We start from the raw sequence: 108,552 nt of genomic DNA on the forward strand, positions 1-108,552 counted from the left end.
TTAAAAACTTTCTAATTTCAGGTATAAGAACGTTTGTATGAAATCAAAAACACTAAGAAATCAAAATAAGCCTTACTTCATTGTCCCTTTAAAACAAATGATGGATATTCAAGTGATGTAATCTTATTCCTTTCTGATCCTATTGGACGGACAGCTATATCATTGGTCAGTTGTGAATAAGTCAAATGACCCTCTGTTGGATGTAGTATTCAAAACATCAAAGGATGACGTCACAGCGTTGTTATAATAATTTTAAATTCTCGTAATTTATAAGAGGAGGAAAAGAGCAGCAAAGTTTGGAAATGGTATTCTCCTCTGCACTGGTGGGGAATTGGTTGTCAGCTAGAGTTATGGTCTGTGATCAAAAGAACTCTCATTCATTCTTTCAATTTTTGGTTGGGATTTTTCTCCAAGTACTTTGGCGTCTTGTTTCTATTACGTCTTTAACTGTTGAAAAGACGATACAAGCCAATCATTCCGTTCATGAGTTTATTCGTTATTGTTATTTGTGTTAAAGTTGGTCTAATTCATTGTACTTGAAATCGGTGCTTCCTGCAAACATTACTGACCTACCATGCATTTCTTAAACATGGAACATGTATCTATCCAAACAACTCGACCAACGCTTACTCACCTGATCAATCTAGTTAGGCATTAGACAGGTACATATGGATTAGTGTCTTACAGAGCTTTAACGTATCTGTGTGGTTCTATCATATAGACAAACGACAGCTACATGAAAAGGTAAAGTGATTCACCATGGCCTCTTTATTCAAACGTAATACCGTAATGAAACGTAGTACAAAGCATGACTAAGATAAGGAACACAATAACTCGAAGATGGAATGTGCATGTTCACACGAGTTTGATATAGATGATAGAGAAAATCCATACTGGTCTGAATTAAAACTTCACGTTAAGATAGGTCAATTGAGTTCGTTTGATTTTTTATACCTGATGAAACAAGACGACTTTCTGCCACATTAAACTGTACATTTAACAGTTATAAGCCTGATTCCGAGATTATTCCAATCCGATTACCTCTAATTCTGTCCCCACGGAAATTGCCATTTCTCAGAACGCACTGATTAGGTGTAATTTCCTGTATTCTAATTAGAACATTTTATGTTTTGTTTGACGCAACGATTGCTAGAGATACTTCAAAGTGCTAAAATAATGATTTATCGATGGGAGGAAAAATACCCTAGGGAACCGCAATGTATGCGCACTTTTATGTTGTTTTGGCTTAATGATGAATTACTTACCACAGGAAGAACTTGTCTGTGAAAACGAAACCTTATACAGACCTGAATGATTATTTCTATATCACAAAACAAGTGTCTCCGGGGCAGACGGATGGCTCATCTCTCACACTTTTCTCCTCTGTGGCCTCTACCTGTTCGGATACAAAAGGAGCATTAAAAAGAATAAATTGGTCAGCTGCACGAGTTTTCTTTTGATTCTGTTGTACTGCTTACGTGTTCATACCCCTGGAGAGTTCTGACAGCTTTTTCTGTTTAGGGATATTTGAAGAAGATTGCAACAAAATGCTAAGGCCAGTCGACATTCTGAGAAATAGGAATTAGAAGCGGCGTAGACATTTTCGCATATATCTCGTAATATCGGAAATACATCTATGCCCGAATAGGCTAACAAGTGCAATTTTGACATGTGAGTTATTAAATTATAAATGCTTTGCATGACAATCATTGCATCACAGGTAGTCGCTGGGTAATTTTATGAACATATCAACTTTTACAGTTACCTTAGTACGTAGATTTCGTCCTTAAATTGAAATGCGAAATTCAATAAGGCGAGCGCGATCACTCCAACGATAGCATGCAGTATTGGATCTTTCAATGGAGCAAATCATCTCGAAACGGAACAAGAGGTTTGAAGTCCAGACTAAAAAAAAAATATCATTACATCGATGTTAAATTGTTTAAAGGTTACTTGTTTTAATTGATCTTGAGAGATATCTTCAGCGAAATGACATTTCAGACAACATCTTCAATTTCAAATTACAGACATTGTTATGTCAGATCGCATATCTCCTATTGTTTACTAAACGAATAAGAATCACCTTGTAAACAATTTAACAAATCTGAAAATTGTAAGATTGTTTGATTAATCTTAATAACCATAACGGTTAATTATTCATTCAAATGGACTGTATTCCCATTCCATCCCATACTCCATCTAAGAAAGTAAACGACGTTTCAAATATATTGTTCTAGACAGTATATGAACATAACAACACAACTTGTAACTATGCGTCAAAGAAAATACACAATGGAATTGTTTTATATTGTTGAATCAAAACCTTGTATAGAAATAGAATCTACCAGCAGCCCATTAGATGAACAAGAATTCAACTTCCCAAAGCATCTTTCGCATGCCATAATTTAAATGTCTTTTCATCGGTATTTATCCAAATCTATGATTAAAATCTTTCTTTGTCGTAATAAATATAGTTTTGAACGTCATATGTATTTTAATCATCTTTAATAACTTAATCATCCTTAATAGAAACAGTTTCTCGTTCCTGAAATTGTCATCTTATCCTTTCAAGAAACAGTGCATTTTTTCAAACGTTTGTTTTCTTATATCAAACTTCGACATTATTCTTCAAGCGTTATTTAATATTCGTTTGTCAACCGACAACCACAGAAAATATATTCCAAAATAAAATGGAGAAAGAAAATTAAAAAGAGAGACAAGAATCAATGGACAGAAATTTTTTTTCAAATGCTACCACAACATGACAAAATTAATAAAAAGAATAATTCCGAAGGTTTCCCGAAGGATTCCATGCTTTGAATACTAGCTTATTTTAGAGAAGATACAATAAAGGATTGCAGCAAATTAGAAATGGAAAGCAATTAAGTATATAACCTATTGAACAGACAGCATTTTTTCACATAAGAGAAGAAATTGAAAGAAAAATGTTGAGGACATGATTATGTTTGATCTTGCATTTTCCATCCTGAAATATTTCTTTACAAAATAAATCTATATGCAATGGGAATGCATCTGTTAACTACTCCCTTCACTATGATATCAGTCCCGCTACCTCACTGGCATCTCTGTTGTGGTTAAAGTGGTCTGGAAAATCAAATATGAAGGAAGACATTTCAATAACGACCAAAAAGCGTGACGTTTTAGGAATTTCAGGTTCAAATGTACTTAGTCATTTATCATAATAATACAGTCTGTACTACAGTGGTCAATTGATGGACATCTGCGACCAAATGACCGCACGTGATTTCTGCATTACCAGGCCTTCCTCTCATCACTTACTATTAGTGTCGAATCGCATGTCAATTCACGAACATGATACGGGACAAAGCATGTTCAGTTCATGTTATTTCTACTGATACCTTAGAAAACAAAGATATATTCTTGATAACTCTATAGTGCATGTCGAGGTCAAGGACGGTATACTGTGTACAAGTACATTGCATTTTTTATTTTTGGTTTTCCATATACAAAATTATATAGGATTATTGTTATATTTCATTGGTTGTCCTTGACTTCATTCCACGTTTCCATGCTTAAAGACTTTCATGGCGATTTAATTTCGTGACGTAGACATTTACGGTGCCTATATTTAAAACATTTTTCGTGTCTATTTACACGTGTTGTGTAATCGAGCACGAAAAAAAATATATGGTTTATGATAATTGTCAGTGACACTAGAAATAACACTTTGACAGGATTCTGGTATACCAAGGTCTTAAGTGAGGTTAAGGTGTCGGGACGTGTATAGTGCTGATCATTCTACACTTCTACCTATGATATGCCTTGAACCTATGGACCACAGAAAACCAAAATGATTCACGTCAATCATACTATGAAAATCTGGACCATAAATAATCTTCAGTGTTTTGATCACTAGAACCCTTCATATAGTCATTATAGACTGATTCATAATTCTTTGGGACCAGCCAATCCTAATGTCAAAGGTAGATATATGGGGAATTTGAACTACAAAGTACATGTATGTATGCAATGACATCCGAAACATGGGGTCTTGGACAATATTCTAAATGAAAATGATGACAAAACAAAATGCTAGCATCGCAAAGTTTTCGAAATTAAATAGTAAAACTTCCTTTAGCAAGAAAGAAAATAATTTGCCGAACAAACTAATAGTTGGGAGACTAATATTGTAAAGACTAAAAGATCATTGTAAACATATATTACCATGTCTCTGTTTATAAAATGGGGAAGAACACACCAGCCTACAGCTACACTTTACTATATTATGACGCGAGTGTACTTTATTTGTCAATTATATACGAATTTTCTATTGTTATTCTGTCTGCGAGTGTTGGACATTTCTCCAGACTAGATAAAACAAATTTAACACATATTTATGAGTTTTCCTGAGAATAAGCCTTTTTCAAATTGCCTAGTAAATAATCCAGACATGTGTAAAGGAATATGAAAATAGCAATCATTATGGTTGACTATTGATTTTGTTTCTTTGAAGATCATTGATACTTGTCTTGCGTGTGTTAAATGAGTGGACAATGGAGTTTATTGACTGACGCGACGTATTATTTTTCTAAATGTTGTAGTTCTGTGAGGAAACTGATCATATACATCCGTTCAAATTATATACATTTTTGTATATCTACCATGTGGAAAAATGTATTGTTATACAATGTAACAGCTATGATGGATGGACATAGACACTGGAAAGGTTATTCCTGTTGGTTGGTTATGCTTAGACAAAACGCACACTGTTCGGTCATTTTTACGTCACGCCGGCATTTCATTGGAAAAAGCGTTGAACAGTAAAATAATATAAGCGCAATACTATTTTTTTTATTAAAAAACAGAAAGGATATATTTATTCATTTACGCGAGGATCTTTATCAAAATATTTGCAATATTTTTCTTCTATTGATGCGTTTTTGGTGAGAAAATGACTTTTTTCCGCGCGGCAGATGTAAAACGCATCTCTATGCGGTTTCAGTCAAAGTGTCACTGTGGTCCAACTGAACACCACTTGGCGGTAAAATTTGACACAGAAATTCCCTGAAAACGCATTATTATGACGGAATTTCGTAATAATGAATTGTGACGTCATACTTCAAAATGATGGATTTTGTTTGCAGACTTGCCGATCGACAGATCCGAAATGAATTATAAAAAAAAGTGAAAAACCGCAAATACACACAGTACAAAACGGTGCAAATTCATGACATAGGGACATGAATTGTTAATTTAAAAATACGTTTTTCTTCTATTTTATTAATATGTGAGAAAAAAAAGTGTGCGACGTCTTTTTACTTTTGTATCGAACGAAACCTTTGCCTTGTAGAAATGATACAAAATGCAATTTTTCGATTGACTGCTCTGTCACGCAAGTTCACGACGTTGAAAAATGACTTGATATTAGGAATTATGTTTTCTATTCAGAATACAAAAATACGTTTATGCAATCTATTTGTAGTAAACTAGAACTGTCACCAGAGTGGACGACTTATACCCCCGCTGCACAAATTTAGTATAATAAACTCCATTAGTAGGGGACATTGCAGACCCCTATATAGTTTACTTAACTTATCTTTATGCTAGGATTCTGTGTACCAAATTTTATCAAAATCTGTCAAGTAGTTTTGGAGGAGTTCCGCGGACAAAGTTGTGTCTACAGACAGACGGACAAATGGATAATCCGATTCCAGTATATCCCTCTTAACTTCGTTGCGCGGGTATACCTACTAAAGACAAAGAACAACACGTCCCATCTACTCCCATAATATTATACTGAAAACAAACAGACGAGGACTCCGTGTGGCGTTCATTATGTATCAAATGACATCCTACAGAAATAAATATGACAAACGAATGTAGCATCTTGTTTAACGTGATCTGTCAAACTTAGACACGATTGATTGGCACTAAATTAGTTCTACACCAAATGCGGAGGCGACAGTGGACTAGGCATTAAAATAAAAGATGGCTTTCGAGCGTGTGCGATTCGTTTATCTACCTGACATATGAATACAATATAAGTACCCCTAATTAATCACTGAACTAGTAATTTATCTTTTAGTCGTAAAATATTTAAATGAGAATTGAAGTAACAGGAAATAATCTAATATTTAAACAGCTCAATTAATATGCAGTAGTGTCACAACAAAACATACAATTAAACAACGACAATTTTGCACAAGAAATCAATGAAATCCCGAATTCCATGCATGATTTAATTACAAAAAAATATAATAGGATTTTCCTTTTCTTTGATTCATCAACATTGGGTATTTTCCAGTAAACGCTATAATGGTCATTTGCATTTGCATAATCAAGTGTTTGCAGTTCAAAGTTTTTAAGTTGACATTGTAAATTACAATTAATTTCCATACAATGCCCACTAGCTGTCTCGATACATTAACTAAGCAAACAACGTTAAACATTTGTTCCCTGATAAGATTGTTTTAATAAATAAAACACGGAACTGTTAATGGCGAATGAACCGTTAGATTTTTTTTTCAGTTTTCGAATGTTTTTATTTTATTTTTATTGACTTTTTTATTCATTTATTTTTTATTTATTCGTGTTTATTTACATTTTACTTCTCCCTGAATAGACATGATATCTTTAAATATAAACCAAATGGTTATTCTAAGTCTTATACGGCCCTCACTCCTGACTACACGCGCGCTAGTTCTAGATTTCACCTCTGCGTCATGGCCTCAGCTACGTCATAATTCACCGGAATAAAAACGTAACGTACGCCGCTCGAACGTTGATAGTCTAAACACACACTTTAAGAGCTTTCATATAGGCCAGGATACGTTAAATCTATAATGTGATACGTTTTTGAAGAAGGTGAGCAAGACATCGAGCTGTTCCTACTATAATTGGCCAAATTTTCGTTCACGTGTATGCCAATCAACCATGGCGGTGGCGGTGGTTTCTGTTGTGACGGTGGTGTTTTCAATGTTCTCAGAGTTTTCGCTGGGTAACTAAAGTTTCCCGATGCCATTCATGATACATAACCTTCATGCAGATTTCCTTCCCAAGCCCTTGGTTTGGATTGTGTCTCATGCCCGAACGCCGGCACGATGCCATTGTTGCACACGCCATACAAAGACTGTTTGACTCCTTTGGGAACAATAAAAATCTTTTTGTTTTATTTGCTAGTCTCAAATCCTCTCATGAACCTGCTGCACGGGTGGTATGGTCAAAGATAAAGGTCACTATAAACGAATAATCTTTTATGATTTGATAACTCCAGTTATGAACACAGCAAGCTTAAATGTCCTTATTTACCGAAATACTCTGTTTTGTATTGTGAAATGCCAAACATACTGTGATTGGAAGTACAAGAATCACATTCACTTTCATGGAATCTTATTTACCGAATTTGATACGTTATAGAAAAATACTAATAAACGTTGACAACTCAGTCAGTCGCCACAGTTATGAGGCAACGGCAATATTATACCTCGTTTCACACAGATAAAATGACCACAATACAAATTAATGATCATCAACATGACAAACGCTCGTAAAGAGAAAAGACTTCCAAAAAATAATCAATTTCTGAATCTGACTGAAAGGTGGTTACATATATATGTATTAGAGAGAGCAGAATCGATGGTTTCTGCTGGCCAGACTACGTGATCATCACGCGCTCTCGCGCTCTCACACGGGCCGTATCGATCTACCCCTACCTTGTGTGTATCTAGACATCATTATACAGCAAGGTGTTGCTATCCTGTCGGAATGTCGCGGAATGTGGATGTTCGTTACTGAAATATATCGACCTTACTGCTAGTGTCGTGACCTAGTATAACTCGGCTGACCTTGTAGACGCGATTTATGGACGGTTAATCTAGGGAATGACCTGTAAACACAAAGAATAACCTTGTCATGGCAGTTCATTATTCCACAAAATACAAACAAGAAAAAGTATGTGCCGTGCTAATTATACGTTGCTGGTTGCTATGGTTTGTTTTGTCTTATTGAATCTGAAAGTTTTGTTGAGTTGTTAAATCTGTTTTGTTGGTTTGTTGAGTTTGTTTTGTTGATTTGTTGAATCTGTTTTGTTGGTTTGATAAATCTGTTTTGTATTGTTTTGTAGAGTTTGTTTGTTGAGTTTGTTTTGTTAGTTTGTTAAATCTGTTTTGTTGGTTTGTTAAATCTGTTTTGTTGGTTTGTTAAATCTGTTTTGTTGGTTTGTTGAGTTTGTTTTGTTGGTTTGTTGAATCTGTTTTGTTATTTTGTTAAATATGTTTTGTTTTGTTTTGTAGAGTCTGTTTTGTTGGTTTGTTGAGTTTGTTTTGTTGGTTTGTTGAATCTGTTTTGATGGTTTGTTAAATCTGTTTTGTTTGTTTGTTGAATCTGTTTTGTTGTTTTGTTGAATATAATTTGTTTGCTTCTTGAATCTGTTTTGTTGGTTTGTTAAATCTGTTTTGATGGTTTGTTGAATGTGTTTTGTTGGTTTGTTGAATCTGTTTTGTTGGTTTGTTAAATCTGTTTTCTTGGTTTTTAAAATCTGTTTTCTTGGTTTTTAAAATCAGTTTTGTTGGTTTGTTGAATCTGTTTTGTTGAATATAATTTGTTTGCTTATTAAATATGTTTTGTTGGTTTGTTTAATCTGTTTTGTTGGTTTGTTAAATCTGTTTTGTTGGTTTGTTGAATCTGTTTTGTTGTTTTGTTGAATATAATTTGTTTGCTTATTAAATCTGTTTTGATGGTTTGTTAAATCTGTTTTGTTGGTTTGTTGAATCTGTTTTGTTGTTATGTTGAACATAATTTAATTTCTTGTTGAATCTGTTTTGTTGTGTTGTTAAATCTGTTTTGTTTTGTTTTGTAGAGTCTGTTTTGTTGGTTTGTTGAGTCTGTTTTGTTGGTTTGTTGAATCTGTTTTGTTTTGTTTTGTAGAGTCTGTTTTATTGGTTTGTTGAGTCTGTTTTGTTAGTTTGTTGAATCTGTTTTGTTTTGTTTTGTAGAGTCTGTTTTGTTGATTTGTAGAGTCTGTTTTGTTGGTTTGTTGAATCTGTTTTGTTGGTTTGTTGAATCTGTTTTGCTGATTTGTAGAGTATGTTTTGTTGGTTTGTTGAATCTATTTTGTTGGTTTGTTGAGTCTGTGTTTGGGCTGTAGAACTGAGTTTTGGTTCTAAGAAGCTGGTTCAATTTGTCTGTGCCTTCAACATTAGCTAGTTGGTTGGTTGATGTTCGGTTATTTGTTTGGTATATGTATATAAATTAATTTATTACATTAGTTGGTAGATTGGTTGTTTGTTTGATATATGTATGTAAATTAAATTATTACATTAGTCTGTCGGTCGGTTGTTTGTTTGGTATTTGTATGTTAATTAATTTATTACATTAGTCGGTCGGTCGGTTGTTTGTTTGATATATGTTTGTAAATTAATTTATTACATTAGTCGGTAGATTGGTTGTTTGTTTGATATACGTATGTAAATTAATTTATTACATTAGTCGGTAGATTGGTTGTTTGTTTGGTATATGTATGTAAATTAATTTATTACATTAGTCGGTAGATTGGTTGTTTGTTTGATATATGTATGTAAATTAATTTATTACATTAGTCGGTAGATTGGTTGTTTGTTTGATATATGTATGTAAATCAATTTATTACATTAGTCGGTAGATTGGTTGTTTGTTTGATATATATATGTAAATTAATTTATTACATTAGTCGGTCGGTCGGTTGTTTGTTTGATATATGTATGTAAATTAATTTATTACATTAGTCGGTAGATTGGTTGTTTGTTTGATATATGTATGTAAATTAATTTATTACATTAGTCGGTAGATTGGTTGTTTGTTTGGTATATGTTTGTAAATTAATTTATTACATTAGTCGATCGGTCGGTCGGTTGTTTGATATATGTATGTAAATTAATTTATTACATTAGTCGGTAGTCGGTAGATTGGTTGTTTGTTTGGTATATGTATGTAAATTAATTTATTACATTAGTCGGTCGGTCGGTTGTTGATTTGATATATGTATGTAAATTAATTTATTACATTAGTCGGTGGATTGGTTGTTTGTTTGATAAATGTATGTAAATTAATTTATTACATTAGTCGGTCGGTCGGTCGGTTGTTTGTTTGGTATTTGTATGTTAATTAATTTATTACATTAGTCGGTCGGTCGGTTGTTTGTTTGATATATGTATGTAAATTAATTTATTACATTAGTCGGTAGATTGGTTGTTTGTTTGATATACGTATGTAAATTAATTTATTACATTAGTCGGTAGATTGGTTGTTTGTTTGGTATATGTATGTACATTAATTTATTACATTAGTCGGTAGATTGGTTGTTTGTTTGGTATTTGTATGTCAATTAATTTATTGCATTAGTCGGTGGTCGGTTGTTCGTTTGTTTGGTATGTTTATATATCAAATTAATTTATTACATTAGTCGGTAGATTGGTTGTTTGTTTGGTATATGTATGTAAATTAATTTATTACATTAGTCATTCGGTCGGTCGGTCGGTTGTTTGTTTGGTATTTGTATGTCAATTAATTTATTTACTAGTCGTTAGGTCGGTTGTTTGTTTGTTTGGTATGTTTATATATCAAATTAATTTATTACATTAGTCGGTCGGTCGGTTGTTTGTTTGGTATATGTATGTAAATTAATTTATTACATTAGTCGGTCGGTCGGTCGGTTGTTTGTTTGGTAGGTGTATGTCAATTAATTTATTTACTAGTCGTTAGGTCGGTTGTTTGTTTGTTTGGTATGTTTATATATCAAATTAATTTATTACATTAGTCGGTCGGTCGGTTGTTCGTTTGTTTGGTATGTTTATATATCAAATTAATTTATTACATTAGTCGGTCGGTCGGTTGTTCGTTTGTTTTATAAATTACTTTAAAAAAACCTGTTGTGATCGATTTTAGTGTTCTGGCTGGTGAAAGATCTACGGGACTATCAAATGACCCAGTCCAGCGGAAAGAAAGAATGGCACCTCATTGTATACGTATGTAGAGAACTCTTTTTACTCTCGCCCGTTGTGCATTTTACCGTATAATCAATTCACCGTATACCATTAACTTCCGTTTGAATCAACTACTGATAATCAGATTCAGCACTTATATATATATATATATATGTTTTAATCATATAAATGGGAGACTTGAATCAGTTCTATATCCAATGACCTTGGCATTGACCCACTGGGCCTGGTCAGACATTTACAGATAGATGGCAGATTGAAATGGATGGGAATGTCGATAGGAGTTTTTTCTCGTTAGCAGATCAATCTTACGGGATACAAAGCAGTTTTCAGTGTCAATCAAAACAGGGCATATATAAACCTTTGTTACGTAATGGATTGAGGCTAACTGGTCCTAGCCTTAACGACCATCGTCATTTCCTGTCTGCAAGCGTGTTGTTCCGGTACTGTAACGGGACGAATTGTATAAAGATTCACAAATGTTATGCTATACTTCTCAGTACCATATAATTTTTACTCCATGTCCATAGAAAGTCATGTCAGCTCTTGTTGTATGGTTTGTTTGAGGATTTTATGTGTGTGGATGCAGAAAGAACAAATTTACATTCTGTTCGTGTTGCAGTTTACGAGTTTTGGATCAAAATCGCTAATTTTTGCTCGGAATGTTTACAAAATATAATCAACAGAGATCCTAATTAGTACAGCAAATAGATATAGTCAATAGAAAGAGACTCATCTGAAAAACATCATTAAAAGGTCACCAGAGAGATGTTTTCCATAACTCTGAGTACACCCTCCAGTATACACGGAGTCATCCATGCAAGATTGGGTTTGGCTTTTTCCTGCACATCTTGCTCAGTTAGTAATTATCTTGAAACAATTTTAAACTAACAGTTCCTTAAACGTTGGAAACTCCATTTAGACACGGTTGGCTAATGCTGACATGGAAGTTATGTGATCACATGGAGCAAAACCTGAAAATATTGATCCAATTTCTACCCAAATTATATGTCTAATATTTCACATATTTTTTCTTTTTAAAAAAAAAAAATAGAAAATCGGATATTCGCCTGACTGTATAAAATTTGTTACTAGTCGTCGTTTATTAAAGTTGAACCTTTAAATCAAACATAAAAACGATCTATGAGAAACCAATATGAACTTCCCGAGTGAAAAATGTATTTTGTTCATAGTAAAAATCTTTCCCGAAAAGCATTTAAAATGATGGAGGTCCACTGCAATTCTAAAGTGCCTTTTGCCGGAATCGGTATTTACTGTCAATAAACGAGAATAAATCGTATTTAATGGCACTCGTTGTCTGCGTTACGGCAAATCAGTTGAATTTTCCCAATTCAATTAATAAGAGAAATGGCCATATCGTGCCTGTACGTCGAGACGTCTAGCCTCCACGCATGCGCATTCCTCGTCAAATATGACGAATGAGTTAACTGCGATGACGGTGACATCTATGGTGGACGCTGTACGCACTTTATACAAAAATAATGTTTTGTGTTTAGACAGCGGAAGAGAAAACAATATATAAGTGTTCGCCCAGATGTACATTATCAACAGTATTAAAAATAATTAAAAAAAAATGTAAGTCATTTGTACATGTATTTTGATGATCACTGAAATATCCATCAAAACTCATCAAAATCTTGAAAGTAAGTACTTTTTATATGCACTGTATATTATGGGTATATGTAAAGGATATCCATTGGGTGTACGATATGGTGGATCAGTGACCTGCTCAGAAGGTAGAGGGCGTTAGAATACATTGGTTTCGAGAAAAAAACCGACTTTGATCAAGTACGATTTAACGTCGACTAGTTCCATTTACCGGTGATGGTGACGTCATATTTTAATGTGTATTTTTTGACGTCACCATCACCGGAAGGTCGACTAATTGACGTTTTGGTATCTCCCAACCCCCGTATTGGACCTGCTGTTCTTATTATGTGATCCTAAATACGACGTAATTTCAGGTTTATTTTCTCTTCTTAAAAAAATCACCAGTTTAAACAGTATCTTAAGTTATGGAGATAAGCCGAAAAGTGTACAATATGTGGGGGAGGGAACTGTATCGAGGCCTGTCAGACCGAGATCTGTTCTCTCTCCCACATATTATACAGGTTGAGGCTTATCTCTAACTTAAAACATAGCAAGTCTTTGTGTTAATAAAGAACACTTTTATTTCTAATGTAAGCCAGTTTATTCCGTTGTCTATGAGCTCATGTAACTCTACCAATGTGCATCCAACCATGAAAAATCCAATATAGACAATGGCAACATAGAATTACCTTTTCATGTGTTCTATGTGATGAATAGTATTCATGAACGGAACGCATGATACATGCTTTTAGGTAGAACAACTATCTGTAAATTCATTTTCACCATGTCTACCGACAGTGATGGAGGGATATTACTTTCTTAATTTAAGCGATATAATAAGGTGGCTTTAGTGACTTTTATTACTTAAAGGACATTTCTTTCCAGTGTCTGATGTGGTAAAAAAATGACATATGGAACTAGACTGCAATTTAGGTGTTTGTTTGAAAGCGTCTTGCTAAAATGATCGCATATACACTGTTCAAAACAGTCGGTGCCCCCAGAACTTTCATTGAATTCAGAGGATTTAAAATTTATACCTCTCTAGGGACAATCTTGGATTTATTTATACCATGTGCAATTTCATTCAACAAGCCAATGGGATTTAGGTGAAATTCTGAAGTATTGTTGAAACAATATCAAAATAAGTGTAAAACTACAGTGAAAATGATTTGGAAATTTAAAATCAAAAGTGGTGTACAAAAACAACAAGGTTTCAGAAAGCGGAAAATGGAGTTAATGTTGTAGATAAGTGTTAAATGTGAATTCATTACCAGTAGGAAAACTCGATCTGGGATATATACAGAAATTCTGTGGATGTGTTTAATTCTGCATCAAAAGAGGATTCGATTCTCTTCATATTCATTGTGTGGAATTTCTTTCGTAATTTGGATTAAAAAATAATAGAATATACTCACCCGTATTTTGTAACTCTCCCATAAGTTACCTTTTACTGTCTTTTATTAGAGTCATATATAAGACAGTAAAAGGTAACATATATGACAGTTAGAGGTAATGGTTCCATAATCCAGGATTTAAAGTACAGAAACAACAATAGATGACATCACAAAATTGCAACTATGTTTTAACCTTATAGTTAACTGACTGTTTTATGGAGGCATATTCGGGACATCGTAATATCGCGCCATCTAACAAACCTCGACATTACGAGATCACGACGCGATATTACGACATCTTAACTGCGTTTCTCTTGTTATCTACTCGCTCTTGCGAGGACGACTCTAGATCTGTGTTCTGTTCCCAGGTCGAGATACACTTAAGGCTATAAACTTGGTAGTGTAAACAAGTGTTTGACACCCAGGATTTCCGTATTATCAGTATAATGAGATCGGATGGGTCGTGCTTTTTGTAAAGTACACCAAAGATAAGCAAAAATCAACGAACAAACTGATATTACGACACAAATGTAGATTATTGTTTTCCTTCCTCCCTCACCCCTTCTACCGCCTATGTAGACAACAAACTTGTGTGGTGAAGCTTTGTTTCGGTTATTTTTTTCACAGAAAAATGCAAATTATATAAGAATATATAATTATATAGAAGATCTGGTAAAAGATGATGTCCTGTATCCTAAACACTCTGTGTCCCTAAAGTATAGAACGACTGTAAAGAGGGTGTCTGAAATATAATATCGCAATTGCAAGAAATACAAAAAAATATGTCCTTGGAAGGTGTTAATTTTTGAAATGTATAGTATTTTGAAAGACATTACTTTTCTTCATTTACTTAATCAAACCCATTGGACATTTGTTCGTATTTAGCGATGTTAGTTTACGTTATTTTAAATGTTTTGCCATTTATTTATATACTTTATTTTTCTCTCAGGAGAGGGTTTTGACTGCTGATCAAGGTAAATCAGTGCTTTTTATCATTTATTTCTACATAATGTATGTCGATGTGACGTCATTTATAGTACAGAATACTAACATGTGTTGTGTATGATGTTTTATACGCGAGAAGTGCATTGTTCTGTCATTGTATAATTGCAGCCTTAAGATTGTTTTAATCACCGACGTTCAACACACCAATCAGAAAATAACGGTACTATACTTATGTAGCTTAGACCAAATCGCACACAGTCCAATGTTATATTACCTTAATCTCAAGTTTTTTATCTTCATAGATAACTATATATTTATCCAATAATTCGTGATGGCGAATATAAATTGATTGTGTTACTGTAAACAAACGCAAATTTAAAATATGGACAGCATGGTATAACGTGAACGGTTTGAAACTGTCTGAACATTATAAATCAACGTTTACAGTGATTCTAGCCATGTTTCCATACATGTCATACTATCTTTAGAATAAAGGTGCCCAAACGGGTTTCAATTTTTTTAAAATGTAAAATAAGCTTAGTTTGTAAAATTGCAAAAGGTGTTGGCTTGTCGTAATTACAACACGAATCGTTACTTCAAGATCCATTCAAATATATACGTTAATTTCCATAACGTAGGTCATATTGTTTCCCGGTGTAGTCCTGATTACCGCACAGTAGCTGACCATCATTTCGTCACACGGCAAACCAATGAAATTAATCTTCATTGTTAACAGATTTATTCAGGAAGTCTTTAATTGTTTAGTGTTGTATTATCATGTTTAGATACAGATCTTCGGAAGTTTTTCAGTAACTTTTAATTCATATTCTTTTAATTAGATGGACAATCAAGTTGAAATATGTTCTCACACTTTCACCACCAATTTCTTAACTTTATTTTAATAAATCTACAAAGAACATTCGATATGTACCATGTATGCAGGTCGTAAATCAATGATTTCAATCATATTGTGATATTCTACTTGTTGTGTGGTAAATAGGAACCCATTTCTGCGAAGAAATAAATAACACAATACATACCTATAAATGGTTTATTCTATATATTAGTACATCTAATTTGGTCAAGAAAACAAGGCACAAATATAGCATACCGGTATGAGACAGGCAACGCATGACGAGCAAACGAAGGGACTTAAGATTGTAAAGAGGACCAAAGCATTGCAATGTATAGACAACAGAGAAACAAAGTATCAGACTACAGATAACACGTTTCAAATTCAATTTCCACTTCCAGAGTAAAGATAGAAAAACAGCAAAATAGAACGAGTTTAAGATATTAGTCTAGATAATAAAACTTTTATTACTTTTTCTTAAAAAGTCTTTTCTCTAATAAATCCTGCATCCACTGTTTTTTGCTTACCTAATCAGAATGATTTACACGATCGATTTTTTGTAGTTATTTGGTACATTAATATAGAAACATTTTACAAACTTCAACAAAACTCAAGTATTTGTATTCCGCGAATTAACAAGCTTAGAAATCTTGTAATTATTATGCTTTGACAAACATCCCTGATTTGATGGGCGATATTCTCCTGTGAATCTTATGGTACAGTAGATTTTATCAATTAATGAAAAGAAAAAGTAATAAAAGGAGCAAGCATGAGGTATCATGTCACAGCCAAGCGGAAAGGAGCATCTATTTTATTGTACCATAAAACATCTGACTTTCACAATCCGCTAATAGCAATTATACAACACAGAGACATAGTCAGATGTATTCCCCAAATTATATAGAATCAAAATCGGTAAGCAAACGGCACGGACGAGTATGAAATCTATAAAACAATGTTCCAGTATGACTGATATATTAGAATAGCTCTCAGTTGTAGATTCACAAGTAATCCTGATTTATGAAATTTTCCTATAGTTGAACACCGACAATAGGACCAGACTTTGACATGTGGAGGGATGGTGGGTATATATAAGGATAATACACAGTGTTAAGGTGACTGTGTTTTATTTTGTGACAAGTCAGCAATGTAGTAATGTGGATTTATTATAGTCATAAGTAATAGAGTTTCATCAGGTAGATTCTTTATACCTAAATTCATTTTCCATTATTTATCTTCCAAATATTCTCATTGTTCGATATTGTTCAAATTTCGAAAATTTATTATACATTCAAGTGACAGTAATTACGAATCGCAGTAAAAGAAACCAATAAATCTCTTGTCAATAGGAATTTCTTAAAAGCTGTAGCGCAATGATGATAGCAAAACTCGATATATCGAAAACAAATACGATTGTATATAGGTATAGTTAATTTCTTAAATGTATCATTTATATTTGGTATAAACTAGAAAAAAAATCACCATATAAATATCACAACATATATTTCTGTACATTTAACAGGAATAAATAGACGCAAAGGTATGTATAAAGCATCGCCATACTGTAAAAAAAACGTGTAATGTAGCTGTACAACATTATATTTAGTGTCATCCATTATATTATTCCTCCATTGCAGGTAGGTATCCATTGTGACGTCAATATTTTATGAGCAAAAGTCACGTCGTTTTATCTGAAAGGTATGATGCTGTGCACACACACACGACGTCATAATTAATGCATACTTACAAAGGGCAGACAACTCTGTGCTATGCATATACAGAATATAGCTCTATCTGTAAAGTGAAATCTGAGTTTAGTATAGCCAGTCTTGGTGATGTCATCCTGTAATTTCAAACCAAATAAATCGGAAAAAAGTCTGTCTCAAATAATTTTTAAACAATCTTCAACTTTGCTATCTGTCTCTATTATTTTAAAACAATCATCAACTTTGCCAAGTATTTAATACAAATTACGTACTTTTATAATAACATTAATATTAAGAAAATTCAAAACTTAAATAGATAAAATTTGTCAGTTTCATGGTATTGGAACCTGATCCATGATACTTTTTAGAGAGGCTTTTTTATAAAAGAATTATTTTGGGCAGGCTTAGTCGGTATTTGTTTTTATTTCTTCAACGATTGTTTCAAGACAGTGTCAATAAATTCAGATTTCACTATGTTAAACCTTAAGTAAACACATCCATCACATGTATGTCAAATATTACATATTTTATAATAAGCACAACACTGCAGCAAAAACAAATATTTCATGTTTATAAAATGACATAAAAATAATTATTTAACCAATCGCGATTCTAAAAGTTCCCTTTAAGCTTATATAAGTCACATTGCCTTTCATTGATGAAGTTTGCACGACTAATCAAACATTATATATTGACGCACTGCAGCTATTGTTCCAAACACCTGAGCCTTGAAGCTGAACAAATACATAAAATTAGCACCACTATATAAAGTCTCTATTCTACATACCTCAGGTAAAAAATCATAGACCTTTCAATTTTACTTCAATAAAAAAATAATAAAAAAACCTTCAATATGTTTGACTCATCTATTCTACCATCTGAAAGCGTGTATTCGTCTCAGACGATCTGATTGGTATATTTTTATCAACAGTCTATTTGAAGCACATGCGAGCACTGACTGCTACCATCATCCATTGAATTATGGTTTTACAGTTAAAGCCTTAAGACATATCATGGATTGTGATATTTAAAATGAAGGATGATTGGATGCAGGATCTAAAAAATTTCTTTTTAAAGCATATAAATACGTAATAATCGAAAAACAGCACTGAACCATTACAGAATTCGATAAGTTGTAATCCCAATCAGGTGTCAAAAGATACAGCTTAAAAGTTGATATTTTTTCAAATGTTAGAATGTAGTAACAATGACCTTTTATTAGTAAATAGCCATTGTTCACCAAGGTCAATAATGCCACAACTGTATAGTTCATATGAGAGAGTTATATAGAACGGACAACTATTTCAAAGGTTAAGGTCAATATGTAGGTCACTGTGACTAACCTTTGGCACACTGCTATAAACCAAAGGAAATTAATAATCTAAATCTACCTTTCTAGTGACAAGACATCATCAAGCCCAAAATAAAACCTGCAAATAGTCCGATATATACTTAACTCAAACCTAACAACAATAATCCACTATTACCACAAAGTTCATGTAATATTTGGGCTAACATTAATCTATAAATGTTTGGGTTAAAAATATTCAAAAATGAATTGTTCACCTTAATATCTCAGTTGAATTAATGGTATGTTCATTTACAATGAAGAATGTTAACATCAATGTATATTTACATATGAAAATTAATATCTCCGTCAATATGTCTGATAAATCTCTAGTCAGGTAAACACATACACGATACATCACACTCCAGAATATAATTAACATTTGAAAAAGATATTGATGAGGCAACATCTCAAGTGATATTGAATTTTCAAATCATGCCGAATTGTCTTCTCGCATATCTAAGTACTAACAATAAACTGTCCTAACAAAATGTACTTGCTACTTTCAATATATTTCCCTATTCAACATATTCCAAAATAATGCAAACCAAATCTTGTATCAAATAACAGTTAACATTTTACAAAAATCACACACTTCTCTCTAAATTACAACTAAATCTAAAAGTTACGTTCAAACTTGTAAAGATTGTACTGACAGTGTTACTTCGATATGCTTATCATGTTCAACATATTTTATCTGAGCAGCAGCATCATTATAAATTGGTATAAAAATTTCATACAAATACGTAGAATACATATAGAACCCACATTGAATGTTTATATAAACTGTCATGGAATTGAGACAAAAACCAGAATACATATCTATATGAGAATCATAGCAAAACAGTATTGGTCTCTAAACTACCAAAAAATAGCACTATAACTTGAATGTGCGTTCACCTTGAAAATTTTGTGGTTTAAGTACATTTTTACTCCGAGCGGGAGAAGTTGATTGCAGAAAGCAAATGAAATATTCCCTACTTTCCTTAGTATCTTTTTTGTACATAATATCGTTTAACAACAGCCATGTTAAGTTCAGCAAACTGGTTTGTTTTAGGTGATGACTAGCTCATTCATGTAACAAGGTCTCGTGGTGGAGTGAAGATTTTCTTCATGAAAACACCAGTCTTTGCTTGTTACAAACTCTCCGGAGAGGCAGACAGCACGGGATAACCACTTAACCATCAACAAAACAAAGGTATTCATTTGTGTTACATTTTTTTCTTAGTACTATTACAAAGATTTGAAAATCCTTCAAATATATACTATCAACACGGAAAAAATAAAGTTGCATCTGTTCAGAAGCATATTTTTTATCTAACATTTTCTAAAGTCTGATGGAGAATTTGAGACATTTGATGGAGATGGGGTTAGGATTAGCTATGGAAAGTAAATACATCGATATAAACCCTAGATATATTACACATCGAGTCTGATCCTGGATCAGACGTACAAATATCACATTTATTAAATATCACCCATGTTCCTTGAAAAATATTTATGAGTTGTCGTGAAGCATCAGACATCACATTCATCTAGTAGTCATTTGGGCATAAAACATGAAATCTCAGTCAAGGAAAGGAATGTAGAACTATCTTACCGTGAGCTTAGCCAGCAGATTCTTCATGTATATAAAAAAATCATATACATTGCATATAGTGTCAAGTTAGTATAATATTTACGTCATATATACCAAATAAGTACTGGATCCGTAAAAAAAATATCTGTTTGATGATTTTGTTCTTACTCGTGACATTATTGATAAAACATGGAGAAACCTTCTTTTCAATTGGTGTCAACATATTTTGGCAATCTCAAAATGCATAGTTTTAACTTTTAACAAGTTCATATATATTAATGAAGTAGTGTACCGATTAAGTGGTGCAGAAAGTGTAATATATTGAGCAGTCTTTATTACTGCAAAAGAGTAGAACCACATTCATAAGAGTGCCGTCACAAAAAAGACTATCAAAGGAAGATTCTTGTTCAAAGTTCTAAATGATAAAATATGATGTTTTCTTTATGTGACCCTAAATTTAATTCATCAAAAATATGTATACATTTGTGAAAAAACACTGAATTCCAATTTTTTAAAGCTATCTTAATTAATCGATTTAATTTTATGATTTCTATGTTGTAATTGCGAATGACAGAGTTATCTGCCCTAGCGGGAAGGTGTTGATTGTAACGTCATACGTTTGCGAGCGTAACGTCAAACTTTAACTAGAAATCGAAGTGAATTTCGCTCACAAAATGATGACGTAACAATGTATACCTAACTTAAGGGATGTAACTCTGCAATATGCAAAAAGACAGACTTTTAATGCAATGAACTGAGAATTATTTACACATAATTATTGTATCTAAATTGAGTAGTAAGAAGATTTGGTCCCTCTACATGAAAACAGTCAGAAAAAAATATATCAAAAACATCTTCAAAAGATTGAAAACAGCCTCTAAAATCAAACTGAATAGTGCCAGCATAAAAACCAAAGCTGGCCGAAGTAAAACAAATCAACAAAAAGAACATCTAATTGGAATGTAGAATAACACAATTGAGCTCTCTTTTTACAGTAAATTAACAACAAAGTACTTAAACAAGAAATAACGTTACCGACAACAATGAAAAAGTTTAAATTAATAATAAAGTTAAAGATGCTCCACCGCCGACAGAGCATAAATGATATTCATCATTTGAACAATAATCGGTGTTTAATCGTGTATATATATGTCTAATTAACAGAGAAAATAATATTAAATAATTTATTTTGCCTTTGGTGCATGTGCAATCAGTACTTCATTCCATATAGGATATAGTGCCACGGATTTTTTTTGGGATGCAATTAATTATTTTCATATTTTTAACTTTAAGTAAAATTAGAAGCACAAACTGTTCAATGGTGGTAATGGTGTAAAGTAAGTAACTTTTGAAACTTTTTTTTTAGAAAAATATCAAATCGTCTGCTTCTGTATTTGATAGTGAAAAAATACCAATTGTCAGCAGTGGAGCATCTTTAAGGATAACGTTTTGTTTAGGCCGTTACCAAATGTATGACAGAATGATTCAATATAACTCACGAGGTTACTATAATAGTTAAGTAAAAAGAAACAGGTTTTTGTAGCGTGTGTATCGATCACTTGTATAAAACCACTCATTTCATAGTGTCAATGAAATTCTTGTATACTTTCATTTTCTGTAATACATTACTTTATTTCATTTGATTTCGCATTTTATTTGGTGTCCAATTAACAAGCATGTCCTCCACGTAAGAATAGTTTCTTTAAAACTGAGATATGAGTGTGTGTGTCTCTCACACAGCCTGACGAACAACAACTGCTATCTCCGATAATGTAAACGATTCAATTTTTGAAGAGTGAAATGTGTTACAACGACAGGTGTCAGTACTGTGTCCTGGAAATGTCTGTAATTACAGATGCGACATTATAAATTTCTTTTGTTCCTTGTACAAATCTGGACGCAACAAGTCACATCCTATTTTGTCTTATAGGAAAACTTACGCATGCGGAAAATGCTTTATGGCACTGAAAGCTTTGGAATCAGTACAGTTAAGTTACTCATCAGACTCAATAATTCATAATAATGTCTTGTAAACTGATCGCTAAAATTCATAACAATTATCAAAGATTTCAAATCTTCTATCGGCCAGCATCAGGTGTGCACAGGAACAAAACAGTAAACATAACTGTATAATGAACACTAACAACATTCATTGATCACAGGTTATCGATTGAACTTTGAACTATGACCCTGTAAGATTATCGATAGCTGAAAAATTAAAACCCGATACACATAACGTCAAATGATCGTCATATATTTATGATATTACCCTAATTATTAGAACTGTTGACGTCATAAATCAATGAAGTAATTATTAGAATTTCTACATTATGCCGTGATAAAACTATAACAATTAAGAACTAACATTTACTATAAATTGATATGAACCTGTTGTGTCCGTAAATGTAGCCTTCACTCAAACTGAGGAATAATTCTGCTTTTCACATATATTGATGTTCCAATGCAATGCTGCAATGTTACAGCTTCAATATTAATGCTCTAGCTACTTTTATTCCCCCAAAATGTCAGACTTTTCATGTCTTTTCATTCTCGGCTCATCAATAACACTCGGAACACGGACACAAAGTGTATTCTTCAACAAATCATTAAATGTTTGAATCACATTATAATATCTCCCCAAAGGCCTATAAAAATGAACTCCTATTTGCGACAACACCTTCGAGGAGCTGATTAAATTAATGTCTGATTCGATTGATATATCACCAATCACTGTACGGCATGAAGCACTTCACACTTTTCTGTTGCAACAAAAAAAAAAAAAATCAAACAATACTAATAAACCTGCTGTAAGTATTTCTAATTACTGTCTTATTTAAATGCTTGCTCACATGGACACCTGCTCCCGAATATTTTTTGTCTTGTTCCCATCATTAAAAGTTATTATTATTGAGGAAGTAAGTTCTTAAATAGTATCTACAGTAAAAATTATTGATATGTTCATTAACACCAAAAATATATTAATCTTGCGGTGCCACAACTTTTTCCACTACGTCTTTTGTTCACAAAAGTGACCACATTTGTACTAAACCAATGTCAGTGTGGTCTTTGGAGAGCGAAAAACGTCATCTAAGGGAGGTAACTCTCTGTTGAGGCGGTCATATGAGTACAGACTCATAGATTTTTCTCTGAACGAAGCATCTGTGTTATGACGGATCTGGCTTCTTTACTTTATCCAATAACCCAGAATCTGAAACAAAACATCAAAGATTTTATTTCGAAATGAAATTTACTTCCTTGAAGTTCTAAAATATATTCATTTAAAATTCTTACCAAAAATTTAAAAGAAAACATCAGAGATATTATTTACATATGAAATTTACCTCTTAAAAGTTCTACAACATATTCATATAAAATTTCAACCCATAATCTGAAACAAAACAGCCAAGAAATTTCATTTCCATGTAATTTACTTCTTAGAAAATCTACAACATATTCATATAACATTTTATCTCGAAATCTGAAACAAAACAAACAAATTATTTCCATAAGATATAACATTTAGTCCATTTATAAACAAACATGTCCTAGTATTTTAATGCACACGCATTATGCAAAATATACACAACTACGTTATCTCTTTTTTCATGTTTCTTTGAAGCCAGAACACAATTATCAGGTATCAACAAACAGTATCAATAATCTTCCGTATTACGAAGCCTTTTCTATCAACAACTGATGCAATTTTGGTATAACTACTTATATGAAGAATTACATACAGGTATGTTCATGTGATACAAACTTAATTAACACGACTAGCAAATTAATTGTAGAATCATGCTATTATGGTATATTTATTGTATCGGAGAATACAACACGTATCAGATATTACAATCATCATACATTGTTGTATAGACACATACGGCAGTCCTTTATTTAAATATGTCCCATATTGTTATTGGTGTTTATAACATAAATGTATACGAGGTTACCTCAAGAAATAAAAAGTATAGCAAGAACACAAACACGAAGAACAGACTAGAAATCAAGTCTCTGCCAAAAAAATACTGATTTCTACAGCAGGAAAAGCTTTAAATCAAATTAATCTACCCTTTTCATCAGAGTGTTGGGAAAGGACACATAAACAACCATATAAAACAGCTGGGCGTTTAACTTCGAAATTAATGCATTTAGCATTTTAGATAAAGCTATCAGTTGCTTCTGAACTGCAAATCATGTACAAACTGCAATGTTGCATGATACATAGCATTTAAGAACAGCAAATTAAACATCACAGAACGAGACACCCAAGACGCAAATTTAATTTATATAAAGTGGGTCAAAATATTTTTGTGGAATCTGATTGAGGGGGCATTTAACCTCGATTAGTTTTACCCAAGTTGTGACTTTTTGATGTAAGCCTAATTTGATATATAAATCACATTCTGAACACCCAGGATGACACTCAAATGGTTGCCATTAATCTTTTTATAGTTGAAATGTGTTGTGAAAATTGCGAGCTTAACATTAATCAATCCCAAAACTGTTGAAGCCTCTTTGCTAGGTTAAAGCATGCACTTTCAGTTGACATAGAGTCTGATTAATACCTTGATTATCGCCAATAAATTTCCAACAAACAACTTAATTTGAAAGCTCTGTTCCCATCCTTTAGAACTAAGATCAAGAATTTTAATACCACAAAAAACAAAGACGAAATTGAGACGAAGTTCATACAAAATGCTATGTTTAGAATGAAAATAAAATTATCTGAAGATGAAATCAAGCTATTTGCATTTTTATCTATCAGAATACAGTAATATATAACATTTTTTCTTAATATTTCAATAACGATGAATAAAATTAATGTACAAAATGTTTAGAATAAAACACTTCCGACGTCGTCTTTACTTAACGAACACATCATATGTCTGCTGAGAGACTGGCCTCGGACCTTCAGTGATATCGATCATGCCAACAGCATGTACTTTTACAGATATATGTGTACTGTTGTCTCAATAATAGCTACACCATCCATCACCAGCATTGTTTAATAGTCCACGTATTGATTACGGCCTACATGTGTCCACCCAACATCACGTCACACAAGAAGGCCCCCCATACATTGCTCCACAAACATATTGCACAGCTCTTTTAGGCCAGCATCACTTACATTGTATCAGATAAAGCTCCCCCTACACTGCCCCCTTCCTAAGACCAATTCCCACCCCTGCAAGCACCATACCAGCCTACATTGTAATACCATCATAACCTGTCATCTATAAGACAGATTATGATTACATCTTCTTACATTGCCACCTCCCCCAGCCTCTATTCTGATTAACATACTCTATAGCGGGTAGATTTTGTTTGCGGGAAGTTTATTTACGCTATATCAGCGTTTTCACTAAAAACTTCGAATTCTAGACACGGGCAAACTATTAATAAATTCATTGACGTACCGAAGAACAACAGTTCAAAGAATTCTAGGAACATGTCATTCGCGAAATTTAATTTCTGCGAATATGCTCTTTATAGAAAACCACGAGATATTGATCCCACGAATTTAAAATGGGATACAGTAGCTAACACCATCATTTACATCTTCCCTTATCCTAAACCAACAGCACATCAGACAAAGTTCCCATCCACACAATATCTGTATCATCTCCCAGGCTGACTGTAATACCCTGGTCACAGCCCGCCTCTAAAGGGATGGGGCAGACACGGACATCACGATTTGGTCCCCATTTATTTGCTGAGGCAGAAGAAAGAGCCATAATTAAATGACAGGTTTATTAATTCTTCCAATCTATGCTGTAACATTGTTTCAACTAAAGGTAGCAGTTGTATACTGTACTTATTTTAAGCAAACTGGACTCGTTTGGTATATGAATAAGATTTTAGCTTCTTATAGTTTAGGGAAATACTATCAAAAGTACAACTATCCTCACTGTGTTTCCTTTTTAATCTGTGATTCAGACTGATTTCTAAAAATTGATTTTACAAGTTTGTTTTCTAGGCATTAAACAAATTGTTCTTTTTAACATTGATTCAGATTGAATTCCAAAAATTCATTTTACAAGTTTGTTTTCTAGGCATCAAAAATCAAATAAATAGTTCTTTTCAACATTTGATTTCTCTAGCAGTTTAGATCTGGCAATAGGTCTATGAAAATGATTAAAAAATGACGAAGGACTCTTAACTAAAGTCTTGTAGGAAATTACTCTTAATGTTTGCTGTAATTTAATACAAGTGGTTGCGAAAAATCAGTAATGAATATCTATAAGTGAACAAAAAAATGTATGGAAAGGGAAAATGTTATTGATTTGTCAGTTCTGAAATGTTGATTTTTTTTTTAAATTTTCTACTGCTTTTAATCAGAGGAATATTTTTTGCAACAGCAGCAAACCTCATTATCCCCCTTCACTGTTAACATGTTTATAAACGCAATAACGATTCCACATCGGTTTGCCAAATGCTATTTACTGATGACAATTACAATACCATTCAGGAGCATGGAAAAGTGCATGGTTGCTAAATTTTGCTGCCGTTTGCGAATTTCTTCATTCCAATCCCTCTGTCGAATATAAAGTTAGATGCTTCATGTCCAATTTTAATTTGAGAACATTCTAGGGTCGGTATTGTCAAAGAAAGCCAAAGTATTTTAAAAACAACAGAAACAATTTCCTATAGCAAAGGACAAAACACTTGAGTGCTTAGAAAAGGTCTGTGTAAAACCATAGACAGAAGATATGCCAGTAAAGAGTAATTGTATTAGATAGCAACGAAATCAGAGTGGCACATAATTGTGCAGCAAATGACAGGACAGCGAAATCCCTTACAAATCTTGAAAATTATAACAACATAAATGCAGTTTGAATACAGCTTTTAATTGCTGCACGAACAAAGCATAACCTGCAGTACGACTGATGCCAGTAAGTTCAGTACCACATTTCAACATCCATTGTCTTGCAACGCATATTGTAGCAAATTAGCAATAGCTTTCATAATTCATATATCATTTTATCTCTACATCCCTATAGATTGACGAGGAGGTTACAGACATTCCCAGTCTGTTACATGTGACCTATACTATGATCTGCGTCTTGGTTTTCTGGTACATCGTTCATCAGTGTCAGCCTGACATACCCTCCAACACCATGCAACAACAAAAAAACAATATGGCACTGACGTATCCATCGTCAATTATTTTATATGACAATGAGTCCTAAAGCCAATAAAGTGAAATAATACATTAAACAATACGTTTTGTGATTTATCTATAATTTAAAAGTAATCATATGATTTTTTTTTCGTACAATGAGTTAAATGCAATGTATCACCCATATGTCAAATCGTATCTACCTTCCAATAATTATATATTTATAACGCGGTAATCACAATTGTCTCCTTTATGGCAATTTTACAGCCAGAAAAGGCAAGTATATGCATCAATTTTAACACAATAATCTCTAATTTTATTATATTAAATAAAACTACATTTTTCGACAGCACATCCATGAGCATTTGCAAAGTGTTTTGAAAGGTGTAGATGGACGGTTTATTAGAGATGCAAACACAATGCTAGTTATCATAGCTCAGTCATAATTGTGTTTGTATATGAAGTATTAAAAGGAACAGATAATTTGTATTTCTTTGATTAAAGCGAAATTTGAACATTTTAACACTGAAAATCGAATAAAAGCTGTGACATATGCGGATTAACTTATTTTGAAAACAAGTTTATTTAAACATTAACGTTATTCATGATAATTCAATAAAAATGACATTTAGTTTGATTACCATATTAGGAAATGCAAAGTGTATAATTGTAATCCAGATAAGACATGTTTACTCTATATAATAATAAATACACTTTAAGTGACTTGTAGTGATGTGATATAGATCTAACAGCACAGCTGTTCCATCACGTAACTTTAAAGCAAACATTTAATATATTTGGATGGGATTTAATAAACTCAACACAACATCTGATACTGGATTTAATAGATTATTGGCAAAAACCATTGCTATCTCTTTTGTTCAACACAATCTTGCAACTGTACGGTGTTTGAAACAAACGGTTATACAGCTAAGGGGTATCATTTCATTTTTTTAATGTGAATGTTTTTGTATTAAATTGTCCATTATGTTGCTTGCATTGGCTAATGAAGAAAGTTAATCTCGTTTAAATGAAGTGAACTGCGAAGTGTGATAGGAGCTTACTAGTTTCATTGAGGCGACGCGAAGTGAAAATGCAAATAATTGTTTTTAAGGCAACTGAAATGGCAGTTGAGAGTATCAACAGTTCATGATGTTAGGTGGATATATAGTTAATGGATCACACTTTTCTACTTTTTTCATTGCAGCATGTTTTACTTGATATAAGTAAACAGAGGTTCCTACTGAAATGGTGAATGCGAGTTTAATCAAATCTGCACCGAGCTAAAGAAATTTTACTTCCGAGTTTCTACTTGTTTTATAGAAACGACTACATGATCGTAACTTTTGCATTACCAAATTAAGCTTGCATGTCAAGACAGCATAGACAACAAAGTTGATTAACTATTATAGTCACTGTGTTATATTTGGTTTGGATTAAGACTTGAGTCTACAGATGTGGATTATATTTATTAACTACGTCATTATTGATAAAATATCATAACTCTATCGCAAAAGTACATTTTAGTAATGAAGTAATCATATCTGACATAATTTTGATAAGAAAAGGTTTAATTTCATTGGGCAGCAAAAGGGCAGATAACCCCTATTGACAGTGTTTTTCCTCTTAGCACAGCACATATTCAACAAACTGGTTAGGGAGCAAATCCTGAAATGTTTCCATTCCAACCCATGAAATTTACTTGCCTATCACACTGTTGCCAGTATTTACCAAGGTTACATAGAGACTGCACTTTTGTGGACAGACACATACATTCTATATCATCTCCAATTCCCAATGATGACAGACAGATAGATGGGAAAACACTGGGAATTGTTTTTCAAAAATACAATGATAGAATAAAAGGATCAGAAAGATGTATGTCCAACAAAAGGCGAACATCAAATCTCCGGCACAAAGATAATACCACGGCTTACACTAACTGAAGGGTACTCACAAATAGTTGATATACAAGAGGGCCAGGGACAGACATCTTCCATACCATCTTCAATTTCCACTGATGACGGACTGATAGATGGAAAATACAGGGGATTGTTTTACAAATATCCAGTGATAACGTATGAGGAACGGTCAGGGAGGCATATCTCCGTACAAACCCATGAGCCTATAACCAACACAAGGGTGCTGACGAATGGTTAATAGAAAGGGTAATACATGGTTAAGTCGGTGTCTTAACACTAAAATAACCTCTATTGCTCTCCTGGTGGAGCAGGGCAGGGGAGAATGTATGTCAGAAAACCATTGATTTATATATGTATATACAAGTATATAAGGAAATTATCCTTTATATCATCCTGGCTTAACCCCGAAAAAACCAATGACAAGATATATACAGAACAAGATTACTCGTCTTATTATGTTGTTGGAGACCTAGTAATTCTGTCAAGGAAACAATGAGCACAGATCAGAGATTTTTACTAGGTAAATAGGTTTATGGAATGGAAAGTTCCGTCTGACTTATCCAATCAATTTGTGTTGATGGAAACCGGTAGTAGTGACTGCTGGGGGTTATAAATACGACAATCATCTGTAACAATATTTAGAGAGCTGGTTCTCTTAAGGCAAGACTTAGTTATCCCAATGTCCAGTTTGATGATTCCAATAACAACACTGGATATAAATATAAAAACAAAACTATTAATGAAAGTTAATTGCAATGACCTCTGACTCCGATTTCTCGAAACAAACTTAAGTACAAAACTGGCTAAAGTCACAATTGTTTATATAAGTTATATGAGAAGAAAAACTCAAGTTTAAGTCTTCTCATTTGTTTCGAGAAATCGGAGCCTGTTCTTATCTGATATGTTACACCCACCCTTTGATATTTGTTGGCATAATATTTTCAAAATAATATTTTCTTCTTTCAAGACTTCATGAAGTGCATTGAATAAATATTCAACTATAAAAACAATACGTTCATGAAGTGCATTGAATAAATATTCAACTATAAAAACAATACGTTTATACATCATTTATTTTTTTATTTTAGCTATCTCCTGCTATTGTTATTTACCATGAACATCTAACTATCCCTGTTGATCTTTATTTTGCAGAATAACAATGCACCTGGCATACATGTGAATGGTGAATGATCAGGCGCAACAAACACAACGTAAAGTAAAGAGAAGTCCACAGTAACGGACTACATCAGCACTACATAAATATATCAAAGGAAAGGGGAGATAATATATAACAGAATAGTAAGATGATGAACCATGGATCAATACCAGGACAGGTTATTTCAGGCAGTTTTAAGGATGGTTTGCCTATAAAGAACTATAACCATTTCTTCCTCATTGTATGGTAATCTGTTTGTTACTCAATCGCAACTTATATCCTCAGAACAAACTACACGACAGTGCCATTGTTTGGCTTACTCTCGTAGAGCAGCTGTCACACATGTATGCTAGAGTTTATTTTTATCAATCCAGTGAAACTAATTTCAACTTTGAAAATGTCACATTTGTACAATGAAGTTTATTTTTATCAATTATGTAAAACTAATTTCAACTGTGAACATATTACACAATGAAGTACAATGAAGTATATTTTTTATCAATTGAAGTTATTTTTTTTTCATCAATGAAGTGAAAGCAATTTTAAACAAAGTTTTACAAAGGAAATATATTTTCCAAATATATCTGGTAATAAATTTGATTTGTACTAAAGTTAGAGCAGAGCTCCACTAGCTTTGCATACCTGGTATGATGTTCTTTCTCAATCGTTTAATATACGGCAATACATTCATATCTACTCTAAATAATTCCTCTTTAAATCTTGCTAGATTTTTGTAGAATTAGAATTATATTTGCAATATCCTCAGAAAACTAGATATATTTGAAAATTCTGAAGATGTCATGTTAAAAGGCATATGAAAACAAGAAACACTAAATTGCTTTTTGCATAAAATGCCCCTTCAAGTAAATAACTTCTCAAGCCCACACACATGGCGAGATTCAAATCCGGACTTCTAGACAACAATAAATAAATCAGTATTTGTGTGAACGCCTTCTACCAATGAAATATGCCTGCCAATACATCACCATTATTTCACAATTCAAATGCTTCTGTTAGCCATGGGGATATATAAAGTTGTAGAAACAGGAGTTTATTGTTGTTGAAATGACAACGATTACACAAGAAAACCATCTGGGACTCGGGTAGCAATAATTGACCGAATTGTTCAACGTTTGATCAAGTAACAACAATTAAGTGTGTCTTTGGAGACTTGTGATGGACGTCATGAACAACTCCTACTGCTATAGACTCATACTTTTATTCTAATGGCACATCCACACGCAGTATTGTTGTAGTAATAGACCTGGTGTTCTCCTAAGGTCCTGTTCTGCTGTATGTTGTCAGGACGTGTATGGATGAATCTTAAAGTGAGGACAGACTAAGGTTATCGGACTCACAAATATCTCGGTTAATAGGCAGTATCTCTTCTTCTGTCAGCAACGTGCTGGGACATTCAAGAGAATAGGAGAAAGTTCTGCGATAGTTTCCAAGCTGACAACCATTTGATGATCATATCGACCATGACATGACTTTGATCTCTAGATGGAATATAGCTATAATACAAAAATGCAAAACCTGGGCAAACTAATTATATACATAATGATATGGAGAAAATGATGCAAAATGCAAAACATTTTCATACAAGTGTCAGCATCGATCATTGAACAGCTACATATACTGTACAACAAAGATATTGCAATACCCAGAAAACATTTGTAAACTTCTACTTCCATCAATACCGATTCCATGGCATGCTAATTACTTGCTTCAATTTCCATGAAAAATCATTAGCAATACTTTCCCTATTGCAGCCTAAACATCGTAATTTAAGCACACCATTGGTTTTACATTTAACCAATTAATTACTGTTCACGCAGTATCAGATACAAGTGATTAAAATTAATCAGAATTGATTCATAATCAGGATTTTCCCAAACGTGATTGCTCTAATGGAAATCCTTAAATGAGCCGTGGCAACGCCAGGGAAAAGATCAAACTCAATGATTGGGATATACATGTACATGCATATCAAAGAAAGATCAATGCAGTTCTGGGTCAAGCTTATATCCTAACTTGGCCGTGAGAGTCAATCATCCATGACGATACAAGAGGAAATATCAGAACTTAGAAGGGGCAGAAGATTGTTAGCATTGATTTATGAATGATATTGGAAGCATGACATCACTCTCAGGCTGATATCGATTAATGTGACACAGCTAACATTTTAGTACATAAACAAATAAATCCATCATCTGTCAGATATATATAAAGCTTGCTTTTTAGAATTCATTATCAGATACCTAATGTTTATATCTATGAGGTTGAACTTATCAAATGTATTGATTTTGTTTAAGATTTTTGACATTTTCTAAAATTTGAAGATATTTCAGGCAACTTTAGGGAAATGTTTGAGCTGTTCACCAGTGAATTCGGGCAAAGCTATCAGGTACATGCTATAGCAATATTTTGTGGCTTTTTCTTGTCAGTACTCATTAACTTGCTGTATATAGGATATATAAATGTGTGTCTGGTTTAAAGGTGTAGAAAAGCCGAAATACCCGGAAAAAAACCAACGACCAGAAGACAGTCTGACAAATGTCGCATATGGGATTAAACCCTCGACCCAGAGGTTTGTGGCAAGATGTCGAAACATCTTAATCACCTGACCACCATGGGACCATCTGCAATAGATACTTGAAGAATTTAACAAGTGCACATAATGTACTATAAAAGTGTATCCACGATTTTTAACATGCTGTAACAAAAGATTGAACTTAGTTTCTTTTTTAATTAACAAAAGTTTCCAAATTACTTCTGTTTCAGTGCTTAATTGTTTCCAAGCTATATATATACATTGATTAAGGATGATTAAATTTCCACTTGCAGTAATCTACACCTACAGCTTTTGTAATCGTGTATAACTCCTAATTTAATTTAATTTGTTCAATGGCTGTTTAATTAGATAAAGTCTTGGCTGAAGTTACCGCCAGCACCAGAAGAACTATAAATAAATCATTTATCACAGCGGTGCCTGTCACCCAATTCATTAGCCTTGTTTCTCAACAAGATTAAAATCCTCCAAATTCATAATGACTTTCTGTAGATCAAAATAAAACAAATAAAAGTAAAGAATGGTACATTTGGAAGAGTAACAAGGACACAGTCATTCAGATCCCCCGCCAATGGAGATATCGAAGCTGAAGTAAGTTTGATGGTGGAGACTTAAGTGTTCAAGTAGAGCGGGGCTGCAATTGTTGAATCAGGTATACAGCCTTGACATTTATATTAGACTATATATACAAAGATGGGTGGAGTTTTGCAAAGTAACATTTACCATGGTTACAGAAAAAAGCACAAAAAGTGAAAACCTAAAAATAGCAAAAGGCACTACTAGACCATAAGAACAATGTGTCTATGAAGTTTCATGGAAATATCTCTGCTGGTTTTAGAGTTGTGCTCCGGAAACGATTCTTACACAAAAATCTGCCATTTCAGCAATGTTTCCATGGTTACAGAAAAAAGTACAAAAAGTGAAAACCTTAAAATAGCAAAAGGCACTACTAGACCATAAGACTAATGTGCCTATGGAGTTCCGTGCATATATCTCAACCGGTTTTCCAGTTATGCTGCGGAAACGAACCTGGTACAAAAATATGATATTTTCAGCAATGTTTCCATGGTTACGGAAAAAGTGCAAAAAATGAAAACCTAAAAATAGCAAAAGGCACTACTAGACCATAAGAACAATGTGTCTATGAAGTTTCATGGAAATATCTCTGCTGGTTTTAGAGTTGTGCTCCGGAAACGATTCTTACACAAAAATCTGCCATTTTCAGCAATGTTTCCATGGTTACAGAAAAAAGTACAAAAAGTGAAAACCTTAAAATAGCAAAAGGCACTACTAGACCATAAGACCAATGTGTCTATGAAGTTTCGTGGAAATATCTCTTCTGGTTTTAGAGTTATGCTCCGGAAACGAACCTAGTACAAAAATATGATATTTTCAGCAATGTTTCCATGGTTACGGAAAAAATGCAAAAAATGAAAACCTAAAAATAGCAAAAGGCACTACTAGACCATAAGACCAATGTGTGTATGAAGTTTCGTGGAAATATCTCTACTGGTTTTAGAGTTATGCTCCGGAAACCATTCGTACGGACGGACGGAACCCATTTGTATATCCCCCGCCAACTTCGTTGGGCGGGGGATAATTACCATGGTGATTTTACTGAACACAGCTTTATAAAACCTAGTCAAACTTACTAAAAGATAAGAGCGATATTGTAAACATGATATCTATATGATAAAGTCCTTGATATAAATGTCAAACACGGTGGTTGTGTGGTTAAGATGGCCAACATTACCACAAGCTCTCCTTACCTCTGGAATGTAAGTTTTATTCTTTGTGGGGCAGTTGCCAGATAATGACTGCTGGTAGGTGGTTTTTCTCCGGGTACTCCACCTTTCCTCCACCTTCAACCCTGCCATGACACTGACTGTCTAAATATGATCTTAAATTACTAAACCACTAATTATCAGCCAGGATATGATATTTATAGTCATGAACACCTTGACCCGGCCCTCACCTACTGTGGGTACTCTATTGTGATCTGCTGCTTTGTTAAAATGACATTGCAAACAGATAATATTGACTCTAAAGCTTGAAGTTTTGTTATCATCAGAAACAACAACAAAAAATGTATTTTATTTATATTTTCTAGGCAGATAAGAATTTCAACAACTACAAAAACTGTTCTTGAAGACATCGAATATTTACGAAGACAACTTATAGAGTCTGTTAACAGAATGTTCCCTCTGACAAGCTGTCAAATTCTATAACACCAACTAATCCTTATATATTTGCTAGCATGTCTACACAGAAATATGGAATATAACATAGAGATGAAAAATCAATACACAGAAATATGGACCATACCCACAGATAACAAATAAACTGTGTGCCGAGTCAGACGACAATTACATCAGCCAACAGGGTAATGTCGACTTCAATACTTCGGAGACAGACACAGACAATCACATCTCACAACTAATGTATTCTCTACAGTTAGTATCATATACAGAAATTGCTATTACATAATTTCACTGTGTATCTTCCAGATTACCTGCCAGAGGACAGAGTGTGGCAAGTACGTATAAATGTCAAACGCTGGCTGTTATTGGAAAAGGGAGCTTGCTTATATGGCTTCTGGATAAAGGAAATATTTAGTTTTCTTCGTAAATAACTTTCTTAAAATGTCAATATGGAAATATGTCTGAAAAGATTAAGAACATAATTAACAAATTGAAGGATTTAGACTTCAAAAAAGCTACAGGGTATATGGGAATACGGACAACAAAAATAAGAAAATAAAACACCTTTTCTCTATAGGAATAATCTAAAGTTGAACAAAATAAATAAAATCATTAGAAGGAACAGCTGCAAAAAAATCAATTTAAAACTATTTCAAATGTACTTTAAAGTATAAGACTACTTGTAATAAATACTAAATTTACCTTATTGACAATTATCCTAACTCTGACAATAAAATATAAATGCAAATATGTTTTAAGATTATTCATCTTTTGCTTCACAGCCAAACTATGGAGGAATATTTTGCCAGGTTTTATATTACTATGAAAGTATGTTACTACAGTCAAGTTTTTAGAAATGTAACTTGAAGTGCTATCTAATCAGAAAACCGTTATCACATTGATAGACATTTAGATTCATTGAAAACCATTAATTAATTTCTTCTTTTGGTAATTGTTAACCTTAGATTATTTAGATAGATCTTTGTTACCTATTTGACGTTAGAAAAATATTTTAGAAGTACATAATAATAAAACATTTCTATTAATTCAAAAGGTTTGCCTATGTTCATAATGCATTTAGTGTCCATCATAAACCAAGGCCTTATAAAGGGAAAAAGGGAAAATAAATTCATAATTGAGCTTTCTATTACCACCTTCTGACAAAAAAAATGAAAAATATCACAAAACTTCATATGTCTGGAGAAACTAAATGATCTTTAACGTTTTGAAAGAGATTTTTTTCTAAATGGCAAACACACATGATTAAGATATGATCGAGATTCACATTTAGAAAAATCAAACAAAAATTCAATCTAAGCGTTCTAACTGACACGACTTATGTTTCAAGTTTAAGTGGCAGCCTGGTAGAGAAACGTAAATTTTCTAAATTCCATTGCCCTAGAACACGGATTTAATCTTGGAGATCAAAACTTTTAAAAGTCTCGTTTTATATCCATCAAACTAAGATTCAAAAGATCAGCTCAAACTACATTTTATCACAATCTACTGCATTTGAGCTTGTCTAAGCGTGCAATGGAGTGGATTTATTACAAATACCCATGGAAGCCGTGGTTCTTACTTGAAGATGAAGTTTACAGCATGCAGATTATAATTTAATTGAGTAAAGCATGTATAAAGAGTTAACTTGTTAAAAAGATTACATGTTGTGAGTCAAATTTAAAGAAATCATTTCGTAGCTAGTTTCACGTGAAAAATAAAAACTAGAAATGTTAAATGGAAAAAAAACCAAAATACTCCTATACCTTAATGAATCTTGGAGGCAACAAGCTAGGATAGCTCTGAGGGTTCCATGTGATAGGATAGGATGGTCACAACAGTACTCATCACCATCCTTACATTTTTTGTATGGCTGACAATTTCATGTTTGGGGCGAAAAAACGTTTATCTAGATCTAGTTTAAATTCTAAAATGTTGAGTCAAATGTTAGCCATAATGTAAACTGTATACTCAGCCCCGATCTAAAAATGATTGAGAGCGCATGTTGAGGGCAGATATAAAAAGGTAAGCACTCAGTCAATATCCTTTCCGCCGATGTCCCTGGGTACTAAAACCTACAATAAAGCACCGGATCCTTACTTTATAAAATACTGATTATGAGCTAGATATAGCATTTAGACACAACAATATCACTGTCGATGTAATAAAAATCTGCTGCGAAGGCCATAAATTACGTAATATTGCAGTATTCTTGCATTATTGGGACAGGATTATTAATAAAATCTTTGTCCTGAAAACAAACAGAACATATCTTTCCCCAAAATCTATTTATTTGATAAGGGCTGTCTCCGGAACAGGATGATGTCAAACTAATCATGATTGTTTGATGACTATTTGATGGTAAAATATGGGCGTTTTTTAGTGTTTTATCAATAGCTTCGACGCACTTACAGGAATCTATATTGGGTCACTGGAGCAATACTATTACCATAGCAAGATCCCAGTTTATATTAGAGTAAAAGTGTAGAGCAGCGGTAACTTTCCCTGTGATGAGTTTTTTTATGATCTGGAAAAAACCCCAATAAATAAGGTGCAAATGAAATTTATTGTAACCAATTTGAAGAAGATAAATCCTTTCAAATATAATTTTCTTGGTTTTAGTAAAATTCACGAATTTTTTGACTTGTGAAATATAACAGCTTTATGATACTACTCAGTGAATTAAGCTTTAGATAATGATAATTCTACGTAATGGCGGTTCACTCAATGACGGGTTCCATAAACTTTGGTCTCCTGCTAGCCTCGGCAGCTCATCAGCCATTATCATGATATTTACATTGATTCTTCGAACTGTGTCTTCACACCATTAAACCACATTATGTTATGACAATGTTTTTGCCTTACTGTTGTCTACTAGATTATTTTGTGTCCAACTCCTGCTAATCTTAGGACATTGTCTGGCTTTGCCTAACTGCGTTTATAATATTATTTTGTGCCTCTACCTCCTGCCAATTTGAATATTATTTTGTCTTTGCCTAACTGTTGTACACTCGATCGTTTTTTCCCTAACTCCTGACAATAGGACTTAATTACAAACCACGTGATACCCGATAACGTTTATGCGGGACTTGTATCTCAAGTGGTGATGTAACGTAACTATTTGTAATCTTCTCGCTGAAATGACGTTAGCGTGGGATGTCGTTTTATGACGTCATTCCATCACCAATAGAAACAATTGCCCCACACGAACGTTGTAAAGTATCACGTGGTACGTGAATGAGTCCCATTGTAGCATTTTTGTCTTTGCAAAACTGTTGTCTACTCGATTAGTTCGTGCCTAACTCCTGACAATTTCAGCATTTTGTTTCCTTTGCCTAACTTGTCTGCGAACTCCTAACAATTTATAGTATTTTGTTTTCCTAACTCTGAAGCAATTGAAATTGTTGGCATCAAAAGAATTCTGATTGTTGAATGCACAGGCCAATCTATTTCTGAATAAACATAAAATAATATCAAAATGTTCAAAACTACATTATTTTTGCCAAAATTTTGGATACTTTGCATGCCTCCTGCCAGCTTCAGAAGTCACAATTTTTTTAGTACAATAACTGATTCTTTTTTAGTTGAAACTAATGCCAATTTTATAAAAAGTTCATAAAGTGATGCCAAATTTAACTTCTATTTATGCATACAATAGAATGCCTTTCAAAATGGACAGATCACTAATACGACACTTTACATTTGACCGAAAGGACAGTTTACTGTTGAATTGATTTATTGCATTTACTTAGTTTTTGACTGCCATCGGCCAAGCAAATGAGACTATTGAATTTTAACTCATTCACCTCTGACACTTTATTCTTTTAATTCAATGACTGGAACAATTCATAATGAATTTTCAGGAGTGAATGAGTTAAACCTGAACTCTATAACATAAAACACTGCATATTTCTGATGAGTTAAACCTGAACTCTATAACATAAAACACTGCATATTTCTGATGAGTTAAACCTGAACTCTATAACATATAACACTGCATATTTCTGATGAGTTAAACCTGAACTCTATAACATAAAACACTGCATATTTCTGATGAGTTAAACCTGAACTCTATAACATAAAACACTGCATATTTCTGATGAGTTAAACCTGAACTCTATAACATAAAACACTGCATATTTCTGATGAGTTAAACCTGAACTCTATAACATAAAACGCTGCATATTTCTGATGAGTTAAACCTGAACTCTATAACATAAAACACTGCATATTTCTGATGAGTTAAACCTGAACTCTATAACATAAAACACTGCATATTTCTGATGAGTTAAACCTGAACTCTATAACATAAAACACTGCATATTTCTGATGAGTTAAACCTGAACTCTATAACATAAAACACTGCACATTTCTGATGAGTTAAACCTGAACTCTATAACATAAAACACTGCACATTTCTGATGAGTTAAACCTGAACTCTATAACATAAAACACTGAACTCTATAACATAAAACAATGCATATTTCTGATGAGTTAAACCTGAACTCTATAAATAAAACACTGCATATTTCTGATGAGTTAAACCTGAACTCTATAACATAAAACACTGCACATTTCTGATGAGTTAAACTGAACTCTATAACATAAACACTGCATATTTCTGATGAGTTAAACTGAACTCTATAACATAAAACACTGCATATTTCTGATGAGTTAAACCTGAACTCTATAACATAAAACACTGCATATTTCTGATGAGTTAAACCTGAACTCTATAACATAAAACACTGCATATTTCTGATGAGTTAAACCTGAACTCTATAACATAAAACACTGCATATTTCTGATGAGTTAAACCTGAACTCTATAACATAAAACACTGCATATTTCTGATGAGTTAAACCTGAACTCTATAACATAAAACACTGCATATTTCTGATGAGTTAAACCTGAACTCTATAACATAAAACACTGCATATTTCTGATGAGTTAAACCTGAACTCTATAACATAAAACACTGCATATTTCTGATGAGTTAAACCTGAACTCTATAACATAAAACACTGCATATTTCTCAAAGAACCACTTGTCCTTTTTCCCTTGATATTAAATACAATATATTATTTATACAACAAGTAAAAATAATTTTTTTTTACCCTTGCATGATAAAGAGATACATTGATACGAAAGGAATTTTTCAAGCTGCTGATCATTTCAATAACTCGGGTAAATATTTGCTCAATATAAATGTCAAAATATAATTAATGTAATAAACAGTTTAAACTGATACATCTCATACAGTTGGTATACTTCATATAACACTTAGCAGACTCATTCATACATATACATTGACAATTACAATGATTAATTAGGATATGTTTTCGTAGTTAAGAATTGCAAGCCAATATAGAATAGATGATAAAGTTTACAGCTGTCTACTCTACCCTTGGTAACTTGTTCCTATATCTAATGACGACACATCTGAAATCAACAATATCTTCAGTAATTTTCATTTCAATTGTGTATATATATGTCTATTAACATACAGATAGATATAAAATAATTTGTTTTAATTTTGTTGTCTGTACAATCATTACCTAATAAAGAGCATCCTGGATTTCACAGAATGTGATTAATTATTGTACATACTTTTATTATGGAGGAAAATTATAAAGCTCAAAATTTTCAATGATGATATTGGTGTAAAGTAAGTAACTTTTGTTACTGAAAAAAATACTGATTTTATCTTCTCCTGTTTTTGATTGATAAAAAATTGTCATTCATAAGCAGTATAGCACCTAGCTTTAATAACTTTGCATCAAAGGCTCTATCTATTATATAATGCTCAATATACCTTCAAGTTAAATTTAAGAAAATAAAAATGCATTTGGTAATGAATATCATATTATATTGAAATCCTTCATTCCATTTTCAGACAAAATAATTCAGATGATGTAATAATTCCTCTGAAAGTGAAAACTGGCTAACACCACTCACAGAATTAAGTGCACCCCTTGCCCTTGTTATTGAAGAAAGACAAGGTCACCTTCCTACTTCTGTATTAAAACCCCGTCCAATAAAAGAAGGTGTAATAAAATTCACACAAAAATCCAAGGCCATTCCAAAATAATTGATAAAATGGTGTGTTGAGGACTCTCTGACGGCATATTATAGAAACTAAATGTTAACACTTTCTGGGGAAATTATTAAAGGCTGTAACCAAGTGAAACAATGTCAATGTCATTGTCTAACATTATTAAGAGTTCTCAAACATTATTTAGTTCAAATGAAATTGAATCAATTTAATAATTCGAAGTATGACTCAATCAAAATAAATAAGATTAATCTAACATTGACCTCTTGAGAATTACCATTTCATTAGCACTGGTCTTGATAACAAGAGACCCAAGAACATGAACAGTCATCTGACTATACCTTGGCATCATTTAAATAGGAAAAGAAGTAAAAGCAGTTTTTCAAGATGGTGATTTTGGTGCCCAATCACCCTGGGGAAACTTGTAAAGAAGTTAAACACTTGTTTTCAAGATTGCAGTCGTGATGACCATCTTAGATATTGGAGCAACTAAAAAAATAACAGCACTTAGTCAGGACAGTGTCAGGATCATTTCAGGCAAGTTTCAGCTAAATTGCACAGGAACAACTTGTCATAAGAAGAAGTTCAAAATGTGTTTTCAAGACGACAGCTGTGGCAGCCATCTTGGATTTCAGATTGACATTGAGGCTAATACTAACAATATCCATGACTTTGGTACATTAATGGATATTTTCCCCTTCTAGTATGTTGCTCTTTAAGAACAGGTCTGAATCTTTTTTATACACAGGTTTCTAAAACCATGTGGGCAAAGTATGATTATAGTGTTTGTAACTTCTAGCAATAGTGATGTCACAAAATCACATAAAAATATGATGTCGCCTTTGCTGGAAGGTAGAACTAATGAATCACAAAATAAATAGTACTTTACTAAGGTTGTTAACGTATCTAGAAATAGCGTATTAGAGATAATTGGACGCGGTTAGGACGACTAATACATCAGCATGCTATGTCAGTACAATTAACTACTGTTTCGATGTGACATGTCAAGCTCATTACTGATCCAGAGTAATTTTCATGCTTATTATGAGCTGTCAATGTAGCGGAAATACACCAGGTTTCTAGAATTCAATTACAAACAAGTGTTTATTAACACCTAGAATGTTATATTCATTATCGAGGACTGCAGAATGTGCCAAGATACATGTTGTGGAAATATTACATTACATAGGCTGAAACTGCTCATCTAACTGTGAGGAAGACTTCATTAAAACTGTCTTTAAAACGTCGATATATTTCAAGATCTTGTTAATGTGCTGTCAAACCTTTTCAAAAATTTGAAAGCATGTCATTATTATACACTTATTGGATTTAGAAATGATTATCTTTCTGTAGCAAATCTGAGATATTACATAACCTACATTTCAAATTCCAAATCAATTATATGGTCTGAAATCCTGCAGATATTTCAAATCCAGTGTGACCAGAAAGTGCATAATGCAATTTACTTGATTCACTCTGATTTTTCATTATTATTTTTTTTTTCTATTGAACATTATAGTGAACGTCATTGAAATCAATGCAACCTACCGTACCTTTAAAGCATAGTGATTCTAATTGAAATGCAAACTATCATGATGCCTTTAAAACAAATGGACAAAATTCAAATTTAGTCATTTAAATCATATTTTCATAAAAATCAAATAAAATTCAGCAGTCACATTGGTCAGATTTTTATATTGTCTCTTGCAAATGTCAGGGTCATATATTCATAGTTTTTAAAGAATATTAGGCCATCAACAATTTATTAAATGCTTTTCCTGTAGTTATAACCACAAATGCAATTGACTTCACTGCAACATACTGCCAAATACTTAAAGCAGAACATCAGAAAGTTTAAATATCAACAAGAAAACAAAACTTAACAAACTCTGGAATTGTTTTCAGGTTGGAAAGTAAGGTGTTTGTATGAATATTTGTTACACTGCCAGTGAATGTTACATATAAACGATGTTTATATGACTATTGTGTACATTGTCACTTTCATCAGAAATAATTAGCTCATTCAGACCTAGTCTGAAGACATGTTTGAATTAACTCGTATTCAAAGGTCAGAAGGTTCATTATAAATTTTCAGGAGTCAATGAGTTTAAACATTCCCATGTGTAACAAATATTCTTAACAATAAATTAAAGTGTCAAGAGTATTTAATTCTGTTATTGGTCGGTTCAACGTCTTTATAATATCTTAATCTATCATCACATATACTTAATTACCAGGAAAGAATATTTGATTTTCCATAAAATTCTAGAATAACAAAGTCACACATGCATACAGGTTAAACAAGTTTAAACATTTGTGACACTTCCTGTCTCTATATTTCCATTCTCTGTTATGAACTGCTTATGTTTTTATAAAACCTTGTTTAATACATCCAATAAAATATAAACGGGGATCAGGCACATGCCACAATGAAGTTGACATAATGCATTCTTAGCAAAATTTTTGGGTGATAAAGAAATAAGGTGAGTTAATAATAATAAAAGTATAAAGTGAAACAGTTGTGAATAAAACATCCTGTCTCTTTGTTGAGTTTTCTCCTCTCTAGGCATTTGTCATGGAGAGAAATATCAATATTGGGCTCTTAGAAATCAAAAGTATTGTCTTTAAGACATGAATGTCCCACCTTTATCAATATGGTCTTTGCATATTATGGAGTTAACTGCCCTTGCTGGTAGGTATCGGTTGTGACATCCTTATTTCATGAATGAAAATTGTGGGTTTTTGTTTTGTTTTTTGTTTTCTTCTAAAAATATGTTTTGCTCAAAAGATATTGATTTCACAGTCAATACCTACCTGCAAGGGCAAATAACTCTGTAATATGCAAATACAGAATATTTTAAAAAGCCAAGAAGATGGGACACACCCAGGCAAACTAATCATGTTACAATGCCCAAAGAGAAGACAACTCTGTTATATAGACAATAGCTTAAACTAAATAAACGCAAATTCAGGGGAAACAACCAATGCTTGAAAAGGGTGAATATGGTACATAACGTATATAATTTGAATCTTGAATGAAAATGATAAATGTTTGAATATATCACACCGAATAAAACATCACTATATACATACCCTGGCAATTAGCTGTTAAATCTGTCAAAGTACTTATATTTGTTACTTAACTGCCGATTAATTATAATTCTCAATAACAAACAAGATTGTACCTTTCCTTTTTTTATTCACCAATTAATATTTCAAAAAAAGTGTCATCCTATCGTATTTTGTTTTCTAATTCTACATCAGACACACTTAATCTAATCCTGTTTAGAGCAAAATCATATCATCTAAAATACAACTCTCACCCCCGACTCCTGCCCTTTGTTCATACATTACACCACAGTTAAGTGATAAGTTGCTGGAAATTTATAAACCGTGCCACACATGAACACAACCTCCAAGTCCATGTGCATGGTGACTAAGGGGAGGTAACTCAAATAATTTACTAACATCAGGCCTTCTTTTTCTTAACAAAAACAAATTCTGAAGACAAATTCAAATTCACACTGTAAGCCATAATATCATTTGTGAAAATCATTTGTAAGTTTAACTGGCAATAATGTGTTCACTCTAGCTTTTCAAATTCTGTCCCTAAGATTTTTGCTGAAGAGAAATTCCTTTTGCCAAATATCTGTTTCTATATCAATGAATTTTATGTAAAATTATCCCTTTTTTGCTCTGAACCAGAATCAAGGTAGAACAATATGATGTAGACTTTACATAAAGATACTCCAGGACATTTTTAAACCTATGTCCACATCTCTGAAAGGTATTAAGCTGTACATCTACTAGGTAATGGGGGTAACAATTACTCACTTATTAATCGCTGCCTTTTCTCATCGGCACGTTTCTTCCATTCTGGTTCGGAAGAACCAGTTCTAATTTCAGCAGTGGCTGTGGAAATAAAGGAATCTAACATAAAATCTCTTCAAAACAATATCTTATTCCGAAGTTTTTATCGATTTTCGTAAATAGATTTACAATTATTCAAAAGTTTTCAAACACACATTATCAGGATCCAAAGATTATATCATAAAACTTGAAGTAATATATAAGTGTATAATGTATATTTGTAGTTTTAAAATATATAATACCAAACTTGGCTATATGAAATACTGAAAAGCCAGTTATTCTTGCAGCTAGTTTAAAGAATTCACAACTTTTACTTCTAAACAGAAAAAAAATCTACAAGTTAAAATTTGTGATCTGGCTAAATGAGTACATATGATTTATGATAGATCGTAATAAAATAAAATATCCCTGTTGATTCCTGCAGAATCTCATCTGGAATCCCATCCCATCGGGATTCCCGATCATCTTTTCTCTTGGAATAAAACTTTTTTGTAACCAAAATAATGTCCTGTGAAATTTTGAAAATAAAACAAAATATCATCTAGCAAAAAAAAATGAGAATTTGTTTGGAATCTTAACTATAAATGATAGGATTTAATGCTAACTTTTTGGTACAGGGGTGTTCCTCTTCTTTAAAGCAAATTCAGTTTTCCATGAAGCAGCTCCAGCATCTGAAGATTCAGTTTTGGCTTTCACCTGAAAAAGAAAACAAAAAATTATTTTCCTGAGACGAATAATAAATAATACTTTAGATAATATGTTGAAAATATGTGTAAATCATAAATAGTCCCACCACACGTATCATGGAGACACAAATAGCTAGGGTTGTATGAAGAAATTATTTTCATTTCATTTCAGAATATTTTATTGACTGATGTTATAGACGATCAGAATTAGGCAACATGCCTATAAACGCCCTCTCCTTATGAAGAAAGATGACAAGAATACACTAACTGCCTGGGCAATATGAAGTTAGGACAGGTGTTATGAAGACATATGAAGACAAGTGTGGAAGAGACACAAACCACCAGGGTCACATCAAGCCAATGTCAAGGTTACCATCATAAGACAAATCAAAATAACTAAGAGTAAACACGGTTATAATGAACCTCCGGGGACCATTTGAAATCACTTCATTATAAACATAGTTCGTTACACACACTTTATGGACAATTTAAAGGAACCTTGATGAGGAAAGAACATTACTACATTATAACCATGAATTTGTTGTTAGCATGTTCATTATAAACATGTTTAACTGAGAATCTAGAACATTTTGATTTGATACCAAAGTATTTCATACCGGCGTTTCTCTGCTGCCTTCCTTCCGTAACTTCCTCCTTTCAGCTAGGTCTTTCTTCCATTGTGGGACCGATGTTGTGTCCCCAGATGGTGGTGTGATAACATTGAGGTTTGGTGTTGATTGATGTCGGCTGTCTTTGGTCTTCAGCCAGCTGGGCACATACTGGTCCCTAGCACCACCTAAACATGTACACATTCATCCTGGTTACCAGAGGGTATATCAAGTTAACGCTAACATCCCTAAACAGGTACTCATTTATCCTGGTTACCAGGGGGTGGTATATCAAATTAAAGCTAACATCCCTAAACAGGTACACATTCATCCTGGTTATAATTACCAGGGGGGGGGGGGGGGGGGGGGGGGTTATATCAAATAAATGCTAACATCTCTAAACAGGTACTCAATAATCCTTCTTATTTCAAATTACATGTAATTCTAACATACCTAACAAGGTACACATCCATCTTCATTATATAAAGTTGAACAGGTAGAAATTCATCCTTGTTATATCAAATTAATTAATTCTAACAATTATTTTGGTTATCATTGCTAAATCACTTATGCTATTTTATCTACGAACGTTCCTGCAGCTTTCAAATTTTTAATATTCCTTGACAAAATTTTAACCAAAAAGTGTTACATAATGTAGCTCACATGTATACTTTTAAAACATCTTTCTCATTGACAAGACGACCATTGGTAACACAAAATTCTCCTTTATCCAATTACAGTCAAACCTCGATGTATCGAAGTTCAAGGGACCGTCAGAAAAACTTCGAAACATCGAGACTTCGAATTATTCGTGGTTGAAATTAGACCGATGTTTTTTAACCATGACCAACTGTGGTAGTTGTGTACATATCGTCTCCATTCCGTAAACTTTATAATCATTGTACCACAAGCAAAACAAAATAAAAAACGAAGTATGCAATTAATCACAAGGGGCCCAGAGGGCCTGTATCGCTCACCTGGTTTTTTGTTAGTAATTATCACAAGACTCAGACAATTAGAAAAATAAGCAAAAATTGACTCCAAAAGTTTAATTTTGAATCACAACCATACAATGATGCTATTGATACCATACTCAAATATGCTATCCAATACATAGGTTCAGAGACAAAGTAATTTTTTATGAAAATAGTAGCCTAATTGACCTTTTGACCTCGCATCTATTGCCGTCTAAGGCCCCGGGGGTCAGCCCTATCATTTGTACAATTTCAGAATCCCAACCCTATAAGGATGCTACCATTGCATTATAAGTGACTCATTCTTAGTTTGCAGAGAAGAAAGTCGTTTATTGAGAAATACAGCTAAATTGACCCCTTTTGACCCCACCCTTCATGGCCCCGGGGGTTCAGCCCCATCATTTGCAAAATTTTGAATCCAAACCCTATAAGGATGTTACCATTGCATTATGAGCGTAATGCATGTTTAGTTGCAGACAAAAAGTCATTTTATATGGAAATTGACCACTTTTGACCCCGCCCCTCAGGCCCCGGGGGGTCAGCCCTATCATGTGCACAATTTTGAATTCCCACACTATAAGGATACTACCATTGTATTATGGGTAGCTATACCGTGCATAGTTTCAGAGAAGAAGTCGTTTATACATGGAAATAGCCAAATTGGCCACTTTCGACCCCGCCCCTCAGGCCCCCTTGGGGTCAGCCCCATCATTTGCACAATTTTGAATCCCCCACCCTATAAATATGCTACCATTGCATTATGGGTGCTATACCATGCTTAGTTTCAGAGAAGAAGTCGTTATATGGAAATAGCCAAATTGGCCCCTTTTGACCCCGCCCCTCAGCCCCCTGGGGGTCAGCCCCATCATTTGTACAATTTTGAATCTCCATCCTATAAGGATGCTACCATTGCATTATGGGTGCTATCCCATGCTTGGTTTCAGAGAAGAAGTCGTTTATATGGAAATAGCCAAATTGAACCCTTTTGACCCCGCCCCTCAGGCCCCCCCGGCGGTCAGCTACATCATTTGTACAATTTTGAATCCCCAACCTATAAAGATCTACCATTGCATTATGAGTGCTATCTCATGCTTAGTTTTCAGAGAAGAAGTTTGTTTACATGGAAATAGCCAAATTGACCCCATTTGACCCCGCCCCTCAGGCCCCCTGGGGGTCAGCCCCATCATTTGTACAAATTTTGAATCCCCACCCTATAAGGATGCTACTATTGCATTATGGGTGCTATCCCATGCTTGGTTTCAGAGAAGAAGTCGTTTATATGGAAATAGCCAAATTGACCCCTTTTGACCCCACCCCTTAGGCCCCTGGGGGGTCAGCCACATCATTTGTACAATTTTTAATCCCTACCCTATAACGATACTATACCATTGCATTATGAGTGCTATTTCATGCTTAGCTTTTCAGAGAAGAAGTCGTTTTATATGGAAATAGCCAAATTGACCCCATTTGACCCCGCCCCTCAGGCCCCCGGGGGGTCAGCCCCATCATTTGTACAATTTTGAATCCCCACCCTATAAGGATGCTACCATTGCATTATGGGTGCTATCCCATGCTTGGTTTCAGAGAAGAAGTCGTTTATATGGAAATAGCCAAATGGACCCCATTTGACCCCGCCCCTCAGGCCCCCGGGGGTCAGCCCCATCATTTGTACAATTTTGAATCCCCACCCTATAAGGATGCTACCATTGCATTATGGGTGCTATCCCATGCTTGGTTTCAGAGAAGAAGTCGTTTATATGGAAATAGCCAAATTGACCCCTTTTGGCCCTGCCCCTCAGGCCCCTGGGGGGTCAGACCCATCATTTGTACAATTTTCAGTTAGTAGCCCATAAGGATGCTACCAGCCAAATTTTGTTGAAATCCGACCAGCGTGTTATGGAGAAGAAGTCGATTGTTTGACGGACGGACGGACGGACGGACGACGGACGACGGACGACGGACGACGGACGACGGACGACGGACGCCGACGCCACGGTATGCATAAGCTCACCTTGGTCCTTCGGACCAGGTGAGCTAAAAACGAAGTATGCAATTAATCACATGTATTGCTATCGTTAGCAATACATACGTATATTATAAACAAGACTTACGTGTACTAGGCCTAACCCATGTACAAGTGTTCGTTTGGTGACTATTTAAGCGATGGTTAATATTACGGAATGAATATAAAAACGAAAACACGTTGTAAAAACGAAACTAAAAAGGAGGAACCGAAAGCGCTACAACACCTACAAAATACTTCGATTTAGAATGATCGATTTGCTCCAGTATTTATGCCAAAGTTGTGCAATGTAACAGTTTTGAGTATGAGTTACTAATAATGTGGCTCGCTATTTACCGTTCCGTAAATTCTACAAACCGCTACCAATGGTACTAACTGTATCTTTGCCGTACTAATAATTTAATAACGCAGCTTGTAAAAAGAAAGCACCGGGTATCGGCCTGATTAGTGATATTAATTATCTTGATGATATCAAGCTAGCAACACAAGCTGTCATAATCCCTATTGTCCGGCGAAGGGCCGTCGCGAGACAGCTAGGTGTGACAGCATGCCGCGGGGTATCGGCGAACACCTGATCTGTACAGGTAAATTTTTATTCGAATCATCGAGTGTCAGTTACCTATGATTCTATAACAAATGGTCCATGAAGAAAGTTCGATACATCGAGAACTTTGATTCATAAAACTTCGATTCATACATGGGTTAATTAGTAATGTTATATAGTGAAGAAATTCGGGTCCAGACAAAAAGTTCGATACAGCGAGAAATTTGATTCATCAAAGTTCGAATCATCGAGGTTTGACTGTATATAGCAGGGGCAAAATGCCCCCACCTCATTACATCAAAAAGAGAATGAATGAGGTGAAATAAAACAGATATTGATAAAACTACATTAAACATACAAAATTCAGCCCTTTTCAGACAAGAAATTTAAATGCTGGCCTAAAATATGATTGAGCTAATTTGATTTTCTGTTTTTCTGTATATTATATGTATAAAGCCATAACATGAGGACTACATGAATTCATCATTACACTAACCTTAAGCTTTTCCACTGAAATTTTATTGTGCAAAATAATACCCTTACAGTATATTATCCCCTCTTTACCAATCCCTGGCCCCCAATTTCAAAGTAGTTTGAGCATTAGCAACTTTTCTTTCCTTCACTGTTTTGTGAACCACTCACCTGATACAGGTGTGCGCTCTCTACTGGAACTTGAACTAGAACTGTCGCCATCCCTGGACCCTGTAGATGCCAGCCGGACACGTTCCTGGCTAGGCTTTCCATTCAGTGTGTTTTCACTGCTCTCAGTCGACTCCTGAAGGGGGAGACCATTAGGCGTCTTACGGAGGCGTGGCATGTCTGTCCACTGTGGTTTAACATCTCCGGGTGTCTTGTTTTGGTTTTCTGTAAATAGACTTTCTAATCAGTAATTTGTTTATTTTCAATATTATAGTAATTGTTGTAAAGCTCATCCTTATTCTATCCAGTGTAAAGTCCAAACTGTCTATACAGCGTCAAGGAAAAGTGATCTTTATATACAATGGTAGTCGCTGAAGCAGCTTAAACTGTATCTATAAATGTATAACAGTTTATCACAGGTTTCTCAAACATTATCAATGGATATAATTACAGTACACATTATTTCTTTTTATTCAAGAAATTAAGTGATACGTCTCAAAATTTATAGATATGACTAACTGTTCTCTACTTTGTATCGGGGATTTACAAAATGACTCTTTAATGCAGTTCTCACCTTTGGTGTTAAGAATCTCTGCCGCTTTTTCTCGTTTCTCAGCTGCTGTTTTCATCCATGCAGGGGTTTCCGTCTCCTTCATCAGATCCAAGCTTTCTTCTGACTTGGCAGACGGCTTTCTTAACTTCATGTCCTTAAGCCATGACGGTTCCTCCTCCTTTGTGGCAGTACTTCCCTCTGTCTCAGACTTTGGTGATTTTGGAGTATTCTTAAGTTGAGGAACGTCAAATGTGTGTTTGTTTTCCACCTGTCCTTTGGTAACATCATCAAATTCTAGCTGTGTCTTAACAGGTCTGTTCCGTAGGTTAGGCATATCGAATGCTGCTCCGCTGTTTAACTCCGAACTGTCGCTCCGTGAAACTTTTGGTGTTCTCTTTAGTGATGGTAAGTCAAATTTACCCTTGGCTTCTGGACTAGTTGGAGGCTCAGCTTTCACTTTTGGAGTATTTCGCAGTGCAGGTTTATTAAAAGTTTTTTCTGATTCCATTTCCTGACTTTCTGATCGCTTTAAATCACTAGAAACAGTTTTTAGAGCGGGTACTTCAAACTTTCCTTCGTTTTCCGGGGAAATCTTCAACCTACCACTATCCTGATCTCTTTGTACTCTCTTCAATGAAGGCGTATCAAAAACATTATCATTTTCCTTCACTGTTTTTACAGGCGACTTTTCGCGATTAGATTCCACACGCTTCAGTGGAATGTTATATGGTGTTTCCTTGGTTTGTGGAGCTGGTGTTGTATCCACTTCCATTTTTGGAACACTTTTAAGAGGAGGTTTGGAAAAAACTTTCTCAGTTTCCTCTGCTTTCTCAGATTTTCTTGCAGTCTTTTCTGGTGCAACAGCTTTCAATGCTGGGACCTCAAATGTATCATTTTTTTCTATCACTTTTTCTGTTTCTTGTGGTGTAGCTACTTTACGAAGAGCTGGTTTTTCAAATTCAGGAGAGACATCATTTTCCTTATCTTGGTTGTCAGATTTCTTTGTTGGTTTAAGCTGTGGCATTGGTAATTTGATCCCCATAGCTTTGGGGTCCCTCTTTGGCTCTGCAGGGGCCATTTCTTCATCTGGAGATGGTCTAGGTTGTGGAGTTTTCCTTGGTAGCATTGGCTGTTGACAAAGTAAATGAAAACAACAATCTTAACAATATCTTTATATTTTTATCAGGAAGTCTATTTATCAATAAAGCATGTCTTAATGTGAAATATAAACTAGCAAATTAGGACTTATCCATGTACTATGTGATACCTGGTATTGCTTGAATGGGGCTATCATTTCTATTGGAGATGGAATGATGCTGATAGATGATATCCGGTACAAACGTCATTTCAGTGGGAAAATTACAAAGAAATATGTCCCATCATCACCGGAGATACTAGTCCCGCACAAATGTTATTGGGTATCACATATATCAAATATCAAGTATGATGAAGCGTTTAATATAATGATAAAACTTTGTCATTATTAATTAGAAAGAAGACTTTTCCAACCAAACAGCGTAAGAAAGACTGACTGCATCATTTTGTCATCTGTATTTTTCGCTCATCTATCATCAAGTGACCTGTACCCACCTGTCCCAAGCCCGGTAAAGGCATCATGATATTACTGGATTTTTTAGCTGGAGGTGAAGTAGGGTCAGGTGAGTCGGATTTGTCTCCCCTAAAAACGTCCTCTTCGTCAGCAAAACCGTTCACTTCCTTTGTTGGAGAATCTTTTGTCTCTGAGGAAAGAGTGAGCAGTATTTTGAGTAAAAACTTTTTTCATTTGATATATTAACCTAATTATGAATACCCTCAAATTTAATAATTTATTTAAATATCGATTACATGTCATTAATGCTTTTTGACATTGCTACTAATTTGAAACAGGTTAGCTTGAAGCGATAGGAATCATGCCCTTAACCTTAACCAACTTAATGTTTGATAAAATCTTCAGTTAAGTGTACAGACATAAAGATCATATTGGGCTTTTCTAAAATCTGAAATCATCTCGTTTGAAATTTAATGGAAAGTTTTAACATCAATAAAGTGCACAAATAATAAACACAATTGTTTAAATATTGACAATCTGATTAAAATACAGATCCTTATTATCACTACGTTTTATAAGAGGATCTGACAACATCCTAATAGGGGTCACGTCCAGACAACCTTTGGAAATGGCCAATCAAATTGGCACCATCAAAATCTTGACTTGGGATGAAATAGTTTGAAAGAGCTGTCTGAATCATTTTCGTGTACATAGTCATCTCACCCAAAGAGCACAACAAAGCTAAATGTATGTATACTGGGACGAAATGGCCATATCAGTTGACGTAGCAATGTGTAGAAAAAATGAATTTGATCTGAAGTATGCATGGTAAAAAGGTCATCCGAACATGACCCCTTATGGAATGTTGTCAGATCCTCTATTTAAAGGAGTGGTTATAAGGATGTGTATCTTAATCAGATCGAAATATTGATTAAAAGGTAGTACTAAAAATTATTGAGAAAAGTAGAAATGTTCAACTAGAAATGTCTGTTTTCTAAATGTAATATTAATGGCCAAAATCCATACAAAATCGACTAAACAGGATGGCATAGGCTAAACATAATAATAATTTCTCTGTTAATTCTGAGACAAATACAGAGAAAATTCGGACCACTTACCTGATGTGTTCTAAAAGTGAGGAAAATTGGACCACTTACCCATTGAGTCCTGGAAGTGAGGAAATTAGTACCACTTACCTGTTGTGTCCTGGAAGTGACTATCTTCAGAGGAACTCAGGATGTTTCTCACATTAGTTCGTGTTGGCTTGCGTCGTCGCGCCAGTGAACCCTTCTTTCGTAGTGAAGTCTTCTGCTTTCCAATGTTCACATCCAAATGTGAAGTATCCTACAGGAAATGATTCACAGAGGTCAAACAATGTCACACAAATACCAAATAGAGGTTAATTAAGGTCATTTCGACATCACTTTGTCACTCAGTCATAAAAAGATGCAGAAGTGTTGGAAATGCAAGTTATCATCCAAAAACATTTTCTCAGTGACAATGAAGTAAGAAATAAGGAATGTAGATATCCTCAAGCTTACAATTGATAACAATTTGTCATGTATAAATGCAAACAAACAATAAATGGAAAAGGCAGAAAGGGCCTGCTTTGTTAATTCAACACAGAAGCTATTAATTATATCATGTATATAATTCTTCGAAAATCATCACTTATTACTTTGAAATTCTGACCTATAGAAAATGGCAGGTCAATAATCCATCAAAATTTGTTATGAATTCCTTAGGGATATCTAGATTACAAAACCATGTACTTAAAGATCTTAAAGTTTAGACTTCAAATTACAAATGACCTGATGAAAAATAATGACATTTTTTATTGGTTAAGCAAAAACTTGGATAGAGAATTGTTTTATTATTGTGGTACCAGGCCCTGATTTCTCGAAACAAAAGGCACTGACTTTCATCAAAAATTTTCATCAAAACTTATGTCTTTCCCATCATATAATTCCTATGTAAAATCATTTGACTTTTAATAACTTTGTTTCTGACTAGAATAGTTTATTTAAGCATTGATGTCATTCTTTTTTAACTTCATCGGGGTATGAAAGAAATTTTGTTTGCAAACTGTGTGAATCCTCGTAAAAGTTTGCTCACAAAATTTATTTCATAACCTGATGGATTGAAGTTAAAACATATTTACATAAATTCTTATGATTAATTATTCAGACTACTTGATAACATAAAACACGTTTCAATGTACGATTCCATTGACTTTCGAATGGATAATTTTTCTAAATCAATATACAACATCTATGTCTCTATTGTGATGTCATGATAACGTCGGGTTTTCGTGCCATTCACAGATTTTTTTCTTCAAAGTGTATGAAGAAAAAGTATCTGCCAATCAGAAAGTCTGATTTACAATGAAAACAAACAACAATTAATTAGTTATTTGTGACTTATTCAAAAGTTTGTTTCGAGACATTGGGGCCTGGACTGAATCTAGCAAAAGCTTTAGCGGTCAATATTTACCCCGACATCATTGAAGTCCAGACTAGCCTCTCTCTTTAGCTGGCCGTTCTACAACACACACATATAGCAGCAAATAACAACAAAGCAAAGTACACTAGCCCACACTTCATAGAATAGCATACTGTAAAACCAACTTTCTTTCATTTAAAGATGCTCCACCGCTGACAAATGGTATTTTTTCACTATCAAAAACAGGAGCAGACGATTTAGTATATTTCTTCAGTTACAAAAGTAACCTACTTTACACCATTACCACCATTAAAAGATTGAGCTTCTAATTTTACTTAAGGTTAGAAATATAAAAAATAATCAATTGCATTCCGAAAAAATTCTGTGACACTTATACTCTATATAGAAAGAAGTACTGATTACGTATGCACCATAGACGAAACAAATTATTTAATAATATTTTTTTGTGTTAATTATAGGCATATATATACACAATTAAACACCAATTATTGTTCAAATGATGAATATCATTTACACTCTGTCGGCGGTGGAGCATCTTTAAGATTTACTTCCAAATAAATTTGCGAAAGTTTATCTCCATAGACTCACATCTACATACTGATAGAAATGTCTGTCCATTTTTTAAAGTCTGTGAATGATAATCTTCGTGAACTTCTTTTGAAATTTTTCGCGAAATTAAGTATCTACAAAAGGAAGTTGGTTTACAGTTCAAAGTTTCATTTTGAGGGTTACTTTTGATAGCATCGGCAAATAGTGGACAAATGTTGTCACTTAACATTTAGGGTGTTTAATAGATAAAGCGTTGGTAGACTGTATAAACAAGCAAAACAATCCAGCCTTCTGAAAAAAATGAAGTGATTATCATAGAAAGAATACCCATATGACAAGCGATGGAAAGAGTCAAACCTAACTTTTTTCTTTTACTGTTTTGGTAATTGTAGTATGATTTAAGGTTTTACAAGTGAGAGACAGAGATCTGTATATGTTCATTGTTTTAATTCTCTAGGACTTGTCAGATGGCTCTTCTGTATTGGTCATCTCCTGTTTTTGTCTCTTAAAAGAGTTATTTAATTTCCCTTGAAGATAGGTATACAACTTTATGTCATGGATTTGTGAGCACGTCATATTTTTACGAGAAAATATCAAAATTTAACCCGCAACCTTTCCACAAGGGAGATAACTCGACGAACTTTACCATACAAAGACAAAAATATGCAGCATTATTTCCTAGACATCTTTATATTAAACTATGACTATGATAAAGAATGTATTCAAGAATCTCTTTACACCAATCCATTGTAATCAGCTGATTTTGACATTTTTAAAGGCCTTGGTGGCCATCTTGGTTTTAATTTTTTCTTTCTCCAGGCATTGGTTAAAGGGACAATTCATTCTACGAGAACATTAAAATACGTATATATATCGGAAAACCCCCAGTTCTAATGGGAATTAGATCAGTCGGTTTTACTGTGATATGTCAGAAAATCCCATGGTGGTGAAATGCGTGTGAAATGTTCAAACTCACTCGCTGTCTGCCATTACAAATTGTGGTCGAATATCTTGTATGCCGAACCCAGTTCCTTGCTCGTGGAGTAATGCTACTTTTGTCTAGAACAGCTCAAATCGCTCTGACAGAAATGTTTTTACCTTAATAGGTGAATTGTCTTGCCTAAAAAATCATTATATCACCTCCACAGTGGTTATGTAGTTCATTTGTTTAACGTGCGTGACTTTGGCTCGGATATTGGTACAGCGTACATATTGTACCTGCTCAATCGTATTGATCAACGATTTGTAATTACAACAGTATCAATTAAAATACTAAACAATGACGTGGAATTTGTCAATATCTTATATTATATGTTTCATAAGAAATGTAGAACAATACTTTTATGCCATATTTTGCTTCTTGGTTATGTAAAAGAATTAGCGTGAGTGAATTGTCCCTTTAAAATGAGGAATATTCAGATGTGCAAAAAGTAACTTTTTATTAAGTATATATTTTTTGCCCATCTTTTACCAAGGTAGAGGAAAGACAGATAACATGTGCTAAATAATGACACGACATCATCAATACATGACGCATTGTGGCAATGGCACCATGACAATTTTTGAAGCAAATGAATTCGCCTTTTATATCATTAATGTATGTATGAGAGAAAATTTAAATTAACATGTGTGAAAGTTAACATATGTCTCTCAGCTGGTGGATAAGGGTATCTCAACCCAATTGTGGCTTCCCACTTTTCAGCTTATGTAAAATTCTATTTAATCTCCAACATCGTTCCTCCAAAAGACTTAGAAGACTAAAATCTGTCTATACTGGCTGAAAAATACAAACTTACACTTACCCTAAAGGACAAGTGTTGATAGGTACATTACTAGCAGGCATGGTATAACACATGAATTACTAAATCTATACAATGAAAGGGAAAAATATGATGACCTCTGACCTCTGTTGTGCTATCCTCCATGTCAGACAGGGCAGCCTCTTTCTCGTCTGGGTCATGAACTTTTGCATCCTGTTCATCATAGTCAGTCACCATCACCTCAACATTTGATTCAGTTTCGTCGCCTAATACCTCCTCAACATTCTCATCAGAGGTCAAAAGGTCACCGACACTGGCTCTTGTTTCCTCTACCTCCCCGAAAATCTCATCTATTGTTTTTTGGTCCTCTAATTTCTGAGAAGGCTCCGTGGAGTCCTTCGGATGATCATCTTTGTCTTTTAATTGGGTTTTATTTTCCTCAGCCTGGTTGTAGGTTTTCTTACTCTGGGCTGCCATGGCATTAAAAGATGCATCTGTGATCTGTTGAAAGTCAAAAGGAAAATGTTGATGATTTTATTTATATATTAAAAAATGTTTTGATTTAATAATATCAAATTCAAAAGTATATTATTTTCTTTATTTTTCACTTATTAAAGACTCTGATCAAATTTATTTAAAATCAAAACTGTCTTTCATTTTAATCATTCGATGATATTCAATTAATAAATAATAGACGAAATTAATTTTTTGCTGGTCTTTATATTGAATGTAATTTGAATTCAGAATAGCTGACATGCATTTTCGTAATGTATTCATCTGAATAAAATTTGTAATTTATTTATTTTGTTGAATAGGAAAACACTATTTCTCCTTTAAAATTGATTACATTAATTTCCAAAAGTAACATGACTGACTATTTATAACATAATGTCAATTATCAATCACATATTTTTTTTTATTTCAGATCTTTTAAAAAAAAACCCGCCCAACTGGTATTCTCTATAAATTAGATCTTGCTTGATTTTAATCAAAAAACATTTTCTGTATTTATTGAAACTTTGGTTTTGCTTTCGTCTACAATATTTCAGAATTGTTCTCATAATTGGCTAGAGTTACCAGCTCTAAGATAATTATATTGTTAATGAGTAAATCAGAGCTGAATGTACAGAAATTAGGGTCAGCTAGACTTTGGACATCCTCATAAACCTGATAATTCCCCCTTTCTGATCTTGCATGCAAAGATCTCTGAGTAATGGACTAAAAGTGCCAGATCAAACGAGAAATAAGTTGAGAAGTCAGCTTTTGTGAATAGTCATCTTGTGTTCACATCATGCAGTGACCAGGCATTAGGATCTGACAATCCATATATTGTAACTGTTTAACAAACATCCATCGGGTGATATAGTGCAAACTGCCCTACCACCATGCACAACCATCACAGATATATTTCGTTTGTTCTCTGACAAACAAGCTTAAAGCCCATGCATCATTCAGCCCTCCAAATGAAAGTTTGCGAAATCTTTCCCCCAAACATGCTATTAGATTGGTTCTCTTCCCTTAGTTCTCTACTCTCCGACTGCTGGCTGCATAAATTAGGTTTTGATTTTTGAAATTATTTCATGCTAACAGAGCTTAGTATGCTTATAGGAATGACGTTAAAGACGTTATTTTCTCTTACGGAAGTAGCCGTCTCTATGATGACATATGCACAGAAACGAAGCACAGGAATTCCTACTTGTCCTCAGTAAAGCCTATGCAAGGGAGATAACTGAGGTAGGAACCAGTCTAACATGCTATTCAAGTTAAATTTCATAAAAGTTGACAACCTGGACTTAATCAAAAGCAGAAAACAAGCATCAAGCACATTTTAGTAGTGAGCAAACGAACCATCTATATTGCACGAACAGAGATATCGGCTTTTAATTGTTAGTGACATTTTGTTAGGTAAAATTCCAAGCAATTAATTAGTGTTAAATTACAAGCATGCGTCGTTAGTAAATTAATATAAACGTATAAAACAAGTGTCATTAATGTGCATATAATGTGTGTAACTAATTAATTATGCTGTATTAATTTCAATTTCTTGATCAATACGATTGTCATTGGATCTTAGATACCCTTTCCTAAACCCAGCACCTCAATGTTAAAAGAATTCCTCTTCCATTTCAATGATAATCAATTGTTTTAAAGTATCATAATAGCATTCTGATTTCTTCGCATTTTTCTTAATTTACCCCTAATTAAAACCAGCTTGCTGCTATATACAGTTAAAAATGATATTTGTGTCACTTTGATAAAAGTTATCTCAAAAGAAAGTGGTTGAAATTTCAAACTTCAAAAATCAATTGTAAAAAAGAAAATATTTGATTTCAAATGCAGAAGAAAGCTATAAAAGATCTGAGAAAAAACTGATTTCTCTGACAGTTAACAAACCTGTGGACTAAGTGACCCCGTGGTCAATATATCATCAAGGTCAAGGTCATCATCTTCTAAACCCGCCAGCAAGTCTTCGAAACTTCTTTCCATTGTCTGATAGTAAGCAAATCATTCATAAGCACGAAGGTATTGTATTCCTACAGCGACGAATCCCTCTCAAAAACACAAGTCATGTTATGATATACACTGATAGGTGAAGTGATTCAAGTTAAAAAAAATGAAATTGATAAAGATTGGTTCCTGTATATCTTCTGATTTTGTATGTCTTAACAAGACCTATTCCGTCTTTGCATATTACAGAGTTAGCTCCCTTGCGTATAGGTATTGATTGTTACGTCATTATTTCATTAGCGCAATTCACGTCGTTTTCTCCGAAAACATATGACGTTACCCTACCAAACACACGATGTCACAATCAATACCTACCCGCAAGTGCAGATAACTCTGTAATATGCAAATTCAGAATATCTTAAGGAATATTTTTTTGATCATGAGGAATAAAATTTCTCATTCATAATTGTTTCTTGATTCTCTAATTACATGTATTTTATAAATAAAGTATTTTCGACTGGTTGCTGTAAAAATGTTTTGACTGTTGACTGATCATGATATAGCATGAAACAACTGTATATCTATGAAAAGATTTGAAATCTTCACACTATGAAAGAAATAACTATGAGTATTTCATGTTATGCAGTTAATTATGGCATTACAAAGTGTGAGACATTATTTTTACATTATCATACATATAAGATTATTATACCTCACTTTTATTTAGAATGTTCTGATTGGATTAAACTTGATCACATGACATTGAATAAGTTAGATGTTTCCCCGGAATTGGAAGGCGAGGGAAATAACCCCAGGGAAATAACCCCCGAGGGAAATAACCCCAGGGAAATAACCCCTTGGAAGCTCCGCACGTGACCGGAAGTTGACGTCATCTGCAACGTCAACCAACAATGGCAACGCTGTTGTTTATTTTTTTGTAGCCCAACGAATTTAACAACGTTGTTGTTGGGAAATATCTTCATGGATTCTTTTAACAGAGATTTTTTTTCTTTTGATTTTGTTCAGTATAATAAAATAATTATGTCCCTATGTGTCAGGATACATCTAGAATTGTCTCCCTGGAAAGAGTTATTTTCTCTCGGGCTTCGCCCTCGAGAAAATAACTCTTTCCAGGGAGACAATTCTAGATGTATCCCTCCACAGAGGGCCATAATTGTATAATGCCACATGATCAATATGGGTCAATTAGAATTTTAAAAGGATGTTGGGACACAAATTAAAACTGAGTGAATATATAAAGGAACCTTTCTTTAATCATGCACTGATAAATGAAATGAATTAACAATGAGTGCAAATGACATTAAAACAACAATTATATGATACTCCTGTCAGTATATTACTGTGTTTGCCATAATTAGCATCCATGATATTCAAAAGAAAATATTTTAAAAGAGACCTAACAGAAGTGTAAAAAAATTAATAAGTTGCAAACCAACCTTTTTTTTCGCAGAAACTACCAGGTAAATTTTGTGATTTCTGCATTAAAACAACTTTGTGAAGATTAACTTTCCTTGATTTGAAAGTTGAATTAAATTACGTATACCTATCACTATAAGTATAAACATTTACCAAGAATAATTTTAGTGATTTCACTTTAAATTGCACAAGAAAGAAAGTTGGTTTATATATGAAAAGTATAGCAGTATATTCACAACAGCCAAAATATTTAATCTAATGTCTTTTTGAGATACTAAAACGACATGGATAAATTACAATTTACCATTGATTTGATCGCAAAGTAGTCGAAGGATGGGACTAATCGATGGTAAAAAGTGCTCTACCTATGTTGTTGTAGAAACTCGAAACCCCGTACTATCACATAAATTTACCTCCGTGATCAAGGAATGGATGCAAATTAAAGCATTACAGTAATTAACTAATGAAACACAGTGAACATAATATGTGTATCTTTAGATAGTACTAATTGATGTGTTAAGGATTTTTCTGTGAGTTTATATGAATTTGTATAGTGACTATATGTCTTAGTATGTAATTCGGAAGAGTCAATACGGCAGTTTTGAGATACTGAAATGATGTGGAAAAGTACAATTTATTGTTGATTAGTCCCACCTTTGTTTAATTGTCATGTCATCTTTTAACATCATTTTTCTGACATCATAACCACCAGAAGGTGGAACTAATCGATGGTAAATAGTTCTTTATCTACATCATTTTTGGATCACAAAGTCCCCGTATTATAAATCTCTAAGTAGGCTTATAGGGTATGTTTGCTATCAAATAAAACAATATATACATGATATGAATGCACATGCTATAGTTTACTAGAAGGTGCAGATAAATTTGTAATAAATTCATAGAAATATATCAGCTAAATAACAAATATAATGTATGATGCGACAGTATGGGATGAAATATGAACATGACGGGATCGTTGTATGCCCCCCCTCTCCATACATTCCTATGATGAGGGCATACAAATCATAACATAGACCTGAAGTTAAGTAATAGGCTTGGGAGCATGTAAAGGTTTGTTTATAGAGCAAATCAATATTAGTATCAATTCACTGTACACAAACAACACTGCATTAAAAATTATCAATCATCAATTAAATGTATTTTATAAGAATCCTAGATTTTCTGGTAAAATTTTTGGCTATTCTCAATATTTTGATCAAGAATTTTCAACTTGAGTCATATTACTTATAAACAATATAGGTTCAACAGAAAATTACCCATTATATAATTATACAGTGGACCTGCGATAATACAGACATCAATAGGACAGAAAAATATTCTTACATAAATATCAGTGAACAATTTGATTATATATATCATACTTAATAAATTGAATTCAAAAATGTTGAAAATTTGCAATCTGGACAGAAAAGGCTGAGGACACATTAGTACTCTGATTATTGAGGGTTCACTGTATATTAAACAAAAAAGGTTTTCTAAAATTGTTTTCGAAAACTTTAGCAATTTCAATCAAATGTACAGCCAAGATGCATGAACTACTCAAGTTAGTACCACTTTTAGCTTTATGGTTGTCATTATAATACACAACACTGAACTTTTTTTATCTCCAAATTCCTGCTAAAACATAAAATATTTTTACACATGCAGCGTGCTAAATTCTGATATATATTTCTTACAACACTGACGAACCAAATGGCAGTCAAAGTGGACTATAAAATATTTTGCATATCTAAATATAATGTTATAAATTGTACAAACTAAACTAACACTTGTTTGAAAAATAAAAACCACGGTTATTGTATGTAGCCATGCTATTTTTGCCAAATGGATAAAAAATCTCACCCTATTCAGTTTTCCTCTTTTTGGATCTGCCATGTCATCTTCTTCGTCTTCTGTTTTCTTTTTAAGATCAAACAGGTCAGGTCGTCCAGCTGACTGGACGGTATCCAAATCTTCTCCAGATGTTAATGTCCACTTCTTTAGTGTTGGTTCACTATCTGATGTCTCCTGTAATGAAATTTCAAGGTATTAAATGAAAGAAATCAAGGTGAAATGAATTAAGATTTCAACTGTCAATATATAGTCTAGGTAAAATGAAAGTAAAAATTTCAAATGTCAATACAAAATCTAGGTAAAATGAAAGTAAACATTTCAAACTTAAAATGAAAGTGAAAATTTCACCTGCTTGATATAAAACTGAAGTAAGGATTATCATACATCATGGTAAAATGAAAGATGATTTTATTTTAATTGTTTATGTGGTATTCAGTGAAAGTAAAACTGAAACTTTCAAGCCCACATATATATAAAGCTGTAGAATTACTGTAAGAACAATTTTCAATAGCAGTTCACATAAGGCATGAAAAAAAATAATTACAAGTGGAAAACACAAGACAGCGTAACTACTTCACTTGTAAATTTTAAAAACACATTTTACAGTAAATATAATTATAAATACTTATTAAATAAAATTTTATGTCACCAGAACCATGACTTCTTTAAAAGCAGCACTAAAAGCTTTTCACATTTCAACTGTCCATGAAACGTATAAAATGATTTAAAGTAATAAATATAAATTCTATATACATATACATTCACTTCAACAGTTAGGAGTTTTTGAGAAGTTGTATACAAGATCTTATAACACTCTTATTACAAATCTATAATTGTAATTTTCAAATTCATTTTATCGGTATTCAATTTTGGTTATAATATTTGTTTTCATATTTACATGTATAACTGCAGCTTTATATGGTATGTGACTATTATTTACAAGTTAATTTTCACATCTGCAATATTTCATCCTCTGGTTAAGTAATTGCAATTAGACTTTTTATAATTAGATCCACATTCTTTTTACTTTTGGGTATTTTGAAAACAGATATTAACATTTATCAGCTTTGAAAAAGATTAGTAATCTTGGTAAACCAAGTTTAAATCATCAGGGTTCTCGTTAAAAGCCAGTTGCCAGCAAAAACAGCCATGTATTTCCTTGTTAACAACCAGCTATTTTTGTCAGAAATAAGTATTGGCCACCACGGGGGCATTTAATCATTAATTTTCAATCATCTTTTAAAAAACTAAGTGAGAACCCTGAATTCATCATTTAGGTATGTCTTGTACCTCAGGGTAGTATATCTAATTCTCACAACAGAACATGTATGCTGCTACATTTCCAGCATCTTTTCTCCTTAGATCCTAAGAAGCACTAAGCAATTATGCATTTTCCCAACACACACTAAGCTTTTCCAGCATTGTCTAAACCCATGTAATTTCAATCATTTTTATAGCATGGAACCCAATATCAATCCATTAATCATTCCTATACAATATATATGTTTAAGTGATTGACGAGAAAATCATGTAATTACAATAATTCCATTAGACATGTCATTTTAGAGATTTTCATTCTTTACTACTGGTGCAGAAATTAAACCTGGGTTATTTGATGACTGGACAGGTCAATCGGTAATGTACTCTAAATGTAGCAAGTTGAGATACAAACCCAGAAAATAGGGAGAGTTGGCAATACTGTCTTATGCACTTTAATTTGAGTAAAAGAATCAAAGTTACCCTGTAGTTGTTTATGGATGTTTAAGTATGCTGTAGGCCAGAAATTGATTTGCTAGATGATATATCCAGCCTTACACCAGCCTCTATACATAACAAGCTCACAGCTGTTGATAGGCATACATCATAAGAGTAATAAAACGACAAAGATACAAATGTGGACCATACGAAGGAAATGTATCATACATTGTTATATGCAATATATTATTCAAACTTTGATATTTTGAAAATACATAATAATGAAACAAAAACCTATAACTGTAACTTTTTAAAAAAAATTATCAGCTAGCTGTCTACTAAAACATAATGGTCATTAAGAGTATTAATTATCTTTTGTTTAATTGTATACTGACCTATCACCTATACCAAACTTTCACCTATACTGACCTCTTCACCTATATTGACCTATTCCCTATACCCACCATTGACCTATACCAACCTGTCACCTATACCGATCTTTCGCCTATATAAACCGACCTATCACCTATACCAACCTTTCACCTTTTCATTTTCTCTAGAAACTGATGAGAAATGGGCTAGTCTGTGATGATGATTTTAAGAAACATATCTATAAATTAATAGAACCTGCCATTAAAAAGAGATCTCCAAATAGACTTGACTGAGCATTAAATGGGCATTCAAACATTTAAATATCAGAACAATTCAAGTTGACAGAGTGGTTTAATGTTCCGACGCAATATTATCACAGGATTAAGTCCTCAACCTCTGGGTTGTGAGTTTGAATCTAATGCGGGGCTGTTTGTAAGTCAGTGGTTTTTCTCCTAATATTCCAGCTTTCCTGAACCTTTTATACCTGGTACATACTTAAATGACTGTTAAATGGAAGTTAAACAAAACAAACAATAGATCCATGATGCACATGCATTGTATATCTAACAGTCAGATATATGACTGATTGGGAACTGTATTATTTTAATCATTGTTGTATAAGGAAACAGTTATGAAATGTAGGCCTGATATTAAAATGGCAGAAAACTTGTAAGTATTTTATCTATAAATATATACATTTTCTGACAGCCAATTTCACACACCAATGGCCAAACATGTCCACCATCTAATCATTCATAAATGAGTGAGCTATGTAAGAAACACATTATTTAGATTGATCACTCAATGTATTAACTGGGCTATATTTAGTATCATAACAATAATCAGTTAAAATATCCCAATAGTGACAGATATACCAGCAAATTATGTTTCCAGGTGGGATATTTCGTATCTAACCCAATATGGTACCCAAATATAGTAGCAGAGGATTTAACAATTAGATAAGAATCTTAATTAATTGATCTTCTGTCTAACATATTACAGTTATATAATAATATATATAGGATATTAAATGAGAGTTCATTTCATATAAGATTTTATGAAACAAGAAGTTTTTATTTTTGAGAGCCTTGGCAAGCAAAAATTAAAACTTCTAAGGCAAGTTTAATAAAAATCCCATATAAAATGAACTCAAAATTAAGACACTTTTTATCACATAAATACAAATACCTATTTTTTCAATGATGTCAAAATGTATTTGAAAATTTGAAAATCCAGCGGAGGCTGCCATTTTGGCTCGCCATCCTCGAAAACATCACATCATTTTTCCTGATGTCATTTATTGTTCCACCTAATGAAATTCGCTCAAGGTCATATTACACTAGAGACATGGACGAAATTACTGGATATCAGGGCGATTATGAATATATATAAACTATATTTCAATTTTTGTAAAAAAAAAATTCCCCTTGAACTTCAAAATGAAAGGCTCTTGACGAATTCTGGATCTTTAACACAGAATCACATCATCGGCACATCTACAGCATATAAAACATAATACAAAAAAGTTATCACATATTCTGTCATATTTACCACAACCAAACAACATGTGCCATAATGACATGATACGTATTCATGAAATGGGAAACTCTACATATTCTTAATATCAAAATTAGGATTTAGACACACCTCCCAGTCAATTTCTATATATCCACATCTGTTTTTGTATGTAATTTATATAAGCAGCACAGATCCGAGATACTACTCTGAAAGGTCAGCACATGCATCTACAAAAACACCTCAATGAAGTCACCATGGACTCTCTCCAAGACAAGGTATCCATACCAGAAGTAATTTAAGGACACTAATTAAGGTACACATCGACTAATTAGCCTCCAGACATTTTTTTTTTTTTTTAAATCTGCCTTCTCATCAGTCATTTTAAGAGAAAGCTTCTGAAGAAACAGCTGAAACAGCTAGGCTTGTAGTCACAAGAAAAAAATATTTTAGTCAGAAGTGAGCCCTGAATATTTTATATCTTATAAAAATTCAGATCACAAGGATCAAGAAAATTGAGTTAGGCAACCATTTTTGCTAATGTCAAATAAATACCTTTCAAATGCATTGGATATAAATTGGGACATCTACAGGCTCAGGAAGTACATTGACGAGTTGATGCACTATTGATCCTTGCCCTACCCCCAACAGCAGCATATTAGCATCATGAAGTTTCTCACATTATACAATCCAATCCAGATCTTCTTTCTATGCAAACATGGAAAATCATCAACAATCTTACCAAGATCACAGAGGCCATGTGTAAAGGATGAGTCATGCTTGACAACCTGTCTATCACCACGGTAACACACTCCATCACTCAGAACGGTAACAGACAATTAGACCTGTGACCATACCTGTGATTATAGGTCGTTAACAATTTAACAATACACACACAGGTGTACACTTCACTGCTAGGAACAGTGATCAGACAACAGTACTATATGTTACAACATTGTAGCTCTTATATTGGATGTTCTAAGTTGTTTTACCACTCGTATTAGCCACTGATCAACAGTATTAGTTGCCAAGAACTGAATGTAGGTTGATGGTTTTTTTTCCCCACTCCACTTTTCCTTCTCTATCAAAAGTAGACATTGAAAAAAATATCCTTAATTGCAGTAGGAAGTACAAGAAATAAGAGACAAAACAACCAAACCTTAATATTTACACGACCCATTCATTAAATATTACTCGATCTTCAACTTCATTAAATTACGGTATTCAGAAAAAAGGAGATAATTAACACTTCTATTCCGATCAACATTGAACTTCAGAGTTAATCTGAAAAGATAATATGAGGAGCCGTAGAACAGACAACAAACTTATTCTAAATAACACTTCAGACTTATTCTGAACAGAAATTAGGAGACAAAAGATTATATCACGTGTGAATTACTATGTGTGTTGATCTGCCTTACACATTTATTATTACATTTCATTACTATGTACAGTGACCTTGATAGTACCTGTTTCTATTCATTTTTTTTTTATTCTATAAATTTAAAATGCCTAATCTGTAGGACACAATTGGCCCAGACTCAATATGTATAGAAAATTCATCTGAGATGTGACAGGGTGACGTGACAGGATAAAACAAGCAAATTCGTGGAATTTCCGTCCCCCACTTTCAGGACATATTGTAGGTAAACATTATTGAGGTTAGGTTTAACCTTGGTTGAAACATGAAAAAATAAACTGAAGTCTTATTCGGAAGTAAGACATTTAACTTTGTTACCAAGTTTGAAGAAAATCGGTTAACATTTATTATAGTTATTGTACGGAAGTGGCAGAAAAGATCTGCCAAAAGTGGTGATCGAACTTGGCTAAGCCCTTAAGGCATTTAACTTGTTATCAAGTTTTAACAATATTAATTTTAACATTTGTTAGTCATTAGGTACACAGAAACTGCAGAAAAATGACAGTTGTAGTAAATTAAAGGGCCATAACTCTGATAAATAACACCCGCTGAAAGAGTTAATCGAACCTGGCCAGGCACTTAAGGCATTCAACCTTGTTACCAAGTTTGAAGAAAATTGGTTAATATTTATTACAGTTATTGTACGGAGGTGGCAGAAACTGACTTTTTTATTTAAGCAAAGGGCCATAACTCCACTAAATACTGTCCGTTGAAAGTGGCAATCGAACTTGGCCAAGTCCTTAAGGCATTTAAACTTGTTACTAAGTTTGAAGAAAATCAGTTTACATTTGTTTCAGTTATTGCACGGAAATGGCAGAAAATGACGTTTTTAGTAATTCAAAGGGCCATGACTCCGCTAAATAAGGTCCATCGACTGTCGCGATCGAACTTCGCTGAGCCCTTAAGGCATTTAAACTTGTCACCAAGTTTGAAGAAAATCAGTTTACATTTGCTACAGTTATTGTACGGAAATGAAGTGTTACAGACAGATGGACAAACCCAAATTAATATCCCCCGTTTCGGAAAAAGCGGGGGATAACAACACAATTATGCATAGTCTCAGAAACAAAGTTTAACCTTGACATTTGAACAACCAATGTGTTATTACTAATAAACCTACAGGTGTTGACATAGACCATCCACCCAAATCCCTGTAAAACTCAAAATTATCGAAGAATTCAAAATCAGTGGGAACAAATTACTTTTAGATTATCAACGTATTGATCTATAGTTTTAAAAGAAAGGGGAGACAATCTTAGAAATACATATGTATATTTCAACAGAGAAATTCACATAAGAATTTTACAGGCCAGTTCAGTGTTAAAGTTTTTCATGAGAAACATAGATTTACTCCACCACAGCCTAGCTATCTGAAATGGCAGCAATTGGAAGAGTTACAGAAACCTAACACACAGGGTTATCTTGATGTTGATATAGGGAAATGGAAACATTTCAAAAAGTCGGAGCCAAAGCCTGTGATAAGATTTCACCATTTCCTGTAGTATACTACTGCTCATTAGACACGTAACAAAACCCTCAGAAAACCATGCAAGGAATGATAATATTAAATTGTCTACTTTAGTATCTATAACCCATTATTTCAAATTGTAATATAGTAGTTGTTTTTACATTTTGAGTTTCTCTCTGATTATGTTGGGTATACCTTCAGCTGATCATCCTATAAAACATCATATTGCATTGTGTGACTGTAGAGACAAAACATCATATTGCACTGCGTGTCTGTTGTGACAAAACATCATATCACACTGTGTGACTGTAGTGACAAAACATCATATTGCACACTCCAGAATTTTGCTATCTGTAATCTGTCACATACAGTCATCACTGATGCACTCAAACACTGAAATTTGTCAATACATTTTTTGTCTCGCTATGACATGTGTGATTCTAAGTTTCAAACTATGGGGAAATTATCTAATATTAGAATTCTCCTGAGAAAATCTGTCAACACTTTACAGAACTAGGTGGCCCTAGCTAACAAAACTTTTCTATGTTAACTATCAGTTATCAATATCTCTGTCTGTTTTCACTGTGAAGCTACATTTAATTATGATCAATAGGCAACCTACCTGTAATAGTGACAAAATACTGATCAAATCCATCCTTATCTGTAATGGTGTCATAATACTGATATATATCCGTCCTTACCTGTAATGGTGACATAATACTGATATATATCCATCCTTACCTGTAATGGTGACATAATACAAGATATATATCCATCCTTACCTGTAATGATGACATAATACTGATATATATCCATCCTTACCTGTAATGGTGACATAATACTGATATATATCCATCCTTACCTGTAATGGTGACATAATACTGATATATATATCCATCCTTACCTGTAATGATGACATAATACTGATATATATCCATCCTTACCTGTAATGGTGACATAATATATATACTGATATATATCCATCCTTACCTGTAATGATGACATAATATATATACTGATATATATCCATCCTTACCTGTAATGGTGACATAATACTGATATATATCCATCCTTACCTGTAATGGTGAATAATACAGATATATATATCCATCCTTACCTTAATGTATAAATATATATGATATATCCATCCTTACCTGTAATGTGACTAATACAGTTATATATATCCATCCTTACCTGTAATGGTGACATAATACATATATATCCATCCTTACCTGTAATGGTGACATAATACAGTTATATATCCATCCTTACCTGTAATGGTGACATAATGACATAATACAGATATATATCCATCCTTACCTGTAATGGTGACATAATACAGATATATATATCCATCCTTACCTGTAATGATGACATAATACTGATATATATATCCATCCTTACCTGTAATGATGACATAATATATATATACTGATATATATCCATCCTTACCTGTAATGATGACTTATAAACTGTAATTATAATCCCTTACCGTGTGACTAATAATATATCCATCCTTACCTGTAATGGTGACATAATACAGATATATATCCATCCTTACCTGTAATGGTGACATAATACTGATATATATCCATCCTTACCTGTAATGGTGACATAATACTAATATATATCCATCCTTACCTGTAATGATGACATATATAATACTGTTATATATCCATCCTTACCTGTAATGGTGACATAATACTGATATATATCCATCCTTACCTGTAATGGTGACATAATACCGATATATATCCATCCTTACCTGTAATGAAGACATAATAACAGATATATATCCATCCTTACCTGTAATGGTGACACGATTCTGATATATATCCAACCTTACCTGTAATGGTGACATAATACAGTTATATATCCATCCTTACCTGTAATGGTGACATAATACAGATCTTTATCCATTCTTACCTGTAATGGTGACATAATACAGATCTATATCCATCCTTACCTGTAATGGTGACATAATACAGATCTTTATCCATTCTTACCTGTAATGGTGACATAATACAGATCTTTATCCATTCTTACCTGTAATGGTGACATAATACAGATTATATATCCATCCTTATCTGTAATGGTGACATAATACTGATATATATCCATCCTTACCTGTAATGGTGACATAATACTGATATATATCCATCCTTACCTGTAATGGTGACATAATACTGATATATATCCATCCTTACCTGTAATGGTGACATAATACTGATATATATCCATCCTTACCTGTAATGGTGACATAATACTGATATATATCCATCCTTACCTGTAATGGTGACATAATACTGATATATATCCATCCTTACCTGTAATGGTGACATAATACTGATATATATCCATCCTTACCTGTAATGGTGACATAATACTGATATATATCCATCCTTACCTGTAATGGTGACATAATACAGATATATATCCATCCTTACCTGCCTGTATCTGTATTTACCACAGCAGGAGGAACATTTCTTTGAAAACTTGTTACCCATAGTTTCGTGAGAAAAGTTTGAAGGTCGACACTAACAGTTTCGTGAGAAAAGTTTGAAGGTCGACACTAACATATACCAGTCAACAAACTTCCCAAACCTCCCCACCAATGAAGGGGGCCAACTTTCTAGTTTGCCAAATTTTGGATGTGTGTAGGGGGTATATGTGTAACTTGCTATGGAATGCAGTAATCCAGTAAAAATCTGCCAAACACTCTGTTTAGAGGGATAATGTTTCATTCTGAGGCTGAGTCAAATTTCAGCTGCCTTGGATCCAAAGTCTTGCTTCACTCCCTCTGTAAAAGGCCCCAGAGTGTCTTTGATGCATGCATCATAGCACCACATATCACAAAGGCTATACTTCAACACTTGAAGCATCTACAGCTTTCCCTTAAATGCTCAAAATAATCATGAAAAAAAAAGGAAAAAAACCCAACAAATTTCTGAAAATTTCCACAAAAAATAAATTGCAAATATCATAAGAGGATTTTTTTTAAGTAGGACTTAATTTCAATACATATCTAATACATTGTTTTTATCGGATTGATTATGAAACTTTTCACAACTACTTTGGGTGGTTTCTAAAGCTTTAAAAGTGTTTAGATTATCAAGGGAGCAGGACGGGAGCAGGACTCTGATAATGATGTACACATGTTGGGCCAGCCAATACATCACTAGCTAATTGACATAGCCAGACATTATCATCATAACATAGATTTATCATAGCTCTGCAGACCTGTGTTGGTGACCAGTAGAAACACCAACATCTGATATTTCATTTAGCTGCCTTATACATTATCATGTTCTCATTAGAGCTGAGAGGGAGCAAAGAAAACCAAAACTTTATTACTCTTATGAATATTAACATCAACTTCATTTGGGAAAATAAATAAATTTCTCTGGTGCAGTAAGGATATTAAACTTCATCTTCATTTGGGGAAAAGAAATAAGTAAATTAGACCTTAATGCAATTAAATTTTTTTAAAAGAGTATCAACGAGTTCATTTTGAGAAATCAGTCATTAAGTTTTTTTGTTTTTTTTTTAATTGGTTGAAATTAGAAATCATATAAATGGAACATGTGCTTAAAAGCAATGAGTCACAAATTATCTTTTAATTTCTCTTACAGATCATTATTAGTATCGCCTGCCTCAAGTAAACAAAATCTTCAAAGGAATACCAAGTTATTACATTAATTGAAAGGATAAGCAAATTTTAAGTCAAACGGTTCGAGGGCAAAATTTATCCCCCCCCCCCAAAAAAAAAACAACAACCATTTTTTATCAAATGAAGAAAATTTAGGAATGTTTCTATCCTTTGCCTATGATTATAGAAGAGATTTTATTTCTGAGGCTTTACTAATGCTCAAAGCTTTGGTTTGTGAACAAGCTATGTCCCTCAGACAGTGATTTTTAGATTGCATCACAAAAACTAAATTTTCTCCATGGAAATTAAAGTGCTTATTAAAAATGTTTTCTGTTAGATCTGACCCATGATAATTAAAACACTGCTGAGTTTATTGTCTTTAAGGAATAGACTGCCCAGTTTGTGCTGAAGTGTAGGTTAGAGGACGAAATGAGAGATATAGTCAACGACATTTACAGAGACAAGCCATATAAAATCACTATTCACTTAAGAGCAAAGATCAGCAATGCAGTCAAACCTGCCTGAACCAACCACCTCTGTACTATGATAATCACCACCTACTCAATAAGATCACTATTCTAGGGTCCCAAATGACCAATTTGAACACAATTCAACCTGTGCATAAAGACCATCTGCTCAATAAGACCACTTTTCTAGGATCCCAAATGACCAATTTGAACACAATTCAACCTGTGCATAAAGACCATCTGCTCAATAAGACCACTTTTCTAGGATCCCAAATGACCAATTTGAACACAATTCAACCTGTGCATAAAGACCATCTGCTCAATAAGACCACTTTTCTAGGATCCCAAATGACCAATTTGAACACAATTCAACCTGTGCATAAAGACCATCTGCTCAATAAGACCACTTTTCTAGGATCCCAAATGACCAATTTGAACACAATTCAACCTGTGCATAAAGACCATCTGCTCAATAAGACCACTTTTCTAGGATCCCAAATGACCAATTTGAACACAATTCAACCTGTGCATAAAGACCATCTGCTCAATAAGACCACTTTTCTAGGATCCCAAATGACCAATTTGAACACAATTCAACCTGTGCATAAAGACCATCTGCTCAATAAGACCACTTTTCTAGGGTCCCCAAATGACCGATTTCAACACCATTTAACCTATAAAGACCATTTGGCTATAAAGACTATTTTTCTTTGTCTCATGGGTGGTCTTTATTAGACAGGTTTGACATTATATGACTATTTCCAATAAACATATAAGTACTGTACAACAAATTTAACCTAAAATGTAAAGCTATGCTCTGACTTTCTACAATTAAATTTCTTATTGACATGCTCAAATGAAACAAAATTACAAGGAAAATTTACTGCAAAATGCAATAAATTTGATTTTCAAAAGAAAAAAATGAACAAACATTTTCTGCATAAGTTTTAAGATCAAGGTAGCAAACAATTTAAACCTCATCCTGTGGTTTATTCCCAGAAGGGCTAAACCTGACATTTCAAATTAGGGTGTTTTATGATGCAAGCTGGCAGGTTCATCGATCCACATGTACACTCTACCCCCAGACAGGAGTGATGATCAGGAGGACTAACATAATACATATTGTACCACTAAATATTGAAGGCAGCTGTCTGTCCGCTGGTTCCTAAATTGATCTCTATACATATCCTAGTAACATGTTTCCTGGCATGATCCACATTTCTTGGAGACAGACAGCAGTAGTAAATAGTCAAGCTTGTCTATAACGACCAACCAATAGATAAAGGAAAAGGTGTCTAATTATACACAGGTCAAATTGTGTGGATATTAAGCCATTTGGAATCTCAATAAAGTGATATTACTAAGGTCTTTATACACAGGTAAATTATGTGGAAAAAAGTCTTCTGAATCCCTAGGTGGTCTATATGTGTGGAAAATAATCATTTGATACCCTAGGTGGTCTTTATATGTGGAAAATAATTATTTGATATCCTAGGTGGTCTTTATGTCTGGAAAAATAGTCATATAAGACTGTAGCGGGATTGGACTGGGTCGATCATCGGTGACCAGGTAGCTCAGTCGGTAGAGCACTCGGCTAGTGTTCGGAGGGTCCCGGGGTTCGAATCCCTGTCTGGCCGCTACATTTTCTCCTCTCCTGTTACAAAATTGGCGCCCAACTAAATAACCCACGGTGGCTGTGTTTGGAAGGGTCTCGTATGTCTTCGAGGGCAAAGACTTCGAGAAAGGAGGGAGGAGTGTAGCGTGATTGGACTGGGTCGATCATCTGTGACCAGGTAGCTCAGTCGGTAGAGCACTCGGCTAGTGTTCGGAGGGTCCCGGGTTCGAATCCCGGTCTCGCCGCTAAAATTTCATCACTCCTGAATGGGATCTGTCCGGACCCTAGGAGGTCTTTATCCAGACTAATACTTAACTGTCCATGATCAACATTTTAATATCATGGATTCCCTTTCATTAAGATTTTAGACACTTTTTGACCCCTGTGATTGAATGGATCGATAAGCATTACCGTACTTCATTAGAGATTCATTTGTATACACAATGGTTACGTGGATGCCCATGGTCCCAACATGCTACAGTGCAAATCTCATTACCCTGGGCCTGTGACTTATGAGAAGAAGTGTAGAATGAAAACTGAAAAAAATCGAATGAAAAAAGGCCTTTACACAGGTGCGACTTATTGTCCGAAAATACGGTACCACCGTACCTCTAATACAATGTATAGCTATAGGAGGCTAGCTATTTGTCTTCCACAAGATTATATTACACCTAAAACAGATTCCCAGATATTATAATTAACAGTGACTTTAAATTCTGAATAAGTTCCATAAATACAGTCACACTATATCATCCTTCCTACTCCATCCCTCCTTCATTTCGGGCCGCAGTGGCCGAGTGGAATGTCCCTTCAACATAATATCACAAGTTCTCCACCTCTGGGTCATGTGTTCAAATCCCACATGGGGCAGTTGCGAGGTACGTACTGACCTTCAGTCAGATTTCCTCCACCAACAAACATGGCACATCCTTAAATGACCCTGGCTATTTTTTTTACATGACCTTAAACTTATAAAACCAAGCCTTCATTTATTTAGTACCAAACTTATATGAATCTCCCCTGCCTGCATCTTGTATGTACTTATAACTACCGGTAGGTCAATCAGTTGATCACACATACATCATCACAAATTACCTGACATCATCATTACCTTTACCCCTGATCATTTAATGTCTATAATCCCACCAATGATAACAGGCCATAGTTATCAATATCTATAAGTCTACACACTGATATACCATGATAACAGACACACTTATCATAACTGTTTGTGTACATAGGACTATCACATGAACAAGAAAGTGGTAAAAAAATCCCCTTACTTTTTATACAATCGAGGTCAAATTCAACATACACTCAAGATCTATCAAGATAGAAGTCTCTTATTACTGAATCCTGCATACACATAACCTTTACATGTATTGTATGTCAATGCGTATGTGTATATGACTTTTTTTAACGGTTTCGAGCTTCAATTTCACTTTCTTGATAAAATTGATGAGTATTACATAATATTACCATACTATACTGACAACAGAAATGGATGTTACCTGCAATTACCCATTGCATTACTGTGTTAATTAATTTGAAGAACTTTCGAAATAATTTTACTTTTTTGTTCTTCTGGGTATAAGGAGCTATTGTTTGGAAACATTATCCATTCAAAGTACATAACCTTGACCTTTGACCTTTTGGATATGAAAATTATGTATGAGAGATCTACAAATATGTATGATTAAAACACATTTAGCGTAAATCCTTCTGTTCCTATGACCAATCAAGTTCATAGATATATTATAATAACCTGGTGCAGTATTGAGGCTGCTACCTAACTGCTAAAACAACAAAGATTCATCACAAAGAATGCTGCATACTGAAATGTGAGATGACCCTTCATCAAAAGAGTAAAGTAATAATAGCATGAAGATATATGTCAGCATTGTGTCTTGAGCTCCAAGTCAATTTATAATATACAACCAATTTATAGACTTAAAATCAGTTGTTTGCACATATAGAATGAGGATAAAAAAACCATTGACCTTGTCCCACAACACCTACTTACTTAACAATGGAGTGGAAATATAATGATTCCTATAAGATAAATTTTGCACAAAACTGATAAACAAACATACCTGTTTTTAACAAGACCTTGATAAAAATGTTCTTCCAACTGACTGACGATTGATATCAGGATACTGACTATAGCTTTCTTTCCTTAAAGCACTTCCTATCATTGCTATAAATGTCACAGACCCGTGATGTATACATACTATGGAGGTTTATAGCGCGATGACAGTGACATCCAACAATTACTATACGGTCTTTATTCCTACAGCATATGCAGCAAAGACAGGAAAAACACAGTCATCCAACTCACTGACTTTGTGTAAAGTTATAAAACACCGGAATCAGAGTAATGAATACTTAGATCATGTTTAAAACACTTTATATTATACAGGAAATGCTATTTTTTTTCAAGATATAGGTAGGATGCTTGGAATTGTATCAACATTTTGAAAATATAGTACATGTATATTAAATTCGATTTCTCATGATCATGATATTACAGATAGATACTTGAAATCGTATAAACATTAAGCAAACATAATATTATAGTACATTAATGCTATTTCTCATGACATTAAAGATGGGATGCTTGAAATTGTATGAGCTATTTCATTATCTTAACAAAATTGTAATAACTGCTTTGAAAACCTGTTCCATATCAAACAATGATTCCTGGTACAATTAGCAATATGCTATCATAGCTACCTTATAAAGGTATATCCAACATATTTTGTTGCAGAAAGCAGAAATGAGAAACAGATTATCAAACTTCATCCAGGTTGCCATACAACAACTAATTCCTCCAAGGAAACAGATGAAATCATGTTATCTTTATAATTAACCAACATATTCATAAGAACAGGTTCTTAAACTCACTTATGATTTTTTTGAAGTCGCATGACATCAGGTATATTCCAAAGACATGTACACATCAGATATCCAGTAGTAGCCTAAATCCCGACCAGCATTCTGTGATTTTTCGTGTTATTTTCCCTAAGTGGCCCAGTGATAGCCTAGCTACCAGCCATACACCAGGGCAGTGGACACATAATACAGGTACGTTATTAACAAGATAACACTACTATCTCTCCTACACACAAATCAATGTGATAAACTACATTGTACCCCTCCTTCCTCTGCTTAACAACATTTCAAATTAATTTATCTAAATTTCTTTTAAGTCTAGTCAACCACATATACCAGGTATATATTGAAGAACAGATTCACTACATTATATAAATTGTTCAAGAAATTATCCTTGATTATTTTTACTTGTTTTATTAACATATTTCTCAATCTACATACATAGATATTAGTTATGTGTATCAAACCTGTAGATCAGGGTTTGACATACTAACAAGACTGAGAGATTGGCCAGGAGTAAGAGAGGGGGGCTCAATTGAATTGGAATCTCCCCACGAGTACTGGTTACTTTATCAACACTTCCTCAATAATCCCTGTCACCCCTGTGGACAATAATGTTGAACCCTCTCGACATAGGTATAGTGAACAAATCAATACCAAGGAGATTCCACTTACAGATTTTGAGGGGATTTCAAGGCATGAGGTAACTCTTTCACATTGATCTCTGAAAGTTTTCTCAAGATCTGATTTTTTTTTATTTATAGAAACATGAAATTCACAAACTTAAATTTTCACAAAAAAATTTCTGGAAAAAAGAAACATATACATCAGTCATTTAATGTTTTTTTCTTTACTTCTAGCATCAGTAATTACTAATAAGTCCTCTGGTATATTGAGAAGAATTCACAAATGGATTTCTAGGTTATTTTCAGTTTAAAAGTCTTGAAAAAAAAAAAAAAAAAAACAAAAAACAAAATGTCAACCATTCTTAGTTAATGATGCAAAGAAATGTATTACTGGGTTTTAAATGTTCCATCATGTATGACAAACTGATGTATACAACAAACGAGTCATGTTAATTCTCCACTTTTGTCCTTTATTTCTTCTCTGCGTGAGGGGTCTTATTTTGAGTCAAACACGGTATAACAACATTGCACGAGTACAAATGTTTCGTACTGTTTAAATAAACGTTTTTCAGAACAGAAAAGTTGATACAATCAATAAATCTATAGTATGCGAGCCTTTAAAGCCTATGTGTCTGCATAAATTACATATATTTTTTGTGTTTAAAAGAATTCCTAAGATCTATTGTAACATTTATTTACTGTTTAAGAATATTTTACAGAGTAATTTCTATACAACACGAAAATCTATCCTCTACAGAAAATGGCCAATTTCAGAAAACCATCAATAGTTATCATAATGTTTAATACACCTACACGCAAAATAAACATCTGTTCTAGAAAAGTAGTTAGAGGATTGTTTATGCAGATTTATTACCAATAAAGGCTTACCTTTTAGTGAAATGCTATGTAACAATTCATTCCAAGTTTTCCCACATTTCAGATCAATTTGGTTGACATACTAAATCATATCTAGAGATTTGTGTACCAGCTATATTTAGAGTTATGGTTCATTTTACAGGTGAGATCGTTTATAAATATACAGACTTTACAAACTAAAATCAAAATGCTATTAAGCATGTCCTTTATCAGGTGGAATCAGCACAAACGACACTATATAATGTACTGAACACATTGGTAAATACCTCAAGTATATTACACATGTACCAGTATATATGTGTGTAACAGTATGTGTGTACCAGTATGTGTGTACCAGTATGTGTGTACATGTATATGTGTACCACTATATCACATTTCAGTACACCTATCACATGGTTCTAATCAATTTTATGGGAAAAGGGCTTTGTAACACATTGTCACTTACAGGAAACAATCAAGATAAAGTGAAAAATCACTTGTAAAGAAGCAGAGGTATCATTAAGTTTGGTGCCAATGTCATATCTCAATAAAAAAATTCACCTCGCAGAATCAGATTTGGAGACTGGGCAAAAGGACGTGTCCATTGCTTTGATTAGGGTATAAATATTGCATGATGGCTAGACAATTAAAATGTGTTGTTTTCCCCAAAATGAAAAGAGGTTAATTAAAGGAAGTACTGCATTCCCCATATGGGAAATAAAGAAAAAAATATACCTCAATGTATGTTCAATAGAATAATGGAATGCACTGCATGGGTAAATTACATAACAGCTAATAACAGATGTGTATATATTGTAAACAGGTTTGAACAGTACACCACAATCTACAGCAGTATAAAGAATATGTGTACTACATGTCTATTATGTGATGATTCCTATTAAGTTAGAGACATTGAAAGTTAATATTAAAAGTCAACAGGATTACAAAGTGTATTACATATAGTAGACATGTATGTATACCTGTGTATATAAACCTATACCGACCTACCTTAATACATTTCACACCTATATACAGCTGTCTGTACTGTATATACACAACACCTACATCTGATTCTGTCTGGTGTTAATGGTTATGTGACCACCAAAGTGTTAGATCTATTTGATCCAAATGTTTATGAATGAGTTGTCGGATGACTAATATCAAATAACTAATCCAGACAGGTGTGTGAATATTGATAGCTATATTTATCCAAAAATATTATCCTTCTGTTACAGAATAGGAGAAAATGTAGCGGTCAGACCAGGACTCGAACCCCGGACCTTCGACAACTAGTTGTGTGATCTAAAGATTGAGCTACCTGGTCACCGATGATCAACCAAGTCTAAACCTTCTACAGTATGAATAAGTATCAATAAAGTGTGCATGTATTATCATGATGATATGTACTATCATTAAGAATAGAACAATAGAAATTTACAATAAATGTCATATTGCCAGTAAGTTATTTTGAAAGGTTTGGTTTATCATGTAACTATATATATATAAGTAAGTCACAGGAATGTGATTGATATTACCACCAAAGGGAGGTAATCATTAGACTTTAAATGAGAGGAATCCCTCCCCCTCCCCTACACTTAGTAAGCAAATGGAGGAAATCTCTTGACTAATACGATGAAACCCTCCCCCTAATGTTTAATATTGTTCAATCAGGGGAAATCCTCTGAAAAGAGAAAGAATCATGTCCCTGTAGTCATCTCTCACTTTCTACTTCAAAATATATTAACAAAATTATTTTGATACGTCTCAGTAATGAGAAGAAAAGGCTTATTTTATTCTAAACAGAATTCTACATACTGAAAATCAGTTAGGCTTTAATCCTTCCACGGTTTGATAACACCAGACAATATAAGATAAGGTCGATGCATTGCTAGTGCAGGCAGGTAAAATAGAAATTTTGTTTTCTGTTTCAGACTTCAGACTAAGTATGACAAATTATTTGTGTAGAAAACATTGATCATAACATAGACTTGCGGTTTGCCTTACATTCCTCAAGCGGCTAAAATCCTGTTTGCACATATATTTTGTTATATTACAGTGTATACGGTTGGCATCTGTAGGTGCATAGCAGATATCTCCACCTGTCTGCAGGATTAGGGCAAAACAACACATAAAAAGCTTTTACCTGTAGTCACATGGGCCTAGTATATTGTGTATTCCTGGTTACTTTCCCCGTTACATGGTGCAATATTCAATGTTAGCCGTATGATACCTGATCAGCAGGTTACCAGTACAATGTACAATTTATAGCTTTTCGGCAACAAGTCCGATATAATTAATTTGTTTAGAAAAGAAATAATAATAGAAAGTTAGAAATAATTCTACAATCACAGAAGAAGCACAATAAGCTTTCTAAAACATGGGTGAAAATATACCCGAAAATAGACCCTTATGGTAGACATATAACATGTACAGTAAAACCTGTCTTAGTGACTACCTCTGTATAAAGACCACCTCTGTATAAAGACCACATGCTTAAATCTAAATATAAAAGACTACTTTGGTAGGGTCTCAACTGGACATTTATAACACAATTTGACCTTTGTATTTAAGATGACTTGGCTGTAAAAAAAACACTTTTCTCTTGTCACTTGGGTGGTCTTAATACACAGGTTTGACTGTACATGTATAGAAATTACATTTGTTTCAGATGGATTTTTCATCTCTATAAAAAGAACAACTAAAATACATCCCAATTACTACAGAAGATGTGAAACCTGCCACCAAAAAATAAAGAGAATAAAAAACATTAAACATTTTACATATGTACAATATCCACATCCAGAAACATAAAGGATAGCCCAAGCCACATTGATCACCAAAGGACCAGAAATGCACATGCATTGTGTAGGAATACCTGTGGAGGAACGAAAGGTGACGAGGGAGCGAGGGGATCAAACAGCAGCGTATCCTCGTCATTCAGGGAACCAACACTGCATTTACTCTGTCGTGACGACCGTGTCGGGTCAACCAGACCAGGCACAACGTCCAGTGGTTCCCAGGGAGATGTTGGTGTTATAGCCGACTTGTTGGTGGTCAGTGTGTTAGATCCTTGACCAGCGACATCATCCATCGCAAACAGACAGAAATCATCATTCTTTGTGATTGTCTGGTGATCGTCAGTGCTTGACTCTGTAGTAGGGGCACCAAAATCCAATAGCAGTGTAGCAGAGGTAGGTTGTGGGTCTGACCTAGCCACCACTTCTATTGTACCTGCAGACCTCTGACTGTTATCGGCAGCCACAGGTGTACCAAAGTCTAAATCCAAAAGGTCATCGATGGAGGATGTAGATGAAGTCATATTGTCTTTACAGTACTGCTTCTCAATCAGTAAAGGATATACAGACTATTGTCAACACAAATGTCATATCACCTTACCTATAGCATTTACAGGGATATAATTGTACTTTTGTAGAAAATACAACCAATGACGTTTACAGAGGTATAATTGTCCTTTTGTAGAAATTTCAGCCTGTGTTTATTCTGTAAATTCTGTTACAACATCAACAATAGTAAAAGAATTCTCCTTTAAAATGTATCACATCCACACATATCCAACAGAATAGATAGAGCTTAATCCAATATCATTCAGGCGTACCTACATCCGAGAATTCCTTCGTTTCATCACACACAAGTATACTGTGCTACAATTACACGGTAGGGTTAATCCACAAATAAAATGCACTTTATCTATTCTTTAGGCAGACAGAAATTTTCTACTGAATCCTGATGTCGTGTTCACTTGTATTTAAATCCCAAATTCCTTCATAACCATATAACAATCACTCCTTTTCAATGCGAACAATCTGTAATAGTTAGTTTTTATGATATGACATGTCACAAAATTCCTGGGTAGTAAAAAAAAAATTGTACAATTAATAGCTGCAATTACGAATCTGCACTGCAATCACAGGTACATGCAGCAGCTATATGGTTTGGTGTGTATCGTCTTCTCCTCGGAAAATAGACGGTGCACAAACCTTAAATGATTGTATGATTACATACACCCAGATATATATATATAGTGTCACCAGCTTAAATCAAATATTCAGAAAAGACGCATAAATATATACACAATAAAATAGGAAATTGAACAATTCAATAAATAAATACATTTGGGAAACATTAATTATCACAATATCTTTGTAGGTAGTGAAATGGGTTTTATGCTGTGCAAATAATTTGTCTGCAAAAGGAATACAGATTATATCGGCAGCCATATGTAAATTAGGTTGTAAATTAAATAATGTTTCAGTAGCATGCGTAATAAATACTGGGGAACATGCTATTCGAGTTTGGTGTTTATATATACCGGTAAGGTATAAACTATAAATGTCACTGAAATAGTCGTTAAACAGAAACACTTAACACAAGCTATTTAGGTTTATATATAAGCAAAACATGTACATCACTCCGACTTTGTGTAATTACAATGGGAAAAATATAAGAAAAAAAAATTCAAAATACTCATACATGTTTATTTTTGTTTATAGATCTACGTAGATTAAAGCTCTTTTGAGTTATATCTTAGATGTGTTCATGCTATTTCAGCTTACCTGACAAATCCTCAATTAGGAAAACACAACAGTCATTCTTGTCTTGTTTAATTATCCAATCGAGTCATCTGTGGATTAAAAAATAAAAAAGAAAACTATGATATCGTCATTGATTTTTTTTTTTTTTTTCTTTCATGAATAAGGCCAAAAACATATGTATATGTTTCAGGTTACATGACTGAAAAAGTAGGAAAGGTGGAAGGGATTCATTTTTTTTTTTTTAATACTTAATTACTACTACATAATATATTCCAGTCTATAGGCAAGCTAGAAGTCTTTTACACCTCATTATTGTGGTTTAACTTATCTTGATACTTAAGCAAGTGTAAAATAAAAGTTGTAAACACTATAAATAACATATTCCCCTTTTTATTTTGCAGAGAGTAAAAACTAAGCTTAGGTGTGTAGGCGTACCTGAAACATACATTTTTTTTTGCCTTACCTATTATGCTTGAAGTAAGATAAAAAGCAAGTGATAATACACATGTGCCAATAGTGAAAGGTTTCTTCAAAGAAAATATGTTGAACAATATAATACCAGGGGATAGAGAAATGAGAGAAATCCTTTCCTGTTGGATTAAAACCAAAATCCACAGAAAATTGCAATTTTAATTGCTGTATTTTCTTGTTATTTAATCAAAGGGTAATTAGCATTTTTAAAGCGTAATAAGAATTATGGGACATGCTGTAGTAATTGCTTATCAAGTTTTATATTATTTCACAGTTACAGATTTCATTTTACTTCTTTTTTCATTGTGTTTATGATGATTGAACAAATGAAGAAAATGTGGATAACCAGAAAATATTTGCCGATATTCTTCAAGAAAACTGATACTTTAACAAAATCTATTAACTTCATTAAAAATCAATGGGATGGCGGGAGTTATCATAATGGGTCTAGTTAGTTTAACGTCCGATTAACAGCCAGGGTCATGTAAGGACATGCCTGGTTTGTTGTTGGAGGAAAGCCAGAGAGCCTGGAGAACAACCACTGACCAATGGTCATTACCTAGCAACTGCCCCACTTGGGATTCGAACCCGCGTCCCAGAGGTGGACTAGGGCTTGTGGTCATATGCCATGACATCTAAACCATTTGGCCACCGCGGCCCCCAAATATCATAATGGAATAGATGTAAAAACAATATTATTTTTGTTTAACTATGAGTAATAACTATGCCAAATAAACTCATCAAATAAAGAGATGCAACTCCTGAGTTAGGTACTGAATGGTATATTCGAGGTTTATCTTGTGCTGCTGGCTTTTTTGTTGTTTCCACACCCCCCCCCATGATTCTACTACGTTTTTAAGAGGGTTTTGTATTCATTAGGATCCTCCTGTCGACCAAGAAAATGAACCACAACACACATGAACTGATAACAGGACGTTAGTTCTAAAGAATTCATCTTTCTGGAGTTTTCTTTTTGTTTACCTATGCCAAATAAAGTAATAAAAGAAAGATATAATCATTTCAAAATGTCCATAGGTTTCAACTTACCAATTTCAAGAACAATTAGATAATAAAAAGTAGATGCAAAAATATACAGAAATCAGTGTAACAAACCAACAAATCCAAAATAGTAATTGACAGTCGAGTGAAAAGGTGTACCAGGTATATATACTTCTGATAATGTGTAAGAGTAAATAAGTGGTATCGTAGTTCCAACCTCTGGTCAGTGTTGTACTTAGCGGTCTTAAGGAGGTAAACAGTGATTATGAACATGAATAAAACGTTACCTGTAAAATATTACCTGTTACATTTCAACACTAACTACAGAAGTATGTTAGGGTTATCTAAAAGCTTCCAAATAACCAACCTCATAACATCAAAATCTAAAGTTGTTCTGATCGGATGTAAAAACCATAGGGTAAACTTTATCAATTACTTTTACACTTTGGCAAATGTTTTAAGAAAGCTGATACGAGTGCCTATTGGATATTGTGTACATTTATAATTGTTAAAACATTCACTTGAAATCTCCCTAAAAACTTAATCCTATGCTATATATATTTGAAAATGATCAGTTACAAATTATAACTCTATGAAGATTTTTTTAAAATCAGCAACACTCTTGATGGCTACCTAGCTAGTTGACTGGTACTGATCAGTCATTAGGATTAATTTAACTAAACGTTACCACAAGATTATCTCCCCCTACTTTGAAACTCAGAATAGAGGATCATAAAATTCCAGTTATAGTGAACTCTTTTATGACCTCAGGTGGAACGTTCAACACATTACATACAGTAGCTTTAAATTGGTATTGAATCATATACATCCTTGTACACTTTTTTAAAACATCAAACTAATCTGTCATTGATTTCAATTAAAGAAAAAATCTTTCATTTTTTCTAAGTAATGAATGATTATCTGGTATATGATCTTACTGTGAGACAACTATATCAACACTCTACAGATACCTGTTATACATAGAGCTTGTTTATATGTATTTATAGATAGAATTAATAGGCCATGTGACAGATGTCTACAGTATACAATCAGATCAAAATATCTTTATATACGTAGGAAAATCAAGAAAATCCAGGATACAACACCTTCACTCTGCCTACCAGTAGATATAAGGAGATACAACACCTTCACTCAGCCTAAGCCTTAACTCAGCCTATCAGTAGATATAAAGAAAAGTATATCATGCGGGCCTATATTGATAATAGCATGGTAGGGTATTGAATTATTAAAAAGATGTGCCTAGTTCTTTTACAAACCTAAAGAACTACTCTAGATTTATAAGCCACAGCAATTCACCCAGAACAAGTAGGTCATCTCAGTCATTCTAATGTATATATATAGTAACTAGACTCATCAAAATTCAGTCTTTAAAATTTCAGAATCATTTAACTAAAATTTGGCTTAAGTTAAAAAGATATGTTTGTCTAAATGCTTGATTCTATTTTTAAACAGGGGGAGGGGGATAATCTAGTAATGGAATTTAACTGAGAAACTGTGGTGGCCAGCTGTCAGTATAGTATCTTAAAATGCACAGTAAAAATAGTTTTATGTTGCTCTTGTCAGCGCAAATAATTCAGATGTGCTAATCAAATTTATATCAAAAATTTCAAGTTACATATTACATATGTAGTATAAAAACAGCATTAAACATTTATGCCTTTCCCTAAGAATAAAAAAAAATATCTAAGTATGGTTTATAACATTTCATGATGTGTTGCCAACAATTTTTCTTAAATTAAAAAAACAATTCAATCAAAATCAAGAAGTGTGGTTTATAAAGCCATGTGAAACTCTTATTAATCTAAAATACATACATATATATACAGATTGAGCAAATTCAATTAAGGTACCTCAGGCTCTTAATCCTACTGTAAAGTAATATACAAAGTTCAAGACTATGCTTAATAAATTTAATTGCTAAAATGTTGTTTTATTTAAAAAGAGAAAAACCTTTACAGCTGTAATGTTAACTGTCTTTTTATGAGTGTGTAAAAAGAAAGAATTACAAACGCTTTCTGGTACGTTCATTAAAATTGCATGTTAGCATCCGAATAAACAACACCCATCACATGCAGACAGGTGATTCAGGATCTCTAAAGCATTAGACTTCAGATCAATAAAACAAATACCTTGGCAGTATAGCATCAAACAGAAACCTAGAACTTACATCTAAGACTATCAAAGGACTAACAATAAACACCCAGACCTATAAAAGGACATATTGTAACATACACCAAGACCTATAACAGGACTTACGACATACACCCAGGTCTATAACAGGACTTACAACATACACCCAGGTCTATAACAGGGTGTACAACATACACCCAGGTCTATAACGGGATTTACAATATACACCCAGGTCTATAACAGATTCAACATACACCCAGGTCTATAACAGGACTTACAACATACACCCAGGTCTATAACAGGTGACTTACAGAACATATACACCCAGGTCTATAACAGGGTAATTACAACATACACCCAGGTCTATAACAGGACTTACAACATATACCCAGACCTATAGCAGGACTTACAACATACACCCAGGTCTATAACATGACTTACAACATACATACAAGTCTATAACAGGACTTACAACTTACACCCAGGTCTATAACAGGACTTACAACATACACCCAGGTCTATAACAGGACACCCAGGTCTATAACATGACTTACAACATACATACAAGTCTATAACAGGACTTACAACTTACACCCAGGTCTATAACAGGACTTACAACATACACCCAGGTCTATAACAGGACTTACAACACACACCCAGGTCTATAGCAGGACTTACAACTTACACCCAGACCTATAACAGGACTTACAATATGCACCCAGACCTTATAGCAGGGCTTACAACTTACACCCAGACCTATAACAGGACTTACAATATGCACCCAGACCTTATAGCAGGGCTTACAACATACACCCAGACCTATAAAATACAGGACTTAAAACATACACCCGGGCATACAGTTATGTTTCACAAGACTTACAACATACATCATTTTATGAAAATATTATGAATTATAAAATTGCCTTAGAACTAGAAGTTAGAATGCCATTTATTTTTCTGCATGCAGGTCACTAACGTTATACAAATATTGCATTAGAAATTATAGAACACCAAGCACATATTATTTATTTTTATTTTAAACATTAAAATTAATTATTCCCACGTTAACACATTGGGAATTTTAAAATCGCGTTGATCTGTTGGGCAAAAACACAGTTTTTGTCAAGAGAGTAAGAGGCCGGGTCGGATCAAGTGGGCTCGTGTTGACTAACACCCGATTATCCCCCCATGTCTCCAGTCAAAGCTTTTTAACGGGAGTGTTTATATTTTGTGTGCGGTATATAAACAGATTTTCTATTATTCTGCTTATTTATTACACTGTATTAAAAACTTCCGCATTCTCGGGACTTACCTGGATAACAATAGACACGAGATCATCTAGGTTGTCTCGCTTGCAGGTGACAGAACTGCGACAGGAAGTGACAAGGAAAGGTAACCGTGACGTAATGCGAATACACAATCGTCCACTTCCGTTTCGGACACCGAGAATATAGTATAAGCATACTCGATAATGACAGTCGCTATAATTCAAACAATTATATTTGACAAACTCTGATGAAACATACATGCCGTTCATTTTGTAGCCAAGACGATTAAAAGCATGTAAGAATTAATTTCATTCACAATACAATTTCCCGCCATATTTCTTGTCTACGTGAACCGTACGGGAGTCTGTATCATTTCCTAAAAACAGGTGCGTGTAAATAGGAACACAATAAAGCTAAGTTCCAAGATAATATTGTATTAATTTACTATTTCGTAATAAGAAAATAGCTGTGTTGTTTGCTAATTTTATTCTCAGTCTTATGTACGACATATTTAATAAGTTTTCTTGTAGGATTATATTTTCGAATTTGAAACCGGAAGTTTTCGTTCGTGCCGCGCGGAAGACAACACGAGAAAATGATCTGCTAACATCAGCCACATGTGTAGATATGTAGACTCGTGAAACGTTGTTTCTGGTTTGTTTTTATGTGATATATTGACAATATTTAAGATGAGTGACATCCAAGAATATTCCGACGTCGTACAAGAAGTCAGAGGAGCTCTGGTAATGTTATTTTTCTTGATCTTTACTGTTGATAAATCCGGCTGTGTATACATCAATACTGAAATAATGATGAACTCCGCAGTTTAATTCAAGCATTTGAATGATCAATCTCGACATTATGAACACTGAAAGGTAATACCAACACATTGGAAAGGTTAGACTTCATAAGCTGGATAAAAAACTCTCCTTACACCCCATGATTTTATGTCAATTCATTGTCGCTATGCAAAGGTAAGAATGAAGTAAATTGTTGAATATGTATGTTGGCCGATTAATATAACTTCTTGAATGAAAAATAACACAATTTTCACTTGAAAGAGCATGCTTCTTTGAATCAGTCAGCAGAGCTGTCTTTTTTTCACATTGGAGACCCGGGTTCGATTCCTGGTTGAGGCACTCGACCGGAATCGTGTATTTTCCCTGTTCTCCTACAAAGCAAGGATTTATAAGTGAGAAGGATTCGTGTCTGTCTCTTTACATTACTAAACACCACGCGAGACGCCTATGAACTGGGAATAAAAACAGTTTTTCTCAACAAATACTTGTCTTATCGAGTCAAACAAAACACCATTGTAAAGTTTATTAAATTTCACAACGTTTATTACTTGCTTTAAAGACGGAATATTTAGAGGATATGTCTTAAATTTTCGTTAAAAAAATCGACAGCTCATGAAATGACGACACCGCTTCAGAAAGTAAGACGGTAACTCTTGCACCCGCAAGCTACATCAAAGGCTGCGCCGGCGGATATCAAAGGAAAATCAGTCGTCGCCCAACGTCACGGTCAGTGCACAAACACAAAAGCGCCTGCCTTGGACTTCCCCAAAACCCAGTGTGACTTATCCTTCTCATATACGTCCTTGTACAAAGAAAAAAAGCTATTAAATATTTTTCTTAATTTTGTCATTTAATCCATATTCAATTTGCAAATATATATTTTCAGAATGCGGGCAAGCTGAAGTTACAGAGCACTAGTGTTAGTTTTAAAAACATTAAAACTGGAAAAGTTGATCAGTATCAGAGCACAGATGTAGACAAAGTCTATTGGTTAAAACGAGCGAGAGGATATTGTTTAAAGTTTATGCTAGATACTGGGATCATCCACAGATATGATGGATTCAAAGAAACAGTAAGTATGGAGGTCGATCTAATTCCTATTGCTGTTAGATATTACATTCTGAATTCAGTGTTTTTTCATGGTATTTTGGGAAAACAGTTTTTTAACAAATTGGGAATTTTTAATCGCAAAAGGAGCAGATTTTTGTTTTTCAGCAATTTGATTTGGTAATTTTTCATTGTAATCGGGAAAAAAATAGGGGTGTTTGGCATTGGGAATGGGGTCGTTTACCGACCCCATTTATATAAGGAGAAAAATCACTGGAATTCTATATGATTAAACTTAAGGTTTGGTTATGAATAATTGTTATTAAAAATTATTTCTCAGTTTTGTAATCAGCAAGATAGCATCTTGGTATTTACAGCCACCTGTTTTAACAAAGTAATTAAAAGACTTAAGTAATTTTGAGGGATTTAAGGAATATATTGAATGGTCTTCATTTCTTGAAATTTTATTTTTGTACAGGATTTTGACAAACTGTCTAATTTTGTATCAAAATATTATCAAACAACTTTGGAAAAACAAGATTTGTCAGTGAAAGGATGGAATTGGGGACTTGCAAATTTCACAGGTAAATTACTTTACAGGAGCCTTTATTGTGTGAAGAAGGTAATGCTTAAAGTTTAAACAATATTTTTATTCAAGTAAACTCTCATAAACATTGACATTTGAAGCTAGGATTAAAAAAAAAAACAATAATATTTCTTCAATTAATTCTTCTCCTAAGGTAACTTCATATAATTAGCTGTAGAAAAATTTAATAAGTCAGCAGTCAATGTTTTAAAAAAATCTGAAGACTTTCCTATGAAAGTTTTGTAAATCATGACATTCAATTGTTCCAGGAAACTCCATGAATTTCGAAGTTGACAACAAGCTTGCATTTGAAGTCCCACTGAACAATGTATCACATTCAACAACATCTAAGAGTGAAGTAACATTAGAATTCCACCAGAACGATGATGCTGCTGTGTCACTTATGGAGCTGAGATTCCATATTCCTGGGCAACCAACCGCGACAAATGCTGAAAAAGGCGAGAACACAGAAAACAAAGACCCCGTACAGGTAAACAATACATTCTCTTACTGATAGACAGACCAATAGACTGTCAACCAACTATTTTCTGTGAGATATTAATTTTAACGTAATTTTGCAAAAGAGTCCCAACATTTATTTATTGTATCGCGAATAATTTAATAAATGTATAAATGAATACACTGTTGCCAGTTATAGTCCTTGATCACAAATTATTGTAATGGCAAATTGTATTGAAAATAACACAGATACAGAAAATTGTATAGACATCGCGAAAGTTAAAAAAAAATGGCTTGACATTCGGACCGGCAAGGACTGTGAGTAAGCTGGACTGAACAAGATTTTGCCAGAACGAATGTTAATATGAATTTTTGAAGTAAACATAACTTCCTGCTATAATTGTCCTGGCTGCTGTTTTTGCCAGGTTCGCTACCTGCATAATACTTCAGAGATGATGTAATTATCCCCCGCCCAACGAAGTTGGCGAGGGATATACAAATGGGTTCCGTCCGTCCGTCCGTACGAATGGTTTCCGGAGCATAACTCTAAAACCAGCAGAGATATTTCCATGAAACTTCATAGACACATTGTTCTTATGGTCTAGTAGTGCCTTTTGCTATTTTTAGGTTTTCATTTTTTGCACTTTTTCTGTAACCATGGAAACATTGCTGAAAATATCATATTTTTGTACCAGGTTCGTTTCTGCAGCATAACTGGAAAACCGGTTGAGGTATATGCACGGAACTCCATAGGCACATTAGTCTTATGGTCTAGTAGTGCCTTTTTCTATTTTAAGGTTTTCACTTTTTGTACTTTTTTCTGTAACCATGGAAACATTGCTGAAAATGGCAGATTTTTGTGTAAGAATCGTTTCCGGAGTACAACTCTAAAACCAGCAGAGATATTTCCATGAAACTTCATAGACACATTGTTCTTATGGTCTAGTAGTGCCTTTTGCTATTTTTAGGTTTTCAATTTTTGTGCTTTTTTCTGTAACCATAGAAACATTGCTGAAAATATCATATTTTTGTAGCAGGTTCATTTCTGGAGCATAACTCTAAAACCAGCAGAGATATTTCCACAAAACTTCATAGACACATTCTTTTTATGGTCTAGTTGTACCTTTTGCTATTTTTAGGTTTTCATTTTTTGCACTTTTTCCGTTACCATGGAAACATTGCTCAAAATATCATGGTAAATGGTAAATGTTACTTTGCAAAACTCCACCCATCTTTGTGTATATAGTCTAATATAAATGTCAAGGCTGTATACCTGATTCAACAATTGCAGCCCTGCTCTACTTGAATTATACTCCATCTTTCTTTAGCTCAACTTCCTTTTTCCTGGGTTTTTTTCATGCACATAAGTCTCCACTATCAAATTTACTTCAGCTTTGATATCTCCATTGGCGGGGGATCTGAATGACTATGTCCTTGTTTCTACTGACTTCCGTACTCTATAATTACCGGACGGTGGGTCTGGACTAGATTTTAAAATAGGCGGTCCAAGTCAAATTTTGTCAGATATGTCCCTCGGACCAGCAAATTTCGTGATGTCTGTTGTATAACTAGTGAATCAACAATTTATGATACCTTGTTGAAAGTTCTGAAAATTTACAGGCTTAGTTTAAACAAATCATTTATGTCTATGACATATATACAATAGATACTGTCAATAGCATTACCCTTCTAAGCTAAATTCTTCATGATATAAACACCTGAGATTTAGATGAATGATATATTTAGAAAATTATAGGGCTGAAACGATTAGTAATTTTTGTATTCGATTATTCGGTCACATGTAATCGATTACTAATCGATTAATCGTTTGAATTGAAGGCAACTATATTTTTTCACTACTGACTACTGAAAACGTCCGCCATGTTTTGTTATCAACTAATAATAACACCTACCGTATAATATGACAGAGGACATGCCTTATATAATATAAGCTTACCAACAAATAAGAATAGATTTATTGACAAAACAAACGTATTATTTTATCCCAAATAAGCTCTGAATTCCGTTCCTGTATCGTCTTCCGTAACAATAACATCGTTTAAATCAAGTCTGCTAACCCGCTCTTTTGACGTGACCTTCACACGTACGACTAATCAACCAAATTTGGATCACCACGAAGCGACATGACCAAATTTTCGTCAATGAACTTTTTTATTTCCGTGATCAAAAAAAAAAAAAAAAAAATCAACAACTCTTATATTCAATTAGAATATGAACAAAAACAATCTTTTTATATGATAAACACATGCAATAGTAAAATTTAAATGTTCAAGATTACTGCTCCTTCCGCTCCCGAGCGTTCCGGCGGCGATTAGGCCTCCGTGACATAACAACATGGAGTCGATCGCTAGTGAAAATTGGCGAACAGCGTGTTGCAAGCTTTCTCATGACATCCACTTTTTCATTGATTAATGACTTTAACTTCCACAGAGACGTAATTTAACAAGTATTTCTCACATCATATATGCTCTGTTGAGTTCAAAACATGTACATAAAGAGATGAAACTCCAGTCGGAATGAATTACTCAGAAATCCATGATCTGTCAACGTGTTTAGTCAGCTTACAATGCACTGGCTATGCATGTTACGATTAACGATTAATAAAATCTTTAATCGATTATCAGCAATTAGCTTCATTAATCTAATCGCCTCCGATTATTCGACTAATCGTTTCAGCCCTAGAAAATTATATACATTAAGTAATACTGATACAAGTTTTCTGTTGTATTTTCTCTGACAGGAATTTTATGAAAATGTTCTTGACAAAGCAGACATTATCCAAGCCACTGGAGAAACTATTGCAGTTTTCACAGAAATACACTGTCTCACACCAAGGTATAGTATTTTTTGCAGTTAACCCGTCCTCGATATTCAAGGGGTTACTACCAATTGTATGAAACATCCAACTCAGGTATATTTCATAGGAAAACAGAAGGCAGTTCATGATCAGGAAAAAATACTAAACCAATTACATACATTCAAAGACTTTCTTTAAAATTACACAGAGAGCAACACCCAACTTCAACCACAGTATACTGTTATTCAATTCTTTTGATGTCCATCAAAGGACCAAACTACCTTCTCATCTGTGATCACACACAGAGCCTTCAGCTTTGCTATGAAATATTCCAAAGGTATATATAACAACAGTGATCGTAGCACTTGGACCTTGGAGGAAGCCGTGAACCTGCCATATCATTAGTTCAAAGGGTTTCTGCGGACTATTTATGATTTGGGCCTAATATATTATTTGGCTCAAAAATCCATCAGTTTTCAAGAATAAATGTGAAGAAATTAAGTTGATGTATCTGAAATATTTAGTACGTCTTTTACTGATCCTTTTTAATGTAAGTCTTCTGATTTTGCAGTTTTTAGTTGCCATGCCCATGGTAACCATCCAGAATTATGCAAAAATAAATTTGAAATTTTGTTAAGTTTGGCTAATGAATTTTAAGTTGTTTTTTCTAAGAAAAAATAGAGTGCAATTTTGAACAAGCTTAATATTTTCTGAGAATATGCATGAAAACACAAAAGGTACATCATAATGATGAAAAAAGGTACTTGGAAAAAAAATGGACAAAATTGACAAAATGTTTAGAATGGTTACCAAAGCAACTGTAACTGCAATAATACACAACCATCATACTTATTGTATGAAGGGTGTACTCATTAATTGAAATTTAAGAGTTCAATCAATAAATAACAGATTGGAAAATTTGTCATATTTTGATGATGATAAAGAATTGCAATGATATAATTTATAAGTCTTCGTTGATGAAATTAAAAAAAAAAATTCAATTCTGATCACTGATTTTTGTTCAGTCTTATCCAATGATTAATGTTTCTTTTCAGAGGTCGATATGACTTCAAGATCTATCCGTCTTTCCTACAACTTCACGGTAAAACATTTGACTACAAAATTCCTTACACGTCAGTTTTACGGTTGTTCCTGTTACCTCACAAAGATGGGAGGCAGATGTTCTTTGTGGTGAGTGGCACAGATTATACAAAAATTTAAATAAAGGTGAATAAAAGAGAGGGAAAAAAAGTGAGTGCTTTCAATTTGCCTTGTGATTAACAAGGAAAATTAATTTAAATATAATAATATTAAATTAAAAAAAGCATTTGAACTTGAGCTTAGAAATCACTGCTTAACTTTGATTATTTTGTGCTTATTTTAAGTTACTTAGGTTGGTAAAAGTCCCATATTCAAACATCTAAATAAGTGTTATTTGAAGATGGATTTATTTTAATGTTATAAAATATTCTTTGCCAAGTTTTGAAGTTCACAATTATAAATCATTTAATGGCTGTATGTATATATATATATTTATATATATATACATGTACTGAAAGAAGTAAGAAACTTGATTACACATGAATAAGTAAAGATGAAAGTTTCTACGCTTCACATTTGAATATTTAAAACTGTTTTTGATAACATGTATAAATAACATGTATAATAAGCTACTCATCATATCTCTAAACCATTGTTTTTTTTTTACACCAATGTTTTAATTGAAAGGTATAAACTTAATTTAAACAGGTGAGTTTGGATCCTCCTATCAAGCAGGGACAGACAAGATATCCCTTCATCATCCTTCTCTTCCAAAAGGACGACGAGATGACGTTAGAATTAGGACAATCAGAGTAAGTCTTGTATGGATGCTACTGATGTTATTAAATTCAGTACAGAAGGGATCTGTTTCTCTTATTGAATTTGGTATCAAATGATTTATAAGTGATAATTTCTCTGTAAAAATCTTATTTTAGCCCTATTATAGAAGTCTTCCTGTTATTCTCTGTTGTTAAATAGGTCGGTTTGGAGTTAACAAAACAAGGCTAGTTAATTAAGTACAATTACTGTCCATAAGTCACACCTTCCAGTAATGGTGATGTTGTATTTTGACGTGATGTTTTGATGTCGCAATCACCAGATGTTGGGACATACCATACACAGCACACATTAATTTGGTATCTCTCTGTATCTTAACCTTCACTTTAGAGCGTGCATAATAATGAGGAATTCTGTTATACCGCGAATTATGAAATGACGCTTTAATTTCCATAATTATACATTCAAGCTCTGAAAAGGCCAATCATTTGAGTAATTCTGACAAGTTGATAAGTTCAAGAAAGTCAGTGTTTTTTTAACTCTTTTTCAACAACAGCCTGTGCCTTTTTGATTGGGAAAATATGATCGGCATGTGGGGGAAATTGGGAAAATATGAAACATTACAAAATCACAGAAAAAACACACAAAATCAACAATTCAGTTTTATTATGATGTACCAGCCTTTGCTTTGACTTTACAAAGGTACAATACAGTACTGTATGGCTGCGAAATGAAAATTACAGACAATTTTGTTTTCGTAAAGGTTTGTGAAAAATCACAGTCTGAAATGTCTCTAAATCTCAGGTTTGAGACTATTGTTTACATCAAATCGGTGTTATTTTCAACAATACATATCACAACAATACATATTCAATCGTCTTTTAGACAGTAAATTTGTATAGAATTCACATGTCCCGTTTTCTTTTTTTCAGTCCTTTGAAGTCATCAACCAACTTCTCCAGATCTGTAGATTGAAGTTTTACTTCAGTGTGGCAGATCCTCATCACACCCTCCAGCTGCCGTTGTGAAAGTCGGTTTCTCTTTGGTGTCAGAATATTGTTCATCAGAGAGAAACCTCTTTCCACAACAGCAGTGGATGGTGGGATGAGCATTGCTAGCTCATATAGTTGCTTGACAGAGGGGAAACATTGTTGTAAAACTTGGTCCGTCATGAAGCGGTGTTGTATGTCTTGAAGTTTCAACTTCTCATTCTTCCTGCAAAGACAAAAATAAAAATGGACATCAGCACAATCTGTACTGACAGTGACCACTGGACTTATTTTGATCTTTTTACTGGGTGATTGGATCGGCTGAGGATCCACGTCATGATCGTTATTGAGCTCATTCCCAACACTGGACTGGTCAGCCTGTTGAACAGGAGATGGAGATTCTTCTACTAGTAATTCAGTTTGTTGTGTCGAATTTTTCAAATTCCAAAGGTCATTTATCCTTGTCAGACCCCTGGCATCTTTTTTGTTGAGCCGTTTGTTGTAATATTTTGAATTATGCGACATTTTCACCCTTGACTCGTACCTGCGTTCACAATCCTATAGACGCTTGACAAATACGTCTACAGATAATGCGATTCAAACTCAAGAGTGACCCTGAACGAAATACCGGAAGTAAAACGCATTGGCGATAACGATCAATCATCAGCGCGCTTTGCAGTCAGATAACAGTAAACACGGAAGTTCTACGATGTTTTCTGAATTTATTACGGCATCTTTTGAGACAAAAAACACTGGGACAAGACAACTGCTATCAATAAACGACAGACAACTCAATTGGGAAAATACGATTTTATTTTGGGAAAATACGATTTTATTTTGGGAAAATATGCTACTTTTGAGCTAGGGGAAACAGCCGAAGTTCGGCGGTAGATTCGGCCTAAAAAAAACACTGAAAGTATACATCAGCTTATATTTGTAAAGGATTTCTTGTTGTATTCTTAACTCAATTTACCCCTGAAAAGTTGTAATGAACTGTTCCAGCATTTGAATTAGAATGCATCTTCTGGCATAAATGAATTAACTTGTATACATGTTGTTTTGTTTCCAGTGAGGACTTTGAGACCAAATACGAGGGTAAATTACAGCGCGAGATGTCTGGTCTAGAGTACGAGGTCATCAGTCGTGTGTTCAAGGCTGTAACTAACAGAAAAATCACCGTCCCAGGAACATTTGTCGGGTAAACTTAATATTCTGTCAAAATTTACTATAAAAAGAAACATTTTGGAAAAAATACATATTAAAATGAACGGCTTCAGATCTAGATTTAAAATTATAATATCAGGTCTTGTGTCCAAAGACTGTCAAAGTTTTAGTTTATTAATTGACATTACAAATGTAAAAGAAGTTAAAAAAAAATATCCCTAAATAAAGTTTTCTTGCAGTATATATATTAATAATAGCTAATAGCTCACATTTGGAAAACTACTTGTTTACATATGCTTTTACGGTACATGAGTTCAGGCACCAATGATATCAATTTTTTCTATAAACTTTTAATCACTTAAAATGTAACTGATTGACAATTTGTATTACAGGAGTTCAGGCACCAATGCCATTAGTTGTTCCTACAAGGCTGCCACTGGATTCCTATACCCACTGGAGAGAGGCTTCATTTTTATCCACAAACCTCCCATGCACATTCGTTTTGACGAGGTGTCCAGTGTTAACTTTGCCAGAAGTGCAGGCAGTACAAGGTCATTTGATTTTGACGTGGAAACAAAGTCTGGCACCATGCATACTTATGTTGGTATTGAAAAGTAAGTTATATTGAAATATGAGTTTATAAATTATTCTTAAAATAACTAATGTAAGATGATAACAGATAATGAAAGAAAGAATTTATTTACAATTGAGAAATCTTTAATATTACATGTACAGATCGGACCATCAAAATCCTTAAAATGTTGTGTGGTCACAGCGTCGGTTTAACTCTGCAGATTTGAGGTCGCAATCCTTTCATGGTGACAACACATTGTGCAAAATCACGTGGTGGGAGGAATTGCTTAGGATTTTAATGGTCCGATCTGTAAGTGGATGTGTATTTTAGTAGACACAGGTTTTTGTGCTATTGTTGATAAAACCTTGATAAATTGAAATTGTAACAAAGTAGAAAACTTTTTCTGTTGAGATATTGTAATAATCAAGAGAAAAAAAACATTTTTTAGTTTTCTTGAATCGTTGTGAAATAGGTCAATAAACTAATTGGTCGTTGTGGTCCCAGAGAGTGAGCCCTAAGTTGATTTATAGGTTTGATAATCCAGTCTATATCTATAATGAACACCAAAATTACAATCAAACCTGCCTAGAACAACCATCAAAGGCACAGAGACAAAGTGGTCTTCATACACCATTATTGTGTTAAAATCCTTTTGGGACCTTATATATTTATACAGGTGGTCTTTATAAAATGTTGGTTTCTTAGACAGGATTCACTGTGTAACTATCAGATAGGATAAACTTTGTGTATGTGTGCCTAACTGTAACAGGATTCACTGTGTAACTATCAGATAGGATAAACTTTGTGTATCTGTGCCTAACTGTAACAGGATTCACTGTGTAACTATCAGATAGGATAAACTTTGTGTATCTGTGCCTAACAGGGATGAATATGGAAAGCTGTATGATTTTGTCAGTAATAAGAAGCTCAGAGTAAAGAACATCGGAGGAAAACTGGTATGTATTGACCACACTAAAAAGTCGTTCATTTACAGAACTGAACATACAAAGAACACAAGTTGATCATTTGATATAGAAAACAGAGAGAAAGTAAAATTAGGTTCAACTGAAGAAGAATAAAAAAAAAAGAATTTATTTTCAGGATTATCACAACGTTTTAACTTCTAAGACACTATCATAAAGATGTTTTGATTTGTTTATGTAAGACTAAAGTGATCAGGAAATTAATCAATATCAAATCAATCATTATCATTTCTGTGACCACACTACTATTGTAGAATTAGAAATAAATAGTCTGACAATAAAGTAAAAAAAAAAAACAAAAACCCAGAAAATCTTAATATCTAATGACAATGCTTTTAAGAAGAAAAAAAAAACTGTTTTTGTTGATAGGACCAAAAACAGAGTGCCAACTATGCCGACGACATGAATGACAGTGACGATGATGACGGTGATCATGATGCCTATCTGGAGAGGATGAAGGCTGAAGGGAAGGATAGATACAGCGACGATGAGGATGATGATACAGACAGCTCAGGTAAGGTTAGATATAGATACGGCAACAACGTGGATAATGATACAGACAACTCGGGTGAAGTTAGACCTAGATATAGCAATGATGATGAAATATATATGAACTTTATTTATTTTACATCGATTACAAGTTATAAGTTATACAAGTTGTATACAAGTTATACAACTTATGCAAATCACTCTCGATGGCCCGGATGTAAGCGCGCGAGGGATCTTAGTTGTGGGAGGAAACCGGAGTGCATGGAGAAAACCCACGTGATCGGGCAGGTGACCCCTAACCTTTTCATGTCCTTGCCGGGGATCGAACCCCGGCCGGCTAGGTGAAAGGCGAGTGGATTAACCACTACACCACCCGATCACCCTAAATGATGATGACTGTAAAGGACAGATACTGGATCTGTTGATGGGGATAGAATATCTGTAAGAAGTTATTGAATTCAAATGTTCTGATCTATTTTCACAAATCATGTATTTATCTCTGAAATATTTCGCTACAAATCCAGTGACAAATAATCAACAGCCTGATTGGTCTGTGTTTCGTTGACGATTGGTCTGTGCCATATCGCCATGAACAATTGTAAAAATCAATGACTATGAATATTTCAGTAACGACAATTCTAAGATGAGTGTAGTCAGCCAATTTTCCATGTTTTGTTTTTCAGACGAGTCTTTCAACCCTGGAGACAGTGGAAGTGAAGTGGCAGAAGAGTGAGTAATAAGCTTTACTATAGATTATTGTACACATATAATTTTGAAACATGCTGAGACAAGTCTCTGAATAAATATGTTACTGAGCTAGATAAAGACCTTTAATTAAAACTCAGTAAACAGATTGTCAGAGAATAAGGAAACAAGAAACTAGAATTCTGGAAGGGCCTCCATAAGATACGACGGGATGGGACAGAACAGGACAGAGCAGACATAAGTAGCACATGTGCATCCCCTATTCCATGACAGGAAAGTAAAGACAGTATGTGCTCAACAGTGATGTCTATATATATATAGGAGATACAGCCGAAGTTTGTAATATCTTGGATCACATGGGATATTATTTTATGCACAAACAGAGCAATATAGTAATGTAATGGTTAAAATGAAGTCTCACAAGGACAAACATAATACCTAAAATGAAAAGGTCTGAGACAATGAATTTTCCATCAGCTCAGGATCATTTACATATTAATGGTTTTTTTAAATAATAATTTTTTTTTAAATAATAATTGATAAGGCTATTTATAGGGGTATTGTCTTAATTCTACAAGGAGACCAAGTTTGTTCTCAACACTTTGATTTAACTTACTACCCCTGAAAAGTCATTATAAACTGCTCCAGTGTGTTAAAGTAGAAGAGTTCAGATGTGTAGCCAGGGGTGAATGAGTTAATACTCATCACATAAATGTTTTACAGATATGACAGTAACCCTCCTACCACATCCGAGTCTGAAGAGGATGATTTCGGTAGTGGGCCAGAAGCTGAAGCTAAACGAGAAGAAAAACGGAAGGAGAGGGAAAAGAAGAAAGCTCGTACTGCTAAGACAGTTGTACGTATATCTTCTAAGAATAAGGAATTGATACTTTATATTCATATATTGTGTCACAATGCCTATTTGAAAAACATTGTTACTTCAATGTAATTAAAACAAAAAAAACAAAACAAAAAACTACTGTATTTGACCCAATAAGCGCCCGGGGCATTTGAAAAATTGAAAAAAAATGCAAAGGTGCTTAATAAAACGAAGTTACTGCAAACTTATACAATTTTGATAGTTTTGGTCTTATGCCCGGGCAGTTGAAATTGAGGCCTCAAAAGGGGGAAAGGTGCTTATTAGGTCGAATACGGTAAGCCAAACATCATACCTTAATTATCCAATGGTTTTACCAGCTTCAGAAACATCTGAACTTAAAATATAATAACAATATTTTTATCTGTAAATAATTAATTATACAGTCAAATCTGTTTATAAAGACAGGGCAGTAAAAATTGTATTGAGTGCTAGGTGGTCTGTATACTGTCACAAGTTGAATTCTGTTGAAATTGGTCATTTTGGACCATAGAAAAGTGGTCATTTTAAGATGGTGGTCTGTATACAGAGATGGCCACTATGACAGGTTTTACTATATAAAAATGATTGCACTATCAGTATTGTCTCAACTTATACCTTTTCAAAAGTCTTAGTCAGCAAAACATCTGAGCTCTTGGTGTCAGAAAACCAGCTTCTTCAATATTTTAAGGAGTATCATAATTTTTTTAATTCTTTGACAACTGTTCTCTTTTTGTAGAAAGAGCCAGGACAGAAGAAGGTGAAAAGGAAACAAAAGAGCAAGAACAAAGATCCTGACAAGCCAAAACGACCTATGTCTGGGTACATGATCTGGTTTAACACCAACAGAGAGCAGATTAAGTCTGATAATCCTAGTCTATCTATGACAGAGCTGTCCAAAAAGGCTGGAGAACTCTGGAAGGAAATGAAGGACAAATCGGTATGTGCATTTCATTGAGTAACAGAATATGGACAAAAGTACACTTCATGATTTTACTATGTATTTCATGTACTTTGAATTTTCCTGATCTCATCTATTGATGGATTTCAACCTAATTTTGTATACTTTTGTCTTCACTTTAAATTAACTTTTTATGATTGACCTAATTATATGCTTATAGTGCATTGTAGGAAAACTATTAATGAAATAAAGATTGCATTAAATATCAAGATTTGGTGTTGTAGGAATGGGAAGGGAAGGCTGCAAAGGCCAAAGAGGAATATCTTGCAGCAATGGAAGAGTATAACAAAAAACCAAAGAAAGAAAAAGGAAGTGATGATGGTGATAGTGACAGTGAGGGAGAGAAAAAGTCCAAAAAAAGGTGAATGATAAGATTTGTCAGTTAATTTTCAAGTTGCGATATTATTTGTGTTTTTCGTGTATTTAAGTTGAACATTAATGTCTTGGTAATTGTCCTGGTTAAACTAAAAAAAAAATATTGTTTTCCTATTTAATTTCCCCTTAGTGACCAAAGCCATACCAAAAATGAATTGAGTTTAGAGATATATGTCAAGAAATATCAGTATTTACTACATTTATTTACAGCTGTGTGTTCATGAAAATTGTTTGATTTATAATTAAAGCAAATTTTACAGGGATTTTAATACTGAAATTTAAGTGAATACTTATGTAAAGGATAATTGTTAATTTTCATGGAGTAGCAACTTTCATGGACTTTCTCTCCTGATCAGATCCAAAAAGTCTCCGGTTTCGTCAAAGAGTCCATCTAAAAAAGTCACCGAGAGCAGGGCAGGTGCAGGGGAATCTTATAAGAGTAAGGAATTCATCTCAAGCTCCAGCTCGTCTGATGAGGATAAACCTCTAAAAAAGAAAGCAAAGAGGAAGGAGAAAGAAGAAGTAAAGAAAGAAGAGAGTGAAGAGGACAAAGAAAGTAGTGTAGGAGAGGTAAAGATTATTTTATTTTCTCAAAATAATGGAGCAGCTAGGCATAAAAATCGTTCAAAGTTTGAAGAAAGCATGAAACTTTGCATATGGCCTCTTTAGGACATGATGTTTTGAAAACTGACAAAATTGCTAATAAATTATCAAATCAGTAGCAATCTAATTAAAGTCAGACTTGTAATTCCGCCCCACTACAATGCTCTACACTCCAGTACAAGATCTAACAACTCTCCGTTAATGGTCACCTCAGCATGACCCTTTTGGTTAGCCAATCAGCATTTTGCCTATGAAATCTTTAGTGTTCTGCTGTAATTTTTCGGAAGTATAAACGACTACTAGCTATATAAAGTATGTTACGAGATGTTCCAATACTAGGTAGGTGGTCATGCTGAGTTGACCATGAATGGGGAGTTGTTAGATCTTGTATTTGAGCATATTGAAGTGGATCATAGTAGAGCAAAATTACAAGTCTAATTTTAATTAGATTGTACTGAATAGTAGAAATGAAGGACCACAGCAAGAAACCCAAACTTGTGTCCCCAGAATGGAAATGCTAATGCTTTTAGTGTATGTTTTGTAAATTTTAACTTGTGTTATCATTTCAGCTTCCATCAGATGAAGAGATCCTCCCATCTCCACCGTCCTCAGGGAAAGGATCAGGGTCAGACGAAACAGACTCCGAATCTGGCTCAGACTGATGTAGCGGAGAATGGGATTTGTTCTCACTGATCACATGGTCATGAACTTAGTTATCTCTGAAGCTATTGTCAGGATACATCTATGTGACTCTTAATTCACGAACATTCTTTCATTAGGAATACATGATGCAAGTCCAAATTGTGATGGAGATATTTACTTATAGCTGTTAGCTGTGACATCTCATCTGTTGAGGAGAATTACATAAGAGACTAGCAAGAGGCAAGACCACTCAGTTCAGTTACAACAGAGACAAGCAAGAGGCAAGACTACTCAGTTCAGTTACAACAGTGACAAGCAAGAGGCAAGACCACTCAGTTCAGTTACAACAGAGACTAGCAAGAGGCAAGACCACTCAGTTCAGTTACATAAGAGACTAGCAAGCGGCAAGACCACTCAGTTCAGTTACATAAGAGACTAGCAAGAGGCAAGACCACTCAGTTCAGTTGCCTTTCGACTCCTGCTCTATTTAATGATTCTTATGACAGCATGATGGTTAGATTTGTCATGTTTAAGTGGCCAACATGGGATAATCTTCATGTAGTTCTCGGAATTATACCATGTTTGGTGATACTAATAAAGACTTTCAATGCATGCTCATGTAGTTGAATAATTGATAACAGTATCATTTCACGTTCATAGCATCCATTTATAAAGATCATGATCGAAAACTATTTTTTTTTTTTCAATTCAGAAAATAACCATAGTGCTATTATTAGTCTTAAGAATATTTTGGTTCTTGACACAAAAGTTTCATGATGTGACAACTACGACTATCTTAATGACATAAGATTTGTGACTATACAATACCACAGTTGTTTACTGGTTTGTTGTAGGACATTGAAAATATGATGACTATGTTTTCAAAATTCATTTGAATAGGAGAATGAGAGGATTATGCTATTTAAAATGTTTCCATCTCATTGATAAAGATATATACTGGTTGCACTATCAATTTTTACATTTCTGATATTTTCCAACGATATCACCAATATGGGATGGAATCTTAGTTGTTCAATCAATCTACATTTCAAATGCTTATCAAAAATCTGCTCATGCATAAAAATGAAAACATTTGAAAATTGTAATATCTCGAACATGTACAATTAAAGTAAATTGTAAATAGAGATCCCTATTCTAGTTGTTTTATATATCAATCCATGTCTTTGATTGAAATAGCAGATGATTTGGGACGGTTTGCCAAGAGACTTAATTTTGGCCAGTAGCACTGCCAAGTTTGCTCAAAATAAAATAGGCTAAAATCTTTTTAAACGACTTATTGAAGATTCGTGTCCTGATTGGCTTAAATGGTCATCTGACTTAATACAACACATGTCTCTAGTAGAAGTATACATTAATAGAAAAAAAATTGATAAAACACTTTCCTTTTCTTTAACAAACATTAAATTGAAGACCTCGTATACTAATTAACGTTTCGGATTTGGACTGCGTTTGATTTGACTAGTGTTGCGACCAGAGTATGAGATTTGCAAATCAAATAACCAAAGTGTTGTGTAATTGGAAAACGAACACCTTCTCCACTTTGCTGGGAGTAAACGGGTGTTGTGAGTCACAAGGTGGCAAAAGAAACCCGGAAGTGAAGTGTTAAACTGCTGAAAATCACTTTTGATATCAAATATATTTATGTCACATGCAGAATATAGAACTTGCATGGAAATAAAAACGTGTTAGTGTTGTTTTGGACTGAAGAAGGCCCTATATATATTCCATAGAAATTATTTTTTATTTAACTTTGAATTTATGTTGGCATTTTATTTCGGATCATTAATATACTAGCTTTATACCGTTTTTACCTCATGAAATAAAAAAGTGTTAACAGAAATTTTAGTAAAATCTAGCTAACAACTCTAGAATAAATCACTTCCTAAAAAATCACTGATAAATAATCTTAAAGCCGCCATATGTTAACACTGTGTTGTTCTCACAATTTCATTTGTAATTTAGATTAACCACATTGTGTATATGTTAAGACATACTTATTTGACAGTCGAGTGACCAAATCTCTTGTACCAAGGTCAGTCATTTTAGTGAACAACTTTGAAGTGCTTTGTCCATCGTGCTACATGCCCAAATTCTAAATACTTTAGGTCTTGAAAATAGGATAGTTCTTTATTCCAGTATTTCAGACCCAATATAGGGTCTCTAAGCCTCTTAGTAAATGTTGACAAGAAGTCATTCCGTCTGTCCTTCCATCCATCCGTCCGTCTGTTAACAATTCTTGTTATCGCTATTTCTCTAAAAGTACTTAAGGGATCTTTTTCAAATTTCATTTGTAGGTTCCTCTAGGGCCCTGGTTGTGCATATTGCATTTTGGGACCAATTGGTGAACAAGATGGCCATCTTTGATTTTGATAGTTAAAGGCCCACTACCTTTCAGGAGCAAAAATTAAAGGTTTCTTAAAAACAATAGTAACATTAGAAAATACATATTGATGGCATAAGATGAGGTAACAACACCTATAACATATGCAAGATTTCAAGCGTTATATATGATAATGTAGAGATTCATTTCGCTTTTTTGCCGTCTGGCGCAGTGATAGTCAACTACCGATCGGTATTTAGGACGACAGCTGGAAACATAAGACGACCCGCGTTATGAAAATTAAATTTTTCTTTATTTTAATTTAATACTTTAGAAGATGATGATTGGTGTCATATTAACGATAAGTTAATAACTTTTGCGACTCTACAAAATTATCGATCTCGTTTAACATTCGCATTTTAAGAATTAAAAGCCGTCTCGGAAAGGTAGTGGGCCTTTAAAGTTTGTTACCGCTATTTCTCAGAAAGTACTGAAGGGATCTTTCTCAAATTACATATGTAGGTTCCCCTAGGACCCTAGTTGTGCATATTGCATTTTGCGACCAATCAGTCAACAAGATGGCCGACTGGCGGCCATCTTGGATTTTGATAGTTAAAGTCTGTTACTGCTATTTATCAGAAAGCACTGAAGAGATCTTTCTCAAATTTCATATTTAGATTCCCCTAGGAACCTTGTTGTGCATATAGCATTTTGGGACAGATTGGTCAACAAAATGGCCGGCCGACAGCCATCTTGGATTTTGATAGTTAAAACTTGTTCCCGCTATTCTTCAAGAATAACTGTAGGGATTTCTAAAATTTCATATGTAGGTTCCCCTAGGACCCTGGTTATGCATATTGCATTTTGTGACCGATCGGTCAACAAGATGGCCAACCGGTCGCCATCTTGGATTTTGATAGTTATCTCTATTTGTCAGAAATTACAGAATGGA

The 108,552-nt window shown here is 33.8% G+C and overlaps 2 protein-coding genes and 1 long non-coding RNA gene across 8 annotated transcripts; 2 read left to right on the forward strand and 1 right to left on the reverse strand.

The window, feature by feature from the left end:
- Positions 1-15,945: 15,945 nt before the first annotated feature.
- LOC138331918 (nucleolar and coiled-body phosphoprotein 1-like) lies at positions 15,946-89,528 on the reverse strand. Of its 6 annotated transcripts, XM_069279779.1 has the most exons (16): positions 89,435-89,527; positions 84,523-84,590; positions 82,824-83,772; positions 63,384-63,548; positions 60,030-60,125; positions 57,780-58,136; positions 55,357-55,404; positions 54,060-54,207; positions 52,905-53,053; positions 51,336-52,443; positions 50,765-50,986; positions 46,591-46,769; positions 45,893-45,983; positions 45,252-45,329; positions 44,511-44,531; positions 15,946-23,602 (listed from the first exon to the last, which is right to left on the reverse strand). In XM_069279779.1, the coding sequence occupies exons 3-16, from the start codon at positions 83,265-83,267 to the stop codon at positions 23,559-23,561; spliced, it is 3,150 nt and encodes a 1,049-aa protein (XP_069135880.1). In that variant the 5' UTR covers positions 83,268-83,772; positions 84,523-84,590; positions 89,435-89,527; the 3' UTR covers positions 15,946-23,558. The 6 variants fall into 6 exon arrangements, with proteins under 6 accessions (XP_069135880.1, XP_069135882.1, XP_069135881.1 ...); XM_069279781.1 differs by lacking the exon at positions 60,030-60,125 and having other exon boundaries at positions 89,435-89,528; XM_069279780.1 differs by lacking the exon at positions 44,511-44,531.
- LOC138331920 (uncharacterized) lies at positions 81,073-84,430 on the forward strand. Its single transcript, XR_011209749.1, has 2 exons — positions 81,073-81,304; positions 82,617-84,430. It is a non-coding gene; the product is annotated as an uncharacterized lncRNA (long non-coding RNA).
- Positions 89,529-89,956: 428 nt separating the features above from the next.
- Positions 89,957-106,404, forward strand: LOC138331919 (FACT complex subunit SSRP1-like). Its single transcript, XM_069279786.1, has 17 exons — positions 89,957-90,133; positions 91,077-91,262; positions 91,716-91,821; positions 92,093-92,313; positions 95,044-95,138; positions 96,156-96,291; positions 96,850-96,953; positions 98,977-99,105; positions 99,464-99,685; positions 100,529-100,601; positions 100,998-101,142; positions 101,801-101,846; positions 102,546-102,678; positions 103,418-103,618; positions 103,864-104,000; positions 104,371-104,584; positions 105,187-106,404. Exons 1-17 carry the CDS (start codon positions 90,080-90,082, stop codon positions 105,277-105,279), a joined length of 2,295 nt encoding a protein of 764 aa, XP_069135887.1. The 5' UTR covers positions 89,957-90,079; the 3' UTR covers positions 105,280-106,404.
- The last annotated feature ends 2,148 nt before the right edge of the window (positions 106,405-108,552 follow it).

This window comes from Argopecten irradians, chromosome 9 (genome assembly GCF_041381155.1).
Source record: "Argopecten irradians isolate NY chromosome 9, Ai_NY, whole genome shotgun sequence".
Taxonomy (NCBI): domain Eukaryota; kingdom Metazoa; phylum Mollusca; class Bivalvia; order Pectinida; family Pectinidae; genus Argopecten; species Argopecten irradians.

What these genes read in the sequence shown, in the direction of transcription:
- LOC138331919 (XM_069279786.1), top strand. Translation starts at nt 90,080, where the DNA reads ATGAGTGACATCCAAGAATATTCCGACGTCGTACAAGAAGTCAGAGGA. An exon ending in ACTTATGTTGGTATTGAAAA is followed by an intron (nt 99,686 to 100,528) that starts GTAAGTTATATT and finishes TGTGCCTAACAG; the next exon opens with GGATGAATATGGAAAGCTGT. An exon ending in AAGAAAGTAGTGTAGGAGAG is followed by an intron (nt 104,585 to 105,186) that starts GTAAAGATTATT and finishes TTATCATTTCAG; the next exon opens with CTTCCATCAGATGAAGAGAT.
- LOC138331918 (XM_069279779.1), bottom strand. Translation starts at nt 83,267, where the DNA reads ATGACTTCATCTACATCCTCCATCGATGACCTTTTGGATTTAGACTTT. An exon ending in AAGGCAGCAGAGAAACGCCG is followed by an intron (nt 45,984 to 46,590) that starts GTATGAAATACT and finishes TTTCTTTTTCAG; the next exon opens with GTGAAAGCCAAAACTGAATC. An exon ending in GAAAAGGCAGCGATTAATAA is followed by an intron (nt 44,532 to 45,251) that starts GTGAGTAATTGT and finishes GTACTTTGACAG; the next exon opens with ATTTAACAGCTAATTGCCAG.